This window comes from Taudactylus pleione, unplaced genomic scaffold (assembly GCF_031769625.1).
Source record: "Taudactylus pleione unplaced genomic scaffold, aTauple2 ptg001917l, whole genome shotgun sequence".
NCBI classification, from domain to species: Eukaryota; Metazoa; Chordata; class Amphibia; order Anura; family Myobatrachidae; genus Taudactylus; species Taudactylus pleione.
In genome coordinates this window covers 185,754-329,932 of record NW_028286314.1, presented here as the reverse complement: position 1 = coordinate 329,932, position 144,179 = coordinate 185,754, and the positions used below count along the sequence as shown (strand labels likewise).

Here is a 144,179-nt window from a genome sequence, read left to right as displayed (position 1 = left end):
TATGTATAGACCTGATGGAGTTCATTTAACAGAGGAGGGTTGGTCATTGTTTATTGGGGATCTTTTTGAGGAGTTGGCGTTATTGGGGTAGTACTTGGTATGGTGGCGGTGCGGCGGTTCTATAAGCAGAACCTTGCTGTGGCGGGAAAGAACGGCAGGTCGCCAGTCCGGGTGCAATTATGATTTAAGGGCGCTACCTTCGTTGACTGGTAGTTGGCTGTTCCAACCTAACGGGGGGCAGTATCACCACCTAAACGGGTGGGAAGTCAAGATGGGGGTGAGCGTTACCTTTTGTTGTTGACATGATTTACATGGTTATGTGTATGCACTCTGGGCGATCTACGCCTGCTATGCCTTTTGTTGTTTGTGTGTGGGCATAGCAGATCTGGCTGATTTCTGGCCGTCCTTTCTTTGCCACCATACATCCTTAAATAAATAATAATTATTATTGCTCCAATAAATCGCCATCAAGTTATCTGCCAAATCCACGTCTCAGTGTCTTTATTTTATGTTAGTATGATAAGTGGTTTGCACACATGACAACACCTCATCCGATAGAAGGTTTAGAGAAACCGAAAGATTGCATAAGAAAAGAGGTGTTTTAAACCTCTAGGATGGGGGCAGGCATGTATGCAAATTACTTGTGGGAGTTAGCCTATGGCAAGCAGGGGCGGGTTTGTAACAGGAACATTATATAGTCGGCTAAAAGTGTGGGCCAAAGCCTCTTTGTTCCAGATTCCCCACCCTCCCTCCCCTATAAATTTTGTATGTGGTGGGTTTGGTTTTGGGTGGCGGGAAAGAACGGCAGGTCGCCAGTCCGGGTGCAATTATGATTTAAGGGCGCTACCTTCGTTGACTGGTAGTTGGCTGTACCAACCTAACGGGGGGCAGTATCACCACCTAAACGGGTGGGAAGTCAAGATGGGGGTGAGCGTTACCTTTTGTTGTTGACATGATTTACATGGTTATGTGTATGCACTCTGGGCGATCTACGCCTGCTATGCCTTTTGTTGTTTGTGTGTGGGCATAGCAGATCTGGCTGATTTCTGGCCGTCCTTTCTTTGCCACCATACATCCTTAAATAAATAATAATTATTATTGCTCCAATAAATCGCCATCAAGTTATCTGCCAAATCCACGTCTCAGTGTCTTTATTTTATCTTAGTATGATAAGTGGTTTGCACACATGACAACACCTCATCCGATAGAAGGTTTATATAGAATGAGCTGCAGGCTGTGTGTGTATAAGGTGTATAGAATGAGCTGCAGGCTGTGTGTGTGTATAAGGTGTATAGAATGACCTGCAGGCTATGTGTATAAGGTGTATAGAACGAGCTGCAGGCTGTGTATAAGGTGTATAGAATGAGCTGCAGGCTGTGTGTGTATAAGGTGTATAGAATGACCTGCAGGCTGTGTGTGTGTATAAAGTGTATAGAATGACCTGCAGGCTGTGTGTGTGTATAAGGTGTATAGAATGACTTGCAGGCTGTGTGTATAAGGTGTATAGAATGAGCTGCAGGCTGTATGTGTATATAAGGTGTATATAATGAGCTGCAGGATGTGTGTGTATAAGGTGTATAGAATGAGCTGCAGGCTGTGTGTATAAGGTGTATAGAATGAGCTGCAGGCTGTGTGTGTATAAGGTGTATAGAATGAGCTGCAGGCTGTGTGTATATAAGGTATATAGAATGAGCTGCAGGCTGTGTGTGTGTATAAGGTGTATAGAATGAGCTGCAGGCTGTGTGTATATAAGGTGTATAGAATGAGCTGCAGGCTGTGTGTGTGTATAAGGTGTATAGAATGAGCTGCAGGCTGTGTGTATATAAGGTGTATAGAATGAGCTGCAGGCTGTGTGTGTGTATAAAGTGTATAGAATGACCTGCAGGCTGTGTGTGTATAAGGTGTATAGAATGAGCTGCAGGCTGTGTGTGTATAAGGTGTATAGAATGAGCTGCAGGCTGTGTGTGTGTATAAGGTGTATAGAATGAGCTGCAGGCTGTGTGTGTGTATAAGGTGTATAGAATGAGCTGCAGGCTGTGTGTGTGTATAAGGTGTATAGAATGAGCTGCAGGCTGTGTGTGTATAAGGTGTATAGAATGAGCTGCAGGCTGTGTATATAAGGTGTATAGAATGACCTGCAGGCTGTGTGTATAAGGTGTATATAATGACCTGCAGGCTGTGTGTATAAGGTGTATAGAATGAGCTGCAGGCTGTGTGTGTGTGTATAAGGTGTATAGAATGAGCTGCAGGCTGTGTGTGTATAAGGTGTATAGAATGAGCTGCAGGCTGTGTGTGTATAAGGTGTATAGAATGAGCTGCAGGCTGTGTGTGTGTATAAGGTGTATAGAATGAGCTGCAGGCTGTGTATAAGGTGTATAGAATGAGCTGCAGGCTGTGTGTGTATAAGGTGTATAGAATGAGCTGCAGGCTGTGTGTGTATAAGGTGTATAGAATGAGCTGCAGGCTGTGTGTGTATAAGATGTATAGAATGAGCTGCAGGCTGTGTGTATAAGGTGTATAGAATGAGCTGCAGGCTGTTTGTGTGTATAAGGTGTATAGAATGATCTGCAGGCTGTGTGTGTATAAGGTGTATAGAATGAGCTGAAGGCTGTGTGTGTGTATAAGGTGTATAGAATGAGCTGCTGGCTGTGTGTGTATAAGGTGTATAAAATTACCTGTAGGCTGTGTGAATAAGGTGTATATACAACATAAATGTATTCTGTGTGTATATTGGGGTCCCATTCCCAAGATATTTAATTATTATATGCAATTATTCCAAAATACGGAATATTCCGTTATCCAAAATACCCCTGGTCCTGAACATTTTGGATATGGGAGACTCAACCTGTACTACTGCTAGCTGCCGACGTGTTAGGCCAAAGCTTCCCTGTCGGGACATAGAGGTGTCATGGATATGTATCTAACGCTGGGTACACACACTGGCAGATATATCGGCCGGTCAACTGAACGGCCGATCTATATTGTGCGCCCGTCGGCCAGCAGGTACCAGCGATGTGTCTGTTAACGACATCGTTCACAGATATATCGCTTCGGCTGTGCTGTACAACCAATGGCAGATATCTGCAGACATATCCGTCCATCGTGCTGTGCGTACGGACGATTAGCTGACCGCCCGTAAACTTGCAGCAGCAGGCGCGGGGAGAAGGCCGCAATGCGACTCTCAGCCAGCGGGACCCGCGGACAGATGGAAGATGACGGTTGTTCGGTGCGTATGAACATCTGTAGATAGATCTGCTAGGTGTGTACCCACCTTAAGAGTATGTATGTATTACTTGCAACGTTTCTCTATTCTAGATTGTTTTTGTGGTGTTGTTTGTCTGTGTTTATTAGCAGAATTACATCATTGTCGCTGTAGCCGTGTTTTGGTGCCATTTTGACCCTTTAAATGGATTTGAAATGAAACGATGGAGATGCAATTGCAGTGGCGACTTTCAGCTTTAATTCAAGGGGTTGAACAAAACTATTGTAAGAAACGTTTAGGAATTACAACCCGTGGGTGGCGTGGCCGGGAGTAGCTAGGAGAAGGGCGCGTTCATCCAGCTCTCCTGCTTATATCCTTCTAAATATCCGATTAGTGGTGACTTTCTCGTCCCTAAGCCACTAATTACTTTGAGGTATCTTCCCCTGAGTAGGAATCTTGTTTGGCGATGCTTGTGATTTATCCCCGCGTCAGTATCCTCTACATGTGGCGAGAGGCGATCCTGTCTCCGGATCCTAGGGCTTTATAGTGAGCTGCACTTACCTGAGGACTTTACCCGGTATCCTGAGCTCCAAAGTCCTGTTGTTGGATCCTGTCTGCATCTCCGACGTTTGAGGAGTGTCAGCGCGGACCGCCGCCATCTTGGTTTTCCTTGGCTGCTGCATGAGACATCCTGTTGTTCTGGTGCTCCTGGATCGATCGGTGGAGTGTTTTTGTTGCAGGGGCTGAGCAGCTCCATTGTCTCGTGGTCCAACGATCGTCTCACTGTCTCCCCGGGGGTCTCTCCTGTGAGTCTGCTGTCTCCCACCGGAGGCTCTCCCTGTGGCTGTGTGCTGGTGAGCTCTGGTGGTGTGCTAGCCGCCACCATCTTGTCTCTGATTTCCCTGCCATTCGTTACTTCGCTTTCCCTGACTCGCTGGAACTTTTCTACTGGTGGTTGAACACCTCAGTGATGGCTGGATCTCTGCAGCACATTGTTCAGGCTATCAATGCCTCTGCTTTAGGGCTTCTCACAAAGCCTGAAGATATGGTGATTACATCTCTGAGTTCTGTAGCTGCTGTCCATATCTCCTCTACAACAGAGCAATTTCTGGACTTATCCTGCATTTACTTTTGAAGCTGCTGCTCGCTGTTGAAGCTGGATAATTGGCTGAGACAAGATCAGCTTAAAATAAGATCGAAACGACGCCATCTTGCGAATGGCCGCAAGACACCATTTTGGAAATGAGATCGGCAAGGCACCATTTTAGCTAAATTCACACTTAAGTACATATGGCGATGCTACTATTAGTATTAGGCAATCGCATCTTTTACCATATTACATACACACATTAATACACACAATTGCGCTGGTAACATGTCGCATATTAGCGAATGCATAAAGCCCAGTATGAAAACGCTGTTTATTAGCTTAATGCGCACGCATCTGCCTGAAGTTAACTAGCGTCTTTTCCCAAATCCCTAATACTTACATATAGCACACTCACATAAAAGGTTCCATAGCTTTAAAGTATCCAAGTTTTATCCGTTTATTACAAATGCTGTGAAATAAAAGCTATTTTGGTATCTAAGGTTTTATACGTGATAAGTAAGCCGTGTTTGGTGTTATACTGATCTGCACTTTCTCAACAGCTTTCCGGTATAAACGGTGTGAAGATCGCAACATGCATTCTCAACTTATGGACCATAGAGACTTAAAGCACCAAAATGTACATTGTTATGTGGCGGTCGGGTGCCCCCCCCCCCCCCCCCCCAACCCTGGCATCGTACAACCCCGCTACTCAGCCCGCCCTAAAATTGTGTACTTTTTACAGCCTGTTTCTGCTTTGCAGTGTATAAGTGCAGGAGGTGGAAAATAGCTGTGTCTCCTGCTCAAGCATCACAGCATGTGCGTCAGGGGAATGGGACATATTATATGCACATGAAGTATTTGTGCATCACATTGTGCTGGGGACAGAGAACTGTGTATTGGACTTTAATAGGACCTTATATCAAGGAGTCTGACCATAGTCTGTTACTGTGTGTAATATGTAATTCCCATGGCGGGAAATAGTCCCTACTGTATATACAAGTGTTTGTGCCTATCAGTGTATTATATCTCTAAAGCCTGATATGTTACGTATAAGATGCATATGGTATATGTAATACTATAATGTGTGATAAGGAGGCAGGGGGAAGACATCCCCCCTCCCACATGAATGTACAGACATGGTATCTGTGTATGCCTGCTGATATCCCCCATAGGAAGTTACAAAGCTGATACCCCCACACACCCCCCCTCTCTCTAAACTCTAGACAGGAAGCTATAGTCAGCTGGATGGCATGTGACATCACAAATGACTATGAGGGGTTAACAGTGATGGATTCTATAGCCCTCAGGGGAGCCAGCCCTCTTATCAACCTGATTAGGTTCCTTTGTACCACAGGGGCCATTGCAAGACGGGCTGGCACCGATATCCACAGGGGGGAAGCAGGGAATGATGTAATCAGTAACTGCTCAGTACCCAGCCCCTGCGTTCAAACCAACCAATACTAGGGATCAGGGGTGGCACCTAACCGTGGGAACATCAGAGGTTTCATATGGCAGGTGCAAGGCTTTTGAGGGAGTTCTGCCCTGAGATCTGAGGGGAGAGGAGCCCTAGCTTACCTAGCAGGATCCAGGCTGGACAGGAGTCGGGAGACTCTGCCCAAGCGTATGCTCCCACCGGAGCAGTCCCGTGGCGTGGGACTGGTGTGCCCGCTGACGCGGGGTGACTGGTCTGCACGCCCTGCTCCTGCTGAGCAGAGGACGATCAGGCCAAACCGTCCGGGAACAGCAAGTCAGGGACGGAGGAGCCATTTCCTGGAGAAGTGTGGAGCCTCCCAGCAGTCGCACACAAGGGTAGTTCGCCCAGCCCAGGCGGGTAAGCCAGACTGAGTAACTGTCCACCTGTCTCACACTAATGAGACCTCTGCTATAGGGACATGTGTCTGGGTTCCCCAAAGTTTTAGCTAATACTACTGGCATTTCTGTATATATTGTATATAGTTGTAGTTGCTGATGTTACATGTGGAAGTAGTGATATGTAAAATAAAGGTATCGTTATACCTTTGCTATTGTGTCATTTCCTGTGCGATCTAAAGGGACTCATAAAAGGACCCGGGGTACTGTTGCAGAGCTATTTACAGTAGCCTTTCTCAAGGCGACGAGGGCCAGTAGGCGAAAATAATGCACACATAAACCCGGGATCCTCACAACAAATGCTGTGAAATAAAAGCTATTTTGGTATCTAAGGTTTTATACGTGATAAGTAAGCCGTGTTTGGTGTTATACTGATCTGCACTTTCTCAACAGCTTTCCGGTATCATCGGTGTGAAGATCACAACATGCATTCTGAACTTATGGACCGTAGAGACTTAAAGCACCAAAATGTACATTGTGAAACCAACAGCCTAGATTTGCATGAGGCGGGAAAACGGAGGCAACAAGCTGTTAGAGGCTGTTCTGTGTCCATTTGAATCAACCTGTTAAATGCCCTGTAACATATGCACCCGCACTGGGAACCAATGCGATCAGCAACAAACTTCTCTATTGTGTTGTCTGTTTCTGTGAGGGTATAAATGTGTGTGTTGTGACCCCAGTCTGGAGTCTTCTTGCTGATTGCTGAGTGACGGAGGTTTCTTGCTGATGCCGGTATCTGGTCCAGAGCGCGTGCGTATGTATAACTGTATCTTGGGTCTGTATAATTTCTTTACGCTAAATTGTACTTAGATCACAGCGTGTAACTGACTGTACTTTTACTTGAATAATACTTTGTGCTTTGGAAACATGTTCAAGGTCTAAAGTCTTTATTTTACTGTATGACTGCGTACACAAATAGCGTCAATTTTAGAGGTTTATAGGCAGGTTTTAGAAGGTATAGGTAGGAGCGTATACAGGTTAAAATTCAGTATCCTTATCGCTCAGATTTTGGATATCTCGATTCGTTATTGATTCTTCCGAAGATCCGCTCTTCACTTTACCCAGATGAGTTGAAGGCTCGGGACTTATCCCTACAGTACTGCCTGATTCTTTTTGTTTATCCTCAGATGGCAGGGATCTTGCAGAATTTATCGCTTCTATATTTAATTTTCATGTCCTTGGGGGAATGGAGACGGGACTACTGGTACGATTTCACAGGACGCCGAGGAGTGGCCGGGCTAAGATTTGTATATTTTACACTCATTTAGTTTATAGTTTGTAAAATCTAGCTATTTTGTCTATTCTGGTTTATATATATATATATATATATATATATATAAATATTAGTACATTATTTAACAATGTATATGAATTTCACACCATATCTTTATATTATGGGTTTATTTTTATTTCTTTTTCTCTTCTTGTGCGGTTGTGATATTTGGGCAGATGCGGTAATTAGACATACAATTGGTGTATCTAGAAGTAACGAGGTAAAAATTTTTTTCATATTTTTTTGTTTATTTTAATCTGTGTCCTCATATCCAGTTATAGGGGCCCAAATGGCGCCTTTGGGCCCCTATTAACTTCTGCTTATATGATGTAATCTATATTCTACTTCCTGTTTTTATAAAGTCAGTAATTTACGTATAATATGCTATGTCATTATAAAGTGACTGTCAGATTTGTTTTCTCATGTCTGCCACATTACATTTGGTGTTTTGTGTTATCTTAGTATGTTACTATGAAATCAATAAAAAAAACATTGAATAAAAAAAAAAAGAGGACTTACAACCCATGGTCATCACCCAAGGCTGGGCCTCCTCCTGTGTTATACCCAAGAAAGGTGGGTTAGGGTAGCGCTTACAAAAAATACTTACCATTCACTCCAATGCGTGTTGGCATGGCGCTGTCAGTATTCTGACTAGCGGCATCCCGACAGCAGGGTTTTCATACCCAACCCCCTTACTGCAGCTGTCTTTAGTTGTTGTTTATTCCTGGGTCTGTCTAGTTTTGTCTTCAGTAAGTGAAGCGCACGCTTCATCGGGTAATTGCAGAATATTCCTCTCCATTGTCTTTAAAAACTCCCCGGTTGTTTTCGTAGTATGTTCTGGGTCATTGTCCATCTGTACTGTGAAGTCCAATCATAAGGAGAGAGGGGAATTCTGCACAGACCCTATTGAATTTGTTGGTTTAAACCAACCATCGATTAGAAGTATATAAATTATATCATCAAAAAAATTGTTGGTGGTACTCCCAAAGCCCAATAAACAGTATATAAGGAGGAAAAAGGAAAATAGTAGGGCTAGTTGCTGGGGCACTCTTAATTTAACATATGCAACTAAAATTTAACTCTTAATGTACATCAATAAAATTATGCAGTACCATATACCCAGGCGGAGTTACTCAAAATTAAATAATCATTGTCTGTTGAAAATAATGTCTTAAGCAGTGGTTGAAGTGGGTATTTTGAAGTGGGGGTATGGAGGAACACTATTTGTGCACGCAGAAGGAGCACCAAAAGTGGGAGTTGTCATATATCATTAGGGGCGTGGCCATGTATCACGAGGGGGCATAGCCACTCAAAATGGGTCGCGTCAGCATTCGTCTCTTACTCCTTCCATCTCTCACCCTTTGTACCTCTGCATATCTCGCCCCCTCCCCCTGTAACCCCCTGCGTCTCTCGCCCCCTCCCCCTGTAACCCCCTGCGTCTCTCGCGCCCTCCCCCTGTAACCCCCTGCGTCTCTCGCGCCCTCCCCCTGTAACCCCCTGCGTCTCTCGCGCCCTCCCCCTGTAACCCCCTGCGTCTCTCGCGCCCTCCCCCTGTAACCCCCTGCGTCTCTCGCGCCCTCCCCCTGTAACCCCCTGCGTCTCTCGCGCCCTCCCCCTGTAACCCCCTGCGTCTCTCGCGCCCTCCCCTGTAACCCCCTGCGTCTCTCGCGCCCTCCCCTGTAACCCCCTGCGTCTCTCATGCCCTCCCCTGTAACCCCCTGCGTCTCTCGCGCCCTCCCCTGTAACCCCCTGCGTCTCTCATGCCCTGCTTCCTTTTCTTCCTTTGCACCGATAAAAAAAACACACACACACACTTTCATTCAGTGCGATGTGAATGGTGCCGGGAAGGAGTTCCAAGAACTATCCAGTTCACCGTGGTGGTATGTCCCACTAAAGCAACTTAAGTTGAGAATGGACGTGTGCACAGATGTAATGATGCACACAAAGGGGTGGTGGGGTGCACACAGGTGGAGAGACACACAGGGGTGGTGGGATATACAGAGGGGGTGGGGTCACAGAGGAGGTCAGACACACAGGGGTGGTGGGATATACAGAGGAGGTGGGATCACAGAGGTGGTGGGATATACAGAGGAGGTGGGATCACAGAGGTGGTGGGATATACAGAGGAGGTGGGGTCACTGAGGAGGTCAGGCACCCAGAGGTGGTGAGGTCACAGAGGAGGTCAGACACACACAGGGGTGGTGGGATATACAGAGGAGGTGGGGTCACAGAGGAGGTCAGACACACGGGTGGTGGTATATACAGGGGTGTTGGAGTCACAGAGGAGGTCAGACACACAGGGGTGGTGGGATATACAGGGGTGTTGGAGTCACAGAGGAGGTCAGACACACAGGGGTGGTGGGATATACAGGAGTGGTGGGGTCAGAGAGTAGGTCAGACACACAGGGGTGGTGGGATATACAGGAGTGGTGGGGTCACAGAGGAGGTCAGACACACAGGGGTGGTGGGATATACAGAGGAGGTGGGGTCACAGAGGAGGTCAGACACACAGGGGTGGTGGGATATACAGGGGTGTTGGAGTCACAGAGGAGGTCAGACACACAGGGGTGGTGGGATATACAGGAGGGGTGGGGTCAGAGAGTAGGTCAGACACACAGGGGTGGTGGGATATACAGGAGTGGTGGGGTCACAGAGGAGGTCAGACACACAGGGGTGGTGGGATATACAGAGGAGGTGGGGTCACAGAGGTGGTCAGACACACAGGGGTGGTGGGATATACAGAGGGGGTGGGGTCACAGAGGAGGTCAGACACACAGGGGTGGTGGGATATACAGAGGAGGTGGGATCACAGAGGTGGTGGGATATACAGAGGAGGTGGGATCACAGAGGTGGTGGGATATACAGAGGAGGTGGGGTCACTGAGGAGGTCAGGCACCCAGAGGTGGTGAGGTCACAGAGGAGGTCAGACACACACAGGGGTGGTGGGATATACAGAGGAGGTGGGGTCACAGAGGAGGTCAGACACACGGGTGGTGGTATATACAGGGGTGTTGGAGTCACAGAGGAGGTCAGACACACAGGGGTGGTGGGATATACAGGGGTGTTGGAGTCACAGAGGAGGTCAGACACACAGGGGTGGTGGGATATACAGGAGTGGTGGGGTCAGAGAGTAGGTCAGACACACAGGGGTGGTGGGATATACAGGAGTGGTGGGGTCACAGAGGAGGTCAGACACACAGGGGTGGTGGGATATACAGAGGAGGTGGGGTCACAGAGGAGGTCAGACACACAGGGGTGGTGGGATATACAGGGGTGTTGGAGTCACAGAGGAGGTCAGACACACAGGGGTGGTGGGATATACAGGAGGGGTGGGGTCAGAGAGTAGGTCAGACACACAGGGGTGGTGGGATATACAGGAGTGGTGGGGTCACAGAGGAGGTCAGACACACAGGGGTGGTGGGATATACAGAGGAGGTGGGGTCACAGAGGTGGTCAGACACACAGGGGTGGTGGGATATACAGAGGAAGTGGGGTCACAGAGGAGGTCAGACACACAGGGGTGGTGGGATATACAGAGGAGGTGGGGTCACAGAGGAGGTCAGACACACAGGGGTGGTGGGATATACAGGAGTGGTGGGGTCACAGAGGAGGTCAGACACACAGGGGTGGTGGGATATACAGAGGAGGTGGGGTCACAGAGGAGGTCAGATACACACGGGTGGTGGGATATACAGAGGAGGTGGGATCACAGAGGTGGTGAGACACACAGGGGGTGGTGGGATATACAGAGGAGGTGGGGTCACTGAGGAGGTCAGGCACCCAGAGGTGGTGAGGTCACAGAGGAGGTCAGACACACACAGGGGTGGTGGGATATACAGAGGAGGTGGGGTCACAGAGGAGGTCAGACACACGGGTGGTGGGATATACAGGGGTGTTGGAGTCACAGAGGAGGTCAGACACACAGGGGTGGTGGGATATACAGGAGTGGTGGGGTCAGAGAGTAGGTCAGACACACAGGGGTGGTGGGATATACAGGAGTGGTGGGGTCACAGAGGAGGTCAGACACACAGGGGTGGTGGGATATACAGAGGAGGTGGGGTCACAGAGGAGGTCAGACACACAGGGGTGGTGGGATATACAGAGGAAGTGGGGTCACAGAGGAGGTCAGACACACAGGGGTGGTGGGATATACAGAGGAGGTGGGGTCACAGAGGAGGTCAGACACACAGGGGTGGTGGGATATACAGGAGTGGTGGGGTCACAGAGGAGGTCAGACACAGGGGTGGTGGGATATACAGAGGAGGTGGGGTCACAGAGGAGGTCAGATACACACGGGTGGTGGGATATACAGAGGAGGTGGGATCACAGAGGTGGTGAGACACAAAGGGGGTGGTGGGATATACAGAGGAGGTGGGGTCACTGAGGAGGTCAGGCACCCAGAGGTGGTGAGGTCACAGAGGAGGTCAGACACACACAGGGTTGGTGGGATATACAGAGGAGGTGGGGTCACAGAGGAGGTCAGACACACGGGTGGTGGGATATACAGGGGTGTTGGAGTCACAGAGGAGGTCAGACACACAGGGGTGGTGGGATATACAGGAGTGGTGGGGTCAGAGAGTAGGTCAGACACACAGGGGTGGTGGGATATACAGAGGAAGTGGGGTCACAGAGGAGGTCAGACACACAGGGGTGGTGGGATATACAGAGGAGGTGGGGTCACAGAGGAGGTCAGACACACAGGGGTGGTGGGATATACAGGAGTGGTGGGGTCACAGAGGAGGTCAGACACACAGGGGTGGTGGGATATACAGAGGAGGTCAGACACACAGGGGTGGTGGGATATACAGAGGAGGTGGGGTCACAGAGGAGGTCAGACACACAGGGGTTGTGGGATATACAGAGGAGGTGGGGTCACAGAGGAGGTCAGACACACAGGGGTGGTGGGATATAAAGAGGAGGTGGGGTCACAGAGGAGTTCAGACACACAGAGGTGGTGGGATATACAGAGGAGGTGGGGTCACAGAGGAGGTCAGACACACAGGGGTGGTGGGATATAAAGGAGTGGTGGGGTCACAGAGGAGGCCAGACACACAGGGGGTGGTGGGATATACAGAGGAGGTGGGGTCACAGAGGAGGTCAGACACACGGGTGGTGGGATATACAGAGGAGGTGGGGTCACAGAGGAGGTCAGACACACAGGGGTGGAGGGATATACAGAGGAGGTCAGACACACAGGGGTGGTGGGATATACAGAGGAGGTGGGGTCACAGAGGAGGTCAGACACACAGGGGTGGTGAGACATACAGAGGAGGTGGGGTCACAGAGGTGGTGAGACACACAGGGGTGGTGGGATATACAGGAGTGGTGGGGTCACAGAGGAGGTCAGACACACAGTGGTGGTGGGATATACAGAGGAGGTGGGGTCACAGAGGAGGTCAGACACACAGGGGTGGTGGGATATACAGAGGAGGTGGGGTCACAGAGGAGGTCAGACACACAGGGGTGGTGGGATATACAGAGGAGGTGGGGTCACAGAGGTGGTGAGACACACAGGTGTGGTGGGATATACAGAGGAGGTGGGGTCACAGAGGAGGTGAGACACACAGGGGTGGTGGGATATACAGAGGAGGTGGGGTCACAGAGGAGGTCAGACACACAGGGGTGGTGGCATATACAGGAGTGGTGGGGTCACAGAGGAGGTCAAACACACAGGGGTGGTGGGATATACAGGAGTGGTGGGGTCACAGAGGAGGTCAGACACACAGGGGTGGTGGGATATACAGAGGAGGTGGGGTCACAGAGGAGGTCAGACACACAGGGGTGGTGGGATATACAGAGGAGGTGAGGTCACAGAGGAGGTGAGACACACAGGGGTGGTGGGATATACAGAGGAGGTCAGACACACAGGGGTGGTGGGGTCACAGAGGAGGTCAGACACACAGGGGTGGTGGGATATACAGAGGAGGTGACACACACAGGGGTGGTGTGATATACAGGGGTGGTGGGGTCACAGAGGAGGTCAGACACACAGAGGTGGTGGGATATACAGGAGTGGTGGGGTCACAGAGGAGGTCAGACACACAGGGGTGGTGGGTTATACAGAGGAGGTGGGGTCACAGAGGAGGTCAGACACACAGGGGTGGTAGGATATACAGAGGAGGTGGGGTCACAGAGGAGGTCAGACACACAGGGGAGGTGGGATTTACAGAGGAGGTGGGGTCACAGAGGTGGTGAGACACACAGGGGTGTTGGGATATACAGGGGTGGTGGGGTCACAGAGGAGGTCAGACACACAGAGGTGGTGGGATATACAGGAGTGGTGGGGTCACAGAGGAGGTCAGACACACAGGGGTGGTGGGATATACAGAGGAGGTGGGGTCACAGAGGAGGTGAGACACACAGGGGTGGTGGGATATACAGAGGAGGTGGGGTCACAGAGGAGGTCAGACACACAGGGGTGGTGGCATATACAGGAGTGGTGGGGTCACAGAGGAGGTCAAACACACAGGGGTGGTGGGATATACAGGAGTGGTGGGGTCACAGAGGAGGTCAGACACACAGGGGTGGTGGGATATACAGAGGAGGTGGGGTCACAGAGGAGGTCAGACACACAGGGGTGGTGGGATATACAGAGGAGGTGAGGTCACAGAGGAGGTGAGACACACAGGGGTGGTGGGATATACAGAGGAGGTCAGACACACAGGGGTGGTGGGGTCACAGAGGAGGTCAGACACACAGGGGTGGTGGGATATACAGAGGAGGTGGGGTCACAGAGGAGGTCAGACACACAGGGGGTGGTGGGATATACAGAGGTGGTGAGACACACAGGGGTGGTGGGATATACAGAGGAGGTGGGGTGACAGAGGAGGTGAGACACACAGGGGTGGTGGGATATACAGGGGTGGTGGGGTCACAGAGGAGGTCAGACACACAGAGGTGGTGGGATATACAGGAGTGGTGGGGTCATAGAGGAGGTCAGACACACAGGGGTGGTGGGATATACAGAGGAGGTGGGGTCACAGAGGAGGTCAGACACACAGGGGTGGTAGGATATACAGAGGAGGTGGGGTCACAGAGGAGGTCAGACACACAGGGGAGGTGGGATCACAGAGGTGGTGAGACACACAGGGGTGTTGGGATATACAGAGGAGGTGGGGTCACAGAGGAGTTCAGACACACAGGGGTGGTGGAATATACAGGGGTGGTGGGGTCACAGAGGAGGCCAGACACACAGGGGTGGTGGGATATACAGAGGAGGTGGGGTCACAGAGGAGGTCAGACACACAGGGGTGGTGGGATATACAGAGGAGGTGGGGTCACAGAGGAGGTCAGACACACAGGGGTGGTGGGATATACAGAGGAGGTGGGGTCACAGAGGAGGTCAGACACACAGAGGTGGTGGGATATACAGAGGAGGTGGGGTCACAGAGGAGGTGAGACACACAGGGGTGGTGGGATATACAGAGGAGGTCAGACACACAGGGGTGGTGGGATATACAGAGGAGGTGGGGTCACAGAGGAGGTGAGACACACAGGGGTGGTGGGATATACAGAGGAGGTGGGGTCACAGAGGAGGTCACACAGGGGTGGTGGGATATACAGGAGTGGTGGGGTCACAGAGGAGGTCAGACACACAGGGGTGGTGGGATATACAGAGGAGGTGGGGTCACAGAGGAGGTGAGACACACAGGGGTGGTGGGATATACAGAGGTGGGGGGGTCACAGAGGAGGTGAGACACACAGGGGTGGTGGGATATACAGAGGAGGTGGGGTCACAGAGGAGGTCAGACACACAGGGGGTGGTGGGATATACAGAGGAGGTGAGACACACAGGGGTGGTGGGATATACAGAGGAGGTGGGGTGACAGAGGAGGTGAGACACACAGGGGTGGTGGGATATACAGAGGAGGTCAGACACACAGGGGTGGTGGGATATACAGAGGAGTTGGGGTCACAGAGGTGGTGAGACACACAGGGGTGGTGGGATATACAGAGGAGGTGGGGTCACAGAGGAGGTCAGACACACAGGGGTGGTGGGATATACAGGGGTGGTGGGGTCACAGAGGAGGTGGGATATACAGGGGAGGTGAGAGACACAGAGGAGGTCAGACACACAGGGGTGGTGGGATATACAGAGGAGGTGGGGTCACAGAGGAGGTCAGACACACAGGGGTGGTGGGATATACAGGGGTGGTGGGGTCACAGAGGAGGTCAGACACACAGGGGTGGAGGGATATACAGAGGAGGTGGGGTCACAGAGGAGGTCAGACACACAGGGGTGGTGGGATATACAGAGGAGGTGGGGTCACAGAGGAGGTCAGACACACAGGGGTGGTGGGATATACAGAGGAGGTGAGGTCACAGAGGAGGTGAGACACACAGGGGTGGTGGGATATACAGAGGAGGTGGGGTCACAGAGGAGGTCAGACACACAGGGGAGGTGGGAATTACAGAGGAGGTGGGGTCACAGAGGTGGTGAGACACACAGGGGTGTTGGGATATACAGAGGAGGTGGGGTCACAGAGGAGTTCAGACACACAGGGGTGGTGGAATATACAGGGGTGGTGGGGTCACAGAGGAGGCCAGACACACAGGGGTGGTGGGAAATACAGAGGAGGTGGGGTCACAGAGGAGGTCAGACACACAGGGGTGGTGGGATATACAGAGGAGGTGGGGTCACAGAGGAGGTCAGACACACAGGGGTGGTGGGATATACAGAGGAGGTGGGGTCACAGAGGAGGTCAGACACACAGAGGTGGTGGGATATACAGAGGAGGTGGGGTCACAGAGGAGGTGAGACACACAGGGGTGGTGGGATATACAGAGGAGGTCAGACACACAGGGGTGGTGGGATATACAGAGGAGGTGGGGTCACAGAGGAGGTGAGACACACAGGGGTGGTGGGATATACAGAGGAGGTGGGGTCACAGAGGAGGTCACACAGGGGTGGTGGGATATACAGGAGTGGTGGGGTCACAGAGGAGGTCAGACACACAGGGGTGGTGGGATATACAGAGGAGGTGGGGTCACAGAGGAGGTGAGACACACAGGGGTGGTGGGATATACAGAGGTGGGGGGGTCACAGAGGAGGTGAGACACACAGGGGTGGTGGGATATACAGAGGAGGTGGGGTCACAGAGGAGGTCAGACACACAGGGGGTGGTGGGATATACAGAGGAGGTGGGGTGACAGAGGAGGTGAGACACACAGGGGTGGTGGGATATACAGAGGAGGTCAGACACACAGGGGTGGTGGGATATACAGAGGAGTTGGGGTCACAGAGGTGGTGAGACACACAGGGGTGGTGGGATATACAGAGGAGGTGGGGTCACAGAGGAGGTCAGACACACAGGGGTGGTGGGATATACAGGGGTGGTGGGGTCACAGAGGAGGTCAGATACACAGGGGTGGAGGGATATACAGAGGAGGTGGGGTCACAGAGGTGGTAAGACACACAGGGGTGGTGGGATATACAGGAGTGGTGGGGTCATAGAGGAGGTCAGACACACAGGGGTGGTGGGATATACAGAGGAGGTGGGGTCACAGAGGTGGTCAATTACACAGGGGTGGTGGGATATACAGAGGAGGTGGGGTCAAAGAGGAGGTCAATTACACAGGGGTGGAGGGATATACAGAGGAGGTGGGGTCACAGAGGAGGAGAGACACACAGGGGTGGTGGGATATACAGAGGAGGTGGGGTCACAGAGGAGGTGAGACACACAGGGGTGGTGGGATATACAGGAGTGGTGGGGTCACAGAGGTGGTAAGACACACAAGGGTGGTGGGATATACAGAGGAGGTGGAGTCACAGAGGAGGTCAGACACACAGGGGTGGAGGGATATACAGTGGAGGTGGGGTCACAGAGGAGGTCAGACACAGGGGGTGGAGGGATATACAGAGGAGGTCAGACACACAAGGGGTGGAGGGATATATAGAGGAGGTGGGGTCACAGAGGAGGTCAGGCACACAGGGGGTGGAGGGATATACAGGGGTGGTGGGGTCACAGAGGAGGTCAGACACACAGGAGTGGTGGGATATACAGAGGAGGTGGGGTCACAGAGGAGGTCAGACACACAGGGGTGGTGGGATATACAGGGGTGGTGGGGTCACAGAGGAGGCCAGACACACAGGGGTGGTGGGATATACAGAGGAGGTGGGGTCACAGAGGAGGTCAGACACACAGGGGTGGTGGGATATACAGGAGTGGTGGGGTCACAGAGGAGGTCAGACACACAGGGGTGGTGGGATATACAGGAGTGGTGGGGTCACAGAGGAGGTCAGACACACAGGGGTGGTGGGATATACAGAGGAGGTGGGGTCACAGAGGAGGTCAGACACACGGGTGGAGGGATATACAGGGGAGGTGGGGTCACAGAGGAGGTGAGACACACAGGGGTTGGGGGATATACAGAGGAGGTGGGGGTCACAGAGGAGGTGAGACACACAGGGGTGGTGGGATATACAGGGGTGGTGGGGTCACAGAGGAGGTCAGACACACAGGGGTGGTGGGATATACAGAGGAGGTGGGGTCACAGAGGTGGTGAGACACACAGGGGTGGTGGGATATACAGAGGAGGTGGGGTCACAGAGGAGGTCACACAGGGGTGGTGGGATATACAGGAGTGGTGGGGTCACAGAGGTCAGACACACAGGGGGTGGTGGGATATACAGAGGAGGAGGGGTCACAGAGGAGGTCAGACACACAGGGGTGGTGGGATATACAGAGGAGGTGGGGTCACAGACGAGGTGAGACACACAGGGGTGGTGGGATATACAGAGGAGGTGGGGTCACAGAGGAGGTCAGACACACAGGGGTGGTGGGATATACAGAGGAGGTGGGGTCACAGAGGAGGTGAGACACACAGGGGTGGTGGGATATACAGGAGTGGTGGGGTCACAGAGGAGGTCAGACACACAGGGGTGGTGGGATATACAGAGGAGGTGGGATCACAGAGGAGGTCAGACACACAGGGGTGGAGGGATATACAGAGGAGGTGGGGTCACAGAGGAGGTCAGACACACAGGGGTGGTGGGATATACAGAGGAGGTGGGGTCACAGAGGAGGTCAGACACACAGGGGTGGTGGGATATACAGAGGAGGTGGGGGTCACAGAGGAGGTGAGACACACAGGGGTGGTGGGGTCACAGAGGAGGTCAGACACACAGGGGTGGCGGGATATACAGAGGAGGTGGGGTCACAGAGGTGGTGAGACACACAGGGGTGGTGGGATATACAGAGGAGGTGGGGTCACAGAGGTCACACAGGGGTGGTGGGATATACAGGAGTGGTGGGGTCACAGAGGAGGTCAGACACACAGGGGGTGGTGGGATATACAGAGGAGGTGGGGTCACAGAGGAGGTCAGACACACAGGGATGGTGGGATATAGAGAGGAGGTGGGGTCACAGAGGAGGTCAGACACACAGGGGTGGTGGGATATACAGAGGAGGACAGACACACAGGGGTGGTGGGATATACAGAGGAGGTGGGGTCACAGAGGAGGTCAGACACACAGGGGTGGTGGGATATACAGAGGAGTTGGGGTCACAGAGGTGGTGAGACATACAGAGGAGGTCAGACACACAGGGGTGGTGGGATATACAGGGGTGGTGGGGTCACAGAGGAGGTGGGACATACAGAGGAGGTGAGACACACAGGGGTGGTGGGATATACAGGAGTGGTGGGGTCACAGAGGAGGTCAGACACACAGGGGTGGTGGGATATACAGAGGAGGTGGGATCACAGAGGAGGTCAGACACACAGGGGTGGAGGGATATACAGAGGAGGTGGGGTCACAGAGGAGGTCAGACACACAGGGGTGGTGGGATATACAGAGGAGGTGGGGTCACAGAGGAGGTCAGACACACAGGGGTGGTGGGATATACAGAGGAGGTGGGGTCACAGAGGTGGTAAGACACACAGGGGTGGTGGGATATACAGGAGTGGTGGGGTCACAGAGGAGGTCAGACACACAGGGGTGGTGGGATATACAGAGGAGGTGGGGTCACAGAGGAGGTCAATTACACAGGGGTGGTGGGATATACAGGAGTGGTGGGGTCACAGAGGTGGTAAGACACACAAGGGTGGTGGGATATACAGAGGAGGTGGGGTCACAGAGGTCAGACACACAGGGGGTGGTGGGATATACAGAGGAGGTGGAGTCACAGAGGAGGTCAGACACACAGGGGGTGGAGGGATATACAGAGGAGGTCAGACACACAGGGGGTGGAGGGATATATAGAGGAGGTGGGGTCACAGAGGAGGTCAGACACACGGGGTGGAGGGATATACAGGGGTGGTGGGGTCACAGAGGAGTTCAGACACACAGGGGTGGTGGGATATACAGAGGAGGTGGGGTCACAGAGGAGGCCAGACACACAGGGGTGGTGGGATATACAGGGGTGGTGGGGTCACAGAGGAGGCCAGACACACAGGGGTGGTGGGATATACAGAGGAGGTGGGGTCACAGAGGAGGTCAGACACACAGGGGTGGTGGGATATACAGGAGTGGTGGGGTCACAGAGGAGGTCAGACACACAGGAGTGGTGGGATATACAGAGGAGGTCAGACACACAGGGGTGGTGGGATATACAGAGGAGGTGGGGTCACAGAGGAGGTCAGACACACGGGTGAAGGGATATACAGAGGAGGTGGGGTCACAGAGGAGGTGAGACACACAGGGGTGGTGGGATATACAGAGGAGGTGGGGGTCACAGAGGAGGTGAGACACACAGGGGTGGTGGGATATACAGGGGTGGTGGGGTCACAGAGGAGGTCAGACACACAGGGGTGGTGGGATATACAGAGGAGGTGGGGTCACAGAGGTGGTGAGACACACAGGGGTGGTGGGATATACAGAGGAGGTGGGGTCACAGAGGAGGTCAGACACACAGGGGTGGTGGCATATACAGGGGTGGTGGGGTCACAGAGGAGGTGGTGGGATATACAGAGGAGGTGGGGTCACAGAGGAGGTCAGACACACAGGGGTGGTGGGATATACAGAGGAGGTGGGGTCACAGAGGAGGTGAGACACACAGGGGTGGTGGGATATACAGGAGTGGTGGGGTCACAGAGGTGGTCAGACACACAGGGGGTGGAGGGATATATAGAGGAGGTGGGGTCACAGAGGAGGTCAGACACACAGGGGGTGGAGGGATATACAGAGGAGGTCAGACACACAGGGGGTGGAGGGATATATAGAGGAGGTGGGGTCACAGAGGAGGTCAGACACACAGGGGGTGGAGGGATATACAGGGGTGGTGGGGTCACAGAGGAGTTCAGACACACAGGGGTGGTGGGATATACAGAGGAGGTGGGGTCACAGAGGAGGCCAGACACACAGGGGTGGTGGGATATACAGGGGTGGTGGGGTCACAGAGGAGGCCAGACACACAGGGGTGGTGGGATATACAGAGGAGGTGGGGTCACAGAGGAGGTCAGACACACAGGGGTGGTGGGATATACAGGAGTGGTGGGGTCACAGAGGAGGTCAGACACACAGGGGTGGTGGGATATACAGGAGTGGTGGGGTCACAGAGGAGGTCAGACACACAGGGGTGGTGGGATATACAGAGGAGGTGGGGTCACAGAGGAGGTCAGACACACGGGGGTGGTGGGATATACAGAGGAGGTGGGGGTCACAGAGGAGGTCAGACACACAGGGGTGGTGGGATATACAGGGGTGGTGGGGTCACAGAGGAGGTCAGACACACAGGGGTGGTGGGATATACAGAGGAGGTGGGGTCACAGAGGTGGTGAGACACACAGGGGTGGTGGCATATACAGGGGTGGTGGGGTCACAGAGGAGGTCAGACACACAGGGGTGGTGGGATATACAGAGGAGGTGGGGTCACAGAGGAGGTCAGACACACAGGGGTGGTGGCATATACAGAGGAGGTGGGGTCACAGAGGAGGTCAGACACACAGGGGTGGTGGGATATACAGAGGGGGTGGGGTCACAGAGGAGGTGAGACACACAGGGGTGGTGGGATATACAGGAGTGGTGGGGTCACAGAGGAGGTGAGACACACAGGGGTGTTGGGATATACAGAGGAGGTGGGGTCACAGAGGAGGTCAGACACACAGGGGTGGAGGGATATACAGAGGAGGTGGGGTCACAGAGGAGGTCAGACACACAGGGGTGGTGGGATATACAGAGGAGGTGGGGTCACAGAGGAGGTCAGACACACAGGGGTGGTGGGATATACAGAGGAGGTGGGGTCACAGAGGTGGTGAGACACACAGGGGTGGTGGGATATACAGAGGAGGTGGGGTCACAGAGGAGGTCACACAGGGGTGGTGGGATATACAGGAGTGGTGGGGTCACAGAGGAGGTCAGACACACAGGGGGTGGTGGGATATACAGAGGAGGTGGGGTCACAGAGGAGGTCAGACACACAGGGGTGGTGGGATATACAGGGGTGGTGGGGTCACAGAGGAGGTCAGACACACAGGGGTGGTGGGATATACAGAGGAGGTGGGGTAACAGAGGAGGTCACACAGGGGTGGTGGGATATACAGGAGTGGTGGGGTCACAGAGGAGGTCAGACACACAGGGGGTGGTGGGATATACAGAGGAGGTGGGGTCACAGAGGAGGTTAGACACACAGGGGTGGTGGGATATAGAGAGGAGGTGGGGTCACAGAGGAGGTCAGACACACAGGGGTGGTGGGATATACAGAGGAGGTGGGGTCACAGAGGAGGTGAGACACAGGGGTGGTGGGATATACAGAGGAGGTGGGGGTCACAGAGGAGGTGAGATATACAGGGGTGGTGGGGTCACAGAGGAGGTCAGACACACAGGGGTGGTGGGATATACAGAGGAGGTGGGGTAACAGAGGAGGTCACACAGGGGTGGTGGGATATACAGGAGTGGTGGGGTCACAGAGGAGGTCAGACACACAGGGGGTGGTGGGATATACAGAGGAGGTGGGGTCACAGAGGAGGTCAGACACACAGGGGTGGTGGGATATAGAGAGGAGGTGGGGTCACAGAGGAGGTCAGACACACAGGGGTGGTGGGATATACAGAGGAGGTGGGGTCACAGAGGAGGTGAGACACAGGGGTGGTGGGATATACAGAGGAGGTGGGGGTCACAGAGGAGGTGAGACACACAGGGGTGGTGAGATATACAGGGGTGGTGGGGTCACAGAGGAGGTCAGACACACAGGGGTGGTGGGATATACAGAGGAGGTGGGGTCACAGATGAGGTCAGACACACAGGGGTGGTGGGATATACAGAGGAGGTCAGACACACAGGGGTGGTGGGATATACAGAGGAGGTGGGGTCACAGAGGAGGTCAGACACACAGGGGTGGTGGGATATACAGAGGAGGTGGGGTCACAGAGGAGGTCAGACACACAGGGGTGGTGGGATATACAGAGGAGGTGGGGTCACAGAGGTGGTGAGACACACAGGGGTGGTGGGATATACAGAGGAGGTGGGGTCACAGAGGAGGTCACACAGGGGTGGTGGGATATACAGGAGTGGTGGGGTCACAGAGGAGGTCAGAGATACAGGGGGTGGTGGGATATACAGAGGAGGTGGGGTCACAGAGGAGGTCAGACACACAGGGGTGGTGGGATATACAGGGGTGGTGGGGTCACAGAGGAGGTCAGACACACAGGGGTGGTGGGATATACAGAGGAGGTGGGGTAACAGAGGAGGTCACACAGGGGTGGTGGGATATACAGGAGTGGTGGGGTCACAGAGGAGGTCAGACACACAGGGGGTGGTGGGATATACAGAGGAGGTGGGGTCACAGAGGAGGTCAGACACACAGGGGTGGTGGGATATAGAGAGGAGGTGGGGTCACAGAGGAGGTCAGACACACAGGGGTGGTGGGATATACAGAGGAGGTGGGGTCACAGAGGAGGTGAGACACAGGGGTGGTGGGATATACAGAGGTGGGGGTCACAGAGGAGGTGAGATATACAGGGGTGGTGGGGTCACAGAGGAGGTCAGACACACAGGGGTGGTGGGATATACAGAGGAGGTGGGGTAACAGAGGAGGTCACACAGGGGTGGTGGGATATACAGGAGTGGTGGGGTCACAGAGGAGGTCAGACACACAGGGGGTGGTGGGATATACAGAGGAGGTGGGGTCACAGAGGAGGTCAGACACACAGGGGTGGTGGGATATAGAGAGGAGGTGGGGTCACAGAGGAGGTCAGACACACAGGGGTGGTGGGATATACAGAGGAGGTGGGGTCACAGAGGAGGTGAGACACAGGGGTGGTGGGATATACAGAGGAGGTGGGGGTCACAGAGGAGGTGAGACACACAGGGGTGGTGGGATATACAGGGGTGGTGGGGTCACAGAGGAGGTCAGACACACAGGGGTGGTGGGATATACAGAGGAGGTGGGGTCACAGAGGTGGTGAGACACACAGGGGTGGTGGGATATACAGAGGAGGTGGGGGTCACAGAGGAGATGAGACACACAGGGGTGGTGGGATATACAGGGGTGGTGGGGTCACAGAGGAGGTCAGACACACAGGGGTGGTGGGATATACAGAGGAGGTGGGGTCACAGAGGTGGTGAGACACACAGGGGGTGGTGGGATATACAGAGGAGGTCAGACACACAGGGGTGGTGGGATATACAGAGGAGGTGGGGTCACAGAAGTGGTCAGACACACAGGGGGTGGTGGGATATACAGAGGAGGTGGGGTCACAGAGGTGGTGAGACACACAGGGGGTGGTGGGATATACAGAGGAGGTGGGGTCACAGAGGAGGTCAGACACACAGGGGTGGTGGGATATACAGAGGAGGTGGGGTCACAGAGGAGGTCAGACACACAGGGGGTGGTGGGATATACAGATATACAGAGGAGGTGGGGTACACACTAAGGAGGAATAAGACACACAGGGGGTGGAGGGATATACAGAGGTGGTCAGACACACAGGGGTGGAGGGATATACAGAGGTGGTCAGACACACAGGGGTGGTGGGATATACAGAGGAGGTGGGGTCACAGAGGAGATCACACAGGGGTGGTGGGATATACAGGAGTGGTGGGGTCACAGAGGAGGTCAGACACACAGGGGGTGGAGGGATATACAGAGGTGGTCAGACACACAGGGGTGGAGGGATATACAGAGGAGGTGGGGTCACAGAAGTGGTCAGACACACAGGGGGTGGTGGGATATACAGAGGAGGTGGGGTCACAGAGGAGGTCAGACACACAGGGGTGGTGGGATATACAGAGGAGGTGGGGTCACAGAGGAGGTCAGACACACAGGGGGTGGTGGGATATACAGATATACAGAGGAGGTGGGGTACACACTAAGGAGGAATAAGACACACAGGGGGTGGAGGGATATACAGAGGTGGTCAGACACACAGGGGTGGAGGGATATACAGAGGTGGTCAGACACACAGGGGTGGTGGGATATACAGAGGAGGTGGGGTCACAGAGGAGATCACACAGGGGTGGTGGGATATACAGGAGTGGTGGGGTCACAGAGGAGGTCAGACACACAGGGGGTGGAGGGATATACAGAGGTGGTCAGACACACAGGGGTGGAGGGATATACAGAGGAGGTCAGACACACAGCGGGTGGAGGGATATACAGAGGTGGTGGGGTACACACTAAGGAGGAATAAGACCAGCATACAGTAAACTGGAAATCACTAATAGTGTAACATCACCTGTCCCACTCCCAAGTGTCTGATTCCATGCAGCGGTGGCTGCTGTGAGGAGAAGCAGAGGGGTGGGCCTAATTCCAGTCTGTGAGTTGGCAGCATATCATAACATTGTTCAAGATTTATACAGAACCTGGGACGTCTAGGGCTACTGACAGTAAGCCCCCTTACCACAAGCCTATCCCTAGTGTCTCCGGCGGCACCCTGCTCTCCAACCGTCTAGCTTGCTGCACAGTGACATGCGGGTGCCGGACTCGGCTCTGATGGACACACACTGGCGGGTGGCGGAACACTGCATGGATCCGCAGCATAACTGCGACTGTCCTTAGGGGCTGTCCTGTGACTGGCAGGAGTGTCAAGGTAGTGGCACACGCAGGTGTCCAGATCATGCCTGAGTGAGACTGTCACCCAGCTTACAGCTTCCCCGAAGTGCCGGTATGTCATAGCGTTGCATACCGGCACACTTCGAGCACTGGTCTTAAGGAAATCCTCTGACGAAATATTTATAAGATCTCCATTTCAATGGGCATGAATGGAGTTTAGCTGGAAGTGATTTGGGGGATTTAACAGTGAGCAGATGTAATAAACAAGGACATAGTTTGTACCTGTATGGGAGACCTCTAGGGAATACCAGGTGCTGTAGGTGAAAAGAGGAAATTTGGGATTTAGGGGGTCATTCAGACCCACTCGCAAGCGGCAGTACGCTCGCAAGTGGGTCGATGTTCCCCACTGCGCATGATGGAGGGAGCTCCGTCGTGCGCATGCGCGAGACCCGGCGAGCGACGGGCTTTCCATCGCTCGGGGTCTCGCACCAAAGGGGGCGTGCTGTCGATGTTGATTGACAGCACGCCCCCTTTGGTGGGCGTGCCTGCCAGACGGAGGCGTTCCCATGGGAACACCTACCGTCTGAAGCCGGCCCCACTGACATCACTAGTGATGTCAGTGGGAGTGATTTTGGCTCTGATAGAGCCAAAATCACTCCAGGGCTTGTGGCTGGGAAACCCGACCGCAGGGTCTCCGTCGCAAGTCCGATGGTCAAGACCATCGCGACCATCTTGTTGGACGCTCGTATATGCTGTGGGTGGTGACCCACAGCTATACGAGCGTCCAGGAGGACACTCCATTTTAATGGAGGAGGGCCCTGATTCAGAGCGAGCGCTCTGGTCAGAGCGTCCGGCTCTGAATCAGGCCCTTAGTATGCACTCGCAGAGCACCATAACCACGTCCTTGTTCAGATTGATCTCATAACACTTTTATACCTAAATTCCGGGTCTGACCCAGAGGTTGGAACAGGGTTCCAAACCGGATCAGACACGGAATTTAGCCGGCGCCGACCCAGGATATTCCCGAGTCGGCGCCGTTCACACCGGAGCCGGGTCTGCAGTGGCACGGCTCTTCCGGTGTGGAAGTGGACGCTTGGAGATGACGTCACCTCCAAGCTCCACTGAAGCCGGCCAATCGGACGGCATGCAATGCGCTCCAGGTCATCGTGACCCGGATCGCGAAGTTTACACTGTAGGGTTTTACGGGTCATTCCCGTGTTAAATCCTGCAAGTTACCTGGGTTGTGTTGCTGGGTCACTCCACCCGGGAATCCAACCCTGTTCCCTTTTACACCAAGGAGCTACCCGGGATAACTCTGCAATAACCCGGGTTATACTGTAGCTCTGGTGTAAAAGGGGTATTAGTTTCATCTGCCCATCAATAAACAGCCACCCCCCCCCCCAGCTGTTGTAGAACTACACATCCCAGACTGCCCTGCCAGAGTTTTGCTGTTTGGCCATGATAAAGCTGTTGCAAGGCATGCTGGGATTTGTAGTTCAACAGCTGCGGTTGTAGTGCGACTTACAGCACTTTGACTGTACGGACATTTTACCGGCCTGTTACAATGCTGTAAGTAGCATTACAACCGCGTCGGGATCCTGGCCCCGGCTTTATCGTGTCCCTGGGAAGTAGTCAGATGCCCATCAACAGTGATTGTGCGTCAACATTGGAGAATTTAATGAACGACGTAGCGCTCACCGTTATGTCATTCATTAACAATGCACTGGACGCTAGCGATATCGCTAGGTTTGATGTGCAGCACGTCAAGCCTGGCGACCGTCGCTAGTGACCGCTGGAACGCACAAACATGTGAACACACTAAGCGATGTAGGCAATGTCGTTGCGAACGGCATGTCGGCCCGACATCGCTCCACTGTGTACCCAGCTTTAGACAATAACATTTTCAGTGGACAAAATGCCGACATGGTCAAAATGCAGACAACCAAAAGGTCAACAGGGTCATCAGGCTGACAGTCTAAATAATACAGCCGCTGCTACAAGCCGGCTGAGAGAGCCGCCAGGCTAGGAGCAGCTAAATAGTTAAATTTAAGAGAAAATAAAATAAAAAATTCTGCCCCCCCAACAATCCGTAAACAAGCCCAGTACCTCTCAGCCTGGGCTGGTATTGGAAAATCAGGAGGGGAACACTTTGCGGGCACCCTCTAGTTTCCATTAACCAGCACCAGGCTGAATCATCATGGGGGCTGACGCTACAGCAGGGACAGACACAGAATGGGGTCCCACTACCATAACATTAACCAACCCTAAACTGGTCAGCCCAGGGCTGGAATCCCACCTGGAAAATGTCCTGAGGACAGAGTTTGAGAACCACTGGTCTATATTTTAAATGCCAGCATTTTGACCCTGGCAACATTTCAAACGGTCCACAGTGATGGTTGACGTAGTGACTACCGACATACCACGTGTATCCCTGCATAATTATCTCTCATTACTACACAAACCATCAGGATTTTAACAACATGATCAATGAAAATCTAAGTAACACATCATTTACCGCACCAATAGCTGCCTCAGTTTCTACATAATTACGCTGCACTGTATCTTTAGATTGAACGTCTGACATTCTGTTTGCAGCGTTCTCCCCAGGCTGGTTTTTGCGGGCGCCTCACCCGGCAGAAACAGCCTACCGCCCGGCACTTCCCCCGCCCTACTGCGCCATGTGCCCGGCACTCCCTCCCACCCCAAAGTGCCGCGTTCCCTGTTGCCCCGTCACTCTCAACGTGTCCTGGTTGCCACGGAAATGGTTGCCAGATGTGACACCGAGCTGCGCCGACGTCACGTCTCAGTCCGTCTGGCATCTGTGTCCTCCGGCAATAAGGACACGTTAGTGAGGGTTCTGGACGACGGGAAGTGGCGCATTGGGGCGGGAGGGAGTTGCATTGGTTCATTAACAGGTAAGTTACTGAGACAGTTCTTTCTCTAGCAATAGTACATCTGATAAATCCTCTCCACCCCCAATATATACTGTAATCTGCATATAATGGGAGGAGCAGCCAGTAATGGAGTCAGTGCATTAGAGCATGTCCATGAGGTGCAGGAACTATCTGCTCCTAAGTGGAGAGCTAGATGAGCATTAGCACATGGGTGACACATTCTATACCTGTCACTCCACACACCCACTGGTCAGCTGCAGGGACGTAGAGAGCGCCGCCCGGCCCCAGTAAAGAGGGGGGCATGACCTAATCGCGGGAGGTGTGGCCACGCCCCCTTGAGAAAAAAAACAAGAGATATGGTAAGAACTTACCTTTGTTATCTCTGTTTCTACGTAGTCTATAGGGTCCACAGGGTTGACCTTGGGGTATAGCTGGATCTGGATCCACGGGCACCATGCACAGTTAAAGCTTTGCTGCTCCCAGGATGCACTTGGGTCCGTCCTCCTCTATACCCCGCCCCCGAGCCCAGGCACCTCAGTTGGTAAGCAGCCAAGGCCGGAGGAGGAGGAGACTAAACAGATAGAAAGAAGACTGGAACACACAAGAAACCATACTCACAGAAACGGGAGACGGAAAAACCGGTGACCAGCCACACAGCCCATTTGAAGCCAGGTGCGTCAGGGCGGGCGCCCTGTGGACCCTATGGACTTCGTAGAAACAGAGATAACAAAGGTAAGTTCTTACCATATCTCTTGTTTTCTACTTCAGGGTCCACAGGGTTGACCTTGGGGAAGTCCCAAAGCAGTTCAACTAAGGGCGGGGACGCTCCTGTGCAGAAAGGAGAACCCGGCACCCAAAGGATGCATCCTGAGAGGTGAAGGTGTCAAACGCATAGAACCTCAAAAACGTGTGAATGGAAGACCAGGTGGCCGCCTTACACAGCTGAACAGCAGAGGCGCCACGTCTAGCAGCCCAAGAGGGACCCACAGAACGAGTGGAATGAGCCTTAGCCGAGGTTGGCACAGGTAAACCCTCCTGTGCATAAGCCTCACAAATAACGGAACAAAGCCAATGGGCTAACGTTTGTTTGGTTTTCACAAGAGGGGTTGGCCTGCCAACAAAGAGGACAAACAATGAATCAGACTTCCGAACAGAAGCAGTCTGGTCCACATAAATTCTGAGAGCACGGACTACATCTAAGGAAGCCTAACCAGCGGAAAGATCAGGAGACTGAAAAGCTGGCAAAAGTAGTTCCTGATTGATGTGGAACTTCGAAACCACTTTAGGTAAAAACTCAGGACGAGTGCGGAGCACCGCTCTGTCCTGGTGAAAAATCAGAAAAGCCACCAGCACGAGCGTGCTGCCATCCTGCTTGAATTTCCGCAGGACCCGAGGTAACAGAGATATCGGAGGAAACAGATACGCCAGGTGAAACGTCCATTTCACCGACAGCGCGTCCACCAGACATGCGTCTGCGTCTTTTGTCCTTGACCCGTAAACGGGCAACTTGTGATTGTGACGGGAGGCCATCAAGTCCAGCTCCGGCAGCCCCCATCTGTCCACGAGTAGCTGAGACACCTCTGGGTGAAGCGACCATTCCCCGGGATGCACGTCGTGACGGCTGAGGAGGTCCGCCTCCCAATAGAGGACTCCGGGGATGAAGACCGCCGAGATCGCTGGAATGTGGCACTCCGCCCAAGCAAGGATGTGAGACACCTCCGACATCGCAGCCCGACTGCGAGTTCCTCCCTGGTGATTGATATATGCCACCGTGGTGGCGTTGTCGGACTGCACCTGAACCGCCTTCCATGAAGAGCGGGGCCGGACGACTGCAGGGCCCTGTATACCGCGCGCAGTTCCAGGATGTTGATGGGGAGAAGTGCTTCTTCTGCAGACCAACGACCCTGAAGTGACAATGAGCCGGTCACTGCCCCCCAGCCCCGGAGACTGGCATCCGTCGTGATCAGGACCCAGTCCGGGATCCAAAAGGGGCGCCCCCCGACCAGATGAGCTGTCTGAAGCCACCAAGCCAAAGACTGCCGAACCTCCGGGGACACCACCAGCATCTGAGAGCGGATCCGGTGAGGTAACCCGTTCCATTCTGATAGAATCAGTCCCTGCAGGGGCCGTGAATGGAACTGGGCAAATTCCACCATGTCGAATGTCGACACCATGGACCCCAGAACTCTCATAGCCGAATGGACCGACAGGCGGCAACTGCTCAAGCAACTGTGTATCCGCAGATGTAGGGAGGAGACCTTCTCCGGAGTCAGGAAGATCCTTTGCTGACGAGAATCCAGCAGGGCTCCCAAATGAACCACCCGCTGTGATGGAATCAGGGAGGACTTTCTCCAATTTATCAACCACCCATGCACTTGCAGGCAAGCGATCGTCAGATGGAGATGTTGAAGCAGTACCTCCGGGGAGCTCGCCAGCAAAAGGAGGTCGTCCAGATACAGCAGCAGCCATACATTCTGGTTCCGAAGATGTGCGGCCATGACTGCCATAACTTTTGTGAATACCCTCGGAGCCGTGGAGAGGCCAAAGGGTAGCGCTCGGAACTGATAATGATGCTGAAGGATAGCGAACCTCAGATACCGCTGGTGCGTAGGTGCTATCGGAACATGGAGGTAGGTGTCCTGGATATCCAAGGACACCAAGTAATCCCCAGGTTCCATCGCCAGAATGATGGAACCTGGGGATGACGTTTCCATCCTGAATTTGGGAACTCTGAGGAATTTGTTCAGAGACTTCAATTGAGGATAGGGCGATGAGAACCATTGGGTTTCTGCACCAGAAACAGAGTAGTACCCTGTCCCTCGTTGTGATTGAGGAATGGGTACAATGACCCCTGCTTTCAGCAAGGACTCTATAGCCTCCTGAATCTGTAAAGCCTTGGTTTTGTCCTGAGAAGGACTCGTGCAGAAAAACTGGTGGGGCGGTCTGTGCCGAAAAGACAAGGCGTACCCCTGGGAGACCACTTCTCGAACCCAGGCATCCGTGGTGGTATTGTGCCAGCACTGGGCAAATTGAAGAAGTCGGCCTCCCACTCTGGGGTCCCCCAGAGGGAGGCCCGACCCATCAGGCAGAAGGTTTATCCTCCTGCTTGGAAGAAGGGCGCCTGGCACTCCAGGCCTGCTTCTTGGGCTTAGAGGCGGTCTTGGTCACCGACTGCTTCGGGAAGGACTGACCTTTGGCCTTGCCCTGAACCCGAAAGGACCGAAAGGTGGAGCTCCGTACCATGGCAGGTGCAGAAGCCGAAGGGAGGAAGGCTGATTTAGACTTAGCCAGAGTATCCACTATTTTGTCCAAGTCTGGACCAAAAAGCAACTCTCCATTAAAAGGTAAAGCCTCCAGGCCCTTTTTGGAGTCTGCGTCAGCTCTCCAGGACCGCAGCCACAAGAACCGACGCGCCGACACAACTGCAGCCGACACCCTAGAAGTCAGCAGGCTTGCATCCAATGATGCTTCCCCAATGTAGGAAGCCGCATCTCTCATTTGTCCCATCAACGCTCTCTGGATATCCGGAGCATAATCCGGAAAGGTATCCTCCAAAGGGTTGGCCCAGCTCTCGATGGCCTTAGCCACCCAAGAGATGGCCATGGACGGATGGGCCACTGCCCCAGAGAGAGAGTAGATAGACTTTAAACAAGTCTCCACTTTCCTGTCCGTGGGATCCTTCAGGGAGGAGATAGACGGCAAAGGCAACATAGCGCTTTTAATTAAGTGGGTGACATGGGAATCCACCGCAGGCGGAGATTCCCATTTCCTGCAATGAGCCTCAGGAAAAGGATAGTTGGATGCCAAACGTTTCTGCGGTTGGAATCTCTTGCTGGGCAACTGCCAGGCCCCCGCCATATGATCCGTCAACTGGTCGGACAGGGGAAAAACAGTCGAAGCTACTTTAAAATTAGTATACTTCGACCTGGGAGCCGGCGCATCCTCCTCTATATGAAGGATGGCCCGCACTGCCCTAACCAATGCCGGCACATTAATGGAGGACTTAGTCTCCACCTCCTGGACCCCGGCATCCGAGTCAGATTCCTCATGGACCTCGCCGTCATCTGAAGACACGTCAGTGTCTGTGAACTGCGCCGCCAGTGAATCCAGAACGGATCGCTTGGACGCCTTTGGGGGCAAATCACTGTGTAACATCGTCTGAAAAGCCGATGACGAGGCCGCCAGGCTCTGAACAGAGCTGGAGAGGACATCCACCCAAGGAGGGGGTACCGTTTGAGGATACCCCTGAAAGGGTACCATTGACTGCTGCGTCACCGAGGGAGACTGCACGTACACAGGCAATCCCGCATAAGGACCACAGTCTGAGACCCGGGAGGAGACTGCACCAAGTGCGTAACACCCGGGGAACGGGGGATGTTAGATTGGGGCAACGCCCTAGAAGGGGCCGCAGTCGGGACCACAAGCCGGTCCGCGATCGACGCCAGCACTTGTGTAAACATCGCCCAAGGAGGATCCTGCGGCACCGGGGGTTTAGAGGGACCAGGTACCAGCTGGTACCGCCCGCACAGACCATCCTGAGACATATACACCCCATCAACTCCTGCCGAACAGCGCCGCAGGAAAACAACACAGGAGCCACGGAGCACTCATTCTCCTCATCAGACATGACACAATAACTTTGCAATAAAAGTGTATCACCGAAAAGAGGTGAGGCGTATAACACCTGCGCACTCCCAAGTATGCAACACAAACAGCCCACAATATGGAACTGTGTAGCACACCACTGTATGTGACGGACCTCACAAATACGTAGATCTATATAATTGAGGAACACCGCTCCCCCATGCACCTGTGGGCCGTAGGAGAAGGAAAGGGATAGGTATAGGCTGACAGTAAGTAGAAATAAGCACAGACAGGCAGCACTAGCAATAGTCACATACCATGCAGGATGTTATACTCACTGCACCTTCAGCTACAATCACCCTCCCAGATTCAGTGTCTGGGAGGGCTATAGCGCTGCAAACACTGTCCTTTGCAGGGGAGAGGTACGCAGGGGGACCGGTCCATGCACCACCTGGGAGATCTGCGCTGCCACGGAGAAGATGGCCGCCGGAGAGCTCTGAGGAGTGGCCGCAAGAGGAACAGCCCAGCGACGCCAGCACGCATGAGAGAAGGCGTGCTGGGCTGAGGGGAGGAGCCGCTAAACCAGGGAAGGCTGCCTCCCCTGGCTAGCAATTAACCCCAGGGATGCTGGTTCCCTTCCAGCAATTACTACCTGGTGGTCCAGCGGTCACGCGGGGTATGTCTGAAGAGGGGGAGCCTGCCGTCGCTACTAGCGCCGCTGGTCTGTCCCCAGAAACCGGCGGCTGAAGACTGCATTTTATTTCCCCGTGCGCAGTGCAAAGCGCTGCACGCGGCTTACCTGGCCCCGTAGAATCCGGCAGCAGTCAGTGGGAGGTCCCGGAGCCACGCTAGTACTGACTCCAGGGTCCCGCTGCGATCCCCAGATCAGTACTGGCGTCGCAGCGCCAGCGTGGACGTGATGGACAGTCTGATGCTGCCGCTCTGAAGATAATAAAAATAAAATAAAAATAAGCTTAGGGGCTGCTTATGCAGCCCCACTGCCCAGGGTGACCCGACTCCGGCTGGGCACCAACTAAAACTGAGGTGCCTGGGCTCGGGGTATAGAGGATGGACCCAAGTGCATCCTGGGAGCAGCAAAGCTTTAACTGTGTGGTGCCCGTGGATCCAGCTATACCCCAAGGTCAACCCTGTGGACCCCCTATGGACCCTGAAGTAGAAACACATTTCTGCAGCACCAGGGAGGTGCGCTGCGAACCCTTCAGCCCGGCGCACAGCCAGGGAGGGGCGCAATCAGTGTGATCGCTCCTCCCCCCTTAGGCATAGATTGCTGTGGCTGTGTGGGGGGCGTGGCACCAGACCTGCTCTCCCCCCCCCCCCCCCCCTCAGCGCCCCTGGTCAGCTGCTGCATATGGGACCTATTCCACCTACTGAATTAGCTAGGACAGGATATGCAAAGGACAATTAAATACTTAAAATACTATTTGAGGGGGACTTCAATTAGTCTAAAGTGTCCAGGAACGATTCAATTGTTTGTGCAGCAGGGCGCGAGTGCCCATCATTTCGCATTACGGCGTATAGAGGCCGGGGAGAGTACCCCAAGTTAAAATCATTAAAAGGTCAGGATCTAAATCATTTTATTATTGCAAAGGCCCCCATCCGGCTACTTCTTCATGCCACCCGGCTGGTAACATTTTCTGGGGAGAACACTATTTGACTTGCGTACACTTTGTGACCTACACCTCCGGCGAAACGTGCGCCTTACACTCCCAGGGTATCACTATGGTCTCCTAGCAGAACAATTCCGCCTGAACGTGTACACGCTTAATTCTTATTGGTCGATCCCCTCAGGGTCAACCTTGTCTGTCTATAGACTGTAAGCGCTCACCAGCAGGGCCCTCTTCCCTCACTTATACCATCACCTCCTCAATGCCAACTGTACCTAACCCTTGGGTTCTGTTGTCCGGCTGAGTGTTTGGGTGTTAGGGCCACTGACGCAGCAATACTGTACTTATACACCTTGTCCATGTCATGCATTGTTTTATATTTTGCCTTATTTGTTTGTTCATACGGTTTATGTACTTACAGCACTGCTGACCTCCCTCGTGGCACCATATTAATAAAAAAAACAATTGGTACTCTCATTGGGCCATCAGGTGCTCAGTGGGGCTCCTGCACTTCATATCAGGATGACATTTGAGGAACTGACGCATAAGCAGATACTGGTCTGAATATTCCTCATGAATCGCTGCACATTGATGCACAAAGTAACTTAGCGGAACCAGAACCATCTACTGTATACATTCTAGTACCCATACAGGGGGTAAGTACGGTGTATAGTCCATCACTAGCTTCACTGACGCTGCATAATCCATGCCACCATTGTGAGACCAGATTATTTTTCTGTTACATAGATAGAATGGTGACCATGGGTGTTGTATTGTTCTCACTCCTCATCTTACCTGATATTTCACCAATGACATTGTCTATAGCAGTTCCCACCAGCATCATCCCTGGCTTGGCCCTCCGTCCTCCTTACTTTCCTTTAAAGTACTAAGGGGGAGATGTATTAAACCTGCCATAGAGTGGAGAAGAGGACCGGTGGAGGAGTTACCCCTAGCAACATATCATAAATTCAATTGGGTGCATAGGCTGTAGGCACAATGTAAAGGATCGTTCTAGTGACCAGATAGGCAGTACTCTCACTGTAGTGACTATGTGTAAGTAAAGGATCATTCTAGGTGAACAGATAGCCAGGAGCAACGCAGATACGTAAGGCGAGGTGCGAATCTCCACAAAAACATCCACTGAAAGGCCCGTTACAGAAGTCTGGTATCTGATGTGCCCAGAAGTCCTGGCACTCTAATGATTGCGGCATGTGATCCTTCATGGGCCTCTTACATATGAGAAGCAAGTGCATTCTTTAAGAGAAAGGGCAAAGAATCAAAACAATTTTAATAGTTCAAAGGGGGAAATTTTTTTTTTTTACTAATGGCAGAAAAAAACATTATCTGTGCAAAAAAATAACTATTAAATATGCAGATCCCCCCCCCCCCCCACATTGCTAAATGCATTCTTCAAGTTTTGATGGATTAACTCACCCCCCCCAACACTATAGGGAACTCAAAGCAGAGCATTGTGATCTTGCAAAAAGCATATAAAACTCGCTACTTTTCTTACAAATTTGTTGTTTAAAAAATAAACAAATTAAAAAAAAAAAAAATTACAAAATTTGAGGAAAAAAGTGTTTTTGGCTGTATTTTTTTTTCTTCTTCCCAATAAAATTATATATATGTATTTTTTTTAGAGAGATCCGTTGTCGAAATAATTCACTTTTTGAAACAAAATAAAATAAAACTCAGAAGCTGATAAATTAAAAAAAAAAAAAAAAATGAATTAAAGAAAAACAAAAATAAACGCTCAAAAAGGTTATACTAGTAATACACAGACAATAAATCCAGTTTTTCCTCATCTCTTCAGGTATTTTTTTTTTTTTCATTCCATTTTTTTTTTTGTTAAAAAAAAAATAAAAAATTAATAGAAGGAAAAAAAAAAAAATTTGATCAGTTTCTGTAAAGTGCATTTTTTAAGGTGCTTTAAAATGACTGTGTACATAAAGGATCGTTCTAGTGACCACATAGCCAGATCTCTCACTGTAGTGACTATCCGATCACCAGAACGACCCTTTACTTACACATAGTCCCTACAGTGAGAGTTCTGGCTAAGTAAAGGGTCGTTCTGGTGATCGGATAGTCACTACAGTGAGAGTACTGGCTATGTGTAAGTAAAGGATCGCTCTAGTGACCGGATAGCCAGTACACTCACTGTAGTGACTATGTGTAAGTAAAAGATCGTTCTAGTGACCGGATAGTCACTACAATGAGAGTACTGGCTATGTGTAAGTTGCCTTTGTCCCGTTCACGCTGGTCAGTAAAACACAAAGCAATAGGCAGTTCAGCACAAAGAAGCTCTTTATTAATCATAGTGGTAGCTGCTCCATCATTTACAGCAATACAACAGCACCATCCCGTGGTGGCATGATGAAAATGGTATAACTTGCCCTTCGCATTATCACTCAGTAAATCTCTGAAACGAAGACTTGTCTGAGACGGGGCGGCAGCCATGTTTGCCTCAGGGACCAGAAGCGAATGAGAAACAGTCTGTCAGTAATGGCTGCATACAACGGTCTCTCACCAGCGACAGCTGGTTCTGGCCGCCAATTGGTCAGCTTGGGCCCTGTCACCATTTGATTCTGTCCATTACATTGTGGCCGTCTCAATAGCTTCAGTGCCTGGGTTATTACTGTGCTGGAAATATACAGGCCATAAAGCAATTTCTATTACATCTCTAGGAAGACATTTCACTCCAAGGATAACATATATTGGGGGACATTGCTGAAAATAGGTGCTAAGGCAACTACAACAGGGTGCTGTAACCCATAGCAACAACCTTTGAATTACCATTTCTAGTCTATTGATGTCCAGTTGGCTATGGATTATAGAACCTTTTTGCAGCAACCCCCTGCGCCAGGTTTCATGAAAGTCCCTCTGATTCAGTCCTTGTGCACTTTCCTAAGGATCCTGTCTGTGATTGGATAAGATTATATATTTATATTACTGACCCCACCCAATGTTGTGGTGACACATTGAGGAGGAGCATGGGGGGCACAAGTACCCCCATTCTGGCGGTTTTGTGCCACACACGCTACTTAACTGACAACTCTGCGCATGTAAAATAACTTCTGTTCACTTCAACCTTTTAATACTGAAAATAAGGCAAAAATATCACAAATGGAGAAAACTGAAGGAATTTAACAGGCAAAAAAAACAAAAACAAAACCCCAGCAGTCTGAATGCGTATGTAGACGTCTGTACATACAGCGATATCCACAGACTGTCTGTATTATATGTAACGTTCAGGCGGCTTTCATCACCAGACCTCCTGCTTCTACATGTAATACAGACATGAACCAGGGCATGTATACACAAAGATATATATCTGACGATGTGTATATATAGCAGTATATAAACATCTGTATTTTTTTGTATACATATATGCAGAATACAGGGAGACCTCTGTCTCATAGATGTATCGGGGGCCGCACATTAGACTGCGCTATCACGCCACGTAATGTAAAGGTACAACAGTATCAGGGTCCTATTAGTGGATGTATTCTGCATATATGTATAGATACGCTCATACACATTATATATATACATATATACACACACATACGTTATACATTCAGCACAATATACTTGTAAGCAATACAAGACGTATACCCCACTATATACAAACAGCGAGCACAGTGCGTCACTGTATACACCCCAAAACAAGGGCACCAATTATATACACTACCCCAGCGATAGAGGGCGCTGGGGAGACCAGGGGCATCTGTAATACTGGATACCAGCTTCTGCCCTAATACATTCTTGTGGTTAAGATACACATGAAACCCACAGCAAAAATGAGAGTCTTTTTTTTTTTAGGCATAAAACAGCCGCATTTAGGCAAAATTAGCGTTTTTTTTTCCTGTTGCCATTTTATGTACACAGTATGTTTCCATGAAGTTTGTAAAGGTTCAGAGGAGACTACGTTCCCCACCAGGCAAGGCATATAATGTCCAGTGGCCTGGTCAGAAATAAACACTGCTTTATCGGAGCATCTCCTTCAAGGGTTTTCCATTGGCGGTGCTCGCTGGGCACAAATCTATCTGCAGTCCGAACCCTTTAGCTTGTAAGGAGGCTGTGCTCCTCTAGTTCTGAGAAGGTCTGTTCATAAGACTGATTTCCCGCGAGCGACTGCTTGAGAAGCTCTCAAGGTGGGTTCATAACGCTGGTCCCCAGGTGTCCTTGGGAAGAGATTGCGTGACTTGGGCGGTGTAGAGCTGTGGTGTCAACATTAAGGCAACTGCACTCTACACACCCCCAAAAACGTCCTTTCCCCTCCCAACCCTTCCTCCGGCCCCCTCAAGAAAATCTGGTGTATTCCTTGAGACATGTCCGAAGGGTCCACTGTCCCATCTTATCAGCCATTTGTCCACTTAGGACATTTGTAAACAAAAGCAGAATAAAAACAAGAACCAAATGAAAAAAAAACAACAAACTATTCCGCATGTCTGGCAAAACAGGGTTAAGAACAGGTACCATATCCCTTTGTTTAAAAAAAACCAAAAAAAAAAAACCAGGAGCAATGCAGATACGGAAGGCGAGGTGCGAATCTCCACATAAACATCCACTGAAAGGCCCGTTACAGAAGTCCTTGTCTGGTATCTGATGTGCCCAGAAGTCCTGGCACTCCGTAATGACTGCGGTATGCGATCCTTCATGGGCCTCTTACATATGAGAAGCAAGTGCATTCTTTATGAGACGGGGCAAAAAAAAACAACGAACAATTTTAACAGTTCAAAATGGGAATTTTTTTCTTAGATTTTTTTTTCTGCCATTTTAGTATCAAAAAAAAAAAAAATCACAACATTTTATATCTGTGCAAAAAATAACCGTTAAAAATGCAGATTCCCCCCCAAAATTGCTAAGTGCATTCTTCAAGTTTTGATGGATTAACTCCCCCTCGACCCTCCCCAACACAATAGGGAACTCAAAGCAGAGCGTTGTAATCTTGCAAAAAGCGTAGAAAACTTACTACTTTTCTTAAATTGTTTTTTGTTTACATTTTTTTTGTTTATTTTTTTTTTCTTTCTTTATTTTTTTTAACAAAATAAAAAACCTATTTGAGGAAAAAAGTGTTTTTGGCTGTATTTTTTCTTCCCAAAATATTTTTCTTTTCTTTTTTTTTTTTTATAGAGATCCGTTGCCGGAATAATTCACTTTTTGATACAAAAAAAAAAAGTCAGAAACTGTCAAATTTAAAAAAAAAAAAAAAAAAAAAAATCAAAAACCAATGAACAATTAAAGAAAAACAAAAAAACGCTCAAACAAAAAAGTTATACTAGTAATAAACAGTCAAAGTCAATAAATCCAGTTTTTCCTCTTCTCTTCGGGTGTTTTTTTTTTTTCTATTTTTATTTTTTGTTAAAAAAAAATTATAGGAAAAAAAAAAAAAAAAAAAAGGAATTCAGATTTTTGATCAGTTTCTGTAAAGTGCATTTTTTTTTAAGGTGCTTTAAAATGAGTGCATTATGTTTAGGGGAGTGGGGGGAGGGAACAGGGTGTATCTCCCCCCTCCTCCCTGGCTCTGGCTGGGTAACACCCACCCCCCCTCCTCTCCCAGTCTCTGCCCCTCCTCCTGCAGAGGGAGGGGTAAAGTTTGCAGTGCAGTATTGCCGCCGAAAATGCGGCGGGTGAAGTAAAGATGGCGTCAGAAGGAAGAGAGACACGCCTCAGTAGTCGTCAATAGCTTCCATCTCATTTGGGGAGCCGTGCAAGGAGTAACCTGAATATAAAAATATTAACATAATCAGTTCCTATTAATCAGCATGCAAGAAACCTCTCCCAGCCCCAGAGCAAATGATCTTGTAAGCAGGAGTACTACCACCCCTGTGATCATGTCATTTATATTATAGCTTTCTCAGCAGCTGAACAACGTGTGGGAATTACACCAGACAGCCGGGAAACTTACCCAGTATGCTGGGATCTGAGTGTAACATCTGAATCCGCCTCTTCATCTTGTTGCTCTGTACATCGTATGCACTGCTTTGCTTGGCATTCTGGGATGTTGGAAACATCGAGGGAGTCAGCCAGGCAGCTTCCTGCGAGACAGAAGTGTGACACGAAACTGATCACACCTGCTTATAAAAGTATTAAAGAAAAAAAAATACAGCCAAACTTGAAATACTGCAAATTTGAATATTGCTCACAATTACACTGATTACCCGAAACATTACGACCACCGGCCTCATATTCTGTTGCTCCTACGTGTGCCACCAACAAAGTCCATGCACCAAGAACATGGACTCTGCATGATCTCTGAAGGTGCCCCGCGTTATCTGGTGCCTGTAAGTTGCGAGGTCCAGCTGCCGGGGATTGAACTCAATCTGGGGACTTTGGAGGTCAGGGCAACACCTTTAACTCTTCATCACCTTCCTCAAACCATTCAAGAACAAATGTGTGGTAGGGTGCATATCCTAATATAAGAGGCCACTTTCATCAGAGAGTACTGTAGTCACAGAAGGATGTACCTGGTCTGCAACGATGTTTAGAAGGTGGCAAATGTCGAATCAATGCCCACATGAATGGTAAGACCCACGGTTTACAACACTGCCCCAGTCATCTCACTCCTGCCAGCGGCATGTTTTCTTAACACATTGCATCATCTCTTCCCGTGGCATACGTACCAGTTTGTCTACATGGTGCAACAGAAAGTGGGATTCATCGCACCAGGTGACTGTCTTCCACTAACCAATGGTCGAATTCAGATGCTCACATTGTAAGCCCTTCTGATGGTTGACAGCGTGGGCACTCTGATTGGCCGGCAGCTGCACAGCTTGTGCTTTGTGCCGCAGTAATAACGCTTCTGCTGGCTCATACCTTCGTTGACCACCTGCACAGATGAGTTTTGGCCGTCCAAAACACCCCATGGGAAGTTTGTGGTTTTTCCCTTCTTGGACCACTGGGACATGGATGACCTAATATCAGCTTGCCGTCTAATATGATCCTAACCTTGCGCCGTTGTAATGAGATAGCTGATGCCATTCACGTCATATGGGAGTGGTCATAATGTTTTGGTGCATCAATATGTGAGTGTAACATCTCATCAGCCACTTTACACTTGGGGTTACTGGAAGTTACATGGTGAACCGCGGTGAGAGCATCTGCCATTTACCATGAGCTTATAGGCGTTGTCACACGATACCTGCTGTCTCTGGCTGGCTTTGTACTTTGCTCTGCGCTCTAAAAACTGTTTAGCAAATTCTTTGGCTTCAAGTGTTTCCCCAAGACAGGAACGGATATAGTCGTGGACGTCATACGGAGACTCCAGCTCCTTCAGAAAGGCCACTAACGTGGGGACTGCAAAGGACACAGAGAACATAATGACATGGTGGCGAGAATAACGCAGCGAGAGGGGGCAGACGAGCGAGGAGAGAGAGGCGAGAGGGGGCAGACGAGCGAGGAGAGAGAGAAGAGAGGGGGCAGACGAGCGAGGAGAGAGAGAAGAGAGGGGGCAGACGAGCGAGGAGAGAGAGAAGAGAGGGGGCAGACGAGCGAGGAGAGAGAGAAGAGAGGGGGCAGACGAGCGAGGAGAGAGAGAAGAGAGGGGGCAGACGAGCGAGGAGAGAGAGAAGAGAGGGGGCAGACGAGCGAGGAGAGAGAGAAGAGAGGGGGCAGACGAGCGAGGAGAGAGAGAAGAGAGGGGGCAGACGAGCGAGGAGAGAGAGAAGAGAGGGGGCAGACGAGCGAGGAGAGAGAGAAGAGAGGGGGCAGACGAGCGAGGAGGAGAGCAGAGGGGGCAGACGAGAGAGGAGGAGAGCAGAGGGGGCAGACGAGAGAGGAGGAGAGCAGAGAGGGGGCAGACGAGAGAGGAGGAGAGCAGAGGGGGCAGACGAGAGAGGAGGAGAGCAGACGAGAGAGGAGGAGAGCAGACGAGAGAGGAGGAGAGCAGACGAGAGAGGAGGAGAGCAGACGAGAGAGGAGGAGAGCAGACGAGAGAGGAGGAGAGCAGAGGGGGCAGACGAGAGAGAGGAGGAGAGCAGAGGGGGCAGACGAGAGAGAGGAGGAGAGCAGAGGGGGCAGACGAGAGAGAGGAGGAGAACAGAGGGGGCAGACGAGAGAGAGGAGGAGAACAGAGTGGGCAGACGAGAGAGAGGAGGAGAACAGAGGGGGCAGACGAGAGAGGAGGAGGAGAACAGAGGGGGCAGACGAGAGAGGAGGAGGAGAACAGAGGGGGCAGACGAGAGAGGAGGAGGAGAACAGAGGGGGCAGACGAGAGAGGAGGAGGAGAACAGAGGGGGCAGACGAGAGAGGAGGAGGAGAACAGAGGGGGCAGACGAGAGAGGAGGAGGAGAACAGAGGGGGCAGACGAGAGAGGAGGAGGAGAACAGAGGGGGCAGACGAGAGAGGAGGAGGAGAACAGAGGGGGCAGACGAGAGAGGAGGAGAACAGAGAGGGCAGACGAGAGAGGAGGAGAACAGAGAGGGCAGACGAGAGAGGAGGAGAACAGAGGGACCAGGAGAGAGGAGGAGAACAGAGGGACCAGGAGAGAGGGAAGAGAGGGGGTGGGTGCGAGAGCTAGTAGAGAAGGAAGAGAGGGGGCGGGTGCGAGAGCTAGTAGAGAAGGAAGAGAGGGGGCGGGGGCGAGAGCTAGTAGAGAAGGAAGAGAGGGGGCGGGGGCGAGAGCTAGTAGAGAAGGAAGAGACGGGGCGGGGGACAGCACACAGATCTCACCGTCCAGGTTATTTGATGTGTTGAGGATGTGTAACATCTGTTCGCACCACTGAGTAAACCCATCCGACGGTTTAATTCCCTGCAGTAGTTTCAGGAGCTTCTCCTCCTCGTCCGTCTTTTTGCGTCGGGCAGTTGCAGTGTAGGAATCACTGATAGATACGAGAAACGGGCAGCTGGTAAGGATCAGATTAAGGAGGGCTAGCCTACTATGGAGTACTCAATGTTTTGTGCAGCACACAAACGGAGGAATAGGGAAAACCTTATATGCAGATGCACGGCGATTCACCTTATGTACCGTGCAGCTGGCTCACCCCACCCCGGGGCCGTGCTGTCTCTATGTCCTTTATGTGGTCTCAGACTAAAGCTGGGTACACACTATACCAGGCGATGTAGCGATACATCACGTGCGCAGTACACACTGGACAGTGGCGCAGTGTGTCGTTACATGCAGCCTGTAGCAGAACCTGGTTGTTTATGGAATTGTCCCATCTCTGTGCAGAACAGCAGAGGGGACGACGTGATGAACCAACGTCGTGCACAAGGATCGAGAGTACAAACACTACACGAGGTGTGTGCCCAGCTTCACACGCTGCCCGGGTACACAATAAGCAGAGGAATAAAGGCCTGGGACGGAGCGGGGAGAGGGGCTGTGCCAGTACTCACGTCAGAGAGGGGCTACTCCTGCTGTTCCTCAGGCCTCTACTGCTGGGCCCAGATTTCACACTATCTTCCCAGGGGCTTTTCTCCAGGCTGCCCCACAAAGAACCCGAGTCGGACCCCCACTGGGAGGGAATGATTGCGGCACCAGACATCCCCAGACCTCCATGCTGAAACAAGGGGTACAAAGTTATACTACCCTTAATTGTTCCGTCTTGACCTCACCTACATTATCCACCAGCCATAAATTATTCTACCTCATCAGCGCAGGGCGACTTACACTCCACCCTTAGTGCCAGTCTATCCGCAGGGCAACCACCCCGCCCACCCACCATATGCCTGGCATGAGTGACCCGCCAGGTCCCGTGCAACACTGCTAGCGTCTGCGTTATTTATTGTTGCTGAACATGCAGGTAAGTGGCAATACGATGTGACTGGGACGCAGCAGGGGTCTGCGCTGATTCATCTGATATGTGTAGCTTGTATAGCTGAGCGCGAGAGTCGGTGACGGGAACTTGGCGCGCTTTGTAGCACATCCTATGCCGATATATAGTGTCAGATGCACAAGTGTCGCATATCAAATGAATCAGGAAAGTCTCCTGGGGCGTCCCAGTCGCATCACATTAAAACTTAGAAACATTTTCGGCAAAGAAAAAGACGCCAGACGCCAGCAGAGATTCACGGGACCAGGTGCGCAGAGAGGGGCAGTTTGGTGCGATTGCGGCAAAGATGAGCGAGGACACATTGGTATATTCTCGCTGTTACTCATTAGCTGCTGCTGACATGTAATGTCCCATGGCCAGTATGTCCATACATAGCATCAGGTCTCAGGGTAACGCGGTGCTGGGAGACCTACTTCCATCCCTACAAACATCTCTCTCTCTAGGCCTCGCTGTCACTCACCACTGTCCATCCCTACTCACATCTCTCTCTAGGCCTGGCTGTCACTCACCACTGTCCATCCCTACTCACATCTCTCTCTCTAGGCCTGGCTGTCACTCACCACTGTCCACCCCTACTAACATCTCTCTCTCTAGGCCTGGATGTCACTCCCCACTATCCATCCCTACTCACATCTCTCTCTCTAGGCCTGGCTGTCACTCACCACTGTCCATCCCTACTAACATATCTCTCTCTAGGCCTGGCTGTCACTCACCACTGTCCATCCCTACTAACACATCTCTCTCTAGGCCTGGCTGTCACTCACATCTCTCTCTAGGCCTGGCTGTCACTCACCACTGTCCATCCCTACTAACATCTCTCTCTCTAGGCCTGGCTGTCACTCACCACTGTCCATCCCTACTAACATCTCTCTCTCTAGGCCTGGCTGTCACTCACCACTGTCCATTCCTACTCACATCTCTCTCTAGGCCTGGCTGTCTCTCACATCTCTCTCTAGGCCTGGCTGTCACTCACCACTGTCCATCCCTAGTCACATCTCTCTCTAGGCCTGGCTGTCACTCACCACCGTCCATCCCGTGTCACATCTCTCTCTCTAGGACTGGCTGTCACTCACCACCATCCATCCCGTGTCACATCTCTCTCTCTAGGCCTAGCTGTCACTCACCACTGTCCATCCCTAGTCACATTTCTCTCTAGTCCTGGCTGTCACTCACCACTGTCCATCCCTAGTCACAGATCTCTCTCTATGCCTGGCTGTCACTCACCACTGTCCATCCCGTGTCACATCTCTTTCTCTAGGCCTGGCTGTCACTCACCACTGTCCATCCCGTGTCACATCTCTCTCTCTAGGCCTAGCTGTCACTCACCACTGTCCATCCCTAGTCACATTTCTCTCTAGTCCTGGCTGTCACTCACCACTGTCCATCCCTAGTCACATATCTCTCTCTATGCCTGGCTGTCACTCACATCTCTCTCTAGGCCTGGCTGTCACTCACCACTGTCCATCCCGTGTCACATCTCTTTCTCTAGGCCTGGCTGTCACTCACCACTGTCCATCCCGTGTCACATCTCTCTCTCTAGGCCTAGCTGTCACTCACCACTGTCCATCCCTAGTCACATTTCTCTCTAGTCCTGGCTGTCACTCACCACTGTCCATCCCTAGTCACAGATCTCTCTCTATGCCTGGCTGTCACTCACCACTGTCCATCCCGTGTCACATCTCTTTCTCTAGGCCTGGCTGTCACTCACCACTGTCCATCCCGTGTCACATCTCTCTCTCTAGGCCTAGCTGTCACTCACCACTGTCCTTCCCTACTCACATCTCTCTCTCTAGGCCTGGCTGTCACTCACCACTGTCCATCCCTACTCACATCTCTCTCTCTAGGCCTGGCTGTCACTCACCATTGTACATCCCTAGTCACATCTCTCTCTCTCTAGGCCTGGCTGTCACTCACCAGTGTCCATCCCTGCTCACATCTCTCTCTATGCCTGGCTGTCACTCACATCTCTCTCTAGGCCTGGCTGTCACTCACCACTGTCCATCCCTAGTCACATCTCTCTCTCTAGGCCTGGCTGTCACTCCCCACTATCCATCCCTACTAACATCTCTCTCTCTAGGCCTGGCTGTCACTCCCCACTATCCATCCCTACTAACATCTCTCTCTCTAGGCCTGGCTGTCACTCACCACTGTACATCCCTACTCACATCTCTCTCTCTAGGCCTGGCTGTCACTCACCACTGTCCATCCCTACTCACATCTCTCTCTAGGCCTGGCTGTCACTCACATCTCTCTCTAGGCCTGGCTGTCACTCACCACTGTCCATCCCTACTCACATCTCTCTCTCTAGGCCTGGCTGTTACTCACCACTGTCCATCCCTAGTCACATCTCTCTCTCTAGGCCTGGCTGTTACTCACCACTGTCCATCCCTACTCACATCTCTCTCTCTAGGCCTGGCTGTCACTCCCCACTGTCCATCCCTACTCACATCTCTCTCTCTAGGCCTGGCTGTCACTCACCACTGTCCATCCCTACTCACATATCTCTCTCTAGGCCTGGGTGTCACTCACATCTCTCTCTAGGCCTGGCTGTCACTCACCACTGTCCATTCCTACTCACATCTCTCTCTAGGCCTGGCTGTCTCTCACATCTCTCTCTAGGCCTGGCTGTCACTCACCACTGTCCATCCCTAGTCACATCTCTCTCTAGGCCTGGCTGTCACTCACCACCGTCCATCCCGTGTCACATCTCTCTCTCTAGGCCTGGCTGTCACTCACCACCGTCCATCCCGTGTCACATCTCTCTCTCTAGGCCTAGCTGTCACTCACCACTGTCCATCCCTAGTCACATTTCTCTCTAGTCCTGGCTGTCACTCACCACTGTCCATCCCTAGTCACATATCTCACTCTATGCCTGGCTGTCACTCACCACTGTCCATCCCGTGTCACATCTCTTTCTCTAGGCCTGGCTGTCACTCACCACTGTCCATCCCGTGTCACATCTCTCTCTCTAGTCCTGGCTGTCACTCACCACTGTCCATCCCTAGTCACATATCTCTCTCTATGCCTGGCTGTCACTCACATCTCTCTCTAGGCCTGGCTGTCACTCACCACTGTCCATCCCTAGTCACATCTCTCTCTAGGCCTGGCTGTCACTCACCACTGTCCATCCCTACTCACATCTCTCTCTCTAGGCCTGGCTGTCACTCACCACTGTCCATCCCTACTCACATCTCTCTCTCTAGGCCTGGCCGTCACTCACCATTGTACATCCCGTGTCACATCTCTCTCTGGGCCTGGCTGTCACTCACCACTGTCCATCGCTAGTCACATATCTCTCTCTCTAGGCCTGGCTGTCACTCACCAGTGTCCATCCCTACTCACATCTCTCTCTATGCCTGGCTGTCACTCACATCTCTCTCTAGGCCTGGCTGTCACTCACCACTGTCCATCCCTAGTCACATCTCTCTCTGGGCCTGGCTGTCACTCACCACTGTCCATCCCTACTCACATCTCTCTCTCTAGGCCTGGCTGTCACTCAACACTGTCCATCCCTACTCACATCTCTCTAGGCCTGGCTGTCACTCACATCTCTCTCTAGGCCTGGCTGTCACTCACATCTCTCTCTAGGCCTGGCTGTCACTCACATCTCTCTCTAGGCCTGGCTGTCACTCACATCTCTCTAGGCCTGGCTGTCACTCACATCTCTCTCTAGGCCTGGCTGTCACTCACATCTCTCTCTAGGCCTGGCTGTCACTCACATCTCTCTCTAGGCCTGGCTGTCACTCACATCTCTCTCTAGGCCTGGCTGTCACTCACATCTCTCTCTAGGCCTGGCTGTCACTCACATCTCTCTCTAGGCCTGGCTGTCACTCACATCTCTCTCTAGGCCTGGCTGTCACTCACATCTCTCTCTAGGCCTGGCTGTCACTCACATCTCTCTCTAGGCCTGGCTGTCACTCACATCTCTCTCTAGGCCTGGCTGTCACTCACATCTCTCTCTAGGCCTGGCTGTCACTCACATCTCTCTCTAGGCCTGGCTGTCACTCACATCTCTCTCTAGGCCTGGCTGTCACTCACATCTCTCTCTAGGCCTGGCTGTCACTCACATCTCTCTCTAGGCCTGGCTGTCACTCACATCTCTCTCTAGACCTGGCTGTCACTCACATCTCTCTCTAGGCCTGGCTGTCACTCACATCTCTCTCTAGGCCTGGCTGTCACTCACCACTGTCCTTGTCGGCTGCGATCTTTGTTTCAGCAGCTGCCCCTCTCTCTCCTGCATCTCCAACATGGCTTTTAGAGACACTCCCTTCCCATGGGCAGCCCAGACAGACTGAGAGGAGGAAGGCTGCCCACTTTGCTGGATAAGCTTGAGAAGTAGTTCCTGCTGTTGGCGACACTGGAACAGAGAAGTGGACATAGGGCTTTAGCAGGTAGGTAATCGATTGGTGTGACCTGAAGAGCCAGGATCAGGCTCTCACCTGCTTCCTGCGGTACATCTCCTCCTCCTGGTCTCTCCGCTTCTGCTCCTCCTGTCTCCGCTTCTCTTCTCTCCTCTTCCTCTCCTCCTCCTCTCTCTTAGCCCTGAGTTCTGCATCTCTGCGTTCCTGCAACTGGGGTACAGAGACAATGAGCAACACTCTGCACATCCCCATCCTGTCCATTGTGCTATTCCTGTACTGACCACACACACACACAGCTCTGTCACTACACCTCCACCCTGTCCTGTATCTCTCTACTATTCCTGTACTGACCCCACACACACACAGCTCTGTCACTACACCTCCACCCTGTCCTGTATCTCTCTACTATTCCTGTACTGACCCCACACACACAGCTGTCACTACACCTCCACCCTGTCCTGTATCTCTCTACTATTCCTGTACTGACCCCACACACACAGCTGTCACTACACCTCCACCCTGTCCTGTATCTCTCTACTATTCCTGTACTGACCTCACACACACACACTGCTCTGTCACTACACCTCCACCCTGTCCTGTATCTCTCTACTATTCCTGTACTGACCCCACACACACAGCTGTCACTACACCTCCACCCTGTCCTGTATCTCTCTACTATTCCTGTACTGACCCCACACACACAGCTGTCACTACACCTCCACCCTGTCCTGTATCTCTCTACTATTCCTGTACTGACCCCACACACACAGCTGTCACTACACCTCCACCCTGTCCTGTATCTCTCTAATATTCCTGTACTGACCTCACACACACACACTGCTCTGTCACTACACCTCCACCCTGTCCTGTATCTCTCTACTATTCCTGTACTGACCTCACACACACACAGCTCTGTCACTACACCTCCATCCTGTCCTGTATCTCTCTACTATTCCTGTACTGACCCCACACACAGCTGTTACTACACCTCCATCCTGTCCTGTATCTCTCTACTATTACTGTACTGACCTCACACACACACACTGCTCTGTCACTACACCTCCATCCTGTCCTTATCTCTCTACTACTCCTGTACTAACCCCACACACACAGCTCTGTCACTACACCTCCATCATGTCCTGTATCTCTCTACTATTCCTGTACAGACCTCACACACACACAGCTCTGTCACTACACCTCCATCCTGTCCTGTATCTCTCTACTATTCCTGTACAGACCTCACACACACACAGCTCTGTCACTACACCTCCATCCTGTCCTGTATCTCTCTACTATTCCTGTACTGACCTCACACACACACAGCTCTGTCACTACACCTCCATCCTGCCCTGTATCTCCCTACTATTCCTGTACTGACCCCACACACACAGCTGTCACTACACCTCCATCCTGTCCTGTATCTCTCTACTATTACTGTACTGACCTCACACACACACACTGCTCTGTCACTACACCTCCATCCTGTCCTGTATCTCTCTACTACTCCTGTACTAACCCCACACACAGCTCTGTCACTACACCTCCATCATGTCCTGTATCTCTCTACTATTCCTGTACAGACCTCACACACACACAGCTCTGTCACTACACCTCCATCCTGTCCTGTATCTCTCTACTATTCCTGTACTGACCCCACACACACACAGCTGTCACTACACCTCCATCCTGTCCTGTATCTCTCTACTATTCCTGTACAGACCTCACACACACACAGCTGTCACTACACCTCCATCCTGTCCTGTATCTCTCTACTATTCCTGTACTGACCTCACACACACACACAGCTCTGTCACTACACCTCCATCCTGTCCTGTATCTCTCTACTATTCCTGTACTGACCTCACACACACACACAGCTCTGTCACTACACCTCCATCCTGTCCTGTATCTACTATTCCTGTACTGACCCCACACACACAGCTCTGTCACTACACCTCCATCCTGTCCTGTATCTCTCTACTATTCCTGTACTGACCTCACACACACACAGCTCTGTCACTACACCTCCATCCTGTCCTGTATCTCTCTACTATTCCTGTACTGACCTCACACACACACAGCTCTGTCACTACACCTCCATCCTGTCCTGTATCTCTCTACTATTCCTGTACTGACCCCACACACACACAGCTCTGTCACTACACCTCCATCCTGTCCTGTATCTCTCTACTATTCCTGTACAGACCTCACACACATAGCTCTGTCTCTACATCTCCATCCTGTCCTGTATCTCTTTACTATTCCTGTACTGACCTCACACACACACAGCTGTCACTACACCTCCATCCTGTCCTGTATCTCTCTACTATTCCTGTACTGACCCCACACACACACAGCTCTGTCACTATACCTCCATCCTGTCCTGTATCTCTCTATTATTCCTGTACTGACCCCACACACACACAGCTCTGTCACTCCACCTCCATCCTGTCCTGTATCTCTGTACTATTCCTGTACTGACCTCACACACACACAGCTCTGTCACTACACCTCCATCCTGTCCTGTATCTCTCTACCATTCCTGTACTGACCTCACACACACACAGCTCTGTCACTACACCTCCATCCTGTCCTGTATCTCTGTACTATTCCTGTACTGACCCCACACACACACACACAGCTCCTGGATGGCAGAGTCACATATAGTGGTACCTTTTGTTGCAGTTGCAGCTGCTCTAATATTGGCCCCTGAGAGACAGCAGTGACTGGCAGGTCCCACAGTGCGGATTCCCCACCTGGAAATTAGAGACGAGGGTAAAATGAACCTCATCACGGCTAAGTAAAAACATTAGATGACACATTCTTCTGGGAGAAGGAAAATGACTAAAGGTAGTAAATAGGGGGCTGCGAAGGCTGTTTCTCCAATCTGCTGTTATTAGGAGTTGGTCAGTCTCCTGGATATAGAGGAATAATATAATAGAAACAATGATAACTAGTGAAAAGTATTAAACATAATTTAATATAATAAGAAACAAAGTAGAAATTAAAATATATAACAGCTGGCATGTGCAAAACAAGCTACAATGGACATAGATATATAAATATATGAAGCTAGCATTGGTATGTCTGAATGGACACTTGGGTACTAGAATAATCGGTACAGTTCTGGTAAATCAATGGGGTCCGACGGGAAATGATTGTCCAGCTAATTAACTTGTCATTACCGGCTTATGGCAACAATGATGGGGATCCTACTTAGCGATGGTTCTGGTCTGCTTAATATTCCAATGCGAGTAGTGGAGTCCGTGGCCTGCGCTCCAGGTGATAACGGTTTCTCATATGATATTAAATGATGTTCAATACTCTTTACTATCATTGTTCCCAGCACAGTTTCTATTATAATGACACATCCTTCTCTCTAGAGGACAAAACTTATCCCTTCTTATTGCAGTTCCACTGTCTGGCCACTGGGGGGGGGGTGGGCGCGCTCTGGCTGTACTGTATCATACATGTAAACGTATCCGCAGGCGCAAGAAGCTCCAATCTCCCCCGATGACACTAAACACTGTAAAAAAACAAGAGATATGGTAAGAACTTACCTTTGTTATCTCTGTTTCTACGAAGTCCATAGGGTCCACAGGGTTGACCTTGGGGTATAGGTTGGGAACCAAATCCGGGCACCACGCAGTTAAAGCTTTTAGCTCCCAGGATGCACTGGGTCCACTCTCCCTATAACCCCACCCCCAAGCCAGAGGCACCTCAGTTTGTAAGTAGCCAAAGGCCGGAGGAGGAGAGAAAAAGAGAGAGAAAACTGGAACACTCAATAACCATACTCACAGAAATGGGAGACGGAAAACCGGTGACCAGCCACACAGCCCATATGAAGCCAGGTGCGTCAGGGCGGGTGCCCTGTGGACCCTATGGACTTCGTAGAAACAGAGATAACAAAGGTAAGTTCTTACCATATCTCTTGTTTTCTACTTCAGGGTCCATAGGGGGTCCACAGGGTTGACCTTGGGGATGTCCCAAAGCAGTTCAACCAAGGGTGGGGACGCTCCTGTGCTGAGAGGAGAATCCATCGCCAAAAAGGAAGCATCCTGAGAGGCAAAGGAAACCAATGCCTAGAACCTTAAAAAGGTGTGGACAGAAGACCACGTGGCCACCTAGTAAGGCAAAACAGCCGAGGCGCCACAGCGAGCCGCACACGAGGGTCACATGGCCCGAGAAAAAACAAGCATCAACAACAGGAAGGCCTACCCATGGGTAGGCCCCTGAGGAAGACCTACGAGGCCATCCAGCCAACATTTGGTTATAGGCCGGCCATCCTTTCCTGTGAAAACCAGAAATCTCAGACCACCAATAAGGAGTCCGATTTCCGTAAGGAACCTGAACGGATCACATAAATCCAAAGAGGCCAGACCACAGTCAATGAGGCCACACCAGCCGAGAGGACTGGGGACAGAATGGCCGTACCATAAGTTCCAGAATAATATGGAACCTGAAAACCACTAAGAAGAAACACAGGGCGAGAGCAACTCCCACCCTGACATGATGCCCTCCAGAAGAGGGAGCCACATGAGAACGCTCCCAATTCAGACACTCTCCTGGTTGATATAAACACCCTGAGAGAAAGAGAGAGCCTAAGCAATAGACCATGTAATGGCTATCACAACCAGCGGTTCCATTGACTGTCCCCGGGGGTAACGAAGAACCACTACTTACTCCCAAGGAGTCCCTAGGGAGGACAAATGGAGGCATAATCAAGAAAACACTCCAAAGGATGAACTGGATACCAGAGTGGAGCAATTCCATATCTTAACCATACTGACAGTGTAGAGATCCGCACTGTCAGGAAGACCAGGCCAAGTGTGAAACCCAAGCCAGCCGGAAGGAATGCCAGAATATCTGGAAATCCTGGACACCGGAGGATTGTATCGACAGGTACAATACCATAAGATTTATGGCTGCCACAGTTTGTGGTAGGTCCCAGCAAAAGCTGATCCATGTGCTCTAATCATTCCAACGATGACAAAGCCAGGGAAGCCGTAAGACCACTGTAAGGACACAGTCAAAGACAAACGACCCAGGTCCAAGGCAAAACCAAGGACCCTGAGACAACAGGTCCGGGCAGTGAAGCATCAGGGATGGAGTATCGATGTAGAGACTCCGAAGATCCAAGTACCCCTGACATCGGGGGCAATCAGGAGCCACCAGCAGGAAAGCATCTCCGTCTCGATTGAAAACACTTCCAAAGACCTCGAGGAAGAAGGGAGACCGGAGAACACAGGTACACAAAGTGGAAGGACCACTTCACCGACAAAGAGTCGCTGAAGGTTGCTTCAGAATCCCCAGAGCTGGACTGTAACACCATAGTGTGATAAAGTCAGAAGGCCATGAGGGTCACCTCAGGGGGGCCCCCCCCTGCTCACCAGGAGATGAAACCTCTCTTGGGGAAGAGACTAGTCCCCGGGATGCACGTCGTGACGGCTGAGGACTCCCGCTTCCCAATGGAGAGCTCCTGAAATGAACGCTGCCGAGATGGTCGGGAGGAGACCCTCGGACTATATCCGAATATGTGACATACCTGTCATTGCCACCCAACGAACAGTGTTGCTAAAAAGGAAGCCACTGTCCTGACCCTGTCGGACTGAACCTTTTCAGGTTCACCGGGGAACAAGAGTTATGCCAGAGTAAGTTAATTGACAGGGTGGAATCGACAGACGTCCAACTGCACTGAAAAGGATTCGATCCAGACACTGTCCATAGCAAAGAAAACCTGGACGAGATGGCCATAGCCACCCGGACAGGGACCGACTTGCCTCCGGAGAGAGCATCATCGTTTGAACAGTTATCCGACAGAAAAAACTCGTTCCATGTGGAGATGAGCCAATTATGGAAAGGCCTGGAATGGAACTGAGCCCATTCCACCATGCATCCCAGAGTGTAAAGACATCTGTCGACTGCGCAGACAACCATGTACTCCTAATGGAAGAGAGGAGATTCCGTCTTACGCCAGAAGAATTCTCAGATTCTGAGAATCCAGCAGGGATCCTAGATGAAGAATACCCAGAGAGGGATGCAGGGAGGACTTTTTCCCCGTTGATTAAACGTCTGCACCCTGAAGAAGCCACAGTCATCCTGACCTGGCCGTAAAGTACCCCGGTGATCCCGCTAAGAGCAGGAGGCCGTCCAGGTACAGGAGCATTGGGATATACTGAACAGAAGAACTGTCAGAAAATCCAAAACGCTGGTAAACCCCTGTGGGGCTGAGGACAGTCCCAACAGGCAGAGCCCGAAAAATTGTAAGTGTTGCTGTGATACAGCAAACCTCAGCCCATGCTGAGGAAAGGTCTCTGTAAGTACCCGTAGGCACGCGTCCTGTATATCCAGTGATACCATAAAGTCCCCAGGTTCCAAACATCGTATGATGGAGCATAGGGATTTCCTCCTGAGCCCAGGTAGCTTTAGGAACTGGTTCAGGGAATTGAGACAGAGAATAGGCCAAAGAGGACCATTCAGCCACCGCACCAGAAAGAAAACAGAACAACCAGTCCCTCACTGAGATAGTGGGGATGGCCTAATTAGCTCCGCTTACCGCAACAACTGCATAGCTTTCTGGATCTGTAAGGCCCTTGTAAAGAGGGCGTACCCTCCTACCCACGTAGCCGCAGCAACTTGACACTAATACCGGGCGAACTGAGAAAATCGGTATCTCCCAGTTGTAGGCCTGTCCCGTCAGGCTGAAGAGATATCCGTAGGTTCAGAAGCAGGATCGGCTGGCAGTCCAGGCCTGCTCGGTACTGGATATGTCGGCCCTTGTAGATGCCGACAGTCTACGAAGAAACAGACCTTTAGGCTGACCCAGAGGACAAAAAAGACTTAACAGACTTAGTCTGAGGCCTTGTAGTGGGCATAGCTGAAAGCGGTAAACTTGTCGTTAGTAATACTGCCAATGTTACTACAATCTTGTCAAGGTCAGGACCAAACAATATCAACCCTAAAGATGGTATCTGCACCTCTGCATTCCCAGAGCGCAGCCATAGGGTATTACGGAGGATACAGTCGCAGCCGGAACTCTGAAAGTTAGGAGACTGGTATCCAATATAGGCATTTCCACCTATGACAACAGCATATATTACGTGAGCGACCAAATACATTTGAACCCCCGACGTGTTGGAGGGGAAAAAACGTTACAAATGCATCAACCCAATATGCAATAGTATTAACCAACCATGCTATAGCCATGGTAGGATGGGTAACAACTCCTGAAAGCAAGTATACTGATTTCAGGCAGAGTTACCACCTACGGATCCGAAGAATCCGACCACGCAGGAATGGGAGGCGTAGTAACGTCTGTAATCAGACGAGTAACACGCCCATCCACCCCAGGAGGGGCTCGTGATGACCCTCAGGGAATTTGGGACAGGAGGCCAAACACTGTTGTAACACCTCCTATCTGGCAACAGCCAGAGTCCCGCTATGCGATCCACCCGCTAGTCAGCAACAGGGAACCCGAAGGCACGCAATACTGAGGGTGTATGATACAGGTGCAGGTCAACATTCACTCTAACCAGAATGGACCTGCTACCAGCCCTAAAGCAGGGATAATAATACCTGAAATAGGCTTCCCCCCGTGTAAGAGGGAAAGAGCCCCGAACAGTACCCAGTTCACGGCAGAGCCAACTGGGAAGTAACCACAGGGCGTCAACCACGCCAATTAGCGTTTCGTAGAAAACGACATCCACCCAGGGTGGCTGTTGTGGTAATCCCTGCAAGGGGAATGACAGACTATTGTGGCACCAGGGGGAATTCATATACTGCGAAAAACCCCTGCAGGGAGCGGTAGTCTGTGTCACAGGGGAAGAGTGCAAGAAGCTGCGAGATACCCTGAGATGAAAAGGGCAGTATGGTGAAGTAACCCCAAGTGAGGTACAACAATGGGGCCCGCCCGGCGATCCGCAATTGAGAGGATCCCGAGAAAACAAACCGCCCAAGGGGGTCGTGAAAGAGGCCAGCACCAGATGACGCCACATACAGAACCCTTTATGAGTCAAATCCTCCGCACTAACACCTGCAGCACATGACTTGCAGGATAGTAAAAATGGGTGCAGTATAACGCTCTATCTCCTGGTCAGACATATCTGACCAATCTTGGCGGAAATATTAAGCAGCACTATACTGGTCCTGACTGATGCCAAAAATTAGCTGCAGGGACCCATTTTCAGCGTATGCAACACACAGTTCCATCTAAAATATGGCAACGTGCAGCACGCAACAGTATGTGACAAACCACACAAATATTAACAAGTATATAAATGTGAGGTCTCAGAACCACCCTAAGTACAGCTGTATTAGGGCAGATAAAGAAAAGGGATAGATATACACTGACAGGTGAGAGAATAAAGTACAGACAGTCAGCACTAGCATAAGTCACATACAATGCAGATATATACATATATACATAAACATGTCATATAATATACTGCACTATTACACTGCATTCAACTGCCCAGATTCAGTGTCTGGGAAGGCTACAGCGCTGTGTACACTGACCTGATGGTGAGGTACGCAGGGGGACTGGACTCACTGCCATCTCCAGAGATTTCTGCTGCACCACAGAGATAAAATGGCCGCTGGAGACCTCAGAGGAAGCGTGGCCTGCGGAGGAAGCAGCTCAGCGACGCCAGACTATGGATACTGAAAGGCGCGCTGAGCTGAGGGGAGGAGCCGCTGTAACAGGGAAGGCTGCCTCCCCTGGCCGGCTATTAACCCCCGGGACGCCGGCTCCCTGCACCGATCGTTAAGTCCCTGGTGGTCTAGTGGACACACGGGGTATGGGGGGCCCGCCGCCACTGCCGGCGCCTCCGGTCTGTCCCCTGAGACCGGAGGCACAGGACTGCATTTGAAATGCGCGGATCACCGCAAGCGGTGATCCGCGACCTTACCTGCTCCCCGTGGATCCGGCAGCAGTCCTGGGCGCCCACAGAGTCCGGCTAGTACAGACTCTGGGGTCCCGCTGAGATCCCCAGATCTGTACTGGCGTCTCAGCGCCAGCGGGGTGACGGAGCGGCAGCTTAGACGTCCTATGGACAGTCCGACGCTGCCGCTCTGAAGAGTCCAAAGTCCATGGAAAAAACTTTGTCCCTAAAAAAATAAAATAAGCTTAGGGGCTGCTAATCAGCTCCCCCTGCGCTAACGGTGACCCGACTCCGGCCGGGCACCAACTTAAACTGAGGTGCCTCTGGCTTGGGGGTGGGGTTATAGGGAGAGTGGACCCAGTGCATCCTGGGAGCTAAAAGCTTTAACTGCGTGGTGCCCGGATTTGGTTCCCAACCTATACCCCAAGGTCAACCCTGTGGACCCCCTATGGACCCTGAAGTAGAAATGCTCAGTGAAGTCCTGGCTCCCTCCCCTCTGTACCCCCAGCTGGGCCCAAACTCTGGCCAAGTCTGCTCAGGGTGCTGAGGGGTCCCCTCCTCTGCTAGACCAGGCGCACACACACCCCTGCTCTGGTGCAGTTATGGGACGCGCCTGACTGAGGAAGGGGAAGTTATGGATGGGCAGCCATAGAAAAAGCTTTGCATTGTTAAATCTGGTTTCAGTAAAATAACCAGGGGGTTACGACGCAGCATTCAGGACACTGAGGATCCTGTTTCCCCAGACACAGCTGTGTCACAGGGAGCTAAGAAAATGGTCCTTCTAAAGGTAACTCACAGCTAAGCAACTGTATGTCCTCCCAGAGGACAGGGAGACATAGCAATTGCTAAAGGTGGATGCCCCTAGGTGAGGCCTGGGGGTCACACACTGAAGACTGGGACTAGGAAGGGCTCTTGCACCCTGCATGTGGGCATAATGTGAGGCCTGGGGGTCACACTGAAGATTGGGACTAGGAAGCGCTCTAGCACCCTGCATGTGGGTATAATGTGAGGCCTGGGGGTCACACTGAAGATTGGGACCAGGAAGCGCTCTTGCACCCTGCATGTGGGTATAATTTGAGGCCTGGGGGTCACACACTGAAGGTTGGGACTAGGAAGCGGTCTTGCACCCTGCATGTGGGTATAATTTGAGGCCTGGGGGTCACACACTGAAGGTTGGGACTAGGAAGCGCTCTTGCACCCTGCATGTGGGTATAATGTGAGGCCTGGGGGTCACACACTGAAGGTTGGGACTAGGAAGCGCTCTTGCACCCTGCATGTGGGTATAATGTGAGGCCTGGGGGTCACACTGAAGATTGGGACCAGGAAGCGCTCTAGCACCCTGCATGTGGGTATAATGTGAGGCCTGGGGGTCACATACTGAAGATTGGGACTGGGAAGCGCTCTAGCACCCTGCATGTGGGTATAATGTGAGGCCTGGGGGTCACACTGAAGGTTGGGACTAGGAAGCGCTCTAGCACCCTGCATGTGGGTATAATGTGAGGCCTGGGGGTCACACTGAAGATTGGGACCAGGAAGCGCTCTAGCACCCAGCATGTGGGTATAATGTGAGGCCTGGGGGTCACACACTGAAGATTGGGACTAGGAAGCGCTCTAGCACCCTGCATGTGGGTATAATGTGAGGCCTGGGGGTCACACTGAAGATTGGGACTAGGAAGCGCTCTAGCACCCTGCATGTGGGTACAATATGAGGCCTGGGGGTCACACTGAAGATTGGGACCAGGAAGCGCTCTTGCACCCTGCATGTGGGTATAATGTGAGGCCTGGGGGTCACACACTGAAGGTTGGGACTAGGAAGCGCTCTTGCACCCTGCATGTGGGTATAATGTGAGGCCTGGGGGTCACACACTGAAGGTTGGGACTAGGAAGCGCTCTTGCACCCTGCATGTGGGTATAATGTGAGGCCTGGGGGTCACACTGAAGATTGGGACCAGGAAGCGCTCTAGCACCCTGCATGTGGGTATAATGTGAGGCCTGGGGGTCACACACTGAAGATTGGGACTAGGAAGGGCTCTAGCACCCTGCATGTGGGTATAATGTGAGACCTGGGGGTCACACTGAAGATTGGGACTAGGAAGGGCTCTTGCACCCTGCATGTGGGCATAATGTGAGGCCTGGGGGTCACACTGAAGATTGGGACTAGGAAGCGCTCTAGCACCCTGCATGTGGGCAGAATGTGAGGCCTGGGGGTCACACTGAAGATTGGGACTAGGAAGCGCTCTAGCACCCTGCATGTGGGTATAATGTGAGGCCTGGGGGTCACACTGAAGATTGGGACTAGGAAGCGCTCTAGCACCCTGCATGTGGGCATAATGTGAGACCTGGGGGTCACACTGAAGATTGGGACTAGGAAGCGCTCTAGCACCCTGCATGTGGGTATAATGTGAGGCCTGGGGGTCACACTGAAGATTGGGACTAGGAAGCGCTCTAGCACCCTGCATGTGGGTATAATGTGAGGCCTGGGGGTCACACTGAAGGTTGGGACTAGGAAGCGCTCTAGCACCCTGCATGTGGGTATAATGTGAGGCCTGGGGGTCACACTGAAGGTTGGGACTAGGAAGCGCTCTAGCACCCTGCATGTGGGCAGAATGCGAGGCCTGGGGGTCACACTGAAGATTGGGACTAGGAAGCGCTCTAGCACCCTGCATGTGGGTATAATGTGAGGCCTGGGGTTCACACTGAAGGTTGGGACTAGGAAGCGCTCTAGCACCCTGCATGTCGGCAGAATGTGAGGCCTGGGGGTCACACTGAAGATTGGGACTAGGAAGCGCTCTAGCACCCTGCATGTGGGTATAATGTGAGGCCTGGGGGTAACACTGAAGATTGGGACCAGGAAGCGCTCTAGTACCCTGCATGTGGGCACAATGTGAGGCCTGGGGTTCACACTGAAGATTGGGACTAGGAAGCGCTCTAGCACCCTTCATGTGGGTATAATGTGAGGCCTGGGGTTCACACTGAAGATTGGGACTAGGAAGCGCTCTAGCACCCTGCATGTGGGTATAATGTGAGGCCTGGGGGTCACACTGAAGATTGGGACTAGGAAGCGCTCTAGCACCCTGCATGTGGGTATAATGTGAGGATGAATATTACAGGGCATAACCTCAGTAATAGGACTTACCTGCTGCCGGTGTGTTTGAGGTATTTAGATCCCATAAGGACCCAGTGTCTGGCACAGAGAGAGATCTGTTAATGGAGGGGAGGAGGGAGGCATCAGACCCTCTGCAGGAAACAAAGGACGAGGTCAACGTGAAAGTAATTTTCTGCCAAACACCTCCCCCAATCACTGCAGGGCTCTATCACCCAAACATAATGCCCCTAGCCTTCCTCTGTCACCCATATTATCTACCACAGGGCTCTATCACCCAAACATAATGCCCCTAGCCTTCCTCCGTCACCCATATTATCTACCACAGGGCTCTATCACCCAAACATAATGCCCCTAGCCTTCCTCCGTCACCCATATTATCTACCACAGGGCTCTATCACCCAAACATAGTGCCCCTTAGCCTTCCTCCGTCACCCATATTATCTACCACAGGGCTCTATCACTCTCACATAATGCCCCTAGCCTTCCTCCGTCACCCATATTATCTACCACAGGGCTCTATCACTCTCACATAATGCCCCTAGCCTCACCCCTTCATCCCCAATTACCTACCGCAGGGCTCTATCGCCTCCACATTATGCCCCTAGCCTTCCTCCATCACATTTATTACCGCAGGGCTCTATCGCCTCCACATTATGCCCCTAGCCTTCCTCAATCACCTTTATTACCGCAGGGCTCTATCGCCTCCACATTATGCCCCTAGCCTTCCTCCATCACCTTTATTACCGCAGGGCTCTATCGCCTCCACATTATGCCCCTAGCCTTCCTCCATCACCTTTATTACCGCAGGGCTCTATCGCCTCCACATTATGCCCCTAGCCTTCCTCAATCACCTTTATTACCGCAGGGCTCTATCGCCTCCACATTATGCCCCTAGGCTCCCTACATCTAACCCACGTTTCCCAATTTCTGCCATTACAATACAACTTTTAAGGAAATCCATGCTTGAGCACAGGTGACTTAATTAGTACCGCATTCAATTTGGTTCAATCATCTGGACTAAAGCATGGATATCCTTAAAACCTGGACAGTAACGGCAGGGTTTGAGAAACTCTGATCTAACATTACCTACAGGAACGTATCACTCCCAGATGCTCCCCCCAACAGCCCCGCACAAGGCTATAACACACACATACAGCCCTTACCCTCCCGAAGTTGCATGGCTCTATCACCCCGTGATTCTGCCCTTGGCTCCCTCCCATCCCCACCAGTTACGAGGGGTAATACAGTACTGGGGAGTAGTGAGGAGTTTGTCAGATTACCTGGATTTTGAGGGATTCAGTTGCTGGAGGAACAGTGTCAGCTGCTGCTGCTGCTGAGGGGTCAGATCTCCGGATTTCTGCTGGGAGTACTGCTGTCTGCAGCCAGAAGAGACAGGGGACCACATCATTATCTGACTATATAGTGCGCGCGACACAGAGGAGAGAGGGAGGGAGGGCAGTGTGGGCGCGCGCGACACAGAGGAGAGAGGGAGGGCAGTGTGCGGGCGCGACACAGAGGAGAGAGGGAGGGAGGGCAGTGTGCGGGCGCGACACAGAGGAGAGAGGGAGGGAGGGAGGGCAGTGTGCGGGCGCGACACAGAGGAGAGAGGGAGGGAGGGAGGGCAGTGTGCGGGCGCGACACAGAGGAGAGAGGGAGGGCAGTGTGCGGGCGCGACACAGAGGAGAGAGGGAGGGCAGTGTGCGGGCGCGACACAGAGGAGAGAGGGAGGGCAGTGTGCGGGCGCGACACAGAGGAGAGAGGGAGGGCAGTGTGCGGGCGCGACACAGAGGAGAGAGGGAGGGCAGTGTGCGGGCGCGACACAGAGGAGAGAGGGAGGGCAGTGTGTGCGGGCGCGACACAGAGGAGAGAGGGAGGGCAGTGTGCGGGCGCGACACAGAGGAGAGAGGGAGGGCAGTGTGCGGGCGCGACACAGAGGAGAGAGGGAGGGCCGTGTGCGGGCGCGACACAGAGGAGAGAGGGAGGGCCGTGTGCGGGCGCGACACAGAGGAGAGAGGGAGGGCCGTGTGCGGGCGCGACACAGAAGAGAGAGGGAGGGCCGTGCGCGGGCGCGACAGAGGAGAGAGGGAGGGCAGTGCGCGGGCGCGACACAGAGGAGAGAGGGAGGGCAGTGTGCGGGCGCGACAGAAGAGAGGGAGGGCAGTGTGCGGGCGCGACAGAAGAGAGGGAGGGCAGTGTGCGGGCGCGACACAGAGGAGAGAGGGAGGGCAGTGTGCGGGCGCGACACAGAGGAGAGAGGGAGGGCAGTGTGCGGGCGCGACACAGAGGAGAGAGGGAGGGCAGTGTGCGGGCGCGACACAGAGGAGAGAGGGAGGGCAGTGTGTGCGGGCGCGACACAGAGGAGAGAGGGAGGGCAGTGTGCGGGCGCGACACAGAGGAGAGAGGGAGGGCAGTGTGCGGGCGCGACACAGAGGAGAGAGGGAGGGCCGTGTGCGGGCGCGACACAGAGGAGGGAGGGCCGTGTGCGGGCGCGACACAGAGGAGAGAGGGAGGGCCGTGTGCGGGCGCGACACAGAAGAGAGAGGGAGGGCCGTGCGCGGGCGCGACAGAGGAGAGAGGGAGGGCAGTGCGCGGGCGCGACACAGAGGAGAGAGGGAGGGCAGTGTGCGGGCGCGACAGAAGAGAGGGAGGGCAGTGTGCGGGCGCGACAGAAGAGAGGGAGGGCAGTGTGCGGGCGCGACACAGAGGAGAGAGGGAGGGCAGTGTGCGGGCGCGACAGAGGAGAGAGGGAGGGCAGTGTGCGCGATACAGGAAGAGGGAGGGCAGTGTGTGCGTGATACAGAGGGAGGGCAGTGTGTGCGCGCGATACAGAGGAGAGGAGGGCAGTGTGCGCGATACAGGAAGAGGGAGGGCAGTGTGCGCGATACAGGAAGAGGGAGGGCAGTGTGCGCGATACAGGAAGAGGGAGGGCAGTGTGCGTGATACAGAGGACAGGGAGGCCAGTGTGTGCGCAATACAGAGAGGGAGGGCAGTGTGCGTGATACAGAGGACAGGGAGGCCAGTGTGTGCGCAATACAGAGAGGGAGGGCAGTGTGTGCGCGAGAGAGAGGGAGGGCAGTGTGCGCGATACAGGAAGAGGGAGGGCAGTGTGCGCGATACAGGAAGAGGGAGGGCAGTGTGCGCGATACAGGAAGAGGGAGGGCAGTGTGCGCGATACAGGAAGAGGGAGGGCAGTGTGCGCGATACAGGAAGAGGGAGGGCAGTGTGCGCGATACAGGAAGAGGGAGGGCAGTGTGCGCGATACAGGAAGAGGGAGGGCAGTGTGCGCGATACAGGAAGAGGGAGGGCAGTGTGCGCGATACAGGAAGAGGGAGGGCAGTGTGCGCGATACAGGAAGAGGGAGGGCAGTGTATGTTATACAGGAGAGTGGGAGGGCAGTGTGTGCTATACAGAGAGGGAGGGCAGTGTGCGCGATACAGGAAGAGGGAGGGCAGTGTGCGCGATACAGGAAGAGGGAGGGCAGTGTGCGCGATACAGGAAGAGGGAGGGCAGTGTGCGCGATACAGGAAGAGGGAGGGCAGTGTGCGCGATACAGGAAGAGGGAGGGCAGTGTGCGCGATACAGGAAGAGGGAGGGCAGTGTGCGCGATACAGGAAGAGGGAGGGCAGTGTATGTTATACAGGAGAGTGGGAGGGCAGTGTGCGCAATACAGAGAGGGAGGGCAGTGTGTGCACGATACAGAAGAGAGAGGGAGGGCAGTGTGTGCGCGTTACAGAGGAGAGAGGGAGGGCAGGGAGTGTAATACAGAGAGGGAGGGCAGTGAGTGCACAATACAGAGGAGAGAGGGAGGGCAGTGTGTGCACAATACAGAGGAGAGAGGGAGGGCAGTGTGTGCACAATACAGAGGAGAGAGGGAGGGCAGTGTGTGCACAATACAGAGGAGAGAGGGAGGGCAGTGTGCGCTCGCGATACACAGGAAAGAGGGAGGGTAGTGTGCGCGCGATACACAGGAAAGAGGGAGGGTAGTGTGCGCGCGATACACAGGAAAGAGGGAGGGTAGTGTGCGCGCGATACACAGGAGAGAGGGAGGGTAGTGTGCGCGCGATACACAGGAGAGAGGGAGGGTAGTGTGCGCGCGATACACAGGAGAGAGGGAGGGTAGTGTGCGCACGATACACAGGAGAGAGGGAGGGTAGTGTGCACGCGATACAGAGGAGAGAGGGAGGTAAGTGTGTGCGCAATACAGAGGAGAGGAGGGCAGTGTGCACGATACAGGAAGAGGGAGGGCAGTGTGTGCGTGCGATACAGAGGAGAGGAGGGCAGTGCGTGCGCGATACAGAGGAGAGGAGTGCAGTGTGTGTGCGCGATACAGAGAAGAGAGGGAGGGCAGTGTGTGCGCGATACAGAGGGAGAGAAGGAGGGCAGTTTGCGCGATACAGGAAGAGGGAGGGCAGTGTGTGCGTGCGATACAGAGGAGAGAAGGAGGGCAGTGTGTACGCGATACAGAGGGAGGGCAGTGTGTGCACAATACAGAGGAGAGAGGGAGGGCAGTGTGTGCAATACAGAGAGGGAGGGCAGTGTGTGCACGATACACAGGAGAGAGGGAGGGCAGTGTGTGCACAATACAGAGGAGAGAGGGAGGGCAGTGTGTGCATGATACACAGGAGAGAGGGAGGGCAGTGTGTGCGCGTTACAGAGGAGAGAGGGAGGGCAGGGAGTGTAATACAGAGAGAGGGAGGGCAGTGTATGTTATACAGGAGAGAGGGAGGGCAGTGTGTGCGTGATACAGAGGAGAGAGGGAGGCCAGTGTGTGCGCAATACAGAGAGGGAGGGCAGTGTGCGTGATACAGAGGAGAGAGGGAGGCCAGTGTGTGCGCAATACAGAGAGGGAGGGCAGTGTGTCCGCGTTACACAGGAGAGAGGGAGGGCAGGGAGTGTAATACAGAGAGAGGGAGGGCAGTGTATGTTATACAGGAGAGAGGGAGGGCAGGGAGTGTAATACAGAGAGAGGGAGGGCAGTGTGTGCAATACAGAGAGGGAGGGCAGTGTGTGCATGATACACAGGAGAGAGGGAGGGCAGTGTGTGCACAATACAGAGGAGAGAGGGAGGGCAGTGTGTGCATGATACACAGGAGAGAGGGAGGGCAGTGTGTGCGCGTTACAGAGGAGAGAGGGAGGGCAGGGAGTGTAATACAGAGAGAGGGAGGGCAGTGTATGTTATACAGGAGAGAGGGAGGGCAGGGAGTGTAATACAGAGAGAGGGAGGGCAGTGTGTGCAATACAGAGAGGGAGGGCAGTGTGTGCATGATACATAGGAGAGAGGGAGGGCAGTGTGTGCACAATACAGAGGAGAGAGGGAGGGCAGTGTGTGCGCGTTACACAGGAGAGAGGGAGGGCAGTGTGTGCACAATACAGAGGAGAGAGGGAGGGCAGTGTGTGCGCGTTACACAGGAGAGAGGGAGGGCAGTGTGTGCACGTTACACAGGAGAGAGGGAGGGCAGTGTGTTATACAGGAGAGAGGGAGGGCAGGGAGTGTAATACAGAGAGAGGGAGGGCAGTGTATATGACAATACTGGGTATGACACATGCAGCTCACATAATGCCGTCACCTGCTGATAAGCTGCAGAAGGTACTGGTGCTGCAGTTGCTGATACAGAGCTAATTCCTGCTGTTTCTTCAGGCACTGCTGATCCATATTACCCTTCAAAACAAAACTTTACAATGTAAAGACTTTGCATATACTAGAAAAATAGATCATTTTTTTTTCGTCCAGAAGGAGACAAGACATCAGCTTTCTACAGGACCAACTAGAACACTGCTGTGTATAGGAACACATGGCGAACCCAGCCACAGGGGTCACCAGGACCTGTGCCCTGAGGCTGTAATGAACTGGGTGATTCTGGCCCCGTTCTCTTAAGCTGCTTCGTCTCCATAGAGAAGTAGTTATCTCACCAGCAGAGGAGGTGGGGAGGGCCCTGGAGCAAAGGGCACCCGGCCCCACATCTTGATGACTTCACCCAGGGGCTGGAATCCCTCGTCACATCCTCTCTTGACTAACAGTGACATGGTAAAGTACCCGGCCTGGCACCACTCTGCCATCTCCTGTGTACTGAACGGACCTGCATGTACAATGGCAGAGAAGGGAATACAAGATGAGTCGTGAGCACAACAAGGAACCAGGAAGACTGCGACTGTCCCCTCTCCACACTGTGGGGCACCAGCAGATATAACATGGGGCCAGGAAGACTGCGACTGTCCCCTCTCCACACTGTGGGGCACCAGCAGATATATCATGGGGCCAGGAAGACTGCGACTGTCCCCTCTCCACACTGTGGGGCACCAGCAGATATATCATGGGGCCAGGAAGACTGCAACTGTCCCCTCTCCACACTGTGGGCACCAGCACATATATCATGGGGCCAGGAAGACTGCGACTGTCCCCTCTCCACACTGTGGGGCACCAGCAGATATAACATGGGGCCAGGAAGACTGCGACTGTCCCCTCTCCACACTGTGGGGCACCAGCAGATATAACAAGGGGCCAGGAAGCGGAGACATAATATGGGGCCTGCAGGAGGATAACATACAGACCTTGGATCTCCCCCTGAGGGTCTTTGTAGAACCACTTCATGGCAGCCTCGTGGGACAGGGGCAAAGCAGCAGCACTGTGGGAGCGGGAGGAGAATGCGTCCTCCTCCAGGGAGGAATCCTGCAGCGAAGCCACCAACTTCTCCGCTTCCTGAGAGGGGGGGAGAGAGAGAGGGAGAGAGAGAGGTGGGTGAGGGGAGCTCCGAGATGCCGCCATAGGCAGTCAGCGCTGCGTGGAGGGAGTACTCACCTGCTGGAGATGTTTCATGCCTTCATCCTCCTCCGGATCCCCCACAGTAAATTCAGTAGCAGCAACTGGGGGGGAAGAGGAAGGAGGTGGCCGGGAGCAAAGGGGAGAGAGCAAGGAGGGAACAAAGGCTCCGGGTTTACCTGGGGGCAAGAGGACAACTTACTGTAAACTCCTAATCATAGACGCATACAATCATAGTCATTCTCTCCCCACGTGATCAGCAATAGCGCCGCTCTCCTCCTCACCTTCTTCTACCGGACACTGAGGCGACTCAGACAGTGCCCCATCGTCACCATCTGTGGCGGTCATCTCAGGGCATCGCTCCACCTCCACCTCCCCGTACAGCCCTGTCGCCCACAGAGAGTTACTCAGGTCAGGAGATTTTGAGGGCGACTCTTGAGATACCTCTTCTGAGGGGACTGACGGATCATCACCTGGGGAAGGACGGGTAAAGGCAGACATTGTTAAAGCCTATTAAAATAAAAAGGGATTTTCTCAGTCCTTTTAGGACACAGGAACCGCGGGGTATAGAGGTGACTGTAGAACTTTGGGCACCTTCCTCCTCCACTATATACCCTACCCAGGAGCAAGTTCTCATTCTAACGCCGCACCAGTATAGGAGGGGTAAATAAGAGGACATCAAAGGACAAGATCAGAGTCCCCAAGAGACTGAGAGAAAGGTTTCATTTAAAGACGCTCTTCAGCTCTGAAGAATATCATCTGTTGTGATGACCGTCCAGCTGCGAATGTTGAGGTGGTCTGTCCTGAGCCAGGAGGGGCAAACAGTGTCTTTGGGGGCAACCTCAGCAGACGGGTGGCTACGTGGTGCTGTGACCTCTTCTATTTCAACAGGGCCCTATCTGGGATTCCCTAGAGTGGAAGTAAGGAACTGGTGGGCCTGCCAGAATGAACATGTAAGTATGCACCACGGGTGCCCATGAACACACCGGGACACGTTCTTCTAACTGCCATTTATTGCCGTTCTCAGGGACTTCATCCTCAACCTGCTGAATCGAAGACGGATGTTCAGGTATTTCAGGTTCAAAAAAGGGCTGGGAGGCAGAGTGGCGCTTTCTGCGGTACTGTACAAGGACTCGAACCATCACAAACAAGGACACGGTAGCGAGAAGACCTGCGCCGACCCAACGTGTACGTAGGGGAATCAGAAGGTGGATGGTGTAGCCCCTGCTTACCATTTATCTCACTCCGGTATATGAAGTGTAACAGAATCATTGATCCCTGAGAAGACGACGATAAGCTCCCACCACAGATGTTCACGGGTAGGAAAAGTGCCCGCCATGCCAATCGGAACAATTAATGTTTGGGTAACTGTCCAAAGCCTGTGTAACCCTTCTGCAGTCTTCCATGGGGTGTGGCGTACTGGCTCCTGAAAAATGCCCCTTTACGCTTCCCAAAATGGAAGGAACAGAAATCCAAGAGCTTCAGACTTTGGAACATGGAGAAGAAAAAGCCCTCTGCAGCTTTAGCATGTCCGATCATTTTATCCAGCTTCAGGGTCAGGTTCTTAAGCCATGAACCAGCGTCAGGCTCCAGCGCCGAAGGCCCAAGTAGTGGGCATGCCAGGCCAGAATATCAGCTCACATCAGCCAGGTCCTCCGACGCTTACCCCTAGGGTCGCCCAAAGCAGGCGCCTAGGCTTCTGACCACTTACCAACTGCTTTGAAAACCCAGGCCGAAGATCTGACAGGTCAAAGGGCAGGAATGTAAATAGACTCTGCATTATCTATCTGAGCCATCTCTGGGTGTGGCTGCATTAGGAGTAAGAATAGAGGTGGTCTAAGACCTGCAATAGGGGCTTCCATTTCTGGCAGAGATTCCAAGCTCTCTATGGGGAAATGTACAAAGCCTTGGAGAGGGATAAAGTACCACCCAATAAGCTCCTAGCTGCCATGTTACAGGCTGTGTTTACAAAAAAATTACAGGAGCTGAATGGTTGGTACATTATCTCTCACCAAGGATTAGTACATCTCCCTCTTTCTGCTCCTGGAAAAACAAGAGATATGGTAAGAACTTACCTTTGTTATCTCTGTTTCTACGAAGTCCATAGGGTCCACAGGGTTGACCTTGGGGTATAGCTGGATCTGGATCCACGGGCACCACGCAGTTAAAGCTTTGCTGCTCCCAGGATGCACTTGGGTCCGTCCTCCTCTATACCCCGCCCCGGCCACAGGCACCTCAGTTGGTAAGCAGCTAAGGCCGGAGGAGGAGACTAAACAGAGAGAAGGAAGACTGGAACACACAAGAAACCATAATCACAGAAATGGGAGACGGAAAACCGGTGACCAGCCACACAGCCCATTTGAAGCCAGGTGCGTCAGGGCGGGCGCCCTGTGGACCCTATGGACTTCGTAGAAACAGAGATAACAAAGGTAAGTTCTTACCATATCTCTTGTTTTCTACTTCAGGGTCCATAGGGGGTCCACAGGGTTGACCTTGGGGATGTCCCAAAGCAGTTCAACTAAGGGCGGGGACGCTCCTGTGCTGAAAGGAGTACCCGGCGCCCAAAGGATGCATCCTGAGAGGCGAAGGTGTCAAACGCATAAAACCTCAAAAACGTCTGAATTGAAGACCAAGTAGCCGCCTTACACAGCTGAACAGCGGAGGCGCCACGTCTAGCAGCCCAAGAGGGACCCACAGAACGAGTGGAATGAGCCTTAACAGAGGCTGGCACAGGTAAACCCTCCTGCGCATAAGCCTCACAAATAACTGAACGAAGCCAACGGGCTATCGTTTGCTTGTTGGCAGGCCAACCCCTCTTGTGAAAACCAAAGAGGACAAACAAAGAATCCGACTTCCTAACCGAAGCAGTCCGGTCCACATAGATTCTAAGTGCCCGGACCACATCCAAGGAAGCCTCACCAGCCGAAAGATCAGGTGACTGAAAAGCTGGCACAACAAGTTCCTGATTAATGTGGAACTTTGAAACCACTTTGGGCAAAAACTCAGGACGCGTGCGGAGCACTGCCCTGTCCTGGTGAAAAATCAGAAAAGGAGGGCGACAGGAAAGCGCCCCCAATTCTGAAACCCTCCTGGCCGAAGCAATTGCCAGGAGAAAAATGGTCTTAAACGTCAGCCACTTGAGCTCCACCGACTCAAGCGGCTCAAAAGGAGGACCCTGCAAGACCCTCAGTACCACCGTCAAGTCCCACGGAGCCACCGGAGGCACGAAGGGAGGCTGGATCCTGAGAACACCTTGGAAAAAGGTGTAAACATCTGGCAGTGTAGCAATCCGTCGCTGAAACCACACGGACAAAGCAGACACATGAACCTTCAGAGAGGCCAGGCGTAAGCCGAGGTCCAAACCCGATTGAAGAAATTCCAAGATTCTGGAAACCCGGAACACCTGCGGATCATAGTTTCTGGATTCACACCACTGAAAATAAGTGCGCCACACCCTGTGGTAAATCCGCGCGGAGGCAGGCTTGCGTGCCCTAAGCATGGTACCAATCACTGAACTGGAGAAACCCCTAGACCTCAAGACGGCTGTCTCAAGAGCCACGCCGTCAAAGACAGCCGACCCAGATCCGGGTAAAGGCAGGGCCCCTGAGACAACAGGTCCCGACGCTGAGGAAGAAGGTACGGAGCGTCGATGGAGAGGCACCTCAGATCGGAGTACCAAGAACGTCTGGGCCACGCCGGAGCCACCAGCACGAGCGTGCCGCCGTCCTGCTTGAATTTCCGCAGAACCCGAGGAAGTAAGGATATCGGAGGAAACAGATACGCCAGGTGAAACGTCCATTTCACCGACAGAGCGTCTACCAGACAGGCGCCTGCGTCTCTTGTCCTTGACCCGTAAACGGGCAACTTGTGATTGTGACGGGAGGCCATCAAGTCCAGCTCCGGCAGCCCCCACCTGTCCACGAGTAGCTGAAACACCTCTGGGTGAAGCGACCATTCCCCGGGATGCACATCGTGACGGCTGAGGAAGTCCGCCTCCCAATTGAGGACTCCGGGAATGAAGACTGCCGAGATCGCTGGAACGTGACACTCCGCCCAAGCAAGAATGCGAGACACCTCCGACATTGCTGCCCGACTGCGAGTTCCCCCTTGGTGGTTGATGTACGCCACCGTGGTGGCGTTGTCGGACTGCACCTGAACCGCCCTTCCGTGAAGAGCGGGGCCGGACGACTGCAGGGCCCTGTACACAGCCCGCAGTTCCAGGATGTTGATGGGGAGAAGTGCTTCTTCCGCGGACCAACGACCCTGAAGCGATAATGAGCCGGTCACTGCCCCCCAACCCCGAAGACTGGCATCCGTCGTGAGCAGGACCCAGTCCGGGATCCAAAAGGGGCGCCCCTCGACCAGATGCACCGTCTGAAGCCACCAAGCCAAAGACTGCCGAACCTCCGCGGACAACACCAGCATCTGAGAGCGGATCCGGTGAGGTAACCCGTTCCACTCCGATAGAATCAGCCCCTGCAGGGGCCGGGAATGGAACTGGGCAAATTCCACCATGTCGAATGTCGACACCATGGACCCCAGAACTCTCATAGCTGAATGGACCGACAGGCGGCAACTGCTCAGGCAACTGTGTATCCGCAGCTGCAGGGAGGAGACCTTCTCTGGAGTCAGGAAAATCCGCTGCTGACGAGAATCCAGCAGGGCTCCCAAATGAACCATCCGCTGTGATGGAATCAGGGAGGACTTCTTCCAGTTTATCAACCACCCGTGTGCCTGAAGACAAGCAATGGTCAGGTGGAGATGTCGAAGAAGCACCTCCGGGGAGCTCGCCAGCAGCAGAAGATTGTCCAGGTACGGCAACAGACGTAGACCCTGACCCCGAAGGTGGGCAGCCATAACCGCCATCACCTTGGTGAACACCCTCGGAGCCGTGGAAAGGCCAAAAGGCAACGCCCGAAATTGGTAGTGATGGTTCAGGATAGCAAACCTCAGATACCGCTGATGTGCCGGTGCTATGGGCACATGGAGATAGGCGTCCTGGATATCGAGGGAGACCATATAATCCCCGGGTTCCATCGCCAGAATGATGGAACGTAACGTTTCCATCCTGAACCTGGGAACTCTGAGGTATCTGTTCAGAGACTTCAAATTCAGGATAGGGCGATGAGAACCATTGGGTTTCTGTACCAGAAACAGAGTAGAATAGTACCCCGTCCCGCGCTGAGACTGCGGAACGGGAACAATGACCCCTGCTTGTAGCAAGGATTCTATAGCTACCTGAATCTGACCAGCTTTGGTCTTGTCCAGAGAAGGACTCGTACAAAAAAACTGGTGGGGCGGCCTGAACCGAAAAGACAGGGCGTACCCCTGAGAGACTACTTCTCGAACCCAGGCATCCGTGGTGGTATTGTGCCAACACTGGGCGAATTGGAGAAGTCGGCCTCCCACTCTGGGGTCCCCCAGAGAGAGGCCCGTCCCATCAGGCAGCAGGCTTATCCTCCTGCTTGGAAGAAGGGCGCCGAGCACTCCATGCCTGCTTCTTGGGCTTGGGTGCGGCCTTGGTCGCCGAATGTCTCGGGAAGGACTGGCCCTTGGCCTTACCCTGAACCCGAAAGGACCGAAAGGCAGAGCTCCTCACTTTAGCCGGCGCAGAGGCCGAAGGGAGAAAAGCCGACTTGGACTTAGCCAAAGTATCCACTATTCTGTCCAAATCCGGACCAAATAGTAAATCACCATTAAAAGGCAAGGCCTCCAGACCCTTTTTTGAATCTGCATCAGCCCTCCAGGACCTCAGCCACAGGGAGCGCCGAGCAGATACCGCTGCAGCCGACACCCTAGAAGTGAGCAGGCTGGCATCCAAAGACGCTTCCCCAATATAGGAAGCTGCATCCCGCATCTGTCCCACTAACGCTCTCTGGATATCCGGAGCCTCATCAGGAAAGGTATCCTCCAAGGCATTGGCCCATGCCTCAATGGCTTTAGCCACCCAGGAGATAGCCATGGACGGGCGAGCCACCGCCCCGGAAAGAGAATAAATGGACTTTAAACAAGTCTCCACCTTCCTGTCCGTGGGATCCTTCAAAGAGGAGATAGACGGCAATGGCAACGTCGCGCTTTTGATCAAGCGGGTAACGTGGGAATCCACCGCCGGCGGAGTTTCCCATTTCCTGCAATGAGCTTCAGGAAAAGGATAGTTCGCCGCCAACCTCTTCTGTGGATGGAACCTCTTACTAGGTAATTGCCAGGCCGCCGCCATATGATCCGATAATTGATCAGACAGGGGGAACACAGTTGAGGTCACCTTGGCCTTTTTAAAATTAGGAAACTTCGACCTAGGAGCCGGCGCATCATCCTCAACATGTAGGATAGCCCGCACCGCCCTAACTAAGGCTGGAACATTAATGGAGGACTTAGCTTCCACCTCCTGCCCCATGACATCAGAGTCAGAGTCCTCATGGATTTCTCCATCATCTGAGGACACTTCCGAGTCCGACAACTGCGCAGCTAGTGAACTCACAACCGGACGTTTAGACACCCTTGGTGGCACATCACCTTGCAACATAGACTGAAACGCCGAGGATGAAGCCGCCAGACTCTGTACGGAGCTGGATAGAACATCCACCCAAGGCGGAGGAGCCGTCGGAGCAACACTCTGCAAAGGCACTACAGACTGACACGTCCCTGGGGAAGCCTGCACATACACAGGCAGTCCCGAGTAAGGACCCACAGTCTGGGCCCCGGGGGAAGACCGCAACATTTGTGGAACCCTCGGGGAATGGGGGATGGTGGGCTGCGGTAACGCCCTAGAAGGGACCGCTGATGGGACCGATAACCGGTCCGCAATAGACGCCAGCACCTGTGAAAACATCGCCCAAGGAGGGTCCTGTGATACAGGGGGGTTGGAGGGGCCCGGTACCAGCTGGCACCGCCCGCACAGACCATCCTGAGATAAGTCCTCCCCATCAACTCCAGCAGCACAGCGTCTGCAGGAAAATAGCACAGGAGCCACAGAGCGCTCAGTCTCCTCATCCGACATGATACCGTAAATACACAAGAAATAGGTATCACCAGAGGAATTACGGTTTTAACACCCGCGCACTCACCAGTATGCGAAACAACAGCCCAGATATGGTACTGTGTAGCACACAACAGTATGTGACTGACCCCACAAATACGTGTTTTATATATGTGAGGGTCTCAGAAAAACGCCCTTCCCCCACACACCTGCCGGGCCGTAGGAGAAGGAAAGGGATAGTTATAAGCTGACAGTAAAGGAGAATAAGTCACAGACAGGCAGCACTAGCAATAGTCACATACAATGCAGAAAAGTTAGTACTCACTGCACCTTCCGCTACAATCAACCGCCCAGATTCAGTGTCTGGGAGGGCTATAGCGCTGTGTACACTGTCCTTTAGCAGGGGAGAGGTACACAGGGGGACCGGTCCACTTGATACCGCCTGGGAGTCTGCGATGTGCCAGTAAAGATGGCCGCCGGAGACCTCAGAGGAGGAGTGGCCGAGAAATAAGAGCAGCTCAGCGACGCCAGACTCCTAGTTGAAAGGCGCGCTGAGCTGAGGGGAGGAGCCGCTAGACAGGGAAGGCTGCCTCCCCTGGCTAGCAATTAACCCCCGGGTTGCCGGTCCCGCTACCAGCCTGATACCCTGGTGGTCTAGCGGACACGCGGGGTATTCCTCAATTGAGGGGGAGCCCGCCGCCGCCGCTAGCGCCTCCGGTCTGTCCCCAGAGACCGGAGGCTCCTGACTGCATTGAAGTATCCGCGGGCCGCCGCACGCGGCGACCCGCGGCTTACCTGATCCCCGTCGCGTCCGGCAGCAGTCAAGGGAGTCCCCAGAGCCCGGCTAGTACAGGCTCTGGGGTCCCGCCGCGATCCCCAGAGCTGTACTGGCGTCGCGGCGCCAGCGGGGAGAAGGAGCGGCAGCGTGGACGTCCTAAAGGACAGTCTGATGCTGCCGCTCTAAAAGTGTAAAAAAAGAAGAAAAAAATAAAAAAAATTTCTTTTAAAATAAAGCTTAGGGGCTGCTCCTGCAGCCCCACTGCGACAGGGTGACCCGACTCCGGCCGGGCACCAACTAAAACTGAGGTGCCTGTGGCCGGGGCGGGGTATAGAGGAGGACGGACCCAAGTGCATCCTGGGAGCAGCAAAGCTTTAACTGCGTGGTGCCCGTGGATCCAGATCCAGCTATACCCCAAGGTCAACCCTGTGGACCCCCTATGGACCCTGAAGTAGAAAGGATAACATGAGTGACATCTGTTTGAGACCCTTTTATCAGCTTTGGTCCGCACTCACCCATGCAGCTTGCTTATTGGAGGAGAGCGTGTGCAAGAGACGGCTCCTCTCTCCTGAACGCCGGGGGAGCGATGCACGTCCCCTACAAAGGCTTTCTGTACAGCTGCCATAGACAGCACTGAACGAAGAAGGGATTTCAGTTAGAGTCGAAAAACAAGAGATATGGTAAGAACTTACCTTTGTTATCTCTGTTTCTACGAAGTCCATAGGGTCCACAGGGTTGACCTTGGGGTATAGGTTGGGAACCAAATCCGGGCACCACGCAGTTAAAGCTTTTAGCTCCCAGGATGCACTTGGGTCCACTCTCCCTATAACCCCGCCCCCCAGCCAGAGGCACCTCAGATTGTAAGTAGCCAAAGGCCGGAGGAGGAGAGAAAAAGAGAGAGAAAACTGGAACACTCTAGAACCATACTCACAGAAAAGGAGACGGGAAGCCGGTGACCAGTAACACAGCCCATATGAAGCCAGGTGCGTCAGGGCGGGCGCCCTGTGGACCCTATGGACTTCGTAGAAACAGAGATAACAAAGGTAAGTTCTTACCATATCTCTTGTTTTCTACTTCAGGGTCCATAGGGGGTCCACAGGGTTGACCTTGGGGATGTCCCAAAGCAGTTCAACCAAGGGTGGGGACGCTCCTGTGCTGAGAGGAGAATCCGTCGCCAAAAAGGAAGCATCCTGAGAGGCAAAGGAAACCAATGCCTAGAACCTTAAAAAGGTATGGACAGAAGACCACGTGGACACCTAGTAAGGCAAAACAGCCGAGGCGCCACGACGAGCCGCCCACGAGGGTTACACGGCCCGAGAAAAAAAAAAAAACAAGCCTCAACGACAGAAATGCCCACCCATGGGTAGGCCCCTGAGGAAGACATACGAGGCCATCCAGTCAACATTTCATTATAGGCCGGCCATCGTTTCCTGTTAAAACCAGAAACCGCAGACCACCAATAAGGAGTCCGCTTACCATAAGGAACTTGAACGGATCACATAAAGCCAAAGAGGCCGGACCACAGTCCATGAGGCCACAACAGCCGAGAGGACTGGGAACTGAATGGCCATACCATAAGTTCCAGAATAATATGGAACCTAAAAACCACTAAGAAGAAACACAGGGCGAGAGCAACTCACACCCTGACATGATGCCCTCCAGAAGAGGGAGCCACATGAGAACGCTCCCCATTCAGACACTCTCCTGGTTGATTTAAACACCCTGAGAGAGAGAGAGAGAGAGAGAGCTTAAACAATAGACCATGTAATGGCTATCACAACCAGCGGTTCCATTGACTGTCCCCGGAGGGAACAAAGAACCACTACTAACTCCCCAGGAGTCCCTAGGGAGGACAAGTGGAGACATAATCCAGAAAACACTCCAAAGGATGAACTGGATATCAGAGCGGAGCAATTCCATATCTTAACCATACCGACAGTGTAGAGATCCGCACTGTCAGGAAGGCCAGGCCAAGGGTGAAACCCAAGCCAGCTGGAAGGAATGCCAGAATATCTGGAAATCCTGGACACCGGAGGATCGTATCGACAGGTACGATACCATAAGAATTATGTATGCCACAGTCCGTGGCAGATCCCAGCAAAGTCTGGCCTATCTGCTCTAAACATCTCAATGAAGACAGAGCCAGGGAAGCCCGAGGACCACAGTAGGGGCGCAGTTAAAGACAAGCGATCCAGATCCAGGGAAAAACAAGGACCCTGAGACAACAGGTCCAGATAGTGAAGCAGTAGGAACGGAGCATCGAGGAGGAGACTCCGAAAATCTTAGTACCAGTGATGTCTGGGACGACCTGGAGCCCCCAGAAGGAAAGCCCCTCCGTCTCGAATTAAACTTCCGAAGACCTCGAGGAAGAAGGGAGACCGGAGGACACAGGTACACAAAGTGGAAGGACCACTTCACTGACAAAGAGTCACTGAAGGTAGCTTCAGTACTCCTAGAGCTGGACTGTAACACCGGTAATGTGTGATCGAGTCAGAAGGCCATGGGGATCAACCCCCTCAGGGAGGCCCCCTCTGCTCACCAGGAGTTGAAACCTCTCTTGGAGAAGAGACTAGTCCCCGGGATGCACGCCGTGACGGCTGAGGAAGCCCGCTTCCCAATGGAGAGCTCCGGGAATAAACACCGCAGAGTTGGCCAGGAGAAGACCCTTGGACTATGTCAGAATGGGTGACATTCCTAACATTGCCACCCAACTACCAGTGTTGCCTAGATGGAAGCCACTGTTGTGACACTGTCGGACTGAACCTATTCAGGTTAACCGTGACAAATGGGTTAGGCCAGAGTGAAAGTCCAAGACAGCTTAAAGTATCAACAAGTTAAGTGGCAGGGCAGAAGCGACAGACGTCCAACTGCCCCGAAATGAATGCGGACCAGACACTGTCTTTAGCAAAGAACACCCTGGACGAGATGGCCATAGCCACCCGGACAGAGACCAACTCGCCTCCGTAGAAAGTATCATCGTTCGAACAGCGATCCGGTGGAAAAAACTCGATCCATCTGGAGGGGAGTCAATTATGGCAAGGCCTGGAATGGAACTGAGCACATTCCACCCTACCAAAAGGTAGACACTCTGGTAGACCGCGCATCACAAAGAGTAATGACATATGTCGACTGCGTAGATATCCGCACACTCGAAGTTGAAGAGTGGAGATCTTGTCTTACGCCAGAAAAATTCTCAGATTCTGAGAATCCAGCAGTGCTCCCAGATGAAGAAAACCCTGTGAGGGATGCAGGGAGGACTTTTCTGTGACGAGAAGAAGCCCCGGTTATCCTGACCTGGCGGTAAAGTACCTTGGTGATCCTGCTAAAAGTAGGAGACCGTCCAGAGAAAGGAGCATTCGGATATACTGAACAGGTGAACTGTCAGAAAATCCATAAAGCTGGTAAACCCCGGTGGAGTTGAGGACAGCCCCAAAAGGCAGAGCCCGAAACTTACAAGTGTTGCTGTGGCACAGCAAACCTGAACCCATGCTGATGAGAGGGCTCTGTATGTACCCGTAGGTACGTATCCTGAATACTCGGATATACCATAAAATCCCCAGGTTCCAAACATCGGATGATGGAGCATGGACGATTCCACCTGAGTCAAGGCACCGTTGGAATCTGATTCAGGGATTTGAGACAGAGTATAGGCAAAGGAGGACCAGTCGGTCACCGCCCCAAAAAGAAAGTAGAACAACCAGTCCCTCACTGAGATAGTGAGGTTGGCCGAAATAGCTCTGCTTACCACAAAGACTGTATAGCTTTCTGGGATTGTAAGGCCCTGATCAGTTCTGAAGAAGGGCCCGTGTAACAATGCCTGTGAGGAGGCTGCATGAGCAATGAGAGGCCGTTGAGAATCAGTACCTCACTCTGGAAATTCCCCAGATGTAGACCTGTCCCGTCAGGCTGAGGGTATATCCTCAGGTGTAGAAACAGGGTCGTCCGGAAGTCCAGGACTGCTCGGTACTGGATATGGTGGCCCCCGTGGAGGCCGACAGCCTAGGAAAAAACAGGCCTTTAGGCTGACCCTGAGGACAAAAAGACTTAACAGAGTTAGTCCGAATGTAGTGGGAGTAGCTAAAGACGGTATCTCCCCATTAGTGATACTGCCAATGATGCAACGATCTTGTCAAGGTCAGGACCAAACAAGAACTTCCCCCTGGAAGGAGTGTGCACCTCTGCTTTCCCATAACGCAGCCATAGGGTACTGCGGCGGATACAGACGCCGCCGAAACCCTGAAAGTTAGAAGACCGGCATCCCATGAGGTAATCCCACATATGACCACTGCATATTTTGTGAGCGGCAAAAAGATATTTGAACCTCAGACGTGTTGGAGGGGAAAAACGTCACAAAAGCATCACCATGCGATGGCCATGGTAGGACGGGCAACAGGCCCTGAAAACTTGAGTACATTGATTTCAGGCAAAGTTACCACCTACGGATCCGTAAAATTCGTCCAGGCCGGGATGGGAGGCGTATTAATGCCTGTAACCCGATGATTAACATACAAATCCATCCCAGAAAGGGATTTCCATTACTTGTGAGGACCCTCAGGGAATGGGAAACAGGAGGCCTTTGTGACTCCTCGTATCTGGGGACAGCCAGACTCCCGCTATGAGATCCACCCGCTGGGCAGAAAACGGGAGATGTATGATACAGGTGCAGGATCGACATTCTCTATATCCAGAATGAGCCTGGCTACCAGCCCCAAAGCAGGGATAATAATACTTGAGATCGGCTCCCCCCCCTGTGAGAGGGAAAGAGCCGAATATACCATCCAGTTCACGGCAGAGCCACTGGTCAGTAACCACAGGGCGTATATCACGCCAATTAGTATTTCGTATAAAACGACATCCACCAGGGTGGCCGTTGTGGTAATCCCTGCAAGGGGAATGACAGACCGATGTGGTATCGGAGGTAATTCATGTACTGTGAAAAACCCCGGCAGGGAGCGATAGTCTGTGACACAGGGGTAAATTGCAAGAAATTGCGAGATACCCCGAGTTCAAAAGGGCAGTATGGTGAAGTAACTCCCAGCGAGTGACGACAATGGGGCCCGCCCGGCGATCCTCAAAGGAGAGGATCCTGAGAAACAACGCCCTTTAAGGGGGTCGTGCAAGGGGCCCGGCACCAGATGGTGCCGCATACGTAAACCTTTCTGAGTTAAAATCCTCCGCACTAATTCCTGCAGGCTATGACTTGCAGGATAGCAATAATGGGTGCAGTATCGTGTGCAATCTCCTGGTCAGATATATCTGACTATCTTGACGGAAATATTAAGCAGCGCCATACCGGTCCTGACTGACGCTAAGATTAGCTGCAGGAACCCATTATCAGCGTACGCAACTCACAGTTCCATCTAAAATATGGCAACGTGCAGCACGCAACAGTATGTGACAAACCTCACAGATATTAACAAATATATATATGTGAGGTCTCAGAACCACCCCAGGTACACCTGTATTAGGGCAGATAAAGAAAAGGGATAGATATACACTGACAGGTGAGAGAAAAAGCAGACAGTCAGCACTAGCAAAAGTCACATACAATGCAGAAAAATATATATACATACATAAGCATGACATATAATATACTGCACAATGTCGCTACATTCAACTGCCCAGATTCAGTGTCTGGGAAGGCTATAGCGCTGTGTACACTCACCCAAAATGGCCAGGTACGCAGGGGGACTGGGCTCACTGACATCCTAGGAGTTCTGCAGCACCACAGAGAGAAAATGGCCGCTGGAGACCTCAGAAGAAGCGTGGCCCGCGGAGGAAGCAGCTCAGCGACGCCAGACTGTAGTATTGAAAGGCGCGCTGAGCTGAGGGGAGGAGCCGCTAGACAGGGAAGGCTTCCTCCCCTGGCTAGCAATTAACCCCCCGGGATGCCGGCTCCCGCTGCCGCTATAATCCCTGGTGGGCTGAGGACACGCGGGGTATGCCTCCATGGAGGGGGAGCCCGCCGCCACCGCTAGCGCCTCCGGTCTGTCCCCAGAGACCGGAGGCATAAGGCTGCATTATTCACACGTGGATCACCGCAAGCGGTGACCACGCGACTTACCTGTCCCCGTCGATCCGGCAGCAGCCCAGGGATTCCTCCAGAGCCCGGCTAGTACAGACTCTGGGGTCCCGCTGCGATCCCTAGATCTGTACTGGCGTCGCAGCGCCGGCGGGGTGTAGGAGCGGCAGCTCAGACGTCCATTGGACAGTCTGATGCTGCCGCTCTGAAGAGTAGTAAAAAAATAATAAAATAAAACTCTTTTAAGCTTAGGGGCTGCTAATCAGCTCCCCCTGCGCTAACGGTGACCCGACTCCGGCCGGGCACCAACTTAAACTGAGGTGCCTCTGGCTGGGGGGCGGGGTTATAGGGAGAGTGGACCCAAGTGCATCCTGGGAGCTAAAAGCTTTAACTGCGTGGTGCCCGGATTTGGTTCCCAACCTATACCCCAAGGTCAACCCTGTGGACCCCCTATGGACCCTGAAGTAGAAAGTCGAAAAATTTTCGCCTGTCCGACTTTTCGCCTCATTCGCCTGTTTCAGAGGCGAAATCATTCCATGCGCGTCCCCGCTTTTCGCCTAATTCAAATGGCAAAACAGGCGAAAAGTACTGAAAGAATTTGGGAAATCAGTCTGTACCCCAGAAAATGATGCACTAGCATAGGAAATGAATATAAAAGTGTACTAATAGCCCTAATAAGATTAATTTGTGTACTTAAGTTGTGTAATTTGCTTGCTATTAGCGTCTTTGTAAAAAGTGGTGAAGAATGGCATAAAGCTGTATTTTTTGGTGACAATAAGTAGTCCAGTCAAATTGGGGTACTTGAAAATGGGTGCTAGCATGTTTTAATGTCTCTAAAGTTAAGTTTTTAAAAACTTGAAAAATCCACCTGCAGTCCCAAAAACACCTGACCCATCCTAGCAGACCCCCAAGAAGCCTATGTCGCTAGTTATTATTCTTGTCCGCCCACTTTTTACATTTTCACCCCAAAAGATAGTTTTTTTTAGGGTGTCCTTAGGTTGTTTTTTTTTTTTTGCAGATCTGTCTTTTGGGGACTGTCCCAAGGGTTCTGAGTCGTTTCCCCACATTTGCACCCCAAAATAAAGATTTTGCACTTTTCACCTGTTATTGACTGGAGAATATTTTTTAGCAAATTCAATGCATCGAGTTTCCGCTTAGGCGAAATTGTCCTGGAACTGAATTAGGCGAAAAGTTTTTAGGCAAAATATTTGCAAAAAAAAAAACAGGCAAAAAAGGCTTTTCATCTCTAATTGAACATGGCCCAAAGTACTGTCACCTGCGGCACTCGCAGCTAGGGTATATAGAGCAGGGATAAGAAACACCCCAGCTCCTGTCTGCACCTCTGTACCACACTTACACACTCTCCATGCATGGATGCCTGAGAAATAGTTATTTCAGATATCCAGGAATAGGAGGCATATTATACACTCAGACATCTGTGGTAACATTGTTACTGTATTCATTAGAATTTACTTCCAAGTTCTCTCTTTAGTTTACAATGTAAACCAGTTGTAGTCCTGAACTTTGTGCTGCAAAACACACCTATATAATACAATCTTCCCATATCAGTGTGACAGGAGGACTCACTGACACATCACTCATCTCCTGATATACTCTGTACTGCTGGTGACCCTGCTCCTCCCACTATATAACTCTCAGTCTGTGGCTTCCTGCTGCCCCCATTCCCCTCCTCACATCATGTCACTGCTCCTGTCACATGCAGCCCTGTCCTCACTAACACATCACTCATCTCCTGATATACTCTGTGCTGCTGGGGACCATGGTGAAATGCACATTTAGAGCCCAGTATATAAGACACGTCTATGAGATGCAGTAACACTGGCTGAGCACTAGGCACACGATAGCATGTCAGTGATACCAGTAACTTACTATTAGCCCTGTCCCCGCCGTTCTCTGCTCTCTCCTCTTCATCCTCCTCCTCCACACCCTGGAACTCCAGCTCCTGCTCCTCCAGGATAATGTCCTTGGGGCTTTTCTGGAAGAGAAAACCAGTGTGAAGGGCCACTTACACCAGTACAGCCCAGTTACCCACGGATTATATCACCATGTGTGCGCCACGGACATATCTCCAGTTCACGTAAAGTGCACCACTCATCTCCTTATGTTACCGTGATATCACATGGGCCTGATAGGACAATAACTTACTGCTTTACATCTGCCTGCTCGTGGCACAGTTTATTCACCCTCCAGCAGTGCCACACACAGCTACACACGCCTACCTTAAATGATAGGAAGGCCCCAGAGGAATCGAAGGTTCCCATCTCATCGTCTTCATCCTCCATGCACCATTCCGGGAGGCCATCTCTCTCATCTTCTGGGGCATTGTCCCCTCCGCGCCCACCGCCACGTGGTGCCCCTCCGCTCTCCTCCCGGACCACATCGAAATCAAACTTCCGGCGCCGTTCACCATGATCCCTCCACCCAGCAGAGCGCGGAGCTTCTGTAGTTACGGGACAAAGGACGGGTGAGTGAGCGTGGCATACACAGGAGAGGGTCAAAGAAGAGTGGAGAGAACGCAGAGTGCCGCCATACCTGTGATGCTGCCACCAGGGCTGATTGATCGCCAACGATCGTCCCGTCGAGCCACAGAGAGCCTCCAGTTGCCCTCCTCGTCTTCCTCCTGCCCATCACGCAGAGTGCGCCAGTTGTCGCTGTCTGAGCGGGCAAATTCCTTCCTTGATGGAGCTGCGGCCTCCTCAAACCCTACGCGGACTGTGAGAAAAAATAAGTAAGGAGATGGCGCTCTCTGCAAATACTTCCTAATGCAGCAGCGTGAGTTACAGGATTACCCCACAACGTCAGCCCCCGCATGTGGTGGCAGAAAGTCAACACCTCTCCTCTTCCTTCCACCTGGGGATTACAGTCACCATGGGGTTAGAGAGGCTCAGCCAGGAGTTTTATACTAAAGCAGCAGCTGGACCCCCTTGTTCTCCTTATCCATCTGAGAGTGGGGGCACTGGCACTGGAGGGCACAGATAAATCAAAAGCAGCTTTAATGGGACAGACACTGCACACCCACCCCCTCCTCCTCTCCTCCCCTCCATGGGTTCCAGTGATCCTGCAGTGGCCATTGTAGCAGCAAATGTAAGCTCTTGTGGGCAGTGGTGGAGTTATAAGGGACATGTGTGGGGGTTTGAGCGCATGTGGGGGTCTGATTTGCATATAAAATGCATGTTGGGAGACCTGAGCACCCAAAAATGTCATATGGGTTGATCTGACGGGCATATAACTGGCATGTGTGTGTGGTTGTTGGATGGGCATATAACTGGCATGTGTGTGTGGTTGTTGGATGGGCATATAACTGGCATGTGTGTGTGGTTGTTGGACGGGCATATAACTGGCATGTGAGGGGCTTCTTAATGATACAACATGGTTCTTTTACAGTGTTTTTTTTTAAACTGTGCGCTACATTTGTGGACATTATTCTTTTATTGTGACCAGGCAGAAAACCTGTGAATACCCCTGGTCTAGATAAAGAATCACTGTCACACCCGGCATCTCAGAAGAGCATCCATAACGACCATGGTCTTCATGGACACCCCTCATAGCTGCAGCCAGGCCAATAAGTCGAAATGATGGGACCAAACTAAATCTGAAAAGACATTTGTGACCTCGGAACATCCTCGATGTCCCCAGGGACAATCAACTCGCTACAATCCCTGGTAGATCTCACATAACCCACCTTGAACCTGGCTGAATGACAGCTGAGCTCCTTGCTGAGCCTCTACATCCACAAGGTAGATGGTCCCCATAGGATGAATGACAGCGGAGCTCCTGGCTGAGCCTCTACATCCACAAGGTAGATGGTCCCCATAGGATGAATGACAGCTGGGCTCCTAGCCGAGCCTCTACATCCACAAGTTAGATGGTCCCCATAGGATAAATGACAGCGGAGCTCCTGGCTTAGCCGCTACACACACAAGGTAGATGATCCCCATAGTATGACAGCAGAGCTCCTAGCCGAGCCTCTACATCCACAAGGTAGGATGAATGACAGCCGAGCTCCTGGCTGTGCCTCTACATCCACAAGGTAGATGGTCCCCATAGGATGACAGCAGGGCTCCTGGCTGAGCCTCTACATCCAAAAGGTAGATGGGTCCCCATAGGATGAATGACAGCGGTGCTCCTGGCTGAGCCTCTACATCCACAAGGTAGATGGACCCCATAGGATGACAGCCGAGCTCCTAGCCGAGCTCCTAGCCGAGCCTCTACATCCACAAGGTAGATGGCCCCATAGGACGAATGAGAGCAGAGCTCCTGGCCGAGCCTCTACATCCACAAGGTAGATGGTCCCCATAGGATGACAGCCAAGCTCCTAGCCGAGCCTCTACATCCACAAGGTAGATGGTCCCCATAGGATGAATGATGACACACTGAGAGACAGTAGTGATGACTGCTCACTATTGCTGCCAGACAGAAGCAGCTGAGGCTCCACACAGAGACCGGGACCTGCCGAGCACTACACCCAGGAAGCAGGTGGTTTTGCAGCAGACGAACCAGCGTTACCACAGACAGGAGCTACGAGGGGATGAGGAGCACGGTACTTACCCGCTTCCCGCCTGATGGGCTTTTCAAAGCGCCGCTCTCCCCTGAAACGAGAAAAGTGTTTAGCGATGTATTTGATCGCTGCAGAAATACAAGCAGGGTGGTAAATGCAAGCTCCCCCCCCCCCCCCCCTGAGAAGCACGCTGCATGCAAGGTATGCGCATATGTACACGACTGGACACCCATATTCTGTACTGTGCCTCACCTGTCATCCCAGCTTTGGCTCCGATGAATCTCCCGTCCCCCACGGCCAAATCCAGGCTCTGCTTCATCCAGAGGTCGCTGGTAAACGGCTGAATCTCCGCGGCCGCGGCCTACAGGGGGGCGACACAGACTTGCTCTCATACATGTACAATGAGAAATAGTGACAGGGCGTATAAAGGGCATATGGCAGTGCCCCCTACTTGAACCCCTTTACGTCGTGACAACACCTACCTCTTCCACGTGCGGTGCCTCGCCCTCTTGCCACACCTCCAGGAGGCGGTGCGGCCGCTCCTTTTCCCATTAGCCTCAGGACTGGAACGCTGTTCACTGACAGTGAGAAGTTTCTCTGGAGGAGCAGAGGAGAAGGGTGAGAGTGATGCAGGCAGTTCCCATAGGCTCCCGCTGTGCGCCGCGCTCATTACCTGCTCCTCTTCTGTAAGGGGAAGGAGAGCGAGCGGCTGTAAGGGCTCCTCGTTCAGAATCACAGCAAACTCCTTGTCTTGCATCTCATCTGGGACCTGCATGAAGCGAGAGGGAGTCAGTACCGGCTGCCCCAGGGATTCACTTCTATACTATGGCTAAGTCACCTTACTCCTAACACTGCAGGGCTTCTGGATTCAGGGATCACCCCCAAACGCGCTAAAGGTCTCTGCATGACATCTGGCAGAGTACCTCATAATATTCCTCTGGGTTTTAATTTTATTTATAGGGGTGGAATCGACAGAACAATCCAGTAATGGGCCATTCTGTGTCAAATAAACACGCTTTGTTACAATTTTACCTCACCAGCTCAGATTTTGTTCAGATTTGGTATATGGAGAGAATACAGTGCATCCGGAAATCATTCACAGCGCTTCACTTTTTCCAATTTGCTACAGCCTTATTCCAACATGGAATAACAAGAGATATGGTAAGAACTTACCTTTGTTATCTCTGTTTCTACGAAGTCCATAGGGTCCACAGGGTGACCTTGGGGTATAGCTGGATCCTGGATCCTCGGGCACCACGGAGTTAAAGCTTTTAGCTGCTCCCAGGATGCACTTGGGTCCAACCTCCCCTATACCCCGCCCCCGAGCCACAGGCACCTCAGTTGGTAAGCAGCCCAGGCCGGAGGAGGAGACGAAACAGAGAGAAGGAAGACTGGAACACACAAGAACCATACTCACAGAAATGGGAGACGGAAAACCGGTGACCAGTCAGAGCCCATATGAAGCCAGGTGCGTCAGGGCGGGTGCCCTGTGGACCCTATGGACTTCGTAGAAACAGAGATAACAAAGGTAAGTTCTTACCATATCTCTTGTTTTCTACTTCAGGGTCCATAGGGGTCCACAGGGTGACCTTGGGGATGTCCCAAAGCAGTCCAACTAAGGGCGGGGACGCTCCTGTGCTGATAGGAGAACCCGGCGCCCAAAGGATGCATCCTGAGAGGCGAAGGTGTCAAACGCATAAAACCTCAAAAACGTCTGAATTGAAGACCAAGTAGCCGCCTTACAGAGCTGAACAGCAGAGGCGCCACGGCTAGCAGCCCAAGAAGGGCCCACGGACCGAGTGGAATGAGCCTTAACAGAGGCTGGAACAGGTAAACCCTCCTGCATATAAGCCTCAATAATAACAGAACGAAGCCAACGGGCTAGAGTCTGTTTGTTGGCAGGCCAACCCCTCTTGTGAAAACCAAAGAGGATAAACAAAGAATCCGACTTCCTCACAGAACTAGTCCGGTCCACATAAACCTGGAGTGCACGGACAACGTCTAAGGAAGTCTCCCCAGCCGAAAGATCAGGTGACTGAAAGGCTGGTACAACAATTTCCTGATTAATGTGGAACCTGGAAACCACCTTAGGCAGGAAATCAGGACGAGTGCGAAGCACCGCTCTGTCCTGATGAAAAATCAGAAAAGGGGGACGACAAGAAAGCGCCCCCAAATCTGAAACCCTCCTGGCAGAAGCAATTGCCAAGAGGAAAACAGTTTTAAAAGTTAGCCACTTGAGCTCCACTGACTCCAAGGGCTCAAAAGGAGGACCCTGTAAGGCCCTAAGAACCACCGCCAAATCCCACGGGGCCACAGGTGGCACAAAGGGAGGCTGGATTCTCAAAACACCCTGGAAAAAGGTGTGTACGTCCGGCATAGCAGCGATCCTGCGCTGGAACCACACCAACAAACCAGACACGTGTACCTTCAGTGAAGAAAGACGTAATCCTAACTCCAAACCGGACTGAAGGAAAGCCAGAATACGCGAAACTCGGAACACCTGGGGATCATAGTTTCTGGCCTCACACCACTGAAAGTAAGTGTGCCACACTCTGTGATAGATCCTCGCGGAAGCAGGCTTGCGCGCCCTCAGCATGGTGGTAATAACGGAGCAAGAAAAGCCCCGAGACCTCAGGACGGCTGTCTCAAGAGCCACGCCGTCAAAGATAGTCGACCCAGATCCGGGTGAAGACAGGGCCCCTGAGACAACAGGTCCCGCCGTTGAGGTAGGAGGTACGGAGCGTCGATGGACAGGCTCCGCAGATCGGAGTACCACGGCCTTCTGGGCCACGCTGGGGCCACCAGGATCAGTGTGCCTCCGTCCTGTTTGAACTTGCGCAGGACCCGAGGCAGCAGAGATATCGGAGGGAACAAGTAAGCCAGTTGAAACAGCCATTTCACCGACAGCGCGTCTATCAGACTTGCGCCTGCGTCCCTTGTCCTTGACCCGTACACAGGCAGCTTGTGATTGTAACGGGACGCCATCAGGTCCAGCTCTGGCAGCCCCCACTTGTCCACGAGTAGTTGGAATACCTCTGGATGAAGCGACCATTCCCCGGGATGCACATCGTAACGGCTGAGGAAGTCTGCCTCCCAATTGAGGACTCCTGGGATGAAAACTGCCGAGAGAGCTGGAAGATAGCGCTCCGCCCAAGCCAGGACGCGGGACACCTCCGACATCGCAGCTCGACTGCGAGTCCCTCCCTGGTGATTGATGTACGCCACCGTGGTGGCGTTGTCTGACTGCACCTGAACGGCCCTTCCGTGAAGAGCGGTGCCGGACGACTGCAGGGCTCTGTATACTGCCCGCAGTTCCAGGATGTTGATGGGAAGAACCGCTTCCTCCGCCGACCAACGACCCTGAAGTGACAAGGAGCCTGTCACCGCCCCCCAACCCCGGAGACTGGCATCTGTCGTGAGCAGAACCCATTCCGGGATCCAAAAGGGGCGCCCCTCCAGGAGATGCGCTGTCTGCAGCCACCAGGCTAGGGACAGACGCACCTCCGAGGACAACACCAGCATCTGAGAGCGGATCCTGTGTGGCAATCCGTTCCATTCTGAAAGAATCAGCCCCTGCAGGGGCCTGGAATGGAACTGGGCAAACTCCACCATGTCGAATGCCGACACCATGGACCCCAAAACTCTCATCGCTGAGTGCACCGACACTCTGCCACTGCTCAGACAACTGTGAATCCGCAGCTGTAAGGAGGAGACCTTCTCCGGAGTCAGAAAAATCCGTTGCTGACGAGAGTCCAGCAGGGCCCCCAAATGAACCATCCGTTGTGATGGGATGAGAGAGGATTTCTTCCAGTTGATCAACCAGCCGTGCGCCTGTAGACAAGCGACCGTCAGGTGGAGATGCTGGATCAGTACCTCCGGGGAGCTTGCCAGCAAGAGGAGGTCGTCTAGATACGGTAGCAACCGTATCCCCTGGCTCCGAAGGTGAGCCGCCATGACCGCCATCACCTTGGTAAATACCCTTGGTGCCGTGGAGAGACCAAAGGGTAGAGCCCTGAATTGGTAGTGGTTGTGGAGAATAGCAAACCGCAGAAACCGTTGGTGCGATGTTGCTATAGGCACATGGAGGTAGGCGTCCTGGATATCCAGGGAGACCATATAATCCCCCGGTTCCATCGCCAGTATGATGGAACGCAAAGTTTCCATCCTGAATTTGGGAACCCTGAGAAACCTGTTCAGGGACTTCAAATTGAGGATGGGGCGATGAGAGCCATTGGGTTTCTGCACCAGAAACAGCGTAGAGTAATACCCCATCCCACGTTGAGACTGTGGTACGGGTATAATGACCCCCGCCGTCAGCAAGGCCTCTATGGCTTCCTGAACCTGCAAGGCCTTGGTTTTGTCCTGAGAAGGACTTGTGCAAAAAAACTGGCAAGGCGGCCTGTGCCGAAAAGACAGGGCGTACCCCTGGGAGACCACTTCTCGCACCCAGGCATCCGTGGTTGTATTGTGCCAGCACTGGGCGAATTGAAGAAGTCGGCCTCCCACTCTGGGGTCCCCCAGAGGGAGGCCCGTCCCATCACGCAGAAGGCTTATCTTCTGGCTTGGAAGAAGGGCGCCTAGCACTCCAGGCTTGCTTCTTTGGCTTTGAGGCGGTCTTGGGTGCGGACTGCCTCGGGAAGGACTGACCCTTTGCCTTGCCCTGAACCCGAAAGGAACAAAACGCCGAGCTCCGGACCTTAGCAGGTGTAGTAGCTGAAGGGAGGAAGGCTGACTTGGATTTTGCCAGGGTATCTACTATTTTGTCCAGGTCCGGACCAAATAGTAATTCCCCATTAAAAGGTAAGGCCTTCAAGCCTTTCTTTGAATCCGCGTCTGCTCTCCAAGACCGCAACCACAAGGATCTACGAGCAGACACTGCTGCCGCCGAAACAGGCTAGCATCCAAAGATGCTTCTCCAATGTAGGAGGCGGCATCTCTCATCTGTCCTAACAACGCCCTCTGGACGTCCGGAGATTCATCCGTAAACGTGTCCTCCAAGGCGTTGGCCCACCCCTCAATGGTCTTGGCCACCCAGGAGATGGCCATGGACGTCCGGGCTACAGCCCCTGAGAGAGAATAAATAGACTTTAGACAAGTCTCCACCTTCCTGTCCGTAGGATCCTTCAGCGAGGATATAGACGGCAATGGCAAAGTAGCACTCCTGATGAGGCGTGTTACATGGGAATCGACTGCAGGCGGAGTTTCCCATTTCTTACAATGCGCTTCCGGGAATGGATAATTGGACGCCAAGCGTTTCTGTGGCAGGAAACGCTTACTGGGCGTCTGCCAGGCCACTGCCATGTGATCAGTCAACTGATCAGACAAGGGGAACGCTGTAGAAGTAACCTTAGCTTTTTTAAAACTAGGATACCTTGACTTGGGAGCGGGTGCCTCATCCTCAATCAGAAGAATAGCCCGCACCGCCTTAACCAGAGCCCGCACATTGATGGAAGACTTAGTGTCTACCTCCTGGACTGAGGCATCTGAGGCTGAGTCATCCTGTACCTCACCATCATCCGAGAACCCCTCAGAATCCGAAAGATGCGCAGCCTGTGCCATGACTGAGCGTTTAGCCGCCCTGGAGGGCACGTCACTGCGCAACATCGACTGAAAAGCCGAAGATGCTGCCGCCAAATCTTGGACAGTGTGGGAAAGCGCATCCACCCAGGGTGGAGGAGCTGTCACAGGAGCCTGAAACGGCACCACAGCCGGCTGTGCCACAGGGGTGGACTGAATATACATTGGCAACCCCGCATAGGGACCAACAGGCTGAGACCCCGGGGGAGTCTGCAATAATTGTGGGACACCCGGGGAATGGGGGATGGCAGGCTGGGGCAACGCCCTAGTAGGGGCGGCAGTCGGGACCGACAGACGGTCCGCGATGGACACCAGCACCTGGGAAAACATCGCCCATGGTGGCTCCTGCGAAATGGGAGGTTTAGACATACCAGGGACCGCCTGGCACCGTCCGCACAGGCCGTCCTGTGACAAATCCTCCCTATCCACTCCTGCAGAACAGCGCCTGCAGGAGAACAATGCTGGAGCCCCGGAGTGCTCAATCTCCTCCTCAGACATGACTTAGGAAGAAAACGTGCGCACTCACCAGTGTGCTGAACAACAGCCCACAATATGGCACCGTGTAGCACACAACTGTATGTGACGGACCTCACAAATACGTGATCTATATAGGTGAGGTCAGTAGAAACACCCTTCCCCCGCACACCTGTAGGGCTTGTAGGAGAAGGAAAGGGATAGGTACAGGCTGACAGTAAGTAGAAAAAAGACACAGACAGGCAGCACTAGCAAAAGTCACATACCATGCAGGAAGATATACTCACTGCACCTTTCCACTACAATCAACCTCCCAGATTCAGTGTCTGGGAGGGCTATAGCGCTGTGTACACTGTCCTTGTCGGGGGAGAGGTACACAGGGGGACCGGTCTGCGTGCTCCCTGAGAGTATCCACGCTGCCAGTAATAAAATGGCCGCTGGAGACCTCAGAGGAGGAGTGGCCGAGTAGCTGCAGCTCAGCGACGCCAGACTCCGAGCTGAAAGGCGCGCTGAGCTGAGGGGAGGAGCCGCTGACAGGGAAGGCTTCCTCCCCTGGCTAGCATATTTTGCCGCTTAATTACCCTGGTGGTCTAGTGGGGTATGCCTCCGATGGAGGGGGGGCCCGCCGCCACCGCTAGCGCCCCCGGTCTGTCCCCTAGGCCGGGGGCATGGGACTGCATATGAAAGGCATTACCCGCGCACCGCCGCTAATCAGCGGTGCGCGGCTTACCTGATCTCCCCGGCGTCTTCCGGCAGCAGTCCAGGGGGAAGCCAGAGTCCGGCTAGTACAGACTCTGGCTTCCCCCGCCGCGATCCCCAGTTCAGTGCTGGCGTCGCGGCGCCAGCAGGGAGAAGGAGCGGCAGCGTGGGCGTCTTACAGACAGCCCAGCGCTGCCGCTCTGGAGAAAAAAAAAAAAAACTAATGTAAAAATAAATTTAACCTAGTTAAATAAAAAGCTTTAGGGGGCTGCTCCTGCAGCCCCCCCCCCGCAGGGTGACCCGACTTCGGCCGGGCACCATCTAAAACTGAGGTGCCTGTGGCTCGGGGGCGGGGTATAGGGGAGGTTGGACCCAAGTGCATCCTGGGAGCAGCTAAAAGCTTTAACTCCGTGGTGCCCGAGGATCCAGCTATACCCCAAGGTCACCCTGTGGACCCCTATGGACCCTGAAGTAGAAAAATAAATTTTTGTCCTCAAAATTCTACACACAATACCCCATAATGACAACGTGTAACGTTTTTTTTTTTTCGATTGTTGCAAATTTAATTTAAAAAAAAAAAATCACATGTACATAAGTATTCACAGCCTTTGCCATGAAGCTCAAAATTGAGCTTAGGTGCATCCTGTTTCCACAGATCATCCTTGAGATGTTCCTACAGCTTAATTGGAGTCCACCTGTGGTAAATTCAGTTGTTTGGACATGATTTTGAAAGGCATACACCTGTCTATATAAGGTCCCACACGTCACAGTGCATGTCACAGCACAAACCAAGCATGAAGTCCGAGGGACTTGTCTGTAGACCTCCGAGACAGGATTGTCTCAAAGCACAAATTTACAAAAATTCTAATATTGTAGGACTAATTATAAAAGCTTATATATGAGGTTATTAACTAAAAACAATTAATAATGCTTGCAAGAAAAGAAATGTTGATGCATTGTTTATGAATCACTGTTCTCGTGAATGAATGGTCGGGAATCGTGCTCAGCATTGCAGGACAGTATGTAGCATGTCTGTGCAAGAAAAACGTCACACACTTGTCTGGCCACAAGCTAGACTTCCATGTTGGGGGCGAGTGACATTTTTCGGCCACAGCGCATGGGAAAGGCCCCTGTGATGGAGTTGGTGGCTCAGTCAGGAGACCTGGCAGCTAGAGCCACCCTACAACGTCCCTATGGGTACCAAATCCTCACACTTCTCCAACTTAATGAATGGGCAGTAGAAAATATATGTGGAATTAATTTGACGTTCACAATGTAAGACGACTGTGGATTCAAGTACATCAAAAATATCTGAAAACCATTTCTAAGGCTACAACATCGTTACAAAATCTCTAGACAAACTCCAGTTGACACAAATGAATGGCTATATATCCGTTGTGTATAACAAGGAACGGTGACTTGCTTATGTGATGGACAAGAATGAAGATGAATTAATAGTGACCTTCCTTCATCCAGCTGGACCTTCACCATCATTCTTCTATCCAAGGAAGCCTGATGTACTATGGATACCTCTAATACAGTGGTCAGGGAACAGGGGTACATTACCCCACATGGGGCAAAAATGAAATTCCTGGGGGTAATGGACGGACAGCCGGGCATGCATATGAATCACTATAATATAGAATGATTCATATGCATGCCCGGCTGTGCCGCAGGGAGGCTAAGCTGGACGCCCGTTGGGATATTACCACCAGCGGGTGCCCGGCTCCTTCCCTGCAGCGCAGCGTTAGCCAGAGGATGGAGTTCTCTTCTGAACTCCAGCTTCCGGCTCTCACCATGTGCACTATGGGAGAGATGTCATGGTGTCTCTCCCATAGTTCTGAGGAGCAGCTGGGCGGACAGGACGGTGGCGGATACAGGAGCGGGGATTAAGGTAAGTGGGTTTGGGGGTTTTTTTTTGTGCAAGGGGCACTACATGGGGGCACTACTACAGAAGCATATCTATGGTAACACTACCACAGGGGCATATCTATGGTAACACTACCACAGGGGCATATCTATGGTAACACTACCACAGGGGCATATCTATGGTAACACTACCACAGGGGCACTACCACAGGGGCATTACATGGGGGCACTACTACAGGGGCATTACATGGGGGCACTACTACAGGGGCATTACATGGGGGCACTACTACAGGGGCATTACATGGGGGCACTACTATATGGGGTAACGTCGGCGTATCTAAATATATTTTGGGGTAAAAGGTAAAAAAGTTCCCTGACCCCTGCTGTAATAGAGGTCTTATGCAAAGTCCACCCTATAACTCCAACTGGAAGAATTTAGGTCATGTCTCCTGACGACACTTTAAAAACAACTGAGGCATTGTCCAGCTATCTTCTGCTAACAATGCTGACTGACTAATACAATGTCACGTATTTCTATTCAACTGGATTTATATAATTAAACTAATGAAGCCATCAAATCTATTATTACCTATTACTACTTGTAATACACAAAGTCTTTTTTGAATAAACCTTGCTTTAAAATTATTTTCTAACTATGAACCCATTATCCTCCCTCTTTTAAATTGTGACAAACATTCACCATTAGTATAGAACATTCACCATTAGTATAGACCATTCACCATTAGTATAGACCATTCACCATTAGCATAGACCATTCACCATTAGCATAGACCATTCACCATTAGCATAGACCATTCACCATTAGCATAGACCATTCACCATTAGTATAGAACATTCACCATTAGTATAGAACATTCACCATTAGTATAGAACATTCACCATTAGTATAGAATATTCACCATTAGTATAGAATATTCACCATTAGCATAGACCATTCACCATTAGCATAGACCATTCACCATTAGCATAGACCATTCACCATTAGCATAGACCATTCACCATTAGTATAGAACATTCACCATTAGTATAGAACATTCACCATTAGTATAGAACATTCACCATTAGTATAGAACATTCACCATTAGCATAGACCATTCACCATTAGCATAGAACATTCACCATTAGCATAGAACATTCACCATTAGTATAGAACATTCACCATTAGTATAGAACATTCACCATTAGTATAGAACATTCACCATTAGTATAGAACATTCACCATTAGTATAGAACATTCACCATTAGCATAGACCATTCACCATTAGCATAGACCATTCACCATTAGCATAGACCATTCACCATTAGCATAGACCATTCACCATTAGCATAGACCATTCACCATTAGTATAGACCATTCACCATTAGTATAGAACATTTACCATTAGTATAGAACATTCACCATTAGTATAAAACATTCACCATTAGTATAGAACATTCACCATTAGTATAGAACATTCACCATTAGTATAGAACATTCACCATTAGTATAGAACATCAGCTCTCACCTTATTCTCTTTTACATAAAGTGCCAACATCTCCTCTCGCCCGTAGCGATACTCCGCCAGTTTATACTTTGGCATAGCAGGGGAAGGAGGAGGGGAAGCAACGGAACCTCCACTGGATAGTGCGCGAAGCCTAGAGAAAATTAGGTATACACTTAATCAGGCTAATGTACCCTTCTACGGAGACCATCACCCATAATCTCAATTACCATATGATCCCTGCACCTAGACCACATCACTCTTCCCAATAGGTGCACCCAACTAGTCCACATCATCCCTCACAATAGTAAACATCTAGTCCACATCATACTCACAATAGCCCCCTCCAACACCTAGACCACATCACTCCTCCCTATAGGACCACCCACCTAGTTCACATCATCCCGCTATATAGTAACCCCCATCATACTCCCAATAGCCCCCCCCCACCTCGTCCACATCACACTTCCCTATAATACACCCCATCTAGTCCGCTTCATCCCTTGGTGTTCCCGTAAGGCCCTGCCCGATTTCAAAAGGGCAGAATGCACCATGTCTACCTTGGCGGCTCCCCACTAAAGCAGCCAACGGGTGTCGTCCCCAACCGCGGGCAACAGTGTCTCACGGGTGGGGAAAATTGAGGTATCGCGACTACCACCAGTGAATGGATACCGAGCGCATGCGCCCGGCATCTAGTCACAGAGACAGGAACGCTTGGGGGCAGCCCGGTATGCCCCAAAGAGTGATAAAAAAGGGGGCGCATCTTAAATACACGCCCCTTATCGGCACGTGCCAAATGCCCTCGCTAGTTCCTCCCAATAGACCCCCACCTAGTCCACATCACTCCTCCCTATAATATACTCCGCATCACTCCTCCCTGTAATATACTCCACGTCACTCCTCCCTATAATATACTCCGCATCACTCCTCCCTATAATATACTCCACATCACTCCTCCCTGTAATATACTCCACATCACTCCTCCCTATAATATACTCCGCATCACTCCTCCCTATAATATACTCCGCATCACTCCTCCCTATAATATACTCCACATCACTCCTCCCTATAATATACTCCGCATCACTCCTCCATATAATATACTCCGCATCACTCCTCCCTGTAATATACTCCACCTAGTCCAAATCATCCCTCCCTATAGGACCCCAATCAAGTGTACACATCATCCAACCTCATCACAATATAGTCCGTGTTACCGTCCAATAAGGCTATAATCTAGTCCATGTAGCCCCACATAATCTGACCCCTCATCTAATCCAGGTCAACCTTTTTAGAAGGGACCTCGCACCATTCTACATCTCCTTCCTATACATCTACGTCACAGCCAGTACCCCACATTACAGGTTCCCATACATCTACATCACAGCCAGTACCCCACATTACCGCTTCCCATACATCTACGTCACAGCCAGTACCCCACATTACCGCTTCCCATACATCTACGTCACAGCCGGTACCCCACATTACCGCTTCTCATACATCTACGTCACAGCCAGTACCCCACATTACCACTTCCCATACATCTACGTCACAGCCGGTACCCCACATTACCGCTTCCCATACATCTACGTCACAGCCAGTTCCCCACATTACCGCTTCCCATACATCTACGTCACAGCCGGTACCCCACATTACCGCTTCCCATACATCTACGTCACAGCCGGTACCCCACATTACCGCTTCCCATACATCTACGTCACAGCCGGTACCCCACATTACCGCTTCCCATACATCTACGTCACAGCCAGTACCCCACATTACCGCTTCTCATACAACTACGTCACAGCCAGTACCACACATTACCGCTTCCCATACATCTACGTCACAGCCGGTACCCCACATTACCGCTTCCCATACATCTACGTCACAGCCGGTACCCCACATTACCGCTTCCTATACATCTACGTCACAGCCGGTAGCCCACATTACCGCTTCCCATACATCTACGTCACAGCCAGTACCCCACATTACCGCTTCCCATACATCTACGTCACAGCCAGTACCCCACATTACCGCTTCCCATACATCTACGTCACAGCCGGTACCCCACATTACCGCTTCTCATACATCTACGTCACAGCCAGTACCACACATTACCTCTTCCCATACATCTACGTCACAGCCAGTACCCCACATTACCGCTTCCCATACATCTACGTCACAGCCGGTACCCCACATTACCGCTTCTCATACATCTACGTCACAGCCGGTACCCCACATTACCGCTTCCCATACATCTACGTCACAGCCAGTACCCCACATTACCGCGACACTAGGTGACCCCTCAATACACCCAATAGCTGCACAGTGCCTGCAGGGATGGTGGCTTACCATTCTGGCCCAAAGTTTAGTGTTTCAGCAGCCATGACGTGGTCTTCAGATAACTGGAAGAGAACACAGAGAGCGGGTCACTTAGCCACACACCAACCAGATGTCCCTAATTATGGTCAGAGGAGGAGAGGGGTCCCCAGTAACAGACCTTTATTCACACTCTGATCGGATCACGTCTACGGCGTTGTGTCTCACTTACGCTGGATGATCAGAGTGTAAATGGAGTTCATAGACATAAAACAGTCATTACAGCACACATACATGGGCATAACACCATTATATAATACTATAATATAGTGTCCACAGAGCAATAACAGTGCTCTCTGATGGAGAACCCATACCAAAAGGGCACAGCGTTAGGCCAAGCAATAAACCTTATATATTGCCCTAGGACCTTGGTGGCTAACCTTGACACTCCAGATGTTGTGGAACTACATATCCCAGCATGCACTGCTACCATTTTGCTATTAGGGCATGCTAAAACTGTGGCAAGGCATGCTGGGATATGTAGTTCCACAACATCTGGAGTGTCAAGGTTAGCCACCACTGCCCTAGGTGTCTCATCTGACAGGACAGCGCCAGGGATGAACCAGCAGGAGCACCGGCACCCAGGTGACTCCCGAATGCAGAGGACGCCAGAAACAGGATGCGTGATGACATCACTTAGCTGACCGTTCAAGGCTACATGTAATCTATAGAAATATGCTCACGGTACAAAGACTATTAACAATGGCCTATTAGTAATGGAATGGTAAGAGAATAGTATGAAGTGCCCAGGAGGGTGGATGCCCCAGTACTGGAGGATAGCCAAATGACCCAGTTATATGATCTCTGCAGCCCAACAACAATAATAAAGGCAACTATTACATGATTCATGTTACATACATGTAAGAGTCATAACTCACAAAAAACACTGCAAATCATATGTGCATGCATTAACTCCTTTCTTGATTATTGTAGTTCCATCCTTACAGGTCTTCCTCTAACCAGACTGTGACCCCTACAGGCTACTGTGAGTGCAGCAGCGAGGCTGATCTTCCTCTAACCACACTGTCACCCCTACAGGCTATTGTGAGTGCAGCAGCGAGGCTGATCTCCCTCTAACCACACTGTCACCCCTACAGGCTATTGTGAGTGCAGCAGCGAGGCTGATCTCCCTCTAACCACACGGTCACCCCTACAGGCTACTGTGAGTGCAGCGGCGAGGCTGATCTCCCTCTAACCACACTGTCACCCCTACAGGCTACTGTGAGTGCAGCGGCGAGGCTGATCTTCCTCTAACCACACTGTCACCCCTACAGGCTACTGTGAGTGCAGCAGCGAGGCTGATCTCCCTCTAACCACACTGTCACCCCTACAGGCTACTGTGAGTGCAGCAGCGAGGCTGATCTTCCTCTAACCACACTGTCACCCCTACAGGCTACTGTGAGTGCAGCGGCGAGGCTGATCTCCCTCTAACCAGACTGTCACCCCTACAGGCTACTGTGAGTGCAGCGGCGAGGCTGATCTCCCTCTAACCAGACTGTCACCCCTACAGGCTACTGTGAGTGCAGCAGCAAGGCTGATCTCCCTCTAACCAGACTGTCACCCCTACAGGCTACTGTGAGTGCAGCGGCGAGGCTGATCTCCCTCTAACCAGACTGTCACCCCTACAGGCTACTGTGAGTGCGGCGGCGAGGCTGATCTTCCTCTAACCACACTGTCACCCCTACAGGCTACTGTGAGTGCAGCAGCGAGGCTGATCTCCCTCTAACCAGACTGTGACCCCTACAGGTTACTGTGAGTGCAGCGGCGAGGCTGATCTCCCTCTAACCAGACTGTCACCCCTACAGGCTACTGTGAGTGCAGCAGCGAGGCTGATCTCCCTCTAACCACACTGTCACCCCTACAGGCTACTGTGAGTGCAGCAGCGAGGCTGATCTCCCTCTAACCACACTGTCACCCCTACAGGCTACTGTGAGTGCAGCGGCGAGGCTGATCTCCCTCTAACCAGACTGTGACCCCCTACAGGCTACTGTGAGTGCAGCGGCGAGGCTGATCTTCCTCTAACCAGACTGTCATCCCTACAGGCTACTGTGAGTGCAGCGGCGAGGCTGATCTTCCTCTAACCAGTCTGTGACCCCTGCAGGTTACTGTGAGTGCAGCAGTGAGGCTGATCTTCCTCTAACCACACTGTCACCCCTACAGGCTACTGTGAGTGCAGCAGCGAGGCTGATCTTCCTCTAACCAGACTGACCCCTACAGGCTACTGTGAGTGCAGCGGCGAGGCTGATCTTCCTCTAACCACACTGTCACCCCTACAGGCTACTGTGAGTGCAGCAGCGAGGCTGATCTCCCTCTAACCACACTGTCACCCCTACAGGCTACTGTGAGTGCAGCGGCGAGGCTGATCTCCCTCTAACCAGACTGTGACCCCCTACAGGCTACTGTGAGAGCTGCCTGTATTTTACTGAGCGCAATATAAAATACTTCTACTTACACAGGAGGCCATAAACATTACACCAACATATATCTCGTCTTAAAAAATAACTCCGCTCTGCACATGATCTGTCTCTCATCCGCGCTCATTACCTGCTCCCATTCAAGGTTACAGGACTGTTTTCGGACTGCACCACCTCTGTGGAATGCCCTCCTTCACTCAGGAAGACTCTCCTCTGCCTCCAAACCTCCAAGTGTTCCCCGAGAACAAATTTACCCTCATGTATTAAAGTCCTATTGTCCAAGAAACTGATTACTACAATATGCACAGTCTCCAATAATGGGCAGTGGCTTCTCCTCCCCTGGTTTATCAGGCAATGTCTATGCGTTGTAAATACAGGAGTGGAGAGTGGGCAGTCTTGCTGCCCTCACAGTGCCTGGCAGGGGGTGGGGGAGCACTTTAGGGACAGGGTGCAGGCAGATAAATGTGAAGGGGTAACATGCAGCCACATCTCAGCGTCACAGGGGTGTCGGGGTTAGAAGGTGGAAGGTAAGTGCCCAGGGACACTGCAGTATGACAATACATCTCCTGTCCCTAAGGCTTTAATCTGGCATATCGTCTCCTGTCCCTAAAGCTTTCACTGGGTATATGGTTAGCATAAATGAGTAACAGGACAAACTGGTGCTCTCCTTGCTACAAGCAGTAGCAAATCTTCCACTTTCTCGGGCAACAGTGGCGCGGCAAGGTCCCGGCCCCAATGCCGGCTTCCCGGCCCCAGTATGGCAAACCGGGGGAAAGAAGACCCCTGCGCCACAGGTAGATGTCCCAGCACTAGGACATGGCAGCAAAGGAAGCCCAGCACTGCAGAGTTGTGTGAGCAGAGCTGAGCACCTGGCACAGTATATAAAACAAAGATATAGATAGAAATTAACTATCAAATAGATTTGCTGTTTAGTGCCTTGTAATGTAAAGCATGATGCAGGGCACCAGGCACTAAGTGTATATATGTTAAAGGTCTGCAGAGAATGTATAAAAATGTTAAATATATATTTAAAGTAAAAATGCACTTACCTTTCCCTGGTGGTCTAGGGGTATCTGAAGCCCTCCGTGGGCTGCTGGTTCCCCCCCAGTCCCACCACTCCCAGTCAACTGGAATGACTTGCAGCCTCATGACTAGAAGAGGGCGCGATTCCATTCAGCGGGAGTTGAATAGTGCCGGGAAGTTGGAGTTATATCAATTTAGCGCGCGGTTTAGTCCGACTATTACAAGTTAAGTCGCAGAATGCCGGTTTTCGCGATTTAGCCTGGGTGTTTAGTTGCGAGACCCGACTAAAATGCCGTCCATCGAGGCTGTTAGCGCTAAGCTGGAAAACAGCCTTGCGGCCGGCACTTTAGTCGGATTTCTCCTCGCAACCTCAGGAGGGTGCGAGAAGAAATAATTTAGTCGACCCAACAGCGCACTGAATTGAATAGTTCCAGGACCAATTTCCCGTCCCGATGCCATTCAACTCTCGCTGAATTCAATCGTCCCCGAAAAGAGATCAGGAGGTGCAGGGAGAGCTGTCCAGCACATCCAGATAATGGTTTTTCTGGAGCTCCATAGAGCTCCCACTCAGTGGCCTCTGGCTCTCCAGCTGTTATGAAACTACAGTTCCCAGCATGCCCTTCCACATTTGTGATATTAAGGAATGTTAACTGTGGGAGGGCATGCTGGGACTTGTAGTTTCACAACAGCTGGAGAGCCACAGGTTAGCCAGGCCTGGTCTATTCTACCAGTAATAGTAAATCTGTGATCTCCTGGCGGAGTAAGGACATCCTGTCACAGGTGCCATTAGCAGGGATGCACAATTCGGGAAGAGGTGATCCCTGGCTGGCCAGCACAGCAGTGTCACATTGAGGAATACAGCGGCAGAGACGGGGAAAGGGCTGTGTATATGTGAGATACCCCTCTGTGTGCAGCAATCACTGGCAGACAATGCAGCTCACCGATCAGCCATAACATTATAACCACCTGCCTAAAAGTGTACCTCCAAAACAGTTGTGACCCATCTAGGCAGGGGCTGCATAGTGTTCACTCTAGCTCCGGCGGCAGGCAGAACGCCGGAGCTAAAGAGGGAAACCATGTGCAAAAAGGGGGCGTGGTCATGAAAAGGGGCGTGTCTTTAAGACGCGTCCCCTTTTCGTCATACTTACGGACACGCCGGGCAGCCCCCAAGAGCTGCAGACAGTGAGAATAGATGCCAGGCGTACGCGCCCGGCGTCTATTCTCCGGCGGTGACCGGGTCACCGCACGTTTCTCCACCCGCGTGACACTGCGTACTGCGGGTGAGGAGGCACCCACAGGCTGTGAGGGCAGGGTGCTTTTTTTCCCTCCAGCAGGAGGGCAGGGCGCCGCGCCCCGCTAAAACAGCCTAGCGGGAACGCTAGCTGCACAAGACGTCTGAAGGTACCCTATGGTACCTGGCACCAAGACGTTAGCAGCAGATCCTGTAAGGTGTGAGTTGGGGCCTCCGTGTCTCAGATCTGTTTTCCCCACACATCCCACAGATGCTCCATCAGATTCAGATCTGGGGAATTTGGAGGACAAGTCAACACCTTTAAATCCTTGGGGAGGGGGGATTCAACTCTTTTTGGGGCACCCAATCTCCTGTCTAAAGTGACAGAGCTATTCAATGGTTTAAGCCAACGGCCTCAAGTGCCGTGGGCGCGCACACAGGGTAAAGACATCCAGTGTATGGGCATGATGCAGGGTAAAAACATCCAGTCTTTGGGCATGATGCACGGTAATAACATCCAGCTCCGCATATTACACAGGGTAATAACATCCAGTCTTTGGGCATTACACAGGGTAATAACATCCAGTTCCGCGGATTACACAGGGTAATAACAGTCTTTGGGCATGATGTAGCATCCAGCTCAGCGCATTACAAAGGGTAATGACATCCAGTCTTTGGGCATGATGCAGGGTAATAACATCCAGCTCAGCGCATTACACAGTGTAATAACATCCAGTGTTTGGGCATGATGCAGTGTAATAACATCCAGTGTTTGGGCATGATGCAGGGTAATAACATCCAGTGTTTGGGCATGATGCAGGGTAATAACATCCAGTGTTTGGGCATGATGCAGGGTAATAACATCCAGTGTTTGGGCATGATGCAGGGTAATAACATCCAGTGTTTGGGCATGATGCAGGGTAATAACATCCAGTGTTTGGGCATGATGCAGGGTAATAACATCCAGTGTTTGGGCATGATGCAGGGTAATAACATCCAGTGTTTGGGCATGATGCAGGGTAATAACATCCAGTGTTTGGGCATGATGCAGGGTAATAATATCCAGTGTTTGGGCATGATGCAGGGTAATAATATCCAGTGTTTGGGCATGATGCAGGGTAATAATATCCAGTCTTTGGGCATGATGCAGGGTAATAATATCCAGTCTTTGGGCATGATGCAGGGTAATATCATCCAGTCTTTGGGCATGATGCAGGGTAAAAACATCCAGTCTTTGGGCATGATGCAGTGTAATAACATCCAGCTCCGAGCATTACACAGGGTAATAATATCCAGTGTTTGGGCATGATGCAGGGTAATAACATCCAGTCTTTGGGCATGATGCAGGGTAATAACATCCAGTCTTTGGGCATGATGCAGGGTAATAACATCCAGTCTTTGGGCATGATGCAGGGTAATAACATCCAGTCTTTGGGCATTACACAGGGTAATAACATCCAGTCTTTGGGCATTACACAGGGTAATAACATCCAGTCTTTGGGCATGATGCAGGGTAATAACATCCAGCTCAGCGCATTACACAGGGTAATAACATCCATTTGGCCATTACAAACATGAGCTGAAAGAAGACTGGTCTATGAAGAACCCTGTGATGCTTCGTTAATCCCCTGCTATGAAAGCGACCAGTCACGTTATATTCTGCAGCTTCTGGTTACATGGATATAACTGTCCTTATTATTAACTTTATTAATGTACTTCGATTTTTAAATGTAACATTACCATAGGACACCCCCAGTGTATGGCCAGATAGCACTGCCTGAGCACCACCCACAGTGTACTGAGGCCCAATCCCTCGGCGTAATACTGATCAGTGCAGGGTGGGGCCAATACCTTCTCTGCATGGCTATAAAGTGCTTCTGCCACACTATCACTAAGCATGATGCTTCACAATTATGTTTGAAGTTGCTGACAGTCTGCTGCGGCATGGCGATTCAATTATATTTTGGGCACCGATAGGAACAATTAATGTGTTCCCGAATTAGGGCGCGAGTGTGCACCCAGAAGCACCAGGTTTAGCTGCACAAAGAGGCTAAACCTGTCTAAAGTACTGCCCTGGACGCCCAAAGTGCCAACTTATCGCACATTTCTGCTCGCCACATTGGGAGGCAGCACGCAGAAACGCCTGCAGCTTTTCGCACCCGGACGGATCAATTGAATTGCTCCTTCTGGCGGCCAAAAGAAACAGACGCGGTAAAAACAATGGAACCGCCCCCAATGAATTTTGAGTGATGTCGGGTTGATGTCGCTGTGTCCGAGACTCCAATTGTCTCGTATGGAGTTAACGCTTGTGATCTGCCCATAACTGGGGGCTAATTATGATACATATAGGTAGTGTTCCCACTAGGATTAGGGGCGGGCACTAGCGCACGCAGCAGTGTCATGCCCGAAAAGGGGGCGGGTCTGGCCTGTGAAGGGAGCGTGGCCCCGCTGCCATCACTGTTGAGAACGGGACTTACCCACCGCCGTCAATGTTGGGGGCGTGCCCACAGGGCGTCAATGTTGGGGGCGTGCCCACAGGGCATCACTAAGGGGGGCGTGCCCAGCACCACGCGTGGCAGAACGGCCAGGGTGTTTTAGCAGGGCGCTTCTAAAAGGGGTAGGCCGAATTTTGCCCTTTAAAAATCGGGTAGGGCACAGCAACCTGATAAAACAGCCTAGCGTGAACACTAGGTAGGAGTTCTCTCTCTCTCAATACTTCTATAGAGCAATCCAACTCAGAGAAGGGCTTGCAGGTTATTAAAGAGCGAGAGTGCCATGACTGTGTGGGACAGGCACTGCCATAGATCCTCTATCAGAGACAATGAGAGGGTTAAGCAGTAACTGGAATACACTCCATCTCAGCAAGGCACTCAGAGGGTTATATACCCTCCTCTGAGAAGCAAAGTGTTAAAACGTAATTGTTCTATGCGGCACAATAATTCAGGCGCCAATATCACTGCCTCCTGCGGCGGCGAGCGGAAATGTGCGATATGTCTGTGGTTTGGGCGTCCTAACCAGGACTTTAGGAGGGTTTAGCTGCTTTACGCGGCTAATCCCGGTCTATCTGAACACAGCAGGGCAATAATGGGCGCCCACAAAAATTGTAATTGCTCCGACTTGTGTGTATTAATTATCGCGGAGTTAAAAATTATTGAATTCTCCCCCATGAAACACGAAAGGAAAAATGTGTGTGTGTCACCCTGGAAGCTTGTAGAAGCCTGTCCTGCCAGGAGCCGCACATGGCATAATAGTATGATAATCCGGAGAGGACAGTCACACGGACATTACATACACATGACTGTTACACGGCAACACCCCGACGGAACTCTCGCCAATATCTTATAATGGTTTATTCATTCTCAAATAACAATCATTAAAACATATGTAAAAGCTTAACGAGCCGCTGTACATTCCAGGCACTATAACACATAAACCAGTTCTTCTTACAGATCAGATACTTACACATAGAGGAGACTGACTGAGGTCTGTACCAGGAGATATTTCTTTATTACGTTATACAGCTTTCAGGCCCTTTAGGCGCGCCAGGTGCCGCGAGACTCCGCTAGCGCTGGGCATATTTTGTTTTTGTACTGAAAGCGCGGCTATGACGCACCAGTAGACTGAATATTAATGTGATATGTGACACCTGTATATCTGTGTGTGACCCAGTCTCTGAGTCTGTACATGAAGTGCTACAATGTAGCGGCCGCAGCCTATTAAATTCCACGTTCCATTGTGCTTCATATAGAGACTCAGATACACAGGTGTCACCTATCACATTAATCATTACAGTCTGCCTGTTCCTCCTAGTCTAGTGTTCATTCTAGCACCCTGCACCTGTGTTGCTATCTGCTCTGCTGCTTCTAGCACACTTTGGTCTGTATCTCAGCGTTTTTTCTCTCTAACTAGCTCAGTGTGCTAGAAGCACCAGAGCAGAGAGCGACACACCAGGCAGCAAAGAGGAACTGCATGTGGCAGGTGCAGGGTGCTAGAATGATCACTACTAGTCGCATTGTGACTTCGACGCATTTTTGTCTAGTACAGTAGAACGGGGCCTGGCTGCTTACTCGTGCCAGGCAAGGGGCACTGCGTGGCGTATTGAGGCTAGATGTAGGAGGACACATCTGTGTATATATAGCACCAGCATATACTGTGGCACGATGCTACCAATTGTGATACGGATACTGTAAATGATCAGACCACAGTAACATCCCCCTGTATCAGAGTATAACCTGGGCCACAGACAGGAGACATGGAGCATTGTACTGCTATGGAGGACCATGGGACAGAGACAGCAGCGGTTATGCCTGTAGATTCAACCTCACAGTGGTACTCTGCATTGGTAGATATCACTTACCGGCCAGTACACCAAGGGGGCGTATGTACCCTAAGGCCGGTATGTGACCCCTGTAATCTATTCCCCCCTACACACACACACACGATGCCCTGGTCACCGGTTCAAAACCCCAAAACAGACACAGTATAACCACGTGCCCGGTGAAAGGGTTCTGTTACCATGGAGACAGCCTTGTCACACTACAGATCGGCAGCTGGTCACACTCACCCTGGTACGTACCAGATACCAGGAGGTACCAGCGTGTCACCTCCACCTCTGTCCAAACTTTCCGACAGGAGCATCTGACATTCCCCAACTCCTATTCACCCTCAGCCATTAGTACAGCTCAGTGAGATAAAGGACTTATTGCTTAGCTAGTGAGCGCAGTCCTGAGACGGTAAAGCAGGACATTGAGGCCCATATATCAATAATCGCATTTATAATGAAATCTGGGGGCGCAATATTAGTGACCATGATCGCATTGCAGGATGCGATTATACCGCGCAAATGTTATTACATGGCACGCGCAGGGACCGGTGCTCCGAAAAGGAGCCTGTCCCTGCAATGTGCTCGGAGTGCAGTGATCGCATCACCGCGCATGCGAGAACTGTTCTGGAGGAACCCTCTACCGGTTCACATCTAACATAGAAACCTACGGGGGGCTGCGGCTGGTGTCGAGGGACGGAGCAGATACATTGGGGTGATACTTAATATTTGCGGCTATCTTCCCAAAAAGAGTATATTCGGGGAATTGCCTCAAATATTTAATGATAAATAGGCCCCAATACCTTGTTACTTTATGTCTGCGCGGTTCAGTTAGGTCTTTTATATCAGATATACTCTGTGCAACCCTCAACACTGAATATATTAAGCGTTGTACCTCAGAGCACGGAAAATAAACTATTCCACCAGAAAGCATTACGGATAAAGCTATTTACTAAGAGTCGGGGGATTTATATATCATTGGCAGGTAGAACCGCGCCTGGTGCAACTATAAATCACGGCGCTCAGAGGGGGTGTGGCCACCCATTACAACATTCAACGGTCATTGTAACGCCGCATAGATGTGGCAGAGGGCAGGTTGTCCCCCATAAATGAGCCACTATTACCCCTGCCCCATGTTCAAAAAACAGCCCGAGAGAGTCTGCCACAGGTAGTGACACGACCTCCGCTGCCATGTGCAGGGGATCAGAGGGAACGGAGTCACCAAGACCCTCATTACATGTGATATCCACCGTCTAACAGGGGAGGTGGGAACAGAGACAGTTATATAAAAGGGTAATTAACTGATCATAGGCGGGCCGCAATGATCACAGGGGGGCCGGCACACCCAACAGCAACCCCTGTACCCTGACAGTATACATCAGAAACTATATAACCCCCGCTCTGGTACTGTCACCCCCCCTGTACCCTGACAGAATACAGCACACACTATATAACCCCGCTCTGGTACTGTCACACCCCTTGTACCCTGACAGTATACAGCACACACTATATAACCCCGCTCTGGTACTGTCACACCCCCTGTACCCTGACAGTATACAGCACACACTATATAACCCCGCTCTGGTACTGTCACATCCTCCTGTACCCTGACAGTATACAGCACACACTATATAACCCCGCTCTGGTACTGTCACACCCCCTGTACCCTGACAGTATACAGCACACACTATATAACCCCGCTGTGGTACTGTCACCCCCCTGTACCCTGACAGTATACAGCACACACTATATAACCCCGCTCTGGTACTGTCACCCCCTCCTTTACCCTGACAGTATACAGCACACACTATATAACCCCGCTCTGGTACTGTCACACCCCCTGTACCCTGACAGTATACAGCACACACTATATAACCCCGCTCTGGTACTGTCACCCCCCTGTACCCTGACAGTATACAGCACACACTATATAACCCCGCTCTGGTACTGTCACACCCCCTGTACCCTGACAGTATACAGCACACACTATATAACCCCGCTCTGGTACTGTCACCCCCCTGTACCCTGACAGTATACAGCACACACTATATAACCCCGCTCTGGTACTGTCACACCCCCTGTACCCTGACAGTATATAGCACACACTATATAACCCCGCTCTGGTACTGTCACACCCCCTGTACCCTGACAGTATACAGCACACACTATATAACCCCGCTCTGGTACTGTCACACCCCCTGTACCCTGACAGTAGACAGCACACACTATATAACCCCGCTCTGGTAGTGTCACCCCCCCCTGTACCCTGACAGTATACAGCACACACTATATAACCCCGCTCTGGAACTGTCACACCCCCTGTACCCTGACAGTATACAGCACACCCTATATAACCCCGCTCTGGTACTGTCACACCCCCCCTGTACCCAGACAGTAGACAGCACACACTATATAACCCCCGCTCTGGTACTGTCACACCCCCTGTACCCTGACAGTATACAGCACACACTATATAACCCCCGCTCTGGTACTGTCACACCCCCTGTACCCTGACAGTATACATCAGACACTACATAACCCCCGCTCTGGTACAGTCACACCCCCTGTACCCTGGCAGTATACATCAGACACTACATAACCCCGCTCTGGTACAGTCACACCCCCTGTACCCTGACAGTATACAGCACACCCTATATAACCCCGCTCTGGTACTGTCACATCCTCCTGTACCCTGACAGTATACAGCACACACTATATAACCCCGCTCTGGTACTGTCACACCCCCTGTACCCTGACAGTATACAGCACACACTATATAACCCCGCTGTGGTACTGTCACCCCCCTGTACCCCGACAGTATACAGCACATGCTATATAACCCCGCTCTGGTACTGTCACCCCCCTGTACCCTGACAGTATACAGCACACGCTACATAACCCCGCTCTGGTACTGTCACCCCCTCCTGTACCCTGACAGTATACAGCACACACTATATAACCCCGCTGTGGTACTGTCACCACCCTGTACCCTGACAGTATACAGCACACACTACATAACCCCGCTCTGGTACTGTAACACCACCTGTACCCTGACAGTATACAGCACACACTACATAACCCCGCTCTGGTACTGTCACACCCCCTGTACCCTGACAGTATATAGCACACACTATATAACCCCGCTCTGGTACTGTCACACCCCCTGTACCCTGACAGTATATAGCACACACTATATAACCCCGCTCTGGTACTGTCACACCCCCTGTACCCTGACAGTATACAGCACACACTATATAACCCCCGCTCTGGTACTGTCACACCCCCTGTACCCTGACAGTATACAGCACACACTATATAACCCCGCTCTGCTACTGTCACACCCCCTGTACCCTGACAGTATACAGCACACACTATATAACCCCGCTCTGGTACTGTCACACCCCCTGTACCCTGACAGTATACAGCACACACTATATAACCCCGCTCTGGTACTGTCACCCCCTGTACCCTGACAGTATACAGCACACACTATATAACCCCCGCTCTGCTACTGTTACACCCCCTGTACCATGACAGTATACTGCACACACTATATAACCCCGCTCTGGTACTGTCACACCCCCTGTACCCTGACAGTATACAGCACACACTATATAACCCCGCTCTGGAACTGTCACACCCCCTGTACCCTGACAGTATACAGCACACACTATATAACCCCGCTCTGGTACTGTCACACCCCCTGTACCCTGACAGTATACAGCACACACTATATAACCCCGCTCTGGTACTGTCACACCCCCTGTACCCTGACAGTATACAGCACACACTATATAACCCCGCTGTGGTACTGTCACCCCCCCTGTACCCTGACAGTATACAGCACACACTATATAACCCCGCTGTGGTACTGTCACCCCCCCTGTACCATGACAGTATACAGCACACACTATATAACCCCGCTCTGGTACTGTCACACCCCCTGTACCCTGACAGTATACAGCACACACTATATAACCCCGCTCTGGTACTGTCACACCCCCTGTACCCTGACAGTATACAGCACACACTATATAACCCCGCTCTGGTACTGTCACACCCCCTGTACCCTGACAGTATACAGCACACACTATATAACCCCGCTCTGGTACTGTCACACCCCCTGTACCCTGACAGTATACAGCACACACTATATAACCCCGCTCTGCTACTGTCACACCCCCTGTACCCTGACAGTATACAGCACACACTATATAACCCCGCTCTGGTACTGTCACACCCCCTGTACCCTGACAGTATACAGCACACACTATATAACCCCCGCTCTGGTACTGTCACCCCCCTGTACCCTGACAGTATACAGCACACACTATATAACCCCGCTGTGGTACTGTCACACCCCCTGTACCCTGACAGTATACAGCACACACTATATAACCCCGCTCTGGTACTGTCACCCCCCTGTACCCTGACAGTATACAGCACACACTATATAACCCCGCTCTGGTACTGTCACACCCCCTGTACCCTGACAGTATACAGCACACACTATATAACCCCGCTCTGCTACTGTCACACCCCCTGTACCCTGACAGTATACAGCACACACTATATAACCCCGCTCTGGTACTGTCACCCCCCCTGTACCCTGACAGTATACAGCACACACTATATAACCCCCGCTCTGGTACTGTCACCCCCCTGTACCCTGACAGTATACAGCACACACTATATAACCCCGCTGTGGTACTGTCACACCCCCTGTACCCTGACAGTATACAGCACACACTATATAACCCCGCTCTGCTACTGTCACACCCCCTGTACCCTGACAGTATACAGCACACACTATATAACCCCGCTCTGGTACTGTCACATCCTCCTGTACCCTGACAGTATACAGCACACACTATATAACCCCGCTCTGGTACTGTCACATCCTCCTGTACCCTGACAGTATACAGCACACACTATATAACCCCGCTCTGGTACTGTCACACCCCCTGTACCCTGACAGTATACAGCACACACTATATAACCCCGCTGTGGTACTGTCACCCCCCTGTACCCCGACAGTATACAGCACATGCTATATAACCCCGCTGTGGTACTGTCACCCCCTCCTGTACCCTGACAGTATACAGCACACACTATATAACCCCGCTCTGGTACTGTCACACCCCCTGTACCCTGACAGTATACAGCACACACTATATAACCCCGCTCTGGTACTGTCACACCCCCTGTACCCTGACAGTATACAGCACACACTACATAACCCCGCTGTGGTACTGTAACACCACCTGTACCCTGACAGTATACAGCACACACTACATAACCCCGCTCTGGTACTGTCACACCCCCTGTACCCTGACAGTATATAGCACACACTATATAACCCCGCTCTGGTACTGTCACACCCCCTGTACCCTGACAGTATACAGCACACACTATATAACCCCCGCTCTGGTACTGTCACCCCCCCTGTACCCTGACAGTATACAGCACACACTATATAACCCCGCTCTGGTACTGTCACCCCCCCTGTACCCTGACAGTATACAGCACACACTATATAACCCCGCTCTGGTACTGTCACACCCCCTGTACCCTGACAGTATACAGCACACACTATATAACCCCGCTCTGGTACTGTCACACCCCCTGTACCCTGACAGTATACAGCACACACTATATAACCCCGCTCTGGTACTGTCACACCCCCTGTACCCTGACAGTATACAGCACACACTATATAACCCCGCTCTGCTACTGTCACACCCCCTGTACCCTGACAGTATACAGCACACACTATATAACCCCGCTCTGCTACTGTCACCCCCCTGTACCCTGACAGTATACAGCACACACTATATAACCCCGCTCTGGTACTGTCACCCCCCTGTACCCTGACAGTATACAGCACACACTATATAACCCCGCTCTGGTACTGTCACACCCCCTGTACCCTGACAGTATACAGCACACACTATATAACCCCGCTCTGGTACTGTCACACCCCCTGTACCCTGACAGTATACAGCACACACTATATATACCTTGCACCAGGCGGCCACTGGGGTCTCTTCACAGCTTGTTCCTTACAGTCCTGGGGTAGCTTCCTCTGTCGGACAGTCTCCGGCCCCCGGATCACTGCGATGTGACCGGCGTCCCCTTAGCGTCAGAGTCCCGGGGTGTGCGCCTGCCTGGCACCGTATATACTCCTGTATACCAGCCTGTGCAGGCGTGTGCATGTAATGTGTATGTATATATATATGATGTATATATATATATATATATAGGGATAGCACTGACGGTGTACCGCCTCTAGGCCGCTACACACCAGTGTACAGCTGCCTGCCCTGACCCCGGCCCGCTGACTGTAAACATGTCTGACCTGCCCCGTGTGTGTGTGCGGGCCCCCGGGTGTCAGCAGCCAGACACGGGGCCCCCAGGCCGGCACACGGCGGGAGCTGCCCCCTCCTGGATGTGTGTTGCTGGCCCCGGCCCTGACCCGTGTGCAGAGGCGGCGGCGGCAGCGCTGGGCCCCGAGCTCGCCGTGAGCTAGGCCCAGGCCCGGGCTCTGTCTCTCCCTGCGTGTGGGGAACGGGCCGCCACCACCCGGGGGGACCTGGCTTCGTCTCCCGCTGTCTCGTCCCCCCCCTCTCTGCTGCGTCTCTGTCGCCTCGGTCGCGATAGTCCTCGTTACGTCACGACACGTCACGCTCCCTCCTCCGCCACCTCCTCCGTGTGCGTGGATCCCAGGACAAGATGGCGGCGGTGCTGAGGGGAGGGGTCACGTGACCGAGGCTCCCGCGCGACGTGGGCGTGGCAAGATGTGGGAGACTCGCGAGAGCAGCGGCGGCCTATCCGGACAGCCGTATCTATCCCCCGCCCCCACCGCACACACACAGAGCGCCCGCTATAGGAGAGGGACCCGGGTGTGACAGAGCTACAGCCTCACCGCCCCCCGGAGACACCCCCCACACCGCGCCACAGACCCACTTCCGGTGCAGCATGGTGACGCCGGAAGTTGCCTGCGAGGTGTAGTGGGCGGAGCCTATAGGGAATAAACACTGATTAGCCCCGCCCTCTACTACACACCCTCCTCCTATATATATATATATATATATATATATATATACATATATACACAGCTGTATATAGCCAGATCACTGCCAGAGAAACCACAACTCCCAGCATGGCTCTATATTTACTGCCTGACCAGCAGCCTCACTGTATACCTGTAACTGGTGTCCTACACTCATTATTATTATCATCATCCCTAACCCTGTGCTGTGCTCTGTATATACTGCCTGACCAGCAGCGTCACTGTTTACCTGTAACTGGTGTCCTACACTAATTATTATTATCATCCCTAACCCTGTGCTGGGCTCTGTATATACTGCCTGACCAGCAGCATCACTGTATACCTGTAACTGGTGTCCTACACTCATTATTATTATCATCATCCCTAACCCTGTGCTGTGCTCTGTATATACTGCCTGACCAGCAGCCTCACTGTATACCTGTAACTGGTGTCCTACACTCATTATTATTATCATCATCCCTAACCCTGTGCTGTGCTCTGTATATACTGCCTGACCAGCAGCCTCACTGTATACCTGTAACTGGTGTCCTACACTCATTATTATTATCATCATCCCTAACCCTGTGCTGTGCTCTGTATATACTGCCTGACCAGCAGCGTCACTGTATACCTGTAACTGGTGTCCTACACTCATTATTATTATTATCATCCCTAACCCTGTGCTGTGCTCTGTATATACTGCCTGACCAGTAGCCTCACTGTATACCTGTAACTGGTGTCCTACACTCATTATTATCATCATCCCTAACCCTGTGCTGTGCTCCGTATATACTGCCTGACCAGCAGCGTCACTGTATACCTGTAACTGGTGTCCTACACTCATTATTATTATTATCATCCCTAACCCTGTGCGGGCTCTGTATATACTGCCTGACCAGCAGTGTCACTGTATACCTGTAACTGGTGTCCTACACTCATTATTATCATCATCATCCCTAACCCTGTGCTGTGCTCTGTATATACTGCCTGACCAGCAGCCTCACTGTATACCTGTAACTGGTGTCCTACACTCATTATTATCATCATCCCTAACCCTGTGCTGGGCTCTGTATATACTGCCTGACCAGCAGCCTCACTGTATACCTGTAACTGGTGTCCTACACTCATTATTATTATCATCATCATCATCCCTAACCCTGTGCTGTGCTCTATATATACTGCCTGACCAGCAGCGTCACTGTATACCTGTAACTGGTGTCCTACACTCATTATTATCATCATCCCTAACCCTGTGCTGTGCTCTGTATATACTGCCTGACCAGCAGCGTCACTGTATACCTGTAACTGGTGTCCTACACTCATTATTATTATCATCATCCCTAACCCTGTGCTGTGCTCTGTATATACTGCCTGACCAGCAGCGTCACTGTATACCTGTAACTGGTGTCCTACACTCATTATTATTATCATCATCCCTAACCCTGTGCTGTGCTCTGTATATACTGCCTGACCAGCAGCCTCACTGTATACCTGTAACTGGTGTCCTACACTCATTATTATCATCATCCCTAACCCTGTGCTGTGCTCCGTATATACTGCCTGACCAGCAGCGTCACTGTATACCTGTAACTGGTGTCCTACACTCATTATTATTATTATCATCCCTAACCCTGTGCGGGCTCTGTATATACTGCCTGACCAGCAGTGTCACTGTATACCTGTAACTGGTGTCCTACACTCATTATTATCATCATCATCCCTAACCCTGTGCTGTGCTCTGTATATACTGCCTGACCAGCAGCCTCACTGTATACCTGTAACTGGTGTCCTACACTCATTATTATCATCATCCCTAACCCTGTGCTGGGCTCTGTATATACTGCCTGACCAGCAGCCTCACTGTATACCTGTAACTGGTGTCCTACACTCATTATTATTATCATCATCATCATCCCTAACCCTGTGCTGTGCTCTATATATACTGCCTGACCAGCAGCGTCACTGTATACCTGTAACTGGTGTCCTACACTCATTATTATCATCATCCCTAACCCTGTGCTGTGCTCTGTATATACTGCCTGACCAGCAGCGTCACTGTATACCTGTAACTGGTGTCCTACACTCATTATTATTATCATCATCCCTAACCCTGTGCTGTGCTCTGTATATACTGCCTGACCAGCAGCGTCACTGTATACCTGTAACTGGTGTCCTACACTCATTATTATTATCATCATCCCTAACCCTGTGCTGTGCTCTGTATATACTGCCTGACCAGCAGCGTCACTGTATACCTGTAACTGGTGTCCTACACTCATTATTATCATCATCATCCCTAACCCTGTGCTGTGCTCTGTATATACTGCCTGACCAGCAGCCTCACTGTATACCTGTAACTGGTGTCCTACACTCATTATTATCATCATCCCTAACCCTGTGCTGGGCTCTGTATATACTGCCTGACCAGCAGCCTCACTGTATACCTGTAACTGGTGTCCTACACTCATTATTATTATCATCATCATCATCCCTAACCCTGTGCTGTGCTCTGTATATACTGCCTGACCAGCAGCGTCACTGTATACCTGTAACTGGTGTCCTACACTCATTATTATCATCATCCCTAACCCTGTGCTGTGCTCTGTATATACTGCCTGACCAGCAGCGTCACTGTATACCTGTAACTGGTGTCCTACACTCATTATTATTATCATCATCCCTAACCCTGTGCTGTGCTCTGTATATACTGCCTGACCAGCAGCGTCACTGTATACCTGTAACTGGTGTCCTACACTCATTATTATTATCATCATCCCTAACCCTGTGCTGTGCTCTGTATATACTGCCTGACCAGCAGCGTCACTGTATACCTGTAACTGGTGTCCTACACTCATTATTATCATCATCATCCCTAACCCTGTGCTGTGCTCTGTATATACTGCCTGACCAGCAGCCTCACTGTATACCTGTAACTGGTGTCCTACACTCATTATTATCATCATCCCTAACCCTGTGCTGGGCTCTGTATATACTGCCTGACCAGCAGCCTCACTGTATACCTGTAACTGGTGTCCTACACTCATTATTATCATCATCCCTAACCCTGTGCTGTGCTCTGTATATACTGCCTGACCAGCAGCGTCACTGTATACCTGTAACTGGTGTCCTACACTCATTATTATCATCATCATCCCTAACCCTGTGCTGTGCTCTGTATATACTGCCTGACCAGTAGCCTCACTGTATACCTGTAACTGGTGTCCTACACTCATTATTATCATCATCCCTAACCCTGTGCTGTGCTCTGTATATACTGCCTGACCAGCAGCGTCACTGTTTACCTGTAACTGGTGTCCTACACTCATTATTATTATCATCCCTAACCCTGTGCTGGGCTCTGTATATACTGCCTGACCAGCAGCATCACTGTATACCTGTAACTGGTGTCCTACACTCATTATTATTATCATCATCCCTAACCCTGTGCTGTGCTCTGTATATACTGCCTGACCAGCAGCCTCACTGTATACCTGTAACTGGTGTCCTACACTCATTATTATTATCATCATCCCTAACCCTGTGCTGTGCTCTGTATATACTGCCTGACCAGCAGCCTCACTGTATACCTGTAACTGGTGTCCTACACTCATTATTATTATCATCATCCCTAACCCTGTGCTGTGCTCTGTATATACTGCCTGACCAGCAGCCTCACTGTATACCTGTAACTGGTGTCCTACACTCATTATTATTATCATCATCCCTAACCCTGTGCTGTGCTCTGTATATACTGCCTGACCAGCAGCGTCACTGTATACCTGTAACTGGTGTCCTACACTCATTATTATTATTATCATCCCTAACCCTGTGCTGTGCTCTGTATATACTGCCTGACCAGTAGCCTCACTGTATACCTGTAACTGGTGTCCTACACTCATTATTATCATCATCCCTAACCCTGTGCTGTGCTCCGTATATACTGCCTGACCAGCAGCGTCACTGTATACCTGTAACTGGTGTCCTACACTCATTATTATTATTATCATCCCTAACCCTGTGCGGGCTCTGTATATACTGCCTGACCAGCAGTGTCACTGTATACCTGTAACTGGTGTCCTACACTCATTATTATCATCATCATCCCTAACCCTGTGCTGTGCTCTGTATATACTGCCTGACCAGCAGCCTCACTGTATACCTGTAACTGGTGTCCTACACTCATTATTATCATCATCCCTAACCCTGTGCTGGGCTCTGTATATACTGCCTGACCAGCAGCCTCACTGTATACCTGTAACTGGTGTCCTACACTCATTATTATTATCATCATCATCATCCCTAACCCTGTGCTGTGCTCTATATATACTGCCTGACCAGCAGCGTCACTGTATACCTGTAACTGGTGTCCTACACTCATTATTATCATCATCCCTAACCCTGTGCTGTGCTCTGTATATACTGCCTGACCAGCAGCGTCACTGTATACCTGTAACTGGTGTCCTACACTCATTATTATTATCATCATCCCTAACCCTGTGCTGTGCTCTGTATATACTGCCTGACCAGCAGCGTCACTGTATACCTGTAACTGGTGTCCTACACTCATTATTATTATCATCATCCCTAACCCTGTGCTGTGCTCTGTATATACTGCCTGACCAGCAGCGTCACTGTATACCTGTAACTGGTGTCCTACACTCATTATTATCATCATCATCCCTAACCCTGTGCTGTGCTCTGTATATACTGCCTGACCAGCAGCCTCACTGTATACCTGTAACTGGTGTCCTACACTCATTATTATCATCATCCCTAACCCTGTGCTGGGCTCTGTATATACTGCCTGACCAGCAGCCTCACTGTATACCTGTAACTGGTGTCCTACACTCATTATTATTATCATCATCATCATCCCTAACCCTGTGCTGTGCTCTGTATATACTGCCTGACCAGCAGCGTCACTGTATACCTGTAACTGGTGTCCTACACTCATTATTATCATCATCCCTAACCCTGTGCTGTGCTCTGTATATACTGCCTGACCAGCAGCGTCACTGTATACCTGTAACTGGTGTCCTACACTCATTATTATTATCATCATCCCTAACCCTGTGCTGTGCTCTGTATATACTGCCTGACCAGCAGCGTCACTGTATACCTGTAACTGGTGTCCTACACTCATTATTATTATCATCATCCCTAACCCTGTGCTGTGCTCTGTATATACTGCCTGACCAGCAGCGTCACTGTATACCTGTAACTGGTGTCCTACACTCATTATTATCATCATCATCCCTAACCCTGTGCTGTGCTCTGTATATACTGCCTGACCAGCAGCCTCACTGTATACCTGTAACTGGTGTCCTACACTCATTATTATCATCATCCCTAACCCTGTGCTGGGCTCTGTATATACTGCCTGACCAGCAGCCTCACTGTATACCTGTAACTGGTGTCCTACACTCATTATTATCATCATCCCTAACCCTGTGCTGTGCTCTGTATATACTGCCTGACCAGCAGCGTCACTGTATACCTGTAACTGGTGTCCTACACTCATTATTATCATCATCATCCCTAACCCTGTGCTGTGCTCTGTATATACTGCCTGACCAGCAGCCTCACTGTATACCTGTAACTGGTGTCCTACACTCATTATTATCATCATCCCTAACCCTGTGCTGGGCTCTGTATATACTGCCTGACCAGCAGCCTCACTGTATACCTGTAACTGGTGTCCTACACTCATTATTATCATCATCATCCCTAACCCTGTGCTGTGCTCTGTATATACTGCCTGACCAGCAGCGTCACTGTATACCTGTAACTGGTGTCCTACACTCATTATTATCATCATCATCCCTAACCCTGTGCTGTGCTCTGTATATACTGCCTGACCAGCAGTGTCACTGTATACCTGTAACTGGTGTCCTACACTCATTATTATCATCATCATCCCTAACCCTGTGCTGTGCTCTGTATATACTGCCTGACCAGCAGTGTCACTGTATACCTGTAACTGGTGTCCTACACTCATTATTATTATCATCATCCCTAACCCTGTGCTGTGCTCTGTATATACTGCCTGACCAGCAGTGTCACTGTATACCTGTAACTGGTGTCCTACACTCATTATTATTATCATCATCCCTAACCCTGTGCTGTGCGGGCTCTGTATATACTGCCTGACCAGCAGCCTCACTGTATACCTGTAACTGGTGTCCTACACTCATTATTATTATCATCATCCCTAACCCTGTGCTGTGCGGGCTCTGTATATACTGCCTGACCAGCAGCGTCACTGTATACCTGTAACTGGTGTCCTACACTCATTATTATCATCATCATCCCTAACCCTGTGCTGTGCTCTGTATATACTGCCTGACCAGCAGCCTCACTGTATACCTGTAATTGGTGTCCTACACTCATTATTATTATCATCATCCCTAACCCTGTGATGTGCGGGCTCTGTATATACTGCCTGACCAGCAGCCTCACTGTATACCTGTAACTGGTGTCCTACACTCATTATTATCATCATCCCTAACCCTGTGCTGTGCTCTGTATATACTGCCTGACCAGCAGCGTCACTGTATACCTGTAACTGGTGTCCTACACTCATTATTATCATCATCATCCCTAACCCTGTGCTGTGCTCTGTATATACTGCCTGACCAGCAGCCTCACTGTATACCTGTAACTGGTGTCCTACACTCATTATTATCATCATCCCTAACCCTGTGCTGTGCTCTGTATATACTGCCTGACCAGCAGCCTCACTGTATACCTGTAACTGGTGTCCTACACTCATTATTATTATTATCATCCCTAACCCTGTGCGGGCTCTGTATATACTGCCTGACCAGCAGTGTCACTGTATACCTGTAACTGGTGTCCTACACTCATTATTATCATCATCATCCCTAACCCTGTGCTGTGCTCTGTATATACTGCCTGACCAGCAGCCTCACTGTATACCTGTAACTGGTGTCCTACACTCATTATTATCATCATCCCTAACCCTGTGCTGGGCTCTGTATATACTGCCTGACCAGCAGCGTCACTGTATACCTGTAACTGGTGTCCTACACTCATTATTATCATCATCATCCCTAACCCTGTGCTGTGCTCTGTATATACTGCCTGACCAGCAGCGTCACTGTATACCTGTAACTGGTGTCCTACACTCATTATTATTATTATCATCCCTAACCCTGTGCTGTGCTCTGTATATACTGCCTGACCAGCAGCCTCACTGTATACCTGTAACTGGTGTCCTACACTCATTATTATTATCATCATCCCTAACCCTGTGCTGTGCGGGCTCTGTATATACTGCCAGACCAGCAGCCTCACTGTATACCTGTAACTGGTGTCCTACACTCATTATTATCATCATCCCTAACCCTGTGCTGGGCTCTGTATATACTGCCTGACCAGCAGCGTCACTGTATACCTGTAACTGGTGTCCTACACTCATTATTATTATTATCATCCCTAACCCTGTGCGGGCTCTGTATATACTGCCAGACCAGCAGCATCACTGTATACCTGTAACTGGTGTCCTACACTCATTATTATTATTATCATCCCTAACCCTGTGCTGTGCTCTGTATATACTGCCTGACCAGCAGCCTCACTGTATACCTGTAACTGGTGTCCTACACTCATTATTATCATCATCATCCCTAACCCTGTGCTGTGCTCTGTATATACTGCCTGACCAGCAGCCTCACTGTATACCTGTAACTGGTGTCCTACACTCATTATTATCATCATCCCTAACCCTGTGCTGTGCTCTGTATATACTGCCTGACCAGTAGCCTCACTGTATACCTGTAACTGGTGTCCTACACTCATTATTATCATCATCCCTAACCCTGTGCTGGGCTCTGTATATACTGCCTGACCAGCAGCGTCACTGTATACCTGTAACTGGTGTCCTACACTCATTATTATTATCATCATCCCTAACCCTGTGCTGTGCTCTGTATATACTGCCTGACCAGTAGCCTCACTGTTTACCTGTAACTGGTGTCCTACACTCATTATTATTATCATCCCTAACCCTGTGCTGTGCTCTGTATATACTGCCTGACCAGCAGCATCACTGTATACCTGTAACTGGTGTCCTACACTCATTATTATTATCATCATCCCTAACCCTGTGCGGGCTCTGTATATACTGCCTGACCAGCAGCCTCACTGTATACCTGTAACTGGTGTCCTACACTCATTATTATTATCATCATCCCTAACCCTGTGCTGTGCTCTGTATATACTGCCTGACCAGCAGCCTCACTGTATACCTGTAACTGGTGTCCTACACTCATTATTATTATCATCATCCCTAACCCTGTGCGGGCTCTGTATATACTGCCTGACCAGCAGCGTCACTGTATACCTGTAACTGGTGTCCTACACTCATTATTATTATTATCATCCCTAACCCTGTGCTGTGCTCTGTATATACTGCCTGACCAGTAGCCTCACTGTATACCTGTAACTGGTGTCCTACACTCATTATTATCATCATCCCTAACCCTGTGCTGTGCTCCGTATATACTGCCTGACCAGCAGCGTCACTGTATACCTGTAACTGGTGTCCTACACTCATTATTATTATTATCATCCCTAACCCTGTGCGGGCTCTGTATATACTGCCTGACCAGCAGTGTCACTGTATACCTGTAACTGGTGTCCTACACTCATTATTATCATCATCATCCCTAACCCTGTGCTGTGCTCTGTATATACTGCCTGACCAGCAGCCTCACTGTATACCTGTAACTGGTGTCCTACACTCATTATTATCATCATCCCTAACCCTGTGCTGGGCTCTGTATATACTGCCTGACCAGCAGCCTCACTGTATACCTGTAACTGGTGTCCTACACTCATTATTATTATCATCATCATCATCCCTAACCCTGTGCTGTGCTCTGTATATACTGCCTGACCAGCAGCGTCACTGTATACCTGTAACTGGTGTCCTACACTCATTATTATCATCATCCCTAACCCTGTGCTGTGCTCTGTATATACTGCCTGACCAGCAGCGTCACTGTATACCTGTAACTGGTGTCCTACACTCATTATTATTATCATCATCCCTAACCCTGTGCTGTGCTCTGTATATACTGCCTGACCAGCAGCGTCACTGTATACCTGTAACTGGTGTCCTACACTCATTATTATTATCATCATCCCTAACCCTGTGCTGTGCTCTGTATATACTGCCTGACCAGCAGCGTCACTGTATACCTGTAACTGGTGTCCTACACTCATTATTATCATCATCATCCCTAACCCTGTGCTGTGCTCTGTATATACTGCCTGACCAGCAGCCTCACTGTATACCTGTAACTGGTGTCCTACACTCATTATTATCATCATCCCTAACCCTGTGCTGGGCTCTGTATATACTGCCTGACCAGCAGCCTCACTGTATACCTGTAACTGGTGTCCTACACTCATTATTATTATCATCATCATCATCCCTAACCCTGTGCTGTGCTCTGTATATACTGCCTGACCAGCAGCGTCACTGTATACCTGTAACTGGTGTCCTACACTCATTATTATCATCATCCCTAACCCTGTGCTGTGCTCTGTATATACTGCCTGACCAGCAGCGTCACTGTATACCTGTAACTGGTGTCCTACACTCATTATTATTATCATCATCATCCCTAACCCTGTGCTGTGCTCTGTATATACTGCCTGACCAGCAGCGTCACTGTATACCTGTAACTGGTGTCCTACACTCATTATTATTATCATCATCCCTAACCCTGTGCTGGGCTCTGTATATACTGCCTGACCAGTAGCCTCACTGTATACCTGTAACTGGTGTCCTACACTCATTATTATCATCATCCCTAACCCTGTGCTGTGCTCTGTATATACTGCCTGACCAGCAGCGTCACTGTTTACCTGTAACTGGTGTCCTACACTCATTATTATTATCATCCCTAACCCTGTGCTGGGCTCTGTATATACTGCCTGACCAGCAGCATCACTGTATACCTGTAACTGGTGTCCTACACTCATTATTATTATCATCATCCCTAACCCTGTGCTGTGCTCTGTATATACTGCCTGACCAGCAGCCTCACTGTATACCTGTAACTGGTGTCCTACACTCATTATTATTATCATCATCCCTAACCCTGTGCTGTGCTCTGTATATACTGCCTGACCAGCAGCCTCACTGTATACCTGTAACTGGTGTCCTACACTCATTATTATTATCATCATCCCTAACCCTGTGCTGTGCTCTGTATATACTGCCTGACCAGCAGCCTCACTGTATACCTGTAACTGGTGTCCTACACTCATTATTATTATCATCATCCCTAACCCTGTGCTGTGCTCTGTATATACTGCCTGACCAGCAGCGTCACTGTATACCTGTAACTGGTGTCCTACACTCATTATTATTATTATCATCCCTAACCCTGTGCTGTGCTCTGTATATACTGCCTGACCAGTAGCCTCACTGTATACCTGTAACTGGTGTCCTACACTCATTATTATCATCATCCCTAACCCTGTGCTGTGCTCCGTATATACTGCCTGACCAGCAGCGTCACTGTATACCTGTAACTGGTGTCCTACACTCATTATTATTATTATCATCCCTAACCCTGTGCGGGCTCTGTATATACTGCCTGACCAGCAGTGTCACTGTATACCTGTAACTGGTGTCCTACACTCATTATTATCATCATCATCCCTAACCCTGTGCTGTGCTCTGTATATACTGCCTGACCAGCAGCCTCACTGTATACCTGTAACTGGTGTCCTACACTCATTATTATCATCATCCCTAACCCTGTGCTGGGCTCTGTATATACTGCCTGACCAGCAGCCTCACTGTATACCTGTAACTGGTGTCCTACACTCATTATTATTATCATCATCATCATCCCTAACCCTGTGCTGTGCTCTATATATACTGCCTGACCAGCAGCGTCACTGTATACCTGTAACTGGTGTCCTACACTCATTATTATCATCATCCCTAACCCTGTGCTGTGCTCTGTATATACTGCCTGACCAGCAGCGTCACTGTATACCTGTAACTGGTGTCCTACACTCATTATTATTATCATCATCCCTAACCCTGTGCTGTGCTCTGTATATACTGCCTGACCAGCAGCGTCACTGTATACCTGTAACTGGTGTCCTACACTCATTATTATTATCATCATCCCTAACCCTGTGCTGTGCTCTGTATATACTGCCTGACCAGCAGCGTCACTGTATACCTGTAACTGGTGTCCTACACTCATTATTATCATCATCATCCCTAACCCTGTGCTGTGCTCTGTATATACTGCCTGACCAGCAGCCTCACTGTATACCTGTAACTGGTGTCCTACACTCATTATTATCATCATCCCTAACCCTGTGCTGGGCTCTGTATATACTGCCTGACCAGCAGCCTCACTGTATACCTGTAACTGGTGTCCTACACTCATTATTATTATCATCATCATCATCCCTAACCCTGTGCTGTGCTCTGTATATACTGCCTGACCAGCAGCGTCACTGTATACCTGTAACTGGTGTCCTACACTCATTATTATCATCATCCCTAACCCTGTGCTGTGCTCTGTATATACTGCCTGACCAGCAGCGTCACTGTATACCTGTAACTGGTGTCCTACACTCATTATTATTATCATCATCCCTAACCCTGTGCTGTGCTCTGTATATACTGCCTGACCAGCAGCGTCACTGTATACCTGTAACTGGTGTCCTACACTCATTATTATTATCATCATCCCTAACCCTGTGCTGTGCTCTGTATATACTGCCTGACCAGCAGCGTCACTGTATACCTGTAACTGGTGTCCTACACTCATTATTATCATCATCATCCCTAACCCTGTGCTGTGCTCTGTATATACTGCCTGACCAGCAGCCTCACTGTATACCTGTAACTGGTGTCCTACACTCATTATTATCATCATCCCTAACCCTGTGCTGGGCTCTGTATATACTGCCTGACCAGCAGCCTCACTGTATACCTGTAACTGGTGTCCTACACTCATTATTATCATCATCCCTAACCCTGTGCTGTGCTCTGTATATACTGCCTGACCAGCAGCGTCACTGTATACCTGTAACTGGTGTCCTACACTCATTATTATCATCATCATCCCTAACCCTGTGCTGTGCTCTGTATATACTGCCTGACCAGTAGCCTCACTGTATACCTGTAACTGGTGTCCTACACTCATTATTATCATCATCCCTAACCCTGTGCTGTGCTCTGTATATACTGCCTGACCAGCAGCGTCACTGTTTACCTGTAACTGGTGTCCTACACTCATTATTATTATCATCCCTAACCCTGTGCTGGGCTCTGTATATACTGCCTGACCAGCAGCATCACTGTATACCTGTAACTGGTGTCCTACACTCATTATTATTATCATCATCCCTAACCCTGTGCTGTGCTCTGTATATACTGCCTGACCAGCAGCCTCACTGTATACCTGTAACTGGTGTCCTACACTCATTATTATTATCATCATCCCTAACCCTGTGCTGTGCTCTGTATATACTGCCTGACCAGCAGCCTCACTGTATACCTGTAACTGGTGTCCTACACTCATTATTATTATCATCATCCCTAACCCTGTGCTGTGCTCTGTATATACTGCCTGACCAGCAGCCTCACTGTATACCTGTAACTGGTGTCCTACACTCATTATTATTATCATCATCCCTAACCCTGTGCTGTGCTCTGTATATACTGCCTGACCAGCAGCGTCACTGTATACCTGTAACTGGTGTCCTACACTCATTATTATTATTATCATCCCTAACCCTGTGCTGTGCTCTGTATATACTGCCTGACCAGTAGCCTCACTGTATACCTGTAACTGGTGTCCTACACTCATTATTATCATCATCCCTAACCCTGTGCTGTGCTCCGTATATACTGCCTGACCAGCAGCGTCACTGTATACCTGTAACTGGTGTCCTACACTCATTATTATTATTATCATCCCTAACCCTGTGCGGGCTCTGTATATACTGCCTGACCAGCAGTGTCACTGTATACCTGTAACTGGTGTCCTACACTCATTATTATCATCATCATCCCTAACCCTGTGCTGTGCTCTGTATATACTGCCTGACCAGCAGCCTCACTGTATACCTGTAACTGGTGTCCTACACTCATTATTATCATCATCCCTAACCCTGTGCTGGGCTCTGTATATACTGCCTGACCAGCAGCCTCACTGTATACCTGTAACTGGTGTCCTACACTCATTATTATTATCATCATCATCATCCCTAACCCTGTGCTGTGCTCTATATATACTGCCTGACCAGCAGCGTCACTGTATACCTGTAACTGGTGTCCTACACTCATTATTATCATCATCCCTAACCCTGTGCTGTGCTCTGTATATACTGCCTGACCAGCAGCGTCACTGTATACCTGTAACTGGTGTCCTACACTCATTATTATTATCATCATCCCTAACCCTGTGCTGTGCTCTGTATATACTGCCTGACCAGCAGCGTCACTGTATACCTGTAACTGGTGTCCTACACTCATTATTATTATCATCATCCCTAACCCTGTGCTGTGCTCTGTATATACTGCCTGACCAGCAGCGTCACTGTATACCTGTAACTGGTGTCCTACACTCATTATTATCATCATCATCCCTAACCCTGTGCTGTGCTCTGTATATACTGCCTGACCAGCAGCCTCACTGTATACCTGTAACTGGTGTCCTACACTCATTATTATCATCATCCCTAACCCTGTGCTGGGCTCTGTATATACTGCCTGACCAGCAGCCTCACTGTATACCTGTAACTGGTGTCCTACACTCATTATTATTATCATCATCATCATCCCTAACCCTGTGCTGTGCTCTGTATATACTGCCTGACCAGCAGCGTCACTGTATACCTGTAACTGGTGTCCTACACTCATTATTATCATCATCCCTAACCCTGTGCTGTGCTCTGTATATACTGCCTGACCAGCAGCGTCACTGTATACCTGTAACTGGTGTCCTACACTCATTATTATTATCATCATCCCTAACCCTGTGCTGTGCTCTGTATATACTGCCTGACCAGCAGCGTCACTGTATACCTGTAACTGGTGTCCTACACTCATTATTATTATCATCATCCCTAACCCTGTGCTGTGCTCTGTATATACTGCCTGACCAGCAGCGTCACTGTATACCTGTAACTGGTGTCCTACACTCATTATTATCATCATCATCCCTAACCCTGTGCTGTGCTCTGTATATACTGCCTGACCAGCAGCCTCACTGTATACCTGTAACTGGTGTCCTACACTCATTATTATCATCATCCCTAACCCTGTGCTGGGCTCTGTATATACTGCCTGACCAGCAGCCTCACTGTATACCTGTAACTGGTGTCCTACACTCATTATTATCATCATCCCTAACCCTGTGCTGTGCTCTGTATATACTGCCTGACCAGCAGCGTCACTGTATACCTGTAACTGGTGTCCTACACTCATTATTATCATCATCATCCCTAACCCTGTGCTGTGCTCTGTATATACTGCCTGACCAGCAGCCTCACTGTATACCTGTAACTGGTGTCCTACACTCATTATTATCATCATCCCTAACCCTGTGCTGGGCTCTGTATATACTGCCTGACCAGCAGCCTCACTGTATACCTGTAACTGGTGTCCTACACTCATTATTATCATCATCATCCCTAACCCTGTGCTGTGCTCTGTATATACTGCCTGACCAGCAGCGTCACTGTATACCTGTAACTGGTGTCCTACACTCATTATTATCATCATCATCCCTAACCCTGTGCTGTGCTCTGTATATACTGCCTGACCAGCAGTGTCACTGTATACCTGTAACTGGTGTCCTACACTCATTATTATCATCATCATCCCTAACCCTGTGCTGTGCTCTGTATATACTGCCTGACCAGCAGTGTCACTGTATACCTGTAACTGGTGTCCTACACTCATTATTATTATCATCATCCCTAACCCTGTGCTGTGCTCTGTATATACTGCCTGACCAGCAGTGTCACTGTATACCTGTAACTGGTGTCCTACACTCATTATTATTATCATCATCCCTAACCCTGTGCTGTGCGGGCTCTGTATATACTGCCTGACCAGCAGCCTCACTGTATACCTGTAACTGGTGTCCTACACTCATTATTATTATCATCATCCCTAACCCTGTGCTGTGCGGGCTCTGTATATACTGCCTGACCAGCAGCGTCACTGTATACCTGTAACTGGTGTCCTACACTCATTATTATCATCATCATCCCTAACCCTGTGCTGTGCTCTGTATATACTGCCTGACCAGCAGCCTCACTGTATACCTGTAATTGGTGTCCTACACTCATTATTATTATCATCATCCCTAACCCTGTGATGTGCGGGCTCTGTATATACTGCCTGACCAGCAGCCTCACTGTATACCTGTAACTGGTGTCCTACACTCATTATTATCATCATCCCTAACCCTGTGCTGTGCTCTGTATATACTGCCTGACCAGCAGCGTCACTGTATACCTGTAACTGGTGTCCTACACTCATTATTATCATCATCATCCCTAACCCTGTGCTGTGCTCTGTATATACTGCCTGACCAGCAGCCTCACTGTATACCTGTAACTGGTGTCCTACACTCATTATTATCATCATCCCTAACCCTGTGCTGTGCTCTGTATATACTGCCTGACCAGCAGCCTCACTGTATACCTGTAACTGGTGTCCTACACTCATTATTATTATTATCATCCCTAACCCTGTGCGGGCTCTGTATATACTGCCTGACCAGCAGTGTCACTGTATACCTGTAACTGGTGTCCTACACTCATTATTATCATCATCATCCCTAACCCTGTGCTGTGCTCTGTATATACTGCCTGACCAGCAGCCTCACTGTATACCTGTAACTGGTGTCCTACACTCATTATTATCATCATCCCTAACCCTGTGCTGGGCTCTGTATATACTGCCTGACCAGCAGCGTCACTGTATACCTGTAACTGGTGTCCTACACTCATTATTATCATCATCATCCCTAACCCTGTGCTGTGCTCTGTATATACTGCCTGACCAGCAGCGTCACTGTATACCTGTAACTGGTGTCCTACACTCATTATTATTATTATCATCCCTAACCCTGTGCTGTGCTCTGTATATACTGCCTGACCAGCAGCCTCACTGTATACCTGTAACTGGTGTCCTACACTCATTATTATTATCATCATCCCTAACCCTGTGCTGTGCGGGCTCTGTATATACTGCCAGACCAGCAGCCTCACTGTATACCTGTAACTGGTGTCCTACACTCATTATTATCATCATCCCTAACCCTGTGCTGGGCTCTGTATATACTGCCTGACCAGCAGCGTCACTGTATACCTGTAACTGGTGTCCTACACTCATTATTATTATTATCATCCCTAACCCTGTGCGGGCTCTGTATATACTGCCAGACCAGCAGCATCACTGTATACCTGTAACTGGTGTCCTACACTCATTATTATTATTATCATCCCTAACCCTGTGCTGTGCTCTGTATATACTGCCTGACCAGCAGCCTCACTGTATACCTGTAACTGGTGTCCTACACTCATTATTATCATCATCATCCCTAACCCTGTGCTGTGCTCTGTATATACTGCCTGACCAGCAGCCTCACTGTATACCTGTAACTGGTGTCCTACACTCATTATTATCATCATCCCTAACCCTGTGCTGTGCTCTGTATATACTGCCTGACCAGTAGCCTCACTGTATACCTGTAACTGGTGTCCTACACTCATTATTATCATCATCCCTAACCCTGTGCTGGGCTCTGTATATACTGCCTGACCAGCAGCGTCACTGTATACCTGTAACTGGTGTCCTACACTCATTATTATTATCATCATCCCTAACCCTGTGCTGTGCTCTGTATATACTGCCTGACCAGTAGCCTCACTGTTTACCTGTAACTGGTGTCCTACACTCATTATTATTATCATCCCTAACCCTGTGCTGTGCTCTGTATATACTGCCTGACCAGCAGCATCACTGTATACCTGTAACTGGTGTCCTACACTCATTATTATTATCATCATCCCTAACCCTGTGCGGGCTCTGTATATACTGCCTGACCAGCAGCCTCACTGTATACCTGTAACTGGTGTCCTACACTCATTATTATTATCATCATCCCTAACCCTGTGCTGTGCTCTGTATATACTGCCTGACCAGCAGCCTCACTGTATACCTGTAACTGGTGTCCTACACTCATTATTATTATCATCATCCCTAACCCTGTGCGGGCTCTGTATATACTGCCTGACCAGCAGCGTCACTGTATACCTGTAACTGGTGTCCTACACTCATTATTATTATTATCATCCCTAACCCTGTGCTGTGCTCTGTATATACTGCCTGACCAGTAGCCTCACTGTATACCTGTAACTGGTGTCCTACACTCATTATTATCATCATCCCTAACCCTGTGCTGTGCTCCGTATATACTGCCTGACCAGCAGCGTCACTGTATACCTGTAACTGGTGTCCTACACTCATTATTATTATTATCATCCCTAACCCTGTGCGGGCTCTGTATATACTGCCTGACCAGCAGTGTCACTGTATACCTGTAACTGGTGTCCTACACTCATTATTATCATCATCATCCCTAACCCTGTGCTGTGCTCTGTATATACTGCCTGACCAGCAGCCTCACTGTATACCTGTAACTGGTGTCCTACACTCATTATTATCATCATCCCTAACCCTGTGCTGGGCTCTGTATATACTGCCTGACCAGCAGCCTCACTGTATACCTGTAACTGGTGTCCTACACTCATTATTATTATCATCATCATCATCCCTAACCCTGTGCTGTGCTCTGTATATACTGCCTGACCAGCAGCGTCACTGTATACCTGTAACTGGTGTCCTACACTCATTATTATCATCATCCCTAACCCTGTGCTGTGCTCTGTATATACTGCCTGACCAGCAGCGTCACTGTATACCTGTAACTGGTGTCCTACACTCATTATTATTATCATCATCCCTAACCCTGTGCTGTGCTCTGTATATACTGCCTGACCAGCAGCGTCACTGTATACCTGTAACTGGTGTCCTACACTCATTATTATCATCATCATCCCTAACCCTGTGCTGTGCTCTGTATATACTGCCTGACCAGCAGCCTCACTGTATACCTGTAACTGGTGTCCTACACTCATTATTATCATCATCCCTAACCCTGTGCTGGGCTCTGTATATACTGCCTGACCAGCAGCCTCACTGTATACCTGTAACTGGTGTCCTACACTCATTATTATTATCATCATCATCATCCCTAACCCTGTGCTGTGCTCTGTATATACTGCCTGACCAGCAGCGTCACTGTATACCTGTAACTGGTGTCCTACACTCATTATTATCATCATCCCTAACCCTGTGCTGTGCTCTGTATATACTGCCTGACCAGCAGCGTCACTGTATACCTGTAACTGGTGTCCTACACTCATTATTATTATCATCATCCCTAACCCTGTGCTGTGCTCTGTATATACTGCCTGACCAGCAGCGTCACTGTATACCTGTAACTGGTGTCCTACACTCATTATTATCATCATCATCCCTAACCCTGTGCTGTGCTCTGTATATACTGCCTGACCAGCAGCCTCACTGTATACCTGTAACTGGTGTCCTACACTCATTATTATCATCATCCCTAACCCTGTGCTGGGCTCTGTATATACTGCCTGACCAGCAGCCTCACTGTATACCTGTAACTGGTGTCCTACACTCATTATTATCATCATCCCTAACCCTGTGCTGTGCTCTGTATATACTGCCTGACCAGCAGCGTCACTGTATACCTGTAACTGGTGTCCTACACTCATTATTATCATCATCATCCCTAACCCTGTGCTGTGCTCTGTATATACTGCCTGACCAGCAGCCTCACTGTATACCTGTAACTGGTGTCCTACACTCATTATTATCATCATCCCTAACCCTGTGCTGGGCTCTGTATATACTGCCTGACCAGCAGCCTCACTGTATACCTGTAACTGGTGTCCTACACTCATTATTATCATCATCATCCCTAACCCTGTGCTGTGCTCTGTATATACTGCCTGACCAGCAGCGTCACTGTATACCTGTAACTGGTGTCCTACACTCATTATTATCATCATCATCCCTAACCCTGTGCTGTGCTCTGTATATACTGCCTGACCAGCAGTGTCACTGTATACCTGTAACTGGTGTCCTACACTCATTATTATCATCATCATCCCTAACCCTGTGCTGTGCTCTGTATATACTGCCTGACCAGCAGTGTCACTGTATACCTGTAACTGGTGTCCTACACTCATTATTATTATCATCATCCCTAACCCTGTGCTGTGCTCTGTATATACTGCCTGACCAGCAGTGTCACTGTATACCTGTAACTGGTGTCCTACACTCATTATTATTATCATCATCCCTAACCCTGTGCTGTGCGGGCTCTGTATATACTGCCTGACCAGCAGCCTCACTGTATACCTGTAACTGGTGTCCTACACTCATTATTATTATCATCATCCCTAACCCTGTGCTGTGCGGGCTCTGTATATACTGCCTGACCAGCAGCGTCACTGTATACCTGTAACTGGTGTCCTACACTCATTATTATCATCATCATCCCTAACCCTGTGCTGTGCTCTGTATATACTGCCTGACCAGCAGCCTCACTGTATACCTGTAATTGGTGTCCTACACTCATTATTATTATCATCATCCCTAACCCTGTGATGTGCGGGCTCTGTATATACTGCCTGACCAGCAGCCTCACTGTATACCTGTAACTGGTGTCCTACACTCATTATTATCATCATCCCTAACCCTGTGCTGTGCTCTGTATATACTGCCTGACCAGCAGCGTCACTGTATACCTGTAACTGGTGTCCTACACTCATTATTATCATCATCATCCCTAACCCTGTGCTGTGCTCTGTATATACTGCCTGACCAGCAGCCTCACTGTATACCTGTAACTGGTGTCCTACACTCATTATTATCATCATCCCTAACCCTGTGCTGTGCTCTGTATATACTGCCTGACCAGCAGCCTCACTGTATACCTGTAACTGGTGTCCTACACTCATTATTATTATTATCATCCCTAACCCTGTGCGGGCTCTGTATATACTGCCTGACCAGCAGTGTCACTGTATACCTGTAACTGGTGTCCTACACTCATTATTATCATCATCATCCCTAACCCTGTGCTGTGCTCTGTATATACTGCCTGACCAGCAGCCTCACTGTATACCTGTAACTGGTGTCCTACACTCATTATTATCATCATCCCTAACCCTGTGCTGGGCTCTGTATATACTGCCTGACCAGCAGCGTCACTGTATACCTGTAACTGGTGTCCTACACTCATTATTATCATCATCATCCCTAACCCTGTGCTGTGCTCTGTATATACTGCCTGACCAGCAGCGTCACTGTATACCTGTAACTGGTGTCCTACACTCATTATTATTATTATTATCATCCCTAACCCTGTGCTGTGCTCTGTATATACTGCCTGACCAGCAGCCTCACTGTATACCTGTAACTGGTGTCCTACACTCATTATTATTATCATCATCCCTAACCCTGTGCTGTGCGGGCTCTGTATATACTGCCAGACCAGCAGCCTCACTGTATACCTGTAACTGGTGTCCTACACTCATTATTATCATCATCCCTAACCCTGTGCTGGGCTCTGTATATACTGCCTGACCAGCAGCGTCACTGTATACCTGTAACTGGTGTCCTACACTCATTATTATTATTATCATCCCTAACCCTGTGCGGGCTCTGTATATACTGCCAGACCAGCAGCATCACTGTATACCTGTAACTGGTGTCCTACACTCATTATTATTATTATCATCCCTAACCCTGTGCTGTGCTCTGTATATACTGCCTGACCAGCAGCCTCACTGTATACCTGTAACTGGTGTCCTACACTCATTATTATCATCATCATCCCTAACCCTGTGCTGTGCTCTGTATATACTGCCTGACCAGCAGCCTCACTGTATACCTGTAACTGGTGTCCTACACTCATTATTATCATCATCCCTAACCCTGTGCTGGGCTCTGTATATACTGGCTGACCAGCAGCCTCACTGTATACCTGTAACTGGTGTCCTACACTCATTATTATCATCATCATCCCTAACCCTGTGCTGTGCTCTGTATATACTGCCTGACCAGCAGCGTCACTGTATACCTGTAACTGGTGTCCTACACTCATTATTATTATCATCATCCCTAACCCTGTGCTGTGCTCTGTATATACTGCCTGACCAGCAGTGTCACTGTATACCTGTAACTGGTGTCCTACACTCATTATTATCATCATCCCTAACCCTGTGCTGTGCTCTGTATATACTGCCTGACCAGCAGCCTCACTGTATACCTGTAACTGGTGTCCTACACTCATTATTATTATCATCATCCCTAACCCTGTGCTGTGCTCTGTATATACTGCCTGACCAGCAGCGTCACTGTATACCTGTAACTGGTGTCCTACACTCATTATTATCATCATCATCCCTAACCCTGTGCTGTGCTCTGTATATACTGCCTGACCAGCAGCGTCACTGTATACCTGTAACTGGTGTCCTACACTCATTATTATCATCATCATACCTAACCCTGTGCTGGGCTCTGTATATACTGCCTGACCAGCAGCCTCACTGTATACCTGTAACTGGTGTCCTACACTCATTATTATTATCATCATCCCTAACCCTGTGCTGTGCTCTGTATATACTGCCTGACCAGCAGCATCACTGTATACCTGTAACTGGTGTCCTACACTTATTATTATTATCATCATCCCTAACCCTGTGCTGTGCGGGCTCTGTATATACTGCCTGACCAGCAGCCTCACTGTATACCTGTAACTGGTGTCCTACACTCATTATTATTATCATCATCCCTCACCCTGTGCTGTGCTCTGTATATACTGCCTGACCAGCAGCCTCACTGTATACCTGTAACTGGTGTCCTACACTCATTATTATCATCATCCCTAACCCTGTGCTGTGCTCTGTATATACTGCCTGACCAGCAGCGTCATTGTATACCTGTAACTGGTGTCCTACACTCATTATTATTATCATCATCCCTAACCCTGTGCTGTGCTCTGTATATAATGCCTGACCAGCAGCATCACTGTATACCTGTAACTGGTGTCCTACACTCATTATTATCATCATCATCCCTAACCCTGTGCTGTGCGGGCTCTGTATATACTGCCTGACCAGCAGTGTCACTGTATACCTGTAACTGGTGTCCTACACTCATTATTATTATTATCATCCCTAACCCTGTGCTGTGCTCTGTATATACTGCCTGACCAGCAGCCTCACTGTATACCTGTAACTGGTGTCCTACACTCATTATTATTATCATCATCCCTAACCCTGTGCTGTGCTCTGTATATACTGCCTGACCAGCAGCGTCACTGTATACCTGTAACTGGTGTCCTACACTCATTATTATCATCATCATCCCTAACCCTGTGCTGTGCGGGCTCTGTATATACTGCCTGACCAGCAGCCTCACTGTATACCTGTAACTGGTGTCCTACACTCATTATTATTATCATCATCCCTAACCCTGTGCTGTGCTCTGTATATACTGCCTGACCAGCAGCGTCACTGTATACCTGTAACTGGTGTCCTACACTCATTATTATCATCATCATCCCTAACCCTGTGCTGTGCGGGCTCTGTATATACTGCCTGACCAGCAGCGTCACTGTATACCTGTAACTGGTGTCCTACACTCATTATTATCATCATCATCCCTAACCCTGTGCTGTGCTCTGTATATACTGCCTGACCAGCAGCGTCACTGTATACCTGTAACTGGTGTCCTACACTCATTATTATCATCATCATCCCTAACCCTGTGCTGTGCTCTGAATATACTGCCTGACCTGCAGCCTCACTGTATACCTGTAACTGGTGTCCTACACTCATTATTATCATCATCCCTAACCCTGTGCTGTGCTCTGTATATACTGCCTGACCAGCAGCGTCACTGTATACCTGTAACTGGTGTCCTACACTCATTATTATCATCATCATCCCTAACCCTGTGCTGTGCTCTGTATATACTGCCTGACCAGCAGCGTCACTGTATACCTGTAACTGGTGTCCTACACTCATTATTATCATCATCATACCTAACCCCGTGCTGTGCTCTGTATATACTGCCTGACCAGCAGCGTCACTGTATACCTGTAACTGGTGTCCTACACTCATTATTATCATCATCCCTAACCCTGTGCTGGGCTCTGTATATACTGCCTGACCAGCAGCGTCACTGTATACCTGTAACTGGTGTCCTACACTCATTATTATTATTATCATCCCTAACCCTGTGCTGTGCTCTGTATATACTGCCTGACCAGCAGCCTCACTGTATACCTGTAACTGGTGTCCTACACTCATTATTATCATCATCCCTAACCCTGTGCTGTGCTCTGTATATACTGCCTGACCAGCAGTGTCACTGTATACCTGTAACTGGTGTCCTACACTCATTATTATCATCATCATCCCTAACCCTGTGCTGTGCTCTGTATATACTGCCTGACCAGCAGTGTCACTGTATACCTGTAACTGGTGTCCTACACTCATTATTATTATCATCATCCCTAACCCTGTGCTGTGCTCTGTATATACTGCCTTACCAGCAGCGTCACTGTATACCTGTAACTGGTGTCCTACACTCATTATTATTATTATCATCACTAACCCTGTGCTGTGCTCTGTATATACTGCCTGACCAGCAGCGTCACTGTATACCTGTAACTGGTGTCCTACACTCATTATTATCATCATCCCTAACCCTGTGCTGTGCTCTGTATATACTGCCTGACCAGCAGCGTCACTGTATACCTGTAACTGGTGTCCTACACTCATTATTATCATCATCATCCCTAACCCCGTGCTGTGCTCTGTATATACTGCCTGACCAGCAGCCTCACTGTATACCTGTAACTGGTGTCCTACACTCATTATTATCATCATCCCTAACCCTGTGCTGTGCTCTGTATATACTGCCTGACCAGCAGCGTCACTGTATACCTGTAACTGGTGTCCTACACTCATTATTATCATCATCATCCCTAACCCTGTGCTGTGCTCTGTATATACTGCCTGACCAGCAGCCTCACTGTATACCTGTAACTGGTGTCCTACACTCATTATTATCATCATCCCTAACCCTGTGCTGGGCTCTGTATATACTGCCTGACCAGCAGCCTCACTGTATACCTGTAACTGGTGTCCTACACTCATTATTATCATCATCATCCCTAACCCTGTGCTGTGCTCTGTATATACTGCCTGACCAGCAGCGTCACTGTATACCTGTAACTGGTGTCCTACACTCATTATTATCATCATCATCCCTAACCCTGTGCTGTGCTCTGTATATACTGCCTGACCAGCAGTGTCACTGTATACCTGTAACTGGTGTCCTACACTCATTATTATCATCATCATCCCTAACCCTGTGCTGTGCTCTGTATATACTGCCTGACCAGCAGTGTCACTGTATACCTGTAACTGGTGTCCTACACTCATTATTATTATCATCATCCCTAACCCTGTGCTGTGCTCTGTATATACTGCCTGACCAGCAGTGTCACTGTATACCTGTAACTGGTGTCCTACACTCATTATTATTATCATCATCCCTAACCCTGTGCTGTGCGGGCTCTGTATATACTGCCTGACCAGCAGCCTCACTGTATACCTGTAACTGGTGTCCTACACTCATTATTATTATCATCATCCCTAACCCTGTGCTGTGCGGGCTCTGTATATACTGCCTGACCAGCAGCGTCACTGTATACCTGTAACTGGTGTCCTACACTCATTATTATCATCATCATCCCTAACCCTGTGCTGTGCTCTGTATATACTGCCTGACCAGCAGCCTCACTGTATACCTGTAATTGGTGTCCTACACTCATTATTATTATCATCATCCCTAACCCTGTGATGTGCGGGCTCTGTATATACTGCCTGACCAGCAGCCTCACTGTATACCTGTAACTGGTGTCCTACACTCATTATTATCATCATCCCTAACCCTGTGCTGTGCTCTGTATATACTGCCTGACCAGCAGCGTCACTGTATACCTGTAACTGGTGTCCTACACTCATTATTATCATCATCATCCCTAACCCTGTGCTGTGCTCTGTATATACTGCCTGACCAGCAGCCTCACTGTATACCTGTAACTGGTGTCCTACACTCATTATTATCATCATCCCTAACCCTGTGCTGTGCTCTGTATATACTGCCTGACCAGCAGCCTCACTGTATACCTGTAACTGGTGTCCTACACTCATTATTATTATTATCATCCCTAACCCTGTGCGGGCTCTGTATATACTGCCTGACCAGCAGTGTCACTGTATACCTGTAACTGGTGTCCTACACTCATTATTATCATCATCATCCCTAACCCTGTGCTGTGCTCTGTATATACTGCCTGACCAGCAGCCTCACTGTATACCTGTAACTGGTGTCCTACACTCATTATTATCATCATCCCTAACCCTGTGCTGGGCTCTGTATATACTGCCTGACCAGCAGCGTCACTGTATACCTGTAACTGGTGTCCTACACTCATTATTATCATCATCATCCCTAACCCTGTGCTGTGCTCTGTATATACTGCCTGACCAGCAGCGTCACTGTATACCTGTAACTGGTGTCCTACACTCATTATTATTATTATCATCCCTAACCCTGTGCTGTGCTCTGTATATACTGCCTGACCAGCAGCCTCACTGTATACCTGTAACTGGTGTCCTACACTCATTATTATTATCATCATCCCTAACCCTGTGCTGTGCGGGCTCTGTATATACTGCCAGACCAGCAGCCTCACTGTATACCTGTAACTGGTGTCCTACACTCATTATTATCATCATCCCTAACCCTGTGCTGGGCTCTGTATATACTGCCTGACCAGCAGCGTCACTGTATACCTGTAACTGGTGTCCTACACTCATTATTATTATTATCATCCCTAACCCTGTGCGGGCTCTGTATATACTGCCAGACCAGCAGCATCACTGTATACCTGTAACTGGTGTCCTACACTCATTATTATTATTATCATCCCTAACCCTGTGCTGTGCTCTGTATATACTGCCTGACCAGCAGCCTCACTGTATACCTGTAACTGGTGTCCTACACTCATTATTATCATCATCATCCCTAACCCTGTGCTGTGCTCTGTATATACTGCCTGACCAGCAGCCTCACTGTATACCTGTAACTGGTGTCCTACACTCATTATTATCATCATCCCTAACCCTGTGCTGGGCTCTGTATATACTGGCTGACCAGCAGCCTCACTGTATACCTGTAACTGGTGTCCTACACTCATTATTATCATCATCATCCCTAACCCTGTGCTGTGCTCTGTATATACTGCCTGACCAGCAGCGTCACTGTATACCTGTAACTGGTGTCCTACACTCATTATTATTATCATCATCCCTAACCCTGTGCTGTGCTCTGTATATACTGCCTGACCAGCAGTGTCACTGTATACCTGTAACTGGTGTCCTACACTCATTATTATCATCATCCCTAACCCTGTGCTGTGCTCTGTATATACTGCCTGACCAGCAGCCTCACTGTATACCTGTAACTGGTGTCCTACACTCATTATTATTATCATCATCCCTAACCCTGTGCTGTGCTCTGTATATACTGCCTGACCAGCAGCGTCACTGTATACCTGTAACTGGTGTCCTACACTCATTATTATCATCATCATCCCTAACCCTGTGCTGTGCTCTGTATATACTGCCTGACCAGCAGCGTCACTGTATACCTGTAACTGGTGTCCTACACTCATTATTATTATCATCATACCTAACCCTGTGCTGGGCTCTGTATATACTGCCTGACCAGCAGCCTCACTGTATACCTGTAACTGGTGTCCTACACTCATTATTATTATCATCATCCCTAACCCTGTGCTGTGCTCTGTATATACTGCCTGACCAGCAGCATCACTGTATACCTGTAACTGGTGTCCTACACTTATTATTATTATCATCATCCCTAACCCTGTGCTGTGCGGGCTCTGTATATACTGCCTGACCAGCAGCCTCACTGTATACCTGTAACTGGTGTCCTACACTCATTATTATTATCATCATCCCTCACCCTGTGCTGTGCTCTGTATATACTGCCTGACCAGCAGCCTCACTGTATACCTGTAACTGGTGTCCTACACTCATTATTATCATCATCCCTAACCCTGTGCTGTGCTCTGTATATACTGCCTGACCAGCAGCGTCATTGTATACCTGTAACTGGTGTCCTACACTCATTATTATTATCATCATCCCTAACCCTGTGCTGTGCTCTGTATATAATGCCTGACCAGCAGCATCACTGTATACCTGTAACTGGTGTCCTACACTCATTATTATCATCATCATCCCTAACCCTGTGCTGTGCGGGCTCTGTATATACTGCCTGACCAGCAGTGTCACTGTATACCTGTAACTGGTGTCCTACACTCATTATTATTATTATCATCCCTAACCCTGTGCTGTGCTCTGTATATACTGCCTGACCAGCAGCCTCACTGTATACCTGTAACTGGTGTCCTACACTCATTATTATTATCATCATCCCTAACCCTGTGCTGTGCTCTGTATATACTGCCTGACCAGCAGCGTCACTGTATACCTGTAACTGGTGTCCTACACTCATTATTATCATCATCATCCCTAACCCTGTGCTGTGCGGGCTCTGTATATACTGCCTGACCAGCAGCCTCACTGTATACCTGTAACTGGTGTCCTACACTCATTATTATTATCATCATCCCTAACCCTGTGCTGTGCTCTGTATATACTGCCTGACCAGCAGCGTCACTGTATACCTGTAACTGGTGTCCTACACTCATTATTATCATCATCATCCCTAACCCTGTGCTGTGCGGGCTCTGTATATACTGCCTGACCAGCAGCGTCACTGTATACCTGTAACTGGTGTCCTACACTCATTATTATCATCATCATCCCTAACCCTGTGCTGTGCTCTGTATATACTGCCTGACCAGCAGCGTCACTGTATACCTGTAACTGGTGTCCTACACTCATTATTATCATCATCATCCCTAACCCTGTGCTGTGCTCTGAATATACTGCCTGACCTGCAGCCTCACTGTATACCTGTAACTGGTGTCCTACACTCATTATTATCATCATCCCTAACCCTGTGCTGTGCTCTGTATATACTGCCTGACCAGCAGCGTCACTGTATACCTGTAACTGGTGTCCTACACTCATTATTATCATCATCATCCCTAACCCTGTGCTGTGCTCTGTATATACTGCCTGACCAGCAGCGTCACTGTATACCTGTAACTGGTGTCCTACACTCATTATTATCATCATCATACCTAACCCTGTGCTGTGCTCTGTATATACTGCCTGACCAGCAGCGTCACTGTATACCTGTAACTGGTGTCCTACACTCATTATTATCATCATCCCTAACCCTGTGCTGGGCTCTGTATATACTGCCTGACCAGCAGCGTCACTGTATACCTGTAACTGGTGTCCTACACTCATTATTATTATTATCATCCCTAACCCTGTGCTGTGCTCTGTATATACTGCCTGACCAGCAGCCTCACTGTATACCTGTAACTGGTGTCCTACACTCATTATTATCATCATCCCTAACCCTGTGCTGTGCTCTGTATATACTGCCTGACCAGCAGTGTCACTGTATACCTGTAACTGGTGTCCTACACTCATTATTATCATCATCATCCCTAACCCTGTGCTGTGCTCTGTATATACTGCCTGACCAGCAGTGTCACTGTATACCTGTAACTGGTGTCCTACACTCATTATTATTATCATCATCCCTAACCCTGTGCTGTGCTCTGTATATACTGCCTGACCAGCAGCGTCACTGTATACCTGTAACCGGTGTCCTACACTCATTATTATCATCATCATCCCTAACCCTGTGCTGTGCTCTGTATATACTGCCTGACCAGCAGTGTCACTGTATACCTGTAACTGGTGTCCTACACTCATTATTATCATCATCCCTAACCCTGTGCTGTGCTCTGTATATACTGCCTGACCAGCAGTGTCACTGTATACCTGTAACTGGTGTCCTACACTCATTATTATTATCATCATCCCTAACCCTGTGCTGTGCGGGCTCTGTATATACTGCCTGACCTGCAGCCTCACTGTATACCTGTAACTGGTGTCCTACACTCATTATTATTATCATCATCCCTAACCCTGTGCTGTGCGGGCTCTGTATATACTGCCTGACCAGCAGCGTCACTGTATACCTGTAACTGGTGTCCTACACTCATTATTATCATCATCATCCCTAACCCTGTGCTGTGCTCTGTATATACTGCCTGACCAGCAGCCTCACTGTATACCTGTAACTGGTGTCCTACACTCATTATTATTATCATCATCCCTAACCCTGTGCTGTGCGGGCTCTGTATATACTGCCTGACCAGCAGCCTCACTGTATACCTGTAACTGGTGTCCTACACTCATTATTATCATCATCCCTAACCCTGTGCTGTGCTCTGTATATACTGCCTGACCAGCAGCGTCACTGTATACCTGTAACTGGTGTCCTACACTCATTATTATCATCATCATCCCTAACCCTGTGCTGTGCTCTGTATATACTGCCTGACCAGCAGCCTCACTGTATACCTGTAACTGGTGTCCTACACTCATTATTATCATCATCCCTAACCCTGTGCTGGGCTCTGTATATACTGCCTGACCAGCAGCGTCACTGTATACCTGTAACTGGTGTCCTACACTCATTATTATCATCATCATCCCTAACCCTGTGCTGTGCTCTGTATATACTGCCTGACCAGCAGTGTCACTGTATACC

The 144,179-nt window shown here is 50.8% G+C and overlaps 1 protein-coding gene across 3 annotated transcripts; it reads right to left on the bottom strand.

Annotated features, from left to right (window-relative positions):
* Positions 1 to 36,753: 36,753 nt before the first annotated feature.
* GIGYF1 (GRB10 interacting GYF protein 1) lies at positions 36,754 to 113,864 on the bottom strand. Of its 3 annotated transcripts, none has more exons than XM_088465227.1 (25): positions 113,148 to 113,864; positions 98,112 to 98,164; positions 95,784 to 95,913; positions 86,312 to 86,407; positions 86,121 to 86,235; positions 85,891 to 85,999; positions 85,689 to 85,729; positions 83,673 to 83,852; positions 83,360 to 83,580; positions 83,010 to 83,115; positions 67,628 to 67,816; positions 67,383 to 67,522; positions 67,136 to 67,283; positions 66,497 to 66,663; positions 66,154 to 66,245; positions 61,867 to 61,962; positions 60,617 to 60,717; positions 51,275 to 51,357; positions 48,680 to 48,811; positions 48,424 to 48,597; positions 43,804 to 43,967; positions 43,141 to 43,289; positions 41,582 to 41,766; positions 40,379 to 40,508; positions 36,754 to 40,192 (listed from the first exon to the last, which is right to left on the bottom strand). In XM_088465227.1, exons 2-25 carry the CDS (start codon positions 98,144 to 98,146, stop codon positions 40,140 to 40,142), a joined length of 3,036 nt encoding a protein of 1,011 aa, XP_088321353.1. In that variant the 5' UTR covers positions 98,147 to 98,164; positions 113,148 to 113,864; the 3' UTR covers positions 36,754 to 40,139. The 3 variants fall into 3 exon arrangements, with proteins under 3 accessions (XP_088321353.1, XP_088321354.1, XP_088321355.1); XM_088465228.1 differs by having other exon boundaries at positions 41,612 to 41,766; XM_088465229.1 differs by having other exon boundaries at positions 60,617 to 60,681.
* Between the last annotated feature and the right edge of the window lie 30,315 nt (positions 113,865 to 144,179).

Coding starts and splice junctions, on each gene's coding strand:
- GIGYF1 (XM_088465227.1), bottom strand. CDS start 98,146: ATGGCTGCTGAAACACTAAACTTTGGGCCAGAATG. Junction 51,358..60,616: donor CTCAAACACACCGGCAGCAG/GTAAGTCCTATT, acceptor TCTAATTTCCAG/GTGGGGAATCCGCACTGTGG. Junction 43,968..48,423: donor CGCAGCCGACAAGGACAGTG/GTGAGTGACAGC, acceptor CCCTTGTTTCAG/CATGGAGGTCTGGGGATGTC.